Here is a 143,357-nt window from a genome sequence, read left to right as displayed (position 1 = left end):
CACACACACACACCAGGGGGACAAACAACAGAAAGTGTGGGGGAAGGGAGACAGCAGCACTTGATATAAGATATGAAAATAATAACAATTTATAATTTATCAAGGGGCCACGAGGGGTGGGGTAGAGGAGCCGACACCAAGGGCTCAATAGAAAATAAATGTCTAGAAAATAATGATGGCAACATGTGTACAAATGTGCTTGATGCAATTGATGGATGGATTGTTACAAGAGCTGTACGAGCCCTCAATAATTTTTTTAATTATTAAAAAGAAAGCAAGCTCCGGGAGAGATTTCCATGAGCTAAAATTTATCGACAACTGAATATGTGTCAGCATCTTCAGAGGTTTAGACAATGGGGAGAGAAGTGGGGATTGAATTACTGGCGTGTCCAGAGAAAACGAGGAGAATGTAAAAAATAAGACCACGATTAACCCCATGAAAAACAAGAGACTGCTCAGGAAAATGAGAACCATCATAATTTACCCTATAAATAACTTTTCTAGAGACATGATCATATAAACCGTGAAGTGTTATCTATCTCCATTACAATATAACTCTATTAGGAGGCTGGGGGAACAGGAAGGGCATATGTGTGCACTGGAGTTGGGGCTCCGAGGCAGGCTCTCGTCTTTCATAACAGGAAGTTGGAAGACGATGCCTAAAATGGAAAAACAAAAATGAAGAAGCAGCGCAAGGAAGCTATTTCGAGATATGGAAGCAGCTAAGCGAGTTGGAGGCAGAATGGAAGGAAGGGGCCTAGAGATGGCTTTGCTTCTTTCCCTACCCTTTCATATTCTCTCTCTCTCTCTCCTCTTCCTCTCTCTCTCTCTCTCTCTCTCTCTCTCTCTCTCTCTCTCTCTCTCTCTCTCTCTCTCTCTCTCTCTCTCTCTCTCTCCCTCTCTCTCTCCCTCCCTCTCTCTCTCTCTCTCTTTCTCCAAACCTCCTAGAATGATTTGACTCCTAATGTTATGTGCATTCACAAATTTGATGAGATTTATAAACACTCTTATCTTCTAGCCCAGAGATTCCAGTTCTAGAATTTTTATCTGCCCCACAGTGACTCTCACATACACGATCTGATCATTTCATTGCAGCGCTGTCTGGAAGAGGAAGAAATTGGAAAGAATTCAAACCTTACTGGCAAGGGATTGTTAAATGAAGTTATGAAACATCTATCCACTGGAATATTTTTTTAAATGAGGTCACTCTACATGGGCTGATATGAAGAAATTGCCTAAATGTACAAAGAAACATGCAGGACATGGGGGTATTGGCTGCTGCCAATGCACGTGTTGCACAGACTCGCTCTAGAAGGACACACCAGAGAATAGGAACAGTTGCTAGGCGAGAGCACTTGATCCCGGGGCAGGAAGGAAAGTTATTTTTCACTAGGATGCTCTTTTCATTTTTTTCATCTGACAATTGAAAAAATGCTGACTCACAGCAGCCCTATATGGGGTTTCTGTGGCGGGAGCTAACAGTCTCATTTTTCTCCTGTGGAGCAGCTGGTGGGTTTGAACCACCAACCTCTGGTAAGCAGTCCTGTGTCCCACCTGAAGCACCACCGGGGCTTCTAATAGGACAATACGCCCTATTTCCAAGTAGATTCTAATGTAAAAGCTTCCCTACATGATAGAAAGACCGTAAGGTCAGTAATTAAAAGAAACCAGGAGCCGGAGGACGGTGCAGGACTGCATCGTATTCGGGTCTGCTGTGCACAGGGTCGCTAGCAGTGGGGACCGAATCGAGGACACCTAACGACAACGAGAAAGGGAAGAAGACAAATGGATGTGTGCTCACTGGTGACTGCCCAGGAAGGTCCCGCTGCCCAAAATAGGAGCTCACACACACACACACACACACACACACACCACTTGTAAGCAGAAGGTATTTAATACAAAGAAGCAGGTGTTCCTAAATTAGTCGGAAATGGTAGAGGGGCATGGCTCCAGGAGGCTGACTGCAGCGGTAGTTTCACGTCCACTTGAAGATATAATGAACGTGTAGGACTGGATCAGGTCTCAACCTGATGGCGCCTCCTTGTGGGCATGGCCTTCTCATAAGGGGCGTCCCCGGGAACCTCCCCTTCTCTCTGCCTTCACCTTCCTGCTGGCTGGCCCTGAGGGTGGCTAGAGCCCCCGAGATGCATCCACCACCATTGGATCTACAAGACTCTGCCCCCACTGACCTGCGATCTTCCTGCATTCTGTATCATTGCTTGTGACTGTGTGAATCTCCAGAGAGACTTATGGATGGGGATCAGACTTATGGACTTGAGTTGACTGGGCTGGGATGTTTTCTTGATCTATAAATACTTCTTGACATAAAGCTCCTTCTTATACATATATGAGTGGCATAGATTTGTTTCTCTAGTCAACCCAGAATAACACACTAACCCTGCAACTATTGAATGTTAAGACACGCTCCCATCTCATCACTGCAATCCAAAAATCTGGACGCGGCTGCCACCCCCTCAGTAGCTCTGCTCGATATTCATAACCCACGATAACTACCTCCCAGCTGCAGCCCGGCCCCCCTGAAGATAGCTTCGTGTCACCATGATCAGGTGTGACATCAGGAGCACCTATAGGAACTGAAGGCTAGCCCCCAACACACTTCCAACTTCCAAATCTCAGTAGGGTCCACCTACTGATTTAATTTGTTCCCAGATTTAATTTGTCCCCAGAGCCCCACTTGTAAGAGGGGCTACAGGAAAAAATTGTTAGCTTGACCCACCTCGTAGGACGCGAAGGTACACCTGTAGGTGAGAACTGGCTTGCTAAGCCAATGCACTGTAAGTGTCACTTGGGATGGGTAGTCTCTGAAAGGCTGGGACCATCAAGGAATCTCTGGATGTGCAATCTGGCTAACATGCCCAGCTGGTAACTGAAAGGTGAGAGTCCATTCATGCCTCAGAAGAAAGACCTACGACTTCTAAAACAGACCTCTGTAGTTTAAAAAAAAACAAACACAAAAACACCCCAGCCATTGGAAATCCTAAGAAGCACCACTCAACACTGACACACAGATAGTAACTGGTGCTGGTATGGCAGTACCCATGCTGGTGGTCTCGATCCTGGTTCTTTTGGGGTTAGGGGTCATCATGTACTAATGCCTTTGAAGAGTCTGTCAGACACCGGGCCTCCTCTTTCATTTTGGATCACCTAACGACCCAATACAGCTCTGCTTCACAGGATGCCCTGCAATGATCCTGTCCACGGCTGGAAGCAAGATAGCTTTGATGATGTAAAATGGGTGTAGGGGCATCTGACCTCTTCACAAGAGGGAAGGGGAATCGGGGTCCACAGCCCAAGGCCGATTCCTGAGCAGTCGAGGTTAGACATGCTTCCTGCCCCCCAACCTTTCTACCGGTTCTCACAGCAGCTGTCTCTCCCATGACACTCTCGACGTCTCTTTAGGTTTGAAATGCATTGCCACGACTACACAGAGCTCACAGACCATACAGTTGTAGTTCACAATTCAGGATCAGGCATGATTTAGGATACAGTTCTTCAGTTGCTGGTCTTCAGTCTCACAGCCTGAAGTCCCCCAGGCCTCTTGGGTAAGCCAGGCCTGCTTAAGCAAGGTTTACAGAGCTCTTGGACCCCACTAGTAAGTGCCCAGAGGTACCCTACTCCATCTGTCTCAACCTGAACACGCTCCGCTCTCTAATCCCATGAGTTGCAAGCCTGGCTCCCTCAACAAGTCTCTGGAGGCACCCCACTCTGCCACCAAGTCTCCTGCAAAAGCACCAGGCTCTCAACCGCATCATCTGTCCCTTATCTCCTAGATCTGCTGCCTCTATTTCTCTGCTGCCCCTTCTCACCATCTTGTACTCTCTCCTGTGTCACAGTTCTCTCTGTCTTGTCAGTCTAGGAGGTTCTCAGCTTAAGGACCTTGGGTCTCAAGGATGAGCTCGCTTCCTAGCTGTTTCCCTTGAGAGCAGTGACACCTCCCTTTCTACTCCTTTAAAGCAGAGTGGAGTGGCAAAACCACCCAAGCCCCTCATTCACAGTCCATTCACCTCATTTACAGGACCACACCTCCACGAGGGTGCCACGCCCCTTATCTGTATTACCAGCGAGCTATCCAATCCCCTTGGTGGGCCACAAGCACTTCATTTGCATAGTCTGATCCAATCATTTGGTGTGACTGTTAACAAGAAAGGCCAACTGACAGGGATCCACGGGACTGCAGACAGACTGACTTCGGGGAGGAGAAATCCTTAAAATTCTAGGCATTCCCTCCCTAGGAGACAATTTTTATCAGGCGGCATCAGGTTTGGAAAGCATAACATTCTCTTCGAAATCTTTCTAGTTGGTTCTGCCCTGCGGACTTTTTCTTGCGCCAGCTTTAGCGTTCCTGCTCGGATTAGAGGAAACCCACTCTCCGCGCCCACACCAGAAGGGGAAATGGACAGACAAAAGTTGTAATTGGCCATCGTGACTTTCAGTCATCTTAGATGTAAAAGAGAGCGGCAGGGACCTTGTCCCCAAGAAAAGCAGAGCATGTGTCCCCAGCGCTTAGCTGTGGTCCACTGTATCCTGGTGTGACTTCCCTAAGATCGAACCATCCTTGTTTGACTTGAGACAATTCAAGAACAGACAGTTCTCATCTTCCCTCCACGACCTTTAAGAGTCCATGGATTACATAATTCGGGACTCTTCAAGGAGAAGTAGATTGGGGCAGATGGTACCTGAGCTTGGTTATTATTATTTTCAAGTTATTAACTGACCTGGTCATGGGCACATTGGAGAAGCAGATGGTACCTTGGAGCTAGCTAGCACCTGTTAAAATATCACCCCTGCCTCCTTATCCAACGCTGTGACAGGATTGATTACCCAGAAGCCAAAAAGCCAAAATCCGCTGCCACTGATTCCATCCCGATCTATAGCAACGTGATCCGACGGAGGAAAACTGCTCCCTGGGCTCTCAGGTTGTCGGTCTTTACCAGAGCAGAAGACTCATGAGTCAGGGGTGGGTTCAAACTGCTGACCTTGCAGTTTGGAACCCAATGTGTAACCCACTGTGCCACCCGGGCTCCTTCGCTTTTTAACAGTTTTACCAGCAGTCCATCCACATGTCAGACAATTCCATAATCCAATCAAGAAGAACCGTACAATTAACACCGCATTTAATTCTACAGCATTGTCTTCTTCCCTGTTGTGATGGGGTTTTTTGGGCCAGCATGGCACCCACCCATCAGAAGATATGGGTGGAGTCTAGCCTGTCAATCAGGTCACAGCCTCATGGTGCTTCTGTGTGGCCATGGCCTGCTCATGAGGAGGATCCTGGGATCAGTTATCAGGCATCAAAGAACAAAAATCATATCATTTTGTGCTCACCTCCCAGATACAATCGCTGAAGACAAATGGGTCCATATGCAAATGTGGCAAAGAAAGCTGATGGAGCCCGGCTATCAAAAGATACAGCATTTGGGGTCTTAAAGGCTTGAAGGTAAACAAGCGGCCATCTAGCTCAGAAGCAACAAAGCCCACATGGAAGAAGCACACCAGCCAGTCTGATCACAACGTGTCAAAGAGATGAGGTATCAGGCATCAAATAACAAAAAAAGTTTTTCATTGTGAATGAGGGGGAGTGCAGATTAGGGACCCAAAGCCCATCTGTAGGCAACTGGACATCCCCTTACGGAAGGGTCACAGGGAGATGAGCCAGTCAGGGTGCAGTGTAGCAATGATGAAACATACAACTTCCTCTAGTTCCTAAATGCTTCCTCCTCCCCTGCCCCCCACTATCAAGATCCCAATGCTACCTTACAAATCTGGCAAGACTAGGATGTACACTGGTACAGATAGGAACTGGAAACAGGGAACCAGGGCAGATGATCCCTTCAGGACCAGTGGTGAGAGTGGCAATACTGGGAGGATGGAGGAAGGGTGGGTTGGAAAGGGGGAACTGATTACAGGGATCTAATATAACCTCCTCCCTGGGGGACAGACAACAGAAAAGTGGGTGAAGGGAGACGTCGGACAGTGTAAGATATGACAAAATAATAATTTATAAATTATTAAGGGTTCATGAGGGAGGGGGGAGCAGGGAGGGAGGGGTAAAAATGAGGAGCTGATGCCAGGGGCTTACATGGAGAGCGAAGCTCTTGAGAATGGTGAGGGTAACAAATGTACAAAGGTGCTTTATACAATTGATATATGGATGGATTGTGATAAGAGTTGTATGAGCCCCCAATAAAACGATTTTAGAAAAAAGGAAGAAAGAAAATTCCCTAGGGGCATGGTGCAGGTGAATGGGGTAAATGTGGAACTAACAGCAACACATACAAAGAAGAAGAAAATGTTCTACAAAATTGAATGTGGTGATGACTGCCCGATTCTTAACATGACTGGACTACTAAACTGTATGGTGTGTGAATTATACGGACTAAAACTATTAAATAAATTTATGAATCATACACCCCCAAAAAAGGAGGATCCTGGGCACTTCCTCTCTCATTTTCTCTCTCTCTCTCTCTCTCTCTCTCTCTCTCTCTCTCTCTCTCTCTCTCTCTCTCGCTCTCGCTCTCGCTCTCTCTTCACCTTCCTGCTGGCAAGCCACTCTGAGACCTGGAGACCTGCCAGAGCCGTGTGATGTCACTACCACCACCACTGAATCCACAAGACTTTTCACCCACCAGCTGCTGCTCTTCCTGCATTTTGATCAATGCTGTGGCTGTGTGAGTCTGACGAGGGACTTATGGACTAGAGTCGGGCTTATGGACTCGAAGTGGACTGGGCAGGGTGTTCTCCTGATATCCAGCTACTCTTGATGTAAAGCTCCTTCTTACAAATATATGAGACTCATGGGATTTGATTCTCTAGTCAACCTGGCCTAACACACTTGTACTCATTGTTATTAGTATAATTGTTTTTAATTGTGACAAAGATAAACATAACAAAACATGATCCAATTCCACAATTTTTCATGTATAACTCAGTGTCATTGATTATATGTTTCATGTTGTACAGCCATTATTGATATCCTTTTCCAAATTATTCCACCACCATGGACATAAACTCACTGCCCCCGAGCAACAACTCTTTCTCCTTCACCATGGGAACTACTGGTCAAATTTGGTTTCTCTTCTTTTCTTTTTTAAGTACTGCATATACTTGAATATATGCCAACGCGAGTATAAGCCGAGGTACCTAATTATTACTTGGGAAACCAGAAAAACTGATTGACTCGAGTATAAGCCTAGGGTAGGAAATGCAGAAGCTACTGGTGAGTTTCAATAATCAAAACAACTGAAAATAAAATTATTAAAAATTGAGACATCAGTGGGGTAATATTTTTAAATATTTATTTGAATAAAAACATAAATAAAAGGACAATAAGCATTTAACTTTAGTAAACCAGAACAGTAAGTGGAAAATAGGTTCAATAAAAACAATAAGGTATCAACAATGATACCTTAAGAGTATTTTCCCTGAGCTCAATCAGCAACCAAGCTAAAATGTAAAGAGATAAAATCCTTCAAAACTGGATTGCTCATCATCATGCATACCCCAATGCAGAGCTTCAGCTGGTGTCAGGTCATCATAGACGCTGTCCTCACTGAGATCGCCGTCATCACCATCACTGCTGTCACTTTCATACAAAGCGCAGTCTTCACTGCCATCCACAGCATTACTAATACTACATTTCTGGAAGGCACGTCACACCATGTCTTCTGGAATGTCTTCCCATGCATCTCGAACCCACTTTGCTATTAACTCTATGTCAGGCTTCATGAGATTTCCTCCTTTTGTTAGTCGGGCGTGACCAGATGACATCCATTCATGTCACATCCTTCATGCACGGTCTTTAAAAGGCTTATTCAAAGATACACGTCATAGGACGGCTCTAATTGGTTAGATGTGAGTAAACAAACATTCAAAGCCCTGCAGTGTCAGCGGGGCTTTGAATGAACAGTGGAAAAACGGCAATCACCCGCAAGATAATGGGCGCTCGTCCCGTTACCTGAGGGGGGGTGCCCAGCGAGATGTTACACCTCGCTGGGGTACCACTGACCCATGTATAAGCCTAACCCCAGTTTTTTAGCACATTGTTTTGTGCTGAAAATCTCGGCTTATCCACGAGTATCTACGGTAGTTGTTTATTGACATACTATTCACATATCACACACGTCCCTGGTCAAATTGCTTTTCAACATGAGCTGCATAGACGTCACAATCAGTTCTGTGCTCCCTCCCGCCTCCCACAATCATCCCTCACCCTCCCCGGCCCCGCTCCACATCCCTGACAAACCGTTACATCAGTTATGTCTCTGCATCTACGCCCGTGCTTCACCAACTGGGGACGTCAACGGAAACACTCCACAGCAAAACCAAAACAAAATGGCAAGAATAACAACAATGGAAAGATTAAAATACATAGAATCAGAAAGAAAAGACCACCGTCAGGTTTTGAAAGCCAGAGACAAAATTTCTGTCATGGAACAAGCAAGAAAAACGTGAGCCTAGAGAAAATTCAAGTCGGGTCAAGGGGGCGGTCGGCTGACCACGTATATTACACCGGGGTCCAACCCACCACCATCAAGTGTCTGTCTGATAATAAAGCTGTTCAAGTCCCTGGAGTCGCGAGGGCTCCTTTGAGTAGCTGTAGCTGCATTGAGAAAAATCACCCCGAAATGAGCGGCTGACAACATCCGTTGCTGTGCGCCAGGTGCGGAGTTTCGTTTGGGTGATGGAAAGAAGTTTGGCAAACAGAGGATGATGGACGTCACACGACACGGTGAATGGGATGACTGTTACTGACCTGCCCTCAGATGGCAATTCTTCCGCCACATATGCTTTGCTCTGAAAACACCATTTAAGTGAATCCCAGACGCACTCGCGATTCTGCAGGTAAGCAATCCAGGTCGGTGCTCCTGGACCCCAGCCCATGTCTGCGGCTACCCACGGGTCAGCCAGGAGCCTGCTTCTGCCAGCTGGCTGGCGGTCCTCTGTGTCTAGAGTCTCCTTCATGCGGCCTCTCCTCCTCCAACGGGCCAGCTCAGACTTGGTCTGTGGGGAAAGGGGGCATTTTAAAGAAATGCACAAGGACCACCTCTGGGGGAACTAGGCTTGAAGCTGGGATCCTGTCACTGCCGCCCCAGTCTATCCACTCAGGTAAGTCCCAGGCCTGTCCAAAGTCAGATGGCAAGAAACTCGACGATACGCAACACGCAGCCACTCAGTAGGAGAAAGCTGAGGCTGTCGGTCCTGAAAATATTGACCTTCTCAGGAGCTCGAATAAGCAGTGTGACTCTCCCACGGGGGCCACTGAGTGGCAGTGAGTTGGGGATGGGTTTCATGATGAAACGGGTCTGGGTAGAGTCGTGTTGATGAGGGACAGGGGCAGGAAGACCACTAATGAAGATCGCTAGACTGCACAGGGTCCTGGGGAAAGTTCTAGCACAGGATCCTGGGGAAAGTTCCCTTCCCTTTCTGGGTCTCAGTTTTGTTATATCTAATCTGAAGACAATACCTCTCTGAAAGAGTGTTAGTTAAGAACAGAAAGATTAAATGATTAGGGCAAAGAATGTACAGATATGCTTTATACAATTGATGTATGTATATGTATGGACTGTGATAAGAATTGTATGAGCCCCTAATAAATTGTTAAAAAAAAAAAGAACAGAAAGATTATACCTATTATTATATAATATACTATTACCAATGTATATAGCATTTATTAGGCATATTTATGGCCATCAATCAGCATGGCATTTATTCATTGATAGGAAAATGAAATACTATAAAAATTCTTATTGTTCCTGACTTGTGCTAAGTTTGTTCCAACCTTAGAACCCTTTTGCTTCTGCTTCCCTTACTGAGAACACTAGCCTCAGACCTGCCCTGAGTTTCTCATTCAGGATTCACATCCCCCTCTCTGATCAGCCTATTTACTTGCTCTGAACATTTGTCAATGCCTAAAATCGTATCATCTATCCATGTACTTGCTTTCTTATTGTCTTGTCTCTCCCACTAAAACACAAACGCATGAAGGCAGCCACGGTGCCTGCTAGTTGATATCCTCCCAGTAACAAGACCAGGACTAGTCCTGAATAGTTTAAAAAATACCTGTTGGACTCAACTGGGAAACACTCGTAAAGGCCAACAAACAGACCTTGAACTATTAAAACAAACAAACAAACAAACAAACAAACACCTGTTGAGTGAATGAATGGATGGACTGATGGGGAAACGGGCAGAGGAGACTTGCCAAAGCTTGGCCTCTGGGGAAAAGGACACACAGGTGGTATGGTTCGTAGGGGGAGAAAGAAGGAAGGAAGTCATGATCTAGAGGTCGGGCTGTGAGAAACAGCCCACAAGGGAAAGTCCTGAGCACAGGGAAAGTCCTGGGCCTGGAGCGGACTGCCCACTCTCCACCACAGTCCTGTCCACTCGCTGCCCCAGCCGCCTCCTTTGGCCCTCACGCCAGTGTTGCATGGTTTCGTTTGACCCAGAAAACTCCCTTCTAAAAACTTACCCTTTGGCTGTACCTAAAATTGAGTTTGCCAATCTAAGCGAACGTGGACGTTCATCCAACCTTCCTCTAGCTACATGGAACCCTATAAAGAATCAATGAGTTCACCAATCGTGTACGTATCTTATGCATTATCCATGGAACACGATGGAAGTCATGCAGCCGCGAGCAACAAGCATTAGTAAGTCTAACTAAAATCAGGATGTATTGGGCATCTAACACACCAGGCACTGTTCTTTAAAAAAATACATTAAATACTTCTATTGGGGCTCTTCCAGCTCTTATCACAGTCCATACATCTGCCATCATGTCCAGCACATTTGCACGCATGCTGCCGTCCTCCTTTCAAAGCGTTTTCTTTCTACTTGAGCCCGATGTCAGCTCATTTCCCCCTCCCTCCAGCACCCTCCTCCATCGTGAACCCTTGACAAGTTATACATCATTTTCATATCTTACATCATCTTCTGTCGCCCTTCACCCACTTTTCTGTTGTTTGTCCCCCTGAGAGAGGGTTATATGTTGATCCTTGTGATCTATTCCCCCTTTCTCCCCCCATCTTACCCCTATCCTACTGGTATCTCTACTCTCCTTGTTGGCCCTGAGGGGTTTATCTATCCTGGATTCCCTGTGTTGTGGCCTCTTATCTGTAGCAGTGTGCATGCTCTGGTCTAATTTAATTAGAATTGGGTAAGGTAGAATTGGGGTCATGATAACGGGGTTGGAGATATTAAAGAACTAGAGGAAAATTGTATTTTTCATTGGTGCTATACTGCATCCTGACTGGCTCATCTCTTCCTTGTGACCCTTCTGTAAGAGGATGTCCAATTGTCTACAGATAGACTTTGGGTCTCTACTCCATGCCCTCTCCATTCATCTTGGGTATGGTTTTGTTCTGGGTCTTAGATGCCTGATACCTGATCCTATCAACACCTCATGATCACACAGGCTGGTGTGCTTCTACCTTGTGGGCTTTGTTGCTTCTCAGTTAGATGACCGCTTGTTTATCTTCAAGTCTTGTGTATCTTCAAGTCTTTAAGACTCCAGTTGCTAAATCTTTTGATAGCCAGGCACCATCGGCTTTATCACATTTGCTTATGTACCATTTGCTTATGTACCTTTGTCTTTAGCGACTGTGTAAGGAAGGTGACCATCACAGAATGGTGAATTATTAGAACAAAGTGCTCTTGTGTTGAGGGAGAGTACTTGAGTCAAGGCCCAATGTCCATCTGCTACCTTAATTCTTAACATATAGATATAAGGATCTAGATCTATTTATCTATTGTTATATAAAAATATATTTACATATCACATGCCTGTGTTTAGACTTCTATAATTGTCCTTTGCCTCCTGGTTCTTTCCTCTATTTTTTACCTTCCTCTTGTCCCACCATCATGATCGGCCTTCATTTGGGTTTAGTAATTTCTCACTATTACATTGCCCTTGATTAAGCCCCACTAGGCATCCTACGCCCTTCTCTCCATTGATTTTAGTTCACTTGTTGTTCCCTCGCCCTGGGTTGGGTGCCCGCCCCCCTTCCTTTCTCTCACCTCCCCTTCTCCCGTATTCTTGCAGAACCATCGGCCCCATTGTTTTCATCTCCAAATCGTTTATCCCGCCTATCTTATCTAGATAGACATGCAGAGACATTAATAATCACAAAAACCAGGCAAAGGCAAACAAAACAACAAAGGAAGACAAAACCAACAAACCACCACCACCAACAACAAACAAAACAACAACAAAAAGAAAGCCAATGAAAAAAAGGAAAAGCCTATAAGCAGTTCCAGGCCTGTTTTCTGACCATTAGGAATGTTCCCTTTTCAAATTTGATGGGGGGCACCCTCTGTCCCCAAAGTCTATTTTGGTATTCCCTGGGGACTTCATCGCTTTGCTCCCCTTGCTGCTCTGTTGCATGTCCTTTGTGTTTCGCCCCAGTGCGATGGGGTCAGATTGGGCACAATTCCCACACTGTGTCTCCAGTGCTGTCCCCGCGGCACTCACACCAGCCACTGTTCTCGGCACACAGTTTACACACGCACAAACAGAGAATCACTGCCTTCACGGAGCTCACAGCTTAACTAAAAACACGACCAACATCATTATGAGACACACCACCACTCCCAGCGCAAACACCTGGAGAAGTTGACGGCCAATAGCAGGAGCTTTAAGACATACTTGAAACAGGCTTCCAGGTGGATTTTCCCAGTGACGGTCTACAAAGTAAAACCAAACGGACCCCATAAAACTAGGAGTGAATGGGAACAGGAAAAATGATGAGTCGGTGCCCTGCTAGAAATGTAATCTCCCTCTTAGAAAGCAAGGGCAGAGTGCATGCGACAAAACAGTCAAACCTCTTGAACAGCTAGGCCAGTTTTGATGATGGCGACACTGCTGTCGGTTCCTGAAAGGTCTCTCGAGGCCTCTTCTTTGTCTCCCCACGCTGGGCTTCAGCCCAGCATTTTTTCACGTTGGCTATTGCTGCATTTCACCAAAGTATAAAAAAACCTCAGGTCAATTCCAGTTTCAAATCACTAAGCATCAGTGAACCAGTCTGAACCAGTCCAAAACCAGGATTTTGAAAGTTTGAGGCATTTGGTGCTTATAATATCTGGAAATGTGTGTTTTCTTTCTCTGGAAGTCCGAAGTATTCAAAATGTTCCAAGTTACAGCAACAACAATGTCCCAAGGAGGTGTTGTTTAAGATGGCGGCATGCCCCACGGTGCCCTTCCCCTCCCCCAGGTCACAAAGACCCACGGAAACAAGGGGATCAGATGCAGAGGACGACTCTGAGACCCTGAGCATCAAAGGCAAGGCTGCGAATCAGATGAGTGTCACGTAAAAGGAGAGGGTAGACACGAGGGGGTGCCCCCCAAAATCAGAAATTTGTTTTCTTACAAAACAACCTTATCACCTTCAAAGTATGCTCCATTATACTGAACACATTTGTCAATCTGTCATTCCATTCTTGGAAACATTTTTCAAACTCATCTCTTCAGATGGCTGACAGCACTTCCTCGTTTTTTTCTTCACCTCTTCTATGTCGTCAAATCTCTGTCCTTTCATGTCCCTCTTCATTCACGGAAACAAAAAGAAGTTGTATGAAGCTAGGTCAGGTGAGTCAGATGCACGGGGGAAGAGAGGCATGCTGGTTTTTTTTTGCCAAAAACTGGCGCTCTGAGATGGCTGCGTGAGCAGGTGCATTCTCTTAGTGGCAAAACCAGTGCCCCATCTGCCACAAATCACATCTTTTTTGTTGCACACTGCTACACAATCTGTTTAGAACCTCTACATAGAAAGCTGGATTGACACTCTGACCTGGTGGAACGAGCTCCAAATGCACTACGAGTGGACATTGTCGTCTGCTCGGGAAGTTGATGGACATTCAGAACAAGCTTTGTCATCAATCAACATTTCACCTGTTTTGAAACAGGAAAACCACTCGTACACTGGAACTTTCCCCATAATTCTGTTCTTGCAAGCGGTGTTCAACATCACAACAGTTTCTGCATCATTTTTCCCAAGGAAGAAACAAAAAAAGTTTTTTAAACATTTTATTGGGGGCTCGTACAATTCTTATCGCAATCCATACATCCATCCATTGTGTCAAGCACATTTGTACATTTGTTGCCATCATTCTCACAACATTTGCTTTCTACTTGAGCCCTTAATCTCAGCTCCTCATTTCCCCCCTCCCCAATCCCCTTCCCTCATGAACCCTTGATAATTTATAAATTATTATTTCCTCATATCTTACACTGTCCGACGTCTGCCTTCACCCACTTTTCTGTTGTCTGACCCCAGGGATGAGGTTATATGTAGATCCTTGTAATCAGCTCCCCCTTTTTGCCCTACCCTCCCTCTACCCTCCCGGTATCACCACTCTCACCACTGGTCCTGCAGGGATCATATGTCCTGGATTCCCTGTGTTTCCAGTTCCTATCTGTACCAGTGTATGTCCTCTGGTTTAGCCAGATTTATAAGGTAGAATTGGGATCATGATACTGGGGCAGGAAGCATTTAAGAAGTAGAGGAAAGTTGTATGTTTCATCCTTGCTACCTTGCAACCCGACTGGCTCATCTCCTCCCTGCAACTCTTCCATAATGGGGTGTCTAGTTGCCTACAGATGGGCTTTGGGTCTCCATTCTGTACTTACCCTCATTTACAATGATATGATTTTTTGTTCTTTGATGCAGATCCATTCGACACCTTGTGGTCACACAGGCTGGTGTACTTCTTCCATGTGGGCTTTGTTGCTTCTGAGCTAGATGGCTGCTTGTTTAGCTTCAAGCCTTTAAGACCCCAGATGCTATATCTTTTGATAGCCAGGCTCCATCAGCTTTCTTCACCACATTTGCTTATGCACATATTTGTCCTCAGTGATCATATCGGGAAGGTGGGTGCCCACTGATATGCTATTTTTGTTCTTTGATATCTGATACCTGGTCCCTTCTATACCTCATGGTTACACAGGCTGGTGTGCTTCTTCCATGTGAGTTTTGATGCTTCTGGGCTAGATGGCTGCTTGTTTACCTGAAATCCTTTAAGACCCCAGATGCTAAATCTTTTGATAGCTGGGCACCATCAGCTATTTTCACCACATTTGCTTATGTACACATTTGTCCTCAGCTATCGTGTTGGGAAGGTGTGTATCATGGAATGCCGAATTTAATATAAAGTGTTCCTGCATTAACTACTTGAGTGGAGGTCCAGTGTCCATCTGCTGCTTTAATGCTAAGCCTATAAATATATGCATGTAGATCTATTTCTCCACCATCCTATATAAATATATTTACATATGTACATGCCTATATTTAGATCTCTATAAATACCCTTTGTCTCCTAGTTCTTTCTTCTATTTGCTATTATCATGCTCAGCCTTCACTTGGGTTTCAGTAATTTCTCTCGGTTACATTGCCCTTACCAGGCCTCTCACACCCTCCTTGCCATTAATTTTGGATCACTTGTTGCTCCCTTGTCCCTGGGTTGGTCAACACCACCTCCTCACCCCTGCCTCCCACTCTCCCATGTCCCCCTGGAACCACTGGTCCGTTTGTTTTCTCCTCCAAACTGTACATCCATCCTATCTTATCTAGATAGATCTGCAGAGATAATAATATGCACCCAAAAAACATGGCATGGCAAGACAAAGCTACAAAAGAGAACACAATGATCACAACAAAAAAAGAAAACCAATGACCCATCCATAAAAAATAAATTAATTTTAAAAAAAGAAAATAATTTTAAAAGAAAAACCTGTAACTAGATCAAGGTCTGATTTTTGACCTCTAGTTGTGTCCTCCAGTCAGGTCCGGTGGGGCGCCACGCTCTGGCCCCAGACTCTATCCTTTACGCTCCCTCGGGAGCTCCCTGCTCTGCTTACCCGCTTTGCTCTGCCTCACACCTTTAGTGTTTTGCCTCAGTGTCTCAGGGTCAGACCGGGACAATCCGGACACTGAGTCTCCAGTGTTGTCCCCCGTAGGGCCATGGGTCAGCGAGGGACGTCGTGTCTCATAGTGGGATCAGCCATATGGTCCACTCTGTGCACTGGCTGTTCAGAGCGGGGATAGCGTCCTCCAGGCCTGATGGGCCAGGAGGTGCTCCACTCTCTCTTCCTCCCGATTCATTTGCTCCCATGTGCTCTGATCAAACATGCCCCTCTCCCCTAGCTGCAGCTTCAGTGTCGTCCTCTCAAGTAAGTTCTTCTGGGGAGAGGGGCAGTTGTCCACGTAGCCGGTATGGGGGCCGAGTCCTCAGGCCCCTCCACTGACTCCCATCTCCATCCAGCTCGCTGCATTCACATCCTGGAACACGGGATTTAAGTCTGGTCCCTCTTGCAGGAAATGAAATTTCACAGCCACACACTGTTCTCATAAATCAGCCATCACACACACACACACACACACACACACACACACACACACACTCACGTAGGTTCGAGCAAAACTGCCTGTTGGGTTTTTTTAGTCAAAATTGCTTTTAAGAAAAAAATAACTGATCAGAGAGAACCGTCCCAGGTGACTCCAAAGGGTGCGAGAACTCAGAGCGAGCGAGGTGCTTGATGCTCACTTCCAAAACTCTGCTCCACCCAGCACAATTCCAGCTTATGGGGGGCACCCCCTCATCAAGCCGGCAGACCGGGAGAATCAGAGATCCCCTGTGTCCTGTCAGCAGAACCTGTGCGGCACAGCCATATTGGGGCAGAGCAAGCAACATGCCCAGGCAAAGCTCCCACCACCCAGTGCAGGCAAGCAGGCATGGCTCTGCCTCCACGTCCAGTGCCAGGCGGGAGTGCTCCTGCCCTGTGACACGTACCCTACGTGTGCTCCCCCTCACCCTCCGTGCCCCCTGCTGCAACCCCCGGTGCTGGCCTCGGGACCTGCCCTTCACCCGCAGCCCACTCCTCATATAGTAGCCACTCCCGACCCTCCTGCCCACTGCCCTGTGAACAATGGCCCAGTCACCATGCACCACAGGCACCTACTCCTTCACGCAGCAACTCATACCAAGGCCCCATGCCTTTGGTGGCTCAGGGGCCCACAGAATGGTTATTCAGGGGGCCCACAAACCAATGCCACCTCCTGTTCCCTTCAGCCACCCACACAGGGGCCAGAGGCCCAGCACACACCCTCCCCCATGCTGTGCTCCAGTAGACACTTAGTAGATACCCTGTGGAATGGTGGAATTCCCTCTTGGCTTGTCCCCTACCAACTCCCCCCCCCTGCCCTCTGACAACTGGGGACCTTGCCAACTCCAACAACCCCGGCCAGTCCTACCCACCAGGGACTGTTGGTGAATGTTTCCATATCACCTACCTGGTGACCAATGACCCAGACGTCCTCATCCTGAACACCTGGCAACTAGCAGTATGCACACCCAATACTCAACCCAGAGACCAATGAGGAACTCCTTCCGCCCACACCCAGGGGCCCAGCCATAGAAACACATCCCCTGACCAGCAACAGCAGCTACAGCCTTAGACATCTCGCAAGACCAGTGCATGGGCCTGAGCTCACACTGCTACTTTCTGCCCCATCTTCTGGAGACAGGTGGTGGAGCTTCCGTGCAGCCAGACTAGTGACCAACAGAGCATGCAAGCCCCAGCTACCCAGGCAGACTGAACACAACAAAAACATCAGACACAGTTTGCCACAGTGAATGAAGGGGGGAGTGGAGACCCAAAGCCCATTTGTCGCCACTGGAGATCCCCTCACAGAGGGGTCTAGAGGAGGAGATGAGTCAGTCAGGGTGCGATGTAGCACTGATGAAGAATACAGCCTTCCTCCAGTTCCTGGATGTTTCCTCCCCACCCACCCCCACCCCCACCCCCAAATACCATGATCCGAATTCTACCTTGCAAGTGTGGATAGAGCAGAGGATGTACACTGGTGCAGATAGGAGCTGGAGGCACAGGGAATCCAGGGCGGATGATACCTTCAGGACCTGGGGTGTGAGGGGCGATACTGGGAGGGTAGAGGGTGAGTGGGTTGGAAAGAGGGAACCGATTACAAGGATCTACATATAACCTCCTCCCTGGGGGACGGACAACAGAGAAGTGGGTGAAGGGAGACGTCAGAAAGGGAAAGATATGACAAAATAATAATTTATAAATTATCAAGGGCTCATGGGAGAGGGGGGAGCGGGGAGCGAGGTGGGAAAAAAGAGGACCTGATACAAAGGGCTTAACTGGAGAGCAAATGCTTTGAAAATGATGAGGGCAAAGAATGTACAGGTGTGCGTTATACAATTGATGTATGTATATGTATGGATTGTGATAAGAGTTGTATGAGCCCCTAATAAAATGTTTTAAAAAAACTCAAAATTAAAAAAAAAAAAGAAAGAAAGAAAAACACCAAGGGCTCAAGTAGAAAGAAAATATTTTGAGAATGATGATGGCAACACATGTACAAATGTGCTTGACACATGGATGGATGGATGGATTGTGATAAAGTTGTATTAGCCCTCAATAAAATGATTTTTAAAAAATCAGGCACAGCAAAGAAGCATACAATAAATAAATAAATAAATATGCTAACATCTTAATGCCTCAGAGGCAACAGATAGTATGAAATTACATAAGGAAATAGACCAGATGACGCCAAAAGGTGATGCAAATGAAGGAACAGAAAACCTCTGGAGAAAGACACCATAGATAGGAATTTCAAGGCTAATACTAATCTATCCAAGAGATCGAGGAAAGCACAGGAAATGCCACGGGAAACACAAACAAACAATAGAAGAGGTCAGGAAATCAATACAAGAGAACAAGCAAAACGCACAGAGAATAAGCTATCCTATAAAAATAGTCACAAGAAACCCCAAAGATCACCAGTACATTTTCAGAAGTAGACAATGCTGTAGAGGGACATGGGAGTGGCATTGAACCCACAGACTACAGAACCAGTCACACGAGGACAAAGAGCTTGACACCAATTTGCTGGAAGGAAAAGGAAGATATCAACGATGTGGGCTATCATCAAGCAGGGAAATTTACACATGGTAGCGATTTCCGACAAAAGGAAGCTAGAAATTTTTTTTAAAATCACCACAGAGGGAAGAGTCAGTATGCTGGCAGAAAATTGCCCTCGTTATCATGAAAGATGGGAAGCGCTACAGCGAAGCGAAGCAGCTCCACAAACCCCATAAAGGCAGGCCCCTCCCCCAAAGGAAGTCACTAAGATGTAACATACATGAAGAAAGAACCCTGAGAGCCACTAAGGAAAGTTGAAGTCACTTACAAAGGGGAACCAGTTATGACTAAACCCTGGTGACTTGTCTGAAGCCCTGCGGGCACAAAGGCAATTTAATGACACACACACGAAACCATGAAAGAAAAAACTGCCAACCAAGCACGATCGTCTCTTGCACCCAATGACAAAATTAGGGCACTTACAGGCCAAGAAAAATATAGAGAATTTATTAAAACAAACAAACTTAACAGACCAACATTACAAGTAAAGGCACAACGAGCCAACCACATCTGAAAACAACCTGAATTGTATCAGATCCCAAGCCAGACGAAGAATTCTCAAAAAGGCAAGAAAACTAAGAGACCCAAGACAGGGGAGCAGGGGCAAGTGTGTCCATGAGGACAATGCCACCGCACCGGGGAAGATCCCACGGGGTCGGGGTAGGGCTGGCACGGGAAGAGGAAGTCAAAATGGTATTGAGAAATAAGAGACGGCTTTCAATTTGGGACAATAAAGGCACATGTCAATGTGACCAGAAAGAACGTGAATCAACCTGCATGTCAAAGTCAAAAGGAAGACGGACACACAGTCTCAGTAAACACCAAATCAGCGACGAAAGACATAAAAGACAAGACGCCAACAAAAACAACTCAGCACAGAACGTTAATCAGAACAAGGGAACAGTCAACATCTCACACACACACACACACACACACAGCACAACAAAGAGAGATAAAAAATAAGTCATCTGTGTGAGTCTGGAGACTTTTGAGAAACAAAACCACAGAAACTCATGTGTAAGAGAGAGTTTTATATAAAGGTTAAGTGTTCATCAAGAAAACATCCCAACCCAGTGCTGCCCAAGCCCACAAGTCCAACATCAGCCCATATGTCTGACACCAATCCACAAAGTCCACCTCCATCTCACAAAACACACAATATAACACCAACTGCAGGATGAAAGCCGAGTCAGTGAATGTGTAAGCATCTCAGTGCTGGCAGGGGTCTCCACACAGGTGCTCCAGCACCCAGGGCTGCATCGAGGTAAGTCCATGTGACTTCTCCTTGGGAACGTCTTACAGGAAGTGAGCCTTGCCAGCTGAAGCTGGGAACTGGCTAAGGCAGCTGCACCCTGGTCCGACCATCACAAAGCAAGAGACCCGACAACTAGAAAGTTGAGGCTCACTGAGCCATTTATCCCTCCACCCTTCAATTAACCCCACATGTGTTTATCGGCCAGGTTGGCACAGTAAACTAACTACCTCATCATCCCTACTAATACTCACACAGAATATGAATGGCTAAAATCTATTGGTAAAAAGATAGGTAATGACAGATGGGATTTTAAAAATGATTCACTGATCTGTCTTAGGCACAAAAGAGACCTACCTCAGACACGAAGACACAAATAAATGAAAACCCAGCGGATGGGGGAGGAAATCAAGCGAACGAGAAGCAAAGCGGAGCATTCGTGGCAACAACAACACCCTGTGCTAAAACAGATCAACCTGGAAGGCAAAAGCCACATAATAAATAAACAAGGACACTGTAACATGGCTAAAGGATCAATCAATCCATCAGGAGGACATCAACCCAATAAATATGAGGGCAATTTAAAAAATATTGCTACAAAGTTGATTCTGACGCTCAACAACCTATAGGACAGAGTAGGCCTGCCCCTTTCGGCGTCCCCGACGTTAAATCTTCATGGGAGTAAACAGCCGTATCTTTATCTCACCAAGCAGCTGGTGGGTTGGCACAGCTGATCTTGTGCTTGGCAGCTCAAAGGGTAGCCGACTATGCCCCCGGGGCCTCCTTCCAAAGTCTCAGATATCGTTATTCAATGAAAGTATCAACTTGTGAAGCTAGTTTTTCTGGACATATCGTCTAGCGATACACAGCTGCGTAGACACATATATAGATTTCTGAAGGGACCCTCTCCATGTCTAATCCTTCCCAGATCAATTTTGCCCTCTTCAATTGACACAACATCAAAACGATAGTTTGCACAACCTCATGGGACTCAAATCAAGTTCCTTTTCCATGTTTGTGGCATTGGGGAAACCGAACGCAGCCAGAAGCAGCAAGACCAGTGCTATAGGTTGAGTGGGGGATGGTTTTCCAAGGAATTTCTCTAGGGCGGCCCTTGCTGCCCTCAAAGAATGACCAGGTGCATGACCCTGATGGGGGGAAATCCCTCAGTGCCCATTCCTTGCACTTTTTCTCCCTAATGCAATTTACTTCTTCCTATTAATAATTCCCCATGATTGTCCTTCTGGAAAGTCTATCAAATTTACCACCACTTTGAAATCTCAAAAAGCAGTCACTGTAGCCTCTCTGCCTTAAATCGTACTGGCCCAGTGATCACAAGCCACTGTTTTGATGGAACCTTTTTTTTTTTTTTTGAAGGTACCTTGATGAGACTGAGATGTGCTTCACTGAGAGAACTTGTCTGCAGCCACATGATATCAGAGACATGTCCAAGAACTTTTTTTTCCAAAACATAAACCCTTGTATGCATGCAGCGGAGCCCTAAGAACATTGCTTTTTACTTTGCACTCAACAGGACTGCAAATCACATAAAACAAACTCATGAAAAGAACCTCTGACCTGTGGCAGGCCTGCAATAATAGGAGATGTCAACCGACCACGTTTAGTGAAGGGCAGAATTGGTAGGAAGACAGTCAACAAGACACACAAGTTCTAAATGCTCAGTCAACCAAGCCGACCTAGACAGATACACAGCACTCCACCCAAGAGCAACAAAATGCACATTCCTTTTCAGTGCACCTGGATCACGCTCCTTGATAGACCACATTTTCTCCTCATTGTTTCAGACCACATTTTCGACCATGATAAAATTCCAAGCATCAAAATAACACACCTCTTTTTCTTTGATCACATCATAAAAGTAGAAATCAATAACAGGAATTACAAGTGAAAACAAAACAAAACATGGAAACCAAATAACATCTTGCTTAAAAAAACAAACCAAACACACTCTAGCTAGTGGATGGATTCAAAAAAGAAAATCTAAAAATCAAATGAGAATAAAACCACAATCTACCAAAACCTTTGGCGCACACCCAAAGCCAAGGGTCCTCAAACTAAGGCCCGAGGGCCACATGCAGCCCGCTGAGGACATTTATCCGGCCCGCCAGGTTGCTTTTGCCCCGTTTTGCTTTTTACTTCAAACTAAGATATGTGCAGTGTGCATAGGAATTTGTTCATAGTTTTTGTTTTAAACTATAGTCCGGCCCTCCAAGGGGTCTGAGGGACAGTGAACTGCCCCCCTGTTTAAAAAGTTTGAGGACCCCTGCCCAAAGGCGTGATCAGAAACCAGTTGATAGCAGTAGGCACACACACACCAACCAAGGAGGGTCCAGATTAAAAGATTAAGCTTCGACTTGAACAAACAGAAAGAGAGCAGTAAAGCGCACGGCCACCAAAATGAAGGAAATAGTAAAGATGAGAATAGCAAGAAATGGAAGCAGAGAACAGAAAAATAACAGGAAGAACCCTAACAACAAGACCAGAAGTTGGTTCTTTCAAAGGATCAATCAAATCAGCACGTGTGTGCCAACCTGACAAGCAAACAACTGAAGTAAGATAATAGATAAGTGACATTACAATAGAGCTGCAATAAAAAGGACTGTACCAGGATGCTAAGAAAAACTGTACACTGACAAGTTTGAAAACCCAGAGGAAATGGTCACATTTCTGAAAATACAGAACCTAAACCAATAAAAGCGCAGGTAGAAAAACCGACGAGATCAACAATAAAAGAAGAGATCAAACAGATAATAACTAAAACACTCAACAAAATAAGCCCTGGCCCAGACATTCAGAGAAGAGCTCACACCAATACAACTTCAATTATCTCTTCTAAGTTCATTCTGTGAAGTCAGTATAACTGTGACATCCACGCCATCCAAAGATCCAACAGACACACAAATAAAATAAAATTACAAACAGCAGAAGATGAAAGAGCTAAGAACCCCACCGAATCAAATACCAGTGCTCATCAAAAGACTTCTTCCAAAAAGTCAAAAGAAAAAAAACACATCAGAAGAGAGTCCACAGACTGGGGGCAAAAACTGTTTTTACTACAACATACTCCCTCAAGTCTCTGATCTTTAAAACCTAGAGAAACTTCGAACATCTCAACAACAAAAAGACAAACAAGGCCCCTGGAGCTACCCAGAGGTAGCTTATAATGCTCAAGAGGTGTGGGGGAGTGTAAGGAAGCACACCCACCTGCGGATAGTTTAGTTTGTAGATGCTTCTAAACAGACCATTGTAAGTGATACTACATGTGTATTGATGGGGACAATAGGGCACATGGGTGCATAGTTTGGAAACTTTTTAGATAGAACAAAACACCGCCTAAGGAGCCCTGGTGGCACAGTGGATTACACATTGGGCTGCTACTGAAAGGTCAGCAGTTCGAAACCAGCAGCCACTCTGTGGGAGAAAGATGAGATATACTACTTCTGTAAAGAGTTACAGTCTCAGAAACCCACAGGGACAGTTAAACTCTGTCCTCTAGGGTTGCTATGAATCTGAATCCATTCAAAGTTCCTAGGCTCAACGTTGAAGGGACACACACCTGCGGGACGTTCGCATCACTGGACACATCGTTTGTAAAGACAGTGCACCTCCTCCTGCTTTGGTAAGTGTCACTGGAGTCTAAAAAACTTGCAGGCAGCCATTGAAGATACAATCATTGGTCAATTCTTGTCTGGATCAAAGGGTAGTGGGGGGGGGGGAGGCAAACCAAAGACTCAAGGGAGCAATCAGTTCAAAGAACTAATGGGCCACGTGAATCACAGTCTATCTGGCCCAAGATCCAGAACTCGATGGGGGAGCCTCTTGACCGTGACTCACCCACTCTGCAGGCTCCACGACAGAGGGTCCTGGAGAGGAGAATGGAGAACAAAGCCAAGTGTGCACAAAAAACACCAGCCTTACTGCTCTGCCCCAGACTGGAGGAGCCAAGGACTCGGGCCCTCGGATATCCCTCTGACCCAGAACTGAAGCCACTCCTGGCGAGGACCAGTCAGCCAGAAAATAAACAGGTAGAGGAATGTGCTCGTTCGATAAATCAATGATAGGATATCCAAAGGGTGTTTGTGCCAAAACAAAGATGAAACGGCGGACGGAAAAACAAAAACCTCACTGCCATGGAGTCCTTTCCAAACGACAGAGACCCTCCAATAGAACTGCCCTTTTGGTTTTCTGAGGCTGTAAATCTTTTTTCTTTATTAAATCATTTAATTGGGGGTCCATACAACTCTTATCACAATCCATACATCCATCCATTGTGTCAAGCACATCTGTGTATTTGTTGCCCTCATCATTCTCAAAACATTTGTTTTCTACTTGAGCCCATGGTATCAGCTCCTCATTTCCGCCTCCGCTTCCTCCCTGACGAACCCTTGATAATTTATAAATTATTATTATTTTTCCATGTCTTACACTGTCCGATACCTCCCTTCACCCATGTTTCTGTTGTCTGTCCCCCTGGGAGGGGGTTATATGGAGATCCTGTGATCAGTTCCCCATTTCTCCCCCACCTTCCCCTTACTGCCTTGGTATCTCTACTCTCATTATTGGTCCTGAGGGGTTTATCTGACCTGGATTCCATGTGTTTCCACCTCTTATCTATACCCATGCACATGCATCTGTAAGGTAGAACTGGGGTCATGATAGTGGGGACGAAGCATTAAAAAATTAGAGAAAAGTTGTGTGTTTCATCGGTGCTATACTGCACCGACTGGCTCGTCTCCTCCCCATGACCCTTCTATAAAGGGATGTCTAGTTGTCTACAGATGGGCTTTGGGTCTCCCCTCCACGCTCGCCCTCATTCACAATGATAGGATTTTTTGTTTTTGATGCCTGATAACTGATCCCATTGACACCTCGTGATCACACAGGCTAGTGTGCTTCTTCCATGTGAGCTTTTGTTGCTTCTCAGCTAGATGGCTGCTTGTGTTATCTTCAAGCTTTTAAGACCCCAGATGCTCTATCTTTTGATAGCCAGGCACCATCAGCTTTCTTCACCACATTTGCTTATGCACCCGCTTTGTCTTCAGCGATTGTGCTAGGAAGGTGAGCATCATGGGATTCCAGGTTAATAGAACAAAGTGTTCTTGCATTGAGGGGGTACTTGTGTGGAGGCCCAGTGTCCATCTGCTACCTTAATACTAATCCTATAAATATATGCACATAGGTCTCTATCCCCATCGTCATATATAAATATATTTACATATGTACATGCCTGTATTTAGACCTCTATAAATGCCCTTTGCCTCCTAGTCCCTTCCTCTATTTCCTTTTACTTTCCTGTTGTCCCACTATTATATTCAGAGGCTATAAATCTTTATGGAAGCAGAAAGCTGTGTCCTTCAGAAGAAAGGGGTAGAAAATTCCAATGAAAGGGGGAGAATGCTGACACATTGTGGAGAATGCAGTGTTTTCCAATGCTTTATGTACAAGCTGTTACGTGGGAAACTAATGTGTTCAGTAAACTTTCACCTAAGGTGTACGCACACACACACATGCACACACGCACGCATGCACTCCCCAAACCCGGGCTGGGTCAGAACTCTTCTTTTTGAGGTGCAGTAGATAGGACGGGGTATATTTCATAACTTCCTGATAAAATGCATACACAATTTCTGATAGCACTCATCCAGCTATTAGTCAAGAGTGGAATTATGGTCTATCAGTCTAGCCATGATTGTCTGTGGCCATAAAATGTCCCCACCAGGAGTAAATCTCTAAATTGGCTCAGTAGACTCCTTTTGTAATACATCGTGGAAAGTGCTCACAACTAACTTGTTTGAAAGGTTTCCTTTTGACAACGTTTCAACATACTTAAAAGCCTTTAAAACCCTGGGTAGTGTTCAACTTGGTACTAGTCAAAGGGAGAAGGGGGTTACAGAACTACAGGGACAAAATGCAATTCATAGTCTTATGTCAAGTAGGTGAGCACCTAAGGTAAGTTAAGCAGCTCTGGTGATGTAGCGGTTACGTGTGGGGCTGATTGTTACTGTGTTCCTTGGTGCAGCTCGGGCCTGGTGTGGAGGGTTAAGCTAATTGCAAGGTGAGACGTTTGAAAGCCCCAGCTGCTCCGCAGCAAACTCGGCTTTCTATTCCTACGGTCTCAGAAGCTCCCAGGGGCAGTTCTCCCCTGCCCTATGAGTCAGGGTCAACTCGATGACAGTACGATAGTATGTAGGATGATAGTCTGAGTTAGGCTTTCACACATAGTTACGTTTCCCTCGTGTGTAGGGCTGGACTAACAAAAGCAAACTCACCGAGTAGTCTCGAACTCATAGTGGCTCTATCAGACAGGATGGCGCTGCCTGTGTGGGTTTCCGAGATTGTGACTATTTATGGGAGTAGAAAGTCTCGTTTGTCTCCTGTGGATTGCCTGATGGTTTCGAACTGCTGACCTTGCAATGAGCTCAACCCTCTCCACCAGGCCGGAGCTACAATAATGAGCAAGTGTTGGGGGTCGGCGTGGGGAGGGATAAAACTACAGCTCCCACCGTACCGTGTTCGGTTGCCCCTTTGCAGGTGGGCGAGGCGCCCCACCCGTGTCTTTCGTTATTCTGGTTGGGCAGGCAAGTGTCCAGCCCTGGCCCGCGGTTGGCTGGGCTCCGAGAGGAGCTGGACTACAACTCCCACAGTGCCCCGGACGGCACATCCTAGAAAGGCTACGGGCTGGGCCCGGGTGTCCTACAGTTCCCAGAATCCCTCGCTCCCCGCTCGGGTGTTATTGCCCCTTTCAGGGTGCGGGACGCGGTGGAAGCGAGCCAGGGTGCCGGGCCTGGGCTCCTCTGCGTCCTTCCCCGGGGCCGGGACGAAGCCCGGCTTGACTGCGGGGCGCCGAGCGCAGCAGGCACCCCGGGGCCGCCGTCGCGCCAGCCGGCCCACCTCCTGCTGCAGCTGCGCCGCGTCCGCCCGCTCGGTTCCGGGAGTGGCCGGCTGCGGCGCGGTGGCAGTCTCGGCCGCCGGGGCTGGGGCTAGACCGGGGCCCTCGGGGCGGCGGTAGCCGCGTCAGCACTGGGGAGGAGGACGACGACGACGAGGAGGAGGAGGAGGAGGGAAGATGGCGTCGGAGCTGGAGCCCGAGGTTCAGGCCATCGACCGGAGTTTGCTGGAATGTTCAGCTGAGGAGACCGCCGCGGTGAGTGCCAGCGCCGGGACGGAGCCGTCCAGCCCGCCCTGCCCGCGCCCGGGGGGCAGCGACCGCCCGCTGGCCACGCTGCAGCCGCCGGCGCCCGACTTGGTGTAATGACCGAGCCGGCATCTCCGGCCTCGCTTCTTTGGAGTAACGGCCGGGAGAGGCCACCGGTCCCTCGTTGGCCCTTTCCTGTCTCGCCCCTTTCCTATGCGTCCTCAAACAGCCCCCCAGGACTGCGCCGGCACCCGCCCGCCCTCTGTCCTGGCTGACCCTAGAGCTCGCCCCACTCCCCCCCCCCCCTTTCAGTAGCGGGCGCACAGGCCCGTGCCCTTTCTCCCAGCTCTGGCCAGAGGCGAGCAAAGCGGTGCTTCCCGGGCTAGCAGCGCCCTGCCGGGTCTTCCCGAGATACGCGGAGCCGGGGCTCCTCCCGGGAAGCCCAGCCGCTCGCACTTTGTTTCTGGGACTGCCTCCGGCACCCGGGATGCGAGCGAGCGACACAGCCCCACCCCACCCCGCCCCGAGCCGCGTGTGCGCGTCTGCACCTTTTGCTGTGTGCGCCCCGGTGTGCGGCGCGCTGGCTTGCCGAGCGCCTGCAAGTGCGAGGGGTGGGAGGTAGCTGGGGGTGAGGCCGACTAGCAAGCAAGCCAGCATTTTCTCCCGCTGGAAGGTGGAGGTGGTTGGATGGAGGACAAGCGTTACATAACGTCCGCGGCGGCAGCTTTCAGCAGATCCGGGGTCAGGCTGGCTGCAGCTGCGTGGGAGCAGTGTACCCCCAAACGGAAGCCACCCAGACCAAGCAGGGCCCTGGAAGTGGGATTGGAAAATGCTGGGAGAGTTGTAAAGTGACTCATGTGGCCTCTTTCCCCGCGGAGCCCTGGGAACACCCTTTTAGAACACTTTATCCCGAAGCCACCTGGGCCCCACCTGCAAGGCCTCCCAATTTAAAATGCTGCTGCTCAGGAAGGGGGCGACCTGGGAACCTAAGGCAACGATCCGATCCCAATGGGGTGGTCGCATTCCTTTGCCCTTTTATTGTTGTTGATTTCACCCCAGTTCTGACTTCTTTGCTTAGCAGGCGTCGGTTTTCACTCAACTACTTACTCACTGCTTCCCGGCGGATTCTGACTCACCGCGACCCGCTAGGAGCAGAGCCGAGCTGCCCCGTGGGTTCCTGGGCTGTACTGTACTGTAATTGGCAGGTGTAGAAGCCCGTCTTTCTCCTACTTTCTGCTTTGTCTTTCATTTAGCCATGATGTTTGAAAAAGTAACTGAAAGCGCCCCTCCGTGCCAGCAGCAGGATTCGATAAAGGCCAAATGCGTTCTTTACCTCCAAGTAATTTCTTTTCCCACTCCAAATTTTGCCTCGTGGGCCCGTGCTGCAGGCGACAGATTCCATTAAAGCTATTCAAAACGTGCACACTTTTTCCTGTCAAGTTTCCGCACTTCTCCGACTTGAAGTCCTGCAGGAAACCAGTGGTCAGAGCATGTTGGAGAGCAGGGCTCCTTCCCCAGCAGATGCAATGGGGCGAGGAAGGGCAGTGACCGTGTGGATGGATCTGAGCTTCATTGGAGTTTGTGAAGGTTGGCAAATGGCTCTGCGTTTCCCTTTTGCTGTTTGCCTTTTCATGGCTGTCAGAGCGATTGTGGAAAGGAAAATGTTAACCGTAAAGATGAAAAAGATGCCTTCAAATATTAGGTGCAGACTACTATAGAAATGCGGGGTTCCTCCAGCTTTAGAACCCAGCCCTACTCTGTTGGTATTGTGCTTTCAGAGCATAGTACTTAAAACTATTCTTTCACAGCTGTTTTTCACTATTTGGGCTACATTGTTTTCTCCGGTGGTAGAGTGCATTCCAGAGAGAGTAAACAAGTAGAGAAATCAGTACATAGGACAGCCTTTTGGACCTCTGTTGGTTGGTTGCGATCATATCCGTTTAAAATTACCCAATGAGCAGTAGTTTCCTCTCTGGCCCTCTTTATTTACATATTGCTTGTCTTCTAGTGGCTTTCTGCTCCCTTAAAGATGTACAGCCCTGGTGCCCCAAAGGGGGCAGTTCTGCTCTCTCCTACAGGCTCGCTATGAGTTGATTTAACTTGATGGCAGTACATTTTATTATTATTTATGACAGTGATTTTTAATAAATTGTTTCAACGGGTTCTGGTGGCATTGTGGGTAACACCAAGGTCAGTGGTTCGAATCCACTAGCCACTCCTCAACAAAAAGGTGTAGCAGGTTGCTTCCATGAAGATCCTAGTGGACAGAGGCAGGTTGATGGGGCGGCTTTACCCTGTACTGTGAGTTGCAACCTGATGGCAGTGGATTCGTTGGATAGCTTCTTATCCTGTGCCGAGGTTAAAGGGGGCTTCCTTGACTGTGGTTCCCCTTGGTCCTAGCTGCTTTGTTTCACGTGTGAAACAGATCTAGGTTGACACTGCAGTTAAATTTAGGGTATTAAGATGACCCTCTCATCCCAGCCGCCTGTAACCTGATGGAAGTTTTCCCACCACAACAGTGACTGTATCAATCCCTCTCAACTTTGGTCTATGCTCCATAACACCGCCCCCAGAGTGGTGCTTTAAAAAGCACACACCAAACTTAAACAAGAAATACGTATCCCTTGTGGATGCTGTGTAGAATTTTGTCTCTCTCAGTTCGTTTTTGTTTAACTACCATTTTAACAGCTTTGCCGAGGTAGAATCCATAGACAGTCCATTCGTTGGATTTCTGAATATTGATAGTCGCCACACTCATTTTAGAACATTTTCATCACTCTCTACCCCTTAGCTCCGTTTACCTCCAAGCCATCCAAGCCTCAGGCAGCCATCCATCTACTTTCTGTCTCTAAGATTTGCCTAGTTTGAGCATTTAATAGAGATGGAATAATATGATATCTACTTTCGCTGACTGTGTCCAGTGCTTTAGCATCTCTCAGTACTTCAGCCCTTTGCCCGGCCAAGTGATATTCCATAGTGTGGCGACATGTTTCATCTATCCACTCATCGTTTGGACAGTGGATTATCCCCACATTTTGGGTAGCAGGATCCATGCCGCTGTAAACATTCACAACCTTTTAAGAATGTTTACTTTGACTTTGGAGCAACGTTACCTGTCCAATTAGAGTCCCTTTAGCAGTTCTATGCCTATCAGTGCCATTGTTACTCTTTCCACAACATGTCGGCATTCCCATTTCCAGTCTGGTGGTTCAGTTTCCATTAATTAGCTTCCTTGCCTCTCACCCCCATCCCTGGGGAGAAAGATTGGGTGGGTGGGTGGGTATGGGGCTTTCTACTCCCCTAAACAGTGACAGTCTCAGCATCTCCCAGGGGCAGTTCTGTCCTGTCCTACAGGGTCACTTTGCCTCCATGGCAGAGAGCGAGTTGTCCCCCTTACCATCTCCTCTTTTGGTCAAGTCTCAGGTAGATGATTGTTTTAAGGACCACAATCTTCAATAGGTAATCCTATGTTTGTTAGGACCCCCTCTGTCTTTCAGGCCAGAAGCGGTTAGAATGTTAAGCTTAAAGAGTATCCAGAGGCACTTTTTTGGAGGGCGGGGTGGGGGTGGAGAGTGAGAGGTCTTCTGAGTAAGTCACAGGAACTTGGACTGTAGGCCACTTTTGTCTCCCATTCTGTCTGGAACCTTCCATCGCGCCCCAGGTCAGAGTAGTTGGCAGTGGTAGATGAGAAAGTTGTTTGCCTACGAAAATTAGTCCTATCAGCTGGTTTCTTCTTTAAGTTGTTGGTTTCTTCTTTTTCTCTTGCTCCAGATGCTAGAGGCCAGTAGTTGTATCTAATGTCTGCTCACAAACTCCTAAGGCCCCAGATGCCCCTTACAAACAGCGGGGTGGGGTGGGGGTGTAGCGCTTTATGCCTAGGACTGAGTTGTCCTAAGCCCTCAGATCCAGTCATCCAGTCCTGCCAGGTGTTTGGTGAAGTTCATGTACAAGGGTTTGTTTTTTTTTTTTGTGGGGATCTATGTTTTCATTTCTCTTGGGTATCTAGAGTGGAATTACTGTGTCACAACGCTAACTCTATATTTAGCTTTTGGAAGAACTGTCAAGAGTATTTTCCAAAACCGCCACCGCACCATTTTATATCCCTGCTACCAAAGTATTAGGGATCCAGTTTGTCCACATCTTTGACAGTACTTTTAATGATCAGACTCTTTTACTATAGCCATCCTAGTGAGTCTGCGGAGCTGTGGTGGCAGAGCGGTTTCACGGTCGGCTGCTAACCACAAGGTCAGTAGTTTGAAACCACCAGCGGCTCCTCGGGTAGAAAGATAAGGCTTTCTACTCCTGTAAAGAGTTAAAAAACTCACAGGAGCGGTTCTGCCCACCTTGCAGGGTCTCAGTGGCAGTGAGTGGTGTGAAGTCCTGCCTTACTGTAGCCCTGGTGACGCCTGATGTTAAGCTTCCTTTATTCATCATTGGTTTATCTCCTTCGGAGAAATGTTGATTCAGAGCCGTTGGCCATTTAAAAATTGGAGTATTAGTCCTTTGTTATTGAGTTCATTTACTGTCTTGATTTGTAAATTCTCTCATCTAATTTTTAGAGCTCTAAATATAGTGTTTATATTTTTTCCTCTTACTATTGTTCCTAAAATGCTATTTGAGTACTAGTGATTATTGCTTTATGATTTGCTTCCTATTATTTATCCCTGTTTGAAATAAAACAAAAAATGGTGTAGATGATACCATTTTAATTGGGCAATAATTAGATACTGTGCTAAAATGCCAACTTCTGGAAATTCACTTCTGTACTGCGCTTGTTCCCTCCTCTGAAGCTTGAACCGAGTGAAATAAGAAAATCCAAGAGCCGAAAACACGGCAACTCATAGTGACCATACAGGACAGGTTAGTGCTGCCCCTGGGCGTCTCAGAGGCTGTGAATCTTCGCAGGGACAGACCACCCGCCCTGTTATCCCTGGACTCGGTTGGTAGGTTTGAACACCCATCTAGCCGTGGAGTTGGCTGCTCCCGGTGACCTCATGCACCCCGGGATTGGGATGCGATCCCCACAGGTCTCTCATTGGTTGGTGTTTCAGAAGTAGATGCTTCTTATTCTCTTTGGCACTTGGGTGTAACAGCTGGAAGTATCTGTGGGTTACATGTTGAGCTACTGACTGCAACGTCATGCACAGGTACAAATCCAAGAATGATTCCAGACAGCTAAGGCCGTGCAGATTTATAGGCCAGAGGGGCAGCCACTCTGCCCTTTGCCCGGTCAGGGTGAGTTGGGATTGTCTGAGCGGCAGTGAGTTTGTTGGTTTGGTGGTGTCGTGGGTTACATACTAGGCTCTGGTAGTAGGTTTGGTTTTTAAAATTAGAAATCTCAGTATTTTTTTAAATCATTTTATTAGGGGCTCATACAATTCTTATCAGAATTCATACATAACATCAATTGTGTAAAGCACATTTGTACATTCATTGCCCTCATCATTCTCAAAACATTTGCTTTCCACTTAAGCCCCTGGCATCAGCTCCTCATTTTCCCCCTCCCTCCCCACTCCCCTCTCCCTCATGAACCCTTGATAATTTATAAATTACTGTTTTGTTATATTTTGCACTGTCCAATGTCTCCCTTCACCCACTTTTCCATTGTCCGTCCCACAGGGAGGAGGCTATATGTAGATCCTTATAATTGGTTTCCCCTTTCCACCCCACCCTCTTTCCACTCGCCACGTATCACCACTCTCACTACTGGTCCTGAAGAAATCATCCGCCCTGGATTCCCTGTGCTTCCAGCTCCTGTCTGTACCAGTGTACAACCTCTGGTCTAGTCAGATTTGTAAGGTAGAATTGGGATCATGATAGTGGCAGGGGTGGGGGGTGGGGGAGAAGAGGAAGCATTTAGGAACTAGAGGAAAGTTGTATATTTTATCGTTGCTACATTGCACCCTGACTGGCTTGTCTCCTCCTGCAACCCTTTCATAAGGGGATGTCCAATTGCCTACAGATGGGCTTTGGGTGTCCACTCTGCTCTCCCCCTCATTCACAATGATAGGATTTTTTGTTCTTTGATGCCTGATAACTGATCCCTTCAGCACCTGTGATCACACAGACTGGTGTACTTCTTCCATGTGGGCTTTGTTGCTTTTGAGCTAGAAGGCTGCTCGTTTACCTTCAAGCCTTTAGCCGGACACCATCAGCTTTCTTCACATTTGCTTGTGCACCCACTTTGTCTTCACTGATTGTGTCAGGAAGGTGAGCATCATGGAATGCCAGTTTAATAGAAGAAAGTATTCTTGCATTGAGGGAGTACTTGAGTGGAGGCCCAATTTCCATCTGCTACCTTAATACTAAACCTATAAATATATGCACATAGATCTATTTCCCCATCCTCATATATAAATATGTTTACATATGTACATGCCTTTATTTAGACCTCTATGAATGCCCTTTGCATCCTAGCTCTTTACTCTATTTCCTTTTACTTTCCTCTTGTCGGCTATCATGCTCAGTCTTCATTTGGGTTTCAGTAATTCCTCTTGGTTACATTGCCCTTGATCACGCCCTACCAGGCCTCCTACCCACCTCCTCACCACCGTTTTGGATCACATGTTGTTCCCTTGTCCCTGGGTTTGTTAACACCACTTCCTTTCCTCCCACCTCCCCCTCTCCCATGTCCCCCCGAGACTGTTGGTCCTGTTGTTTTCTCCTCAAGATTGTTCATCCAGCTTATTTTGTTTAGACAGACCTGCAGAGGTAATAACATGCACAAAAACAAATTGGTCTGAGTATCTGTCATTGTACCAATACCATGCAGTTTTGACCACTGTGGCTGTATAATATGTGCTAAAGTCAGGTAAAGCAAGCCCTCCCATGGTGTCCTTCTTCTTGAGGAGTTCTCTGCTAATTCTGGGCTTTTTCCCTCTCCATATGAAGTTGGTAATCAGTTTTTCCATTTCTTTGAAGAAAGACGAGAGCAATTGTATCAGGACTGCATTAAACTTACATAGTGCCTTGGGCAGAACTGACATCTTTACTATATTGAGCCTTCCATTCCACGAGCATGGGATATTCCTCCATTTGTTGAGGTCGCTCTTGGTTTCTTGTAATATGTTCTATAGTTTTCCTCGTATAGATCTTTTGTTTTTTTAGTCAGGTATAACCCTAGATATTTCCATTTGTATTTGGCTATTGTGAAGGGTACCACCTTTTTGATCTCTTCTTTTATGGTCTTATCTGATGTGTATAATGGTCCGATGGACTTCTGTTTGTTGATCTTGTGTCCTGCCACTCTGCCAAACTCCTCTATTGCTTCCAGTACTCCCCTTGCGGAACTTTTGGGATTTTCCATTTATAAAATCATATCATCTGCAAATAACAATGGTTTCACCTCTTGCTTCCCCAGACGAATCCTCTTTGATGTCTTTTCTTTGCCTTATGCTGTTAGCTAAAATCTCCAGTATGATGTTAAATAAGAGTGGGGACAAGGCACATCCTTGTGTGGTCCCCTTTTTCAGTGGGATTGTGTTAGTCTTTTCTCCATTGACTACCACGTTGGCTGTTGGCTTTTCATAGATAGCTTGTATTGTCTTGAGAAATTTTCCTTCCATTCCTATCTTCTCAAGTGTCTAAAACAGGAATTGGTGTTGGATGTTACTGAATACTTTTTCTGCATCTATCAATATCATGTGGTTCTTACAGTTTTTCATGTCAATGTGACGAGTAATACTAATGGTCTTTCATATGTTGAACCATCCCTGCATCCTTGATATGAATCCCACTTGATCATGGTGAATTATTGGTTTCATATACTTTTGTATTCTTTTGGCCAGTATTTTGTTAAGGATTTTTGCATTGATGTTCATTAGAGGTATTGGTCTATAGTTCTCGATTTTTGTAGGATCCTTGCTTGGTTTTGGTATCAGAGTTATTCTAGCTTCATAGAAGGAGTTTGGGAATTTGCCATCCTTTTCTGTGTTCCGGAAGAGTTTGTGTAGGATTGGTGTGAGTTCTTGGTAGAATTCTCCAGTGAAGCCATCTGGTCCAGGGATTTTTTGTTGGTAATCCATTGATAAACTTGTCTATTTCTTCCATTCCTATGGGTCTGTTCGAGATTCTTTACGTCTATGGGGTAGTCTAGGGAGGGATTGTTTTTCCAAGAATTTGTTGGTTTTGCTAACCTATAATATTGACATTTACTGATTGAGTACCTCGGATATAGATATAGGTGCTTAACTTTACATCTTTAACGTGTAAATTTAATCAGGTTAAAGGGCTTGTGATAGATTCCAAATCTAGTAGGTAATTTTGAACTTCTCACATAATATTAAACTTTTAAAGATGGAGGACATATCCCTGCCTAATTGAACCAGATTTTAAGTCATGCTAATCATTAATATATAATACAACTTGATATTTAGGATGAGATGTTTGTTTTACTCAGTGTGTGTTACATAAATTGGATAGTGTGGTTTTGGGGTTGGGGTTTTTTTTGTTTGTTTGTTTGTTTTTTCCTTTCCAATATATATGCCTTTTATTTCTATTTCTTTTTTTTAATTTATTTATTTAATTTTTTTTTGCATTTTATTAGGGGCTCATACAACTCTTATCACAATCCATACATATACGTATACATACATCAATTGTATAAAGCACATCCGTACATTCTTTGCCCTAATCATTTTCTTTCTTTTTTTTTTTTAATCTTTTTATTGTGGCTCATAAGGCTCTTATCACAATCTGTGCATACATCAAATGAGCAAAGCACCCTTATACATTCGTTGCCCTCGTCACTCTCATAATTCACCTTCCACTTGGGTTCCTGGAAGGGGTTTTGTTTTAATCAGAGTAGATAATGGGTTTTCAATTTATTTTTTTCAGAAATATAGGAACACATTGAACCTGTTAGTGTTGCTGGTGCTACAAAAAGGACACAGTTCATTTTAGAAAACACCATCTTTTATTTTATTTGGACTGAAATTTTGTAAAAATTAAGTTTCATGAAAATCAAGGGTGTAATAGATAAGAAACATAAAAAATACTTTTAAAAATCTCTAGATGCATTGTAAATTAAAATTGCTTGAAGCACTTACCGATCTGTAAAGCAATATTTTTCATGCTTGTGTGTTTGTTAAGGAGCCCTGGTGGCGTAGTGGTTACCCACTGAGCTGCCGTCCACGAAATCGGCAGTTTGAAATGGCAGCAGCACCTGGGGAGAAATGGGGCTTCTCTTCCTGGAAATAGGTACAGCCTCGATAAGCTGTAGGGGGGAGAGTCTGCGCTGACTCCAGGGCAGTGAGTCTGAGTGTGGTGTGTATTTCTGAAGGAGGGAAGTGGGCTGAAGACTGTTGAAGCCTTTTTAGAAGGTAAAGCATCTTCTTTAACAAGGATGTCATTGGAGTTTGGTTGGTACCCATGTGTAGATTTTGTATCTGAGTTCTAAGAGTTCCACTGCATTTCAGAAGTAGGTTGTTCGTGTTTGTGTGTGTGTGTGTGTGTTCGTGTGTTCGTTCCGTGCTGTAGGCCAGGATCTACTTTATCTCTGCATGTGTGTGTGTGTGTGTGTGTGTGTGTGTTCCATGCTGTAGGCCTGGATCTGCTTTATCTCTGCTTTCTTTAAGGCTCCCCTGGCCATCTTTCTGTAGTGTTGTGTTACGTGACAGGAAGTAGCATATAAATGTATTTATAGCCTGTCTGTTGACAAGTATTACTAAGTGCCCCACTGAAACCAGGTTCTGTGTTAGTTCCCCAGGGGCCACAGGGGAGTGGACTGAGAACGATATCCTGGAGAAAGTGAGGCAGAGCTTAGATGCAGAGAATCAGGACCACGTAACTTTGCAAGGTGGCGTGCAGAGAGCATTAAAGGCCAGGCGTTGGAAACTGGAGAGTATGACACAGGCAAAAGGTCTTGTAAACCAGGTCAGGGGGCTTGGACTTGATCCTAAATATAACGAGAAGCCAAGTGACGTCACCCAGTTGCCATTTTGCAAGGATCCTGCTGGCAGCAAGATTGGAAAATGGATTGCAGAGGGCAAGACGAATGTGGGCACCAGGTGGGATATGGTGGCTGGTGAGAGGTGAGGTGAGTGGGTTTATACTTTGGACTTCAGAGGTGCAGGATTCAAGAGACGTTTAAGAAGACTAATAGACACGTAACCCAAACGCACTGCTGTGTTTCCAACACAGCGACCCTCTGTGGGGTTTCCAAGACGGTGAGTGTTCACATGGGATGGCTGGTGGGCTTAGAACTGCTGGCCTTGTCCAACCCTTAAACCTGCCAGCACAAGGAGGGATGATTAATTGGATATTGGGGTGAGGAAGAAGGAAACTTTTCAGGTTTTTCTAGTTTGCGTAGCCTGGTAAATCACCAAAATAGGGAATTGGCAAGCATTAATTTTGGGGAAGATGATGAGTTTGGTTTTAGACAAATTGAGTGACATCTCTATGTGTAATTGTCCCAGGCAGTTGGACATGAAGGTTAGGGGGACACAGAGGTCGTTTTTCTGAGGAGAGCAGAGAGCGCATAGAGAGAGGATGTTTAGGAAAAGAAGGCAAAATTGGTAGACCAATGTCTTTTGTGGACCAACATACTAAAAAAAATTGGTATATAAGCTTGCTTATTGGTCCTTGAGTAATATAACCAGTGTATTGACTGTTGATGTTCGCTGCATGCGCGCTGTGTGCCCAAACTGACATGAGAACAGAAATCACAGAGGGTCACTTGAGCAAGGATCAAAAAGGAAGTCAAAGGGCCTGGTGGCCAGTGTCGTTCTGCCATGGCGATGGTGCCTCACTTACCTGCCCTCTGTGGAAGGGTACCTTCAGCTTCATTTTGAAAACGAGGAGCTCATTTCACTTCAGTTATGCTTTCACTGTGAATAAGGAAACTGAAGTACTTGGTATCTGAAAATAGATGTGAGTTTATCATCCTTCTAAAACGAACCCATGCATCGGAACGGGTGTTGTCAACAACGTGATTTATGAGGCGTCCTTACCGCTATCACCTAAAAGAAAGTAAAATAATTGAAAAGGCTATTCCAATGACCAGTTGACTAATGTGTTTCTATTTTTCTGTTTTTGGGGGTGTAGAAATGGCTGCAAGCAACTGACCTCACTAGCGAAGTGTACCAGCATTTAGCCTACTATGTACCAAAAATCTACTGCAGGGGTCCCAACCCCGTCCCGCAGAAAGAAGACGCGCTGGTGCAGCGTATCTTGCTGGGACCCATGGAGTGGTACCTTTGTGGTGAAGACCCTGCGTTTGGATTTGCAAAACTTGAACAAGCAAACAAGCCTTCCCATCTCTGTGGTCGTGTTTTCAAAGTAGGAGAGCCTACGTACTCTTGCAGGTAAAGTATGTTTGGTTTGGTTTTTTTCCTCAATGTCTCTTTACTTAACATCACGTCTGTTTTTTGAAACTTAAAAAAAAAATGATTTGAGAACCCAAATAACAAACATGCGTAGTTTAAAGTGAGTTGTGAAATGAAGATTTACTGGACTGTGCTTCCAGTCATTTCAGGTCGAGAACTAAACCGGCCACAGCATTCCAGAATCCAGCTGTGCGCTTCTTCCTCCCATCAATGAGTTGCTCATCCTGGCTTTTGTAAATCACGTCTTTGGTTTTGTTAATGTAATTTTTTAATTACAGGGACTCGTTTTTTCAATGAGATTTCGCTATGGTAGTCCTTTCGTGGTAACGTGCCCCTTTCCCGGGCCTTCATTAGTTTTGGAGGGCTGTGCTTTTTTGACACAAGAAGGTACCCGCATCTCATTGGCGCTTACTCCACCCCCACCTAGAGCCAGTCATCTCTTGGAAGTGTCTCGCAGAAGCTGGGGGCGGTATTTAGAAACTGAGATCTGGGGGCCACAGTACATGCCGTTTCTGTAGCAACGGGGCTTTTTCTTTTTTCAATCATTTCATGGGGGGCTTGTACAACTCTTATCACCATCCATCCATCCATTGTGTCAAGCACATTTGTGCATTTGTTGCCATCATCATTCTCAAAACATTTGCTTTCTACTTGAGCCCTTGGTATCAGCTCCTCATTTTTGCCCCTCCCCGCTACCCCATGAACCCTTGATAATTTATGAATTATTATTTTGTCATATCTTATACCATCCGACGTCTCCCTTCACCCACTTTTCTGTTGCCCACCCCCCAGGGAGGAGGTTATATGTACATCCTTGTAATCAGTTCCCCCTTTCTCCCTCACCTTCCCTCCACCTTCCCAGTATCGCCACTCTCACCACTGGTCCTGAAGGGATCATCTGTCCTGCATTCCTTATGTTTCCAGTTCCTATCTGTACCAGTGTCCATCTGTGCCAGCCGGATTTGTAAGGTAGAATTGGGATCATGATAGTGGGGGTGAGAGGGAAGAGGGAGCATTGAAGAGCTAGAGGAAAAGTGTATATTTCCTCATTACTACACTGCACCTTTACTTGCTCATCTCCTCCCTGCCTCCCTTCTGCAAGGGGATGCCCAATTGGACGGTGACTTTTTTGAACTTTATTGTCTTTATGTGAATTGAGTACGCAAGGGTAAGGAGAGTTGTGCCCCTTTCCCTTTTTGACTATTACTATTTACTAGAAGTAACCATTTTAACATTTTCTTATGTATGCCTCTAGAAGCTTTCGATGCATAGCAAAGAAGTATCTGTGGCTGTCTTAAACACACATCCATCCAAAAGGAGTACGTCCTGTGTATTGGCCATTTTTCAAAAAAACACAAAAACAAAGTCCACAGCTTTTCAGAGCAGCTTATGATGTTGTGTTTAGGGCCCATCAAGGCTGTCCTAGCCCATAGCCGCCGATGTGCCCCCGGGCACAGCGCGATGCCTGGTCCCCCTCCTTCTTCCCAGTCGTTGGTGTGCTGGAGCTGAGTGTTGCTGCCACTGTGTTCCTCCTTTCTTACTGGCCCTCAGCTTTACCTCTCCTGGTACATGGTCTCTCCGGTCCAGCGTCCATTGAGCTTTCTGGCTGTACTTCTTCTACGTCAGGTTTGCTCAGTATTCTGGCAGTTCATGATAATATTCAGTGTTCGTCGTCACCCCATAATCCAGATGCATCAGTTCTTATTATCTAGCTTTCTGGTGCCTATGAGACCCTTGGAAATGCCATGACTTAATTCAGGTACACCTTAGTCCTCCACGTGTTTTCTTTGCAGCTTCCACATGAGCAAACTTAAGTTATGAATTTTGAGCAAAATTATGAATTTCCCATTCTTCCCACCGTTAGCCATAATTTTTTATGACCTGCATAATTGATCATAGTCAATATAGCACAGGTAAGTGACTTTCTGGTGTTCTCTGCTTTCATCAGCAACGAGCTCCTTCATTCCATGTCCTTTCCTGGTTCTGCTTGCATTTCTGGATGCGCTGCTATAGCTGCTCTTGCGTTAGCTTAAGCAATACTTCACTTGCATGTGATGCTCATTGTCCGATAGCTTCCTCGTGCAGTGGGACCACCGTTCTTTAGAATGGACAGGTAGATTGGCCAGGTCCTTGGCCGAGACGAGCGCGCATGTTCACCCGTTTGTGAAAGCAACGTCCCTGTTGGCTTTGTCTTTCGCCAGTGCCTTCAGTGCAGCAGTCCTTCTTCCCTGAGTGCCGTCGTTTCTTGGTCAGGCTCCCGTGAAGTAGGTGGACGATCGCCCAGTGCTTGTGGGTACAGTGACTGCGCGCTCTCCTTCGTCTTTTGACGTCCCTGCATCACTCTGTAGTTTCCTTCACTGTTGCAATTCGAAGCCTGACTCTTTCCCTTCAGCTTTCTTTAGCTTGAGAAACGGAGCGTGCTCTTCCCGTTTGCTTTTCTAACTTCAGGTCTTGGCACATTTCCTTATAGTATTTTGTCATTTTGAGCTGCCCTTTGAACTCTGTTCAACTCGTTGACTCCCACTTTAGCCGCTGTAAACTATTGCAGAATTTGAGCACGTGTTATAGGTGTTACCTTAGCACTTTGACACAGCCTGACGTACAGTGAATTTCCTTTTCCTGGATGTACCATGCTGACTTATCCACATGGACCTGCCTGAACGAAGCTCACACGATGATGTGTTTCCTTGTGAGGCATATCGCAGGCATAGGAGTAATCACAACACACCAGCACTACATTCTACATGGTGAGATTATCAACAGCAGACACAGGAATATTAAAAACTGGCACTAAAGAGATTGCAAAACGGACATGTGTGTGTAGTAGGGAGCGGAAACAAAAATGCAGGGCATCACCTCCCTCAAGCCTCCCCAGTAACTGTTGACGTTTCCCACCATCTGCGCACGACTGCAGCCTAGTGATCTGGTGGTGCAGGCCGTCAACCACGAGGTCAGCAGTTTGAAGTCATCAGTCACTCCACGGGAGAGAGATGCGGCTTTCTGCTTCCATAAAGACTTCTAGTCTCAGAAGCCCAGAGGGGCAGCTTTGCTCTGGGAGGCAGAATTGACTCGGCAGCAATGAGTTGTGGAGCACGTACGTGTCTGCAGGTGTCTACGAAGGCCCTGTGAGCATTGGTTTTGGCACCACCAGTAAATTTTGGTGTACAGTTTAGTATGCAAACTCACGAGTGTAGAATCTGCAGATATCAGAGGAAACCAGCCTCCAGCCACCGCAGGGCCAGTGGGCGCAATAGCACGGCAATAATTTATGAAGATTACAGTAAAGTCGTAGAGGGTAGGAAAAATACAGTGAAGGAGTCAGACCCACGTTATGGTAGCAAGGTCAGCTCAGCCCCTCTTGATGGTCCACGTGGAAGTGGGAGACGAGAGACTGAACCGTTACCATCTTGGGCATTTAGAGGTGGCCATGAGACATGCACATTCAGTAGCTGCATGCGTCACAAGGGGGGTGGTATGGACATTGAGGTCCCTGAGCTCACAGTGAGGGATGCCCTAATACCCGCACGGGGGGAGGCAGGAGGGGGTTGGGTGACATGGCGGGAAAGGAGAAAACCGTGTCTGCTTTCACAGGGAAATAGAGTCGCCATGTGCTCACTCTGAGGCAGCACGGCTGTTCAGGGAAGGATCTGTAGGAATGATATTTAAAGCAGGATAGCGTACTTGGACGTCACCGCTTAACTTCCCAAAGTGGAGGCTTTCTGATTCCCCCTGATCTAAGTTAGGGAACAGCGTCCTCGTCACATTGTCCTCAGTGTGAGTTTCTAATAAGACTCAGCGTTACTTACCTGTTCATGACAGTATGTATCCATGGAATCTCGTTACCTTGACCTCAAGTTGTTCTAGGTAGGGCTCACGAGAGATTTGTCGGTTCACGTCCCCTGCGTTTTTGAGTGTTACCTTCATGAGTTTTGTGTAGAACTCAACAGTCCTGACACTGCTCATCCTTTGGGATGTCTGAGACCCGCTTAATTTCATAATAGTCGCTCTCTGGGAACCTTGGGGCCAAGGCCTATCCAGTGTGTCTCCCCCACACCCTCTCCTTAGAATGCTCTCTTCCCACACCAGTGTCTCCCACATTCATCGTTCCCTGGTGCTCCGCCCCAGTGATTCTAGTCTGTCCACCCAAATTCTGATCTCTCTTCAGTCCAGAAGGACCTTCATGCTGTCTCAGCTCTTGCCGCTCTGTCACGGGGGGAAATTACCCTGTAGATGGACGCAGGGCGGTCTTGGTTACTGTAGTTGTGTGCTGTCTAGTACGATCGCTGCTCCCTGGACTTCCGTAGTTTGACGGTCGCTCAGAGTGGGAGGTGGAGGTGGCGTTCCACTCCGGGCAGTCCAGAGCCTGGATGGGAGTCTCCAAATTCCTTTCCACCGTGCAAGTTTCCTGTGTTTACTCAGTACCTTCTGTGTGCTCGATTTAATGCTAAGGACTTTACAAGGGAGTATGTTACTCCTTTCAGAAACCCCGGGCCTCTGCTTCTAAAGCCCGGGTTCTTGTTTTCCTTTCTCAAATCGCTCTCTGCTGAACGCTCCATTTGCTGTACGGCCACCAGGAGGCGGGTCGGGAGGGTGTTTTGTTCGGGTGTGCATAGGGCTGCTATCCGTTACAACCGAAGTGACCACACTTCCCGGCAACAAGGCCCGGGGTCGAGAGAAAAGCTGGAGGAACATACTAAGTTATTCTTGGAGCTGCATTTGCCCAGCTTCTAAATGCTGAGAGGTGACCTGCCGTGGTTGTGAAAGGTTAGCAGTAATATATGTACGTACACACGTATACTTATTTTATATTTTAATGTGCTTGCCTCCTCTCTCAGCCTTTGTGTGGACATGGTGCCGGAACTGGGACGTGCAGAAGTGCTGCCCGGGACCGCCCCAATTCTTGTGCCGACAAGCGCGTTGTGTTGCTGTGGGCTCTGCTCGGTGTTTTAAAAATCTGCAGAAAGAGCTGTTCATGACTCAGAATCCTAGACTGTACTGAATCCTCCATTCCTTCTTCCTCAGTGGGATTGGTCTGTGAGCTATTGTTTCCCAACTGCAGGTGTTTGGCACATATTTAGTGCCTCACTCGTATTACGTGTTCTGCAAATATTTGTTGAGCAAATGTCTTATGTTGTTCAAAGTACAGAGAGATTAACTTGCGGCTCCTACTTTACTTAAATTGCTTGAGTATTTTTGCTTGCCGCACATAAGGTGTCTTATCCAATGAAAATAACCTTGTTCACTTTATAAGCCACCTATTTTTTTTAGTTGTTGAATGTAAAACTGATTTTTTAAAAACATTTTATTAGGGGCGCATTACAACTCTTATCACAATCCAGACATATACATACATCAGTTGTATAAAGCACATCCGTACATTCTTTGCCCTAATCACTCTCAAAGCATTTGCTCTCCACTTAAGCCCTTTGCATCAGGTCCTCTTTTTTTCCACTCCCTCCCCGCTCCCCCCTCCCTCATGAGCCCTTGATAATTTATAGATTGTTATTTTGTCATATCTTGCCCTGTCCGGAGTCTCCCTTCCTCCCCTTCTCTGCCGTCCGCCTCCCAGGGAGGAGGTCACATGTGGATCCTTGTAATCAGTTCCCCCTTTCCAACCCACTCACCCTCCACTCTCCCAGCATCGCCCCTCACACCCCTGGTCCTGAAGGTATCATCCACCCTGGATTCCCTGTGCCTCCAGCCCTCATATGTACCAGTGTACAGCCTCTGCCCTATCCAGTCCTCCAGATCATGGTAGTTGGGGGGAGGAAGCATCCAGGATCTGGGGGAAAGCTGTGTTCTTCATCGGTACTACATCGCACCCTGACTGACCCGTCTCCCCTCCTAAACCCCTCTGAGGGGATCTCCAGTGGCTGACAAATGGGCTTTGGGTCTCCATTCTCCACTTCCCCCTTCATTCACTATGGTATATAATTTTTTGCATGGTGCCTTATAACTGGTCCCTTTGGCACCTCATGATCGCACAGGCTGGTGTGCTTCTTCCATGTGGGTTTTGTTGCTTCTCAGCTAGATGTCCGCTTGTTTACCTTTAAGCCTTTAAGACCCCAGACAGTATCTCTTGATAGCTGGGCACCATCAGCTTTCTTCGCCACATTTGCTTATGCACCCATTTGTCTTCAAGCCACCTATTTTTAAGGAGTTAATTTGTAATTATGTACAAGAAATCCTTCCCATCCTGAATTTTATCATTTCAAGTCCTCGTCTTGTGCCCAGCCAAAGCACACAGGGCTTGTGAACTTACTGCATGTTTTGGGAACTGCCTTAACTGACAGGTACCGTACTTCTGGTCCCCCACTTAGGACTGGCTTCCATTTGAATAAGGACACTAAGTTGGTTCTGACTTCCGTCAAAGACCTCTTTTTCCTTTTTGCTTTCACTGTTACTGGCTTCTATTACCATTACTGTTAGAGATTTGTCATTGGCTTGGAGCCAAGAAACATAGATATGTTTTAATCCATATTTAAATGCATAAAAATACACAAGTCATAACAGTCTACTCTGGTAATGAAGATTTGGTCAACTTCGACTTTTATTTTAGGTGCGTTACTCTACTTAGGGAAGGTTGTGGATTATCCTGGAATGGGATTGGATTTCTAGTAAAAATTAGTATATATTATCTGTATGGTCCTTTTCTTTCTTTCTTTATGTGTCTCATGCTAACAGCACACTGCTCCCTGACTGCTGTCACCCTCTGGGTCCATATTGTCATGCAACCGCGGCCCCTGGTTGGAGGTCAGGGTAGAAGGCACCAGACTAATCCCTTCATTGCACAGATCCTTCCCTTCCTCTTTGTTATTTCTTTCTCTGAAGCATTTGTTTATATTCAAAGTCCATTATAACCCCATCTGCCCATTCACTTTCTTACTAATCTTTGAGTTGGTTCTATGTCGGTGACATGAAGCCCTCAATTCCACATTCTCACCATGTGGACCATTTTCCACCAATCTCTTCCACCACCTTATCTTGATCAAATGCTTAGTGTGTGTTCACATAACATGGGAGGTTTCTTTTTCCATATCCCGTGAATATATTTTCCTGAAACTTCCTCCCAGGAAGAAGGAAGGGACAGCATTCTAGTCATGAGTGGGGTTTGGCACATTCTAAGAGGTCAACATGCGAGGCTCTGTGCGGTCAGCAGTGTTGTGAGTCTTCACTTGCGCTGGCTGTCCGAGAGGGGAAGGACGGCCTGTTACTAGCAGCTCGTTTCTCAGAGATCGTAGTGCAGGCTTTTGGGAGTTTGGATGCGATGGAGGTCAAAGTTTTTTGCCAGGAAAAGGAATGCATTACCATGGTGTTCTTCTGGAAAGTTACTTACCATATGTTTCTTGTGTATAAGCCGAGGGTTTCAGCACATTTTTAATGCAGTTTTTGTGGTAAAATTAGGTGCCTTGACTGATAGTCAGGTTGGCTTAACCTCAAGTACGTACGGTGCCTTTCTCTGAGGCTTGCGTGTTTTTAAAATTTGTGGATAAGACCCAGCCACTAAATTGTTTACTCTATTAAGTTGGTGATGTTTTAACTTGGATATTAATCTGGGTTTCTCTGATACGTAAATTGAATTCATAGAGCCTGGAGGTTCTCGGTGGAGCCTCCTAGATTTATAAATAAATTTCTTATTTATATGCATGCATCTGTAACTGAGGAAAGAAAGGCCTAAGGAGAGGAGGAAGGCCACATGATGTGAAGGAGAGGATTTAGAGAGTCTCAAGAATGCATTTGCTGTGGTCAGAGAGCTGCTCTTTGACACATTGGCTTCACATGCTCATAGGCAAAGCATGCTCTGCTACAACACTCTCAAGACACCCCAGTGTGTGTGCCAGGAAAGGTGTCCTTCCCTGCCTTGACCCTAGTGTGCTTTGTCACACCTGACATGACCACTGTTCCGCCTAGCTGCTTGTTTTCCTTCCCATGCATATGCATGCAGTTTAATGTTTTATCTTGGTAAATACTGGCATTCTTCCCCTTGCGCTCTATCTGTAGGGTTGTTATATAATGATACAGTGAACACTTGACTTTTTCTTGTTAATGTGCCCACACAGTACTCCATGTGTGGGTGTTCTCTCCTGGACTTAACCAGGCTCCTGCTAGTGGGCGTTTGTGTTGTTTCTAGCATTACAAAGAATTCAGAATTTTTTTATCTTTGTGCATATCTAGACATGTATTCATAGGCTAAATTCCTAGGTCAAAATATACATAGGGTTTTTTTAATTGCTATGATATTTTCAGTTAGAAAGAGTTGTTTGTTTACTTTCTTGCTTTTTAAAAGGCTTGAATCGCTGATCGCTCTTTAACCGAGTTTTAAGGCTATTTCTTTTTAGCCTGACTAATCCAGAAATTGAAATCGGAGGCTGTGTTCCTTGTTTTATCTGGCATATATTGTAATTGTCTTTCTATGCCAACATGTATGTGTTTACCTCACTTGTTTTATTTGATTACTTGATTATGTAATGCGTACCGTACTCCACAGTAACCATAGGCCATATGCATGTTGATGGACTTGTAAGGAGTGTGCCAGGCTGCAGAGGCGGAGAGAGCAGACTTTACAAACGTGCCCACGTGTCCCAGCTACCCGGAGCTGGTCAAACGGGGCTCTAACTGGCCCAGCTTGCCCCATCCGCTTCTGAGAACTCCCAACCGGGAGAGGGTTTCCTGAGCCATCCTCAGGTTCGATCACACGAAACTCAGCAAAATGTGCGCTCCGGGTTACAGTTGGGCTGTAGCAACACTGTTCACGAGAACCAGCGAGGAGAAGATGTGCAGTGCTGGAGTGTGGCCTCCTCCCAGCCACGATGTGCAGCCAGACCCAGAGAGTTCCAACTGGGGACACCTTTGGCTTCGGCGTCCACAAGTTTGTATTGAGACTTCAGTATGATTACTCACATTGATTATTTCATTGCCCTCTATTCACACTCAATCCCCAGCACCTCTGCCCAGATATCTGGCTGATAGCAAGTGACTCCAGCCCCCTCTGCCCCCACCCCACATCACTTCTTGATCTTTCTGATGGGACCAGTCCCTTGTCCTCTCTCATCTTGTTAGCATAAGCTACCTAAATATCTCTGCCTCTTCTTCCACCTTGCAAAAACATTCTCTATACTTCCTCCTATAAATGCTGTAATTTTTAGCATTTTAATTTGTAAATTAAATATTTATATATTTAGCTTTGTAAATTTAGCATTTTACATCAAAAATTAGTTTGAGATACACACTCAATCATGCCTGTTCAGGGGCTGAGCTTCATTTCTCCACATGTGGGTATCTAATTGTAACATCTTTTGTTCCTCCCCACATTGAATTGCTGTAGTCCCTTAACAAAAATCATTTGACTGCGTAAATGTAGGTTTGCTTCTCAACACCCTATGCTGTTTATTACCACACCTATTTTTATGCCAATATTGCAGGATGACTGTAGCTTTAATTGAGATAGGGCTTGCCTCTTTTTTTTTTTAAGACTAGCTTGAGCTATCTATTTCAAGCCTCTTACATTTTAGAAATTTTAGAATTACTTAAATTTTTTTGTTTTGTTTTTTAAGTCTGTTGAGCTGCATTAAATGTGTAAAATCAGCTTAAGGAGAATTGACATTTTAACAATATTGAACCTTCCAATCCATGAGCTTGTTCTACCCCTGTTATTTATTAAGCAATGTAATATCTCTATAAGATAATTTCAATATCTTAGTTTTTATGCAGACCTGCATACCTTTTGTTTATTAAGTATTATGCTACTGTTAATTGAATTATTTTCTTAATTTTGATTTGAATTTGTTTGCTGCTAGTATAAAGAATTAGAATTGATTTCTGATTTGAACTTGTTCCTTGTGGCTTTGCTAAATTTACGTATTCTAATGGGTTTGTTTGTTTCCTTTGGATTTCTGGCGCCTTAGGATTTTCATATAAGTAGCCATGTCCTCTGTAAATGGGGATAGTTGGACTTCATTCCAGTCCATTCGCCTTTTATTTCTTTTTTATGCTTTCTTGCATTGGTGAAAATGATCACCGTGTTTTTATAACAGACCCGAACTCACAGTGACTGTACAGGCCCAGGGGGACCCGCCTGGTGGCTTCCAAGGTCGTAGCTGCAGGCGTCAGAAGCATCTTTCTCTGTGGGTAGCGAGTGGTTCCAAAGTGCCCAGCTGCACTCAGAAGGCCAGCGCGCCTTCCCGTGCCCTCCATTTGTAAGTGCGGTTTTCTCACCTGCCCGTGGCAGCTCCTTGAGGAAGTTCATTTGTGCTCCTAGTTGGTTGTATTTTTAGATTTTCGTATGTGTGTTTTAATATTATCAATGGCTATTTAATGTTGTCGAGTGCTTTCTTAATACATCTTTAAGATAATCATGTAGATGTTCTTCTTAATTAATGTGGTGGCTTCCGTTGATTTTCTGGGGGAGTTTTTCATTCCTGAGATAAACCTCACTTGACTATTGAGTACGTACGACATTTGTTATGGATGGCTGGGTTACATCTGCCATTGTTGTGCAGAGGGTGTTTTTGCGTGCCCCATGAAGGGTATCATTCTGTCACTTCCCCATGAGACCCTTGGGAGTCCTAGTGCAGTAGAGGATGCACATTGGGCTTTGATCCTCATGGTCTGCAGTTGGAAACCAGCAGTACCTCCCTGAGAGACCGACTGGGCTTTCTGCTCCTGAAACCCATTGGGGACCGCAAGGCGTGAGTCATCATGGACTCCATGGAGTGTAGTTGATGCTATCCTTGCCCTTGGTGGCATAGTGGCTCCACCTTGGTCTGCGACCTGAAAGGTCAGCAGTTAGAAACCACCAGCCTCTCCGCAGAAGGAAAGTGAGGCTTTCTCACTCTGGAAAGCTGTACTGTCTCAGAAACCCACAGGGACAGTTCTCCCCTAGCCTAGAGGGTCGCTGGGAATCGGCATTGACCGGATATCCGGCAGTGAGTTTGGTTTGGTTTTTACCTTTGTCTGGTTTTGCTATTGGTTATGTTGGCTTTTAAACTTAAAAGGAAACTATCCTTTTTCTTTTGACTGAAATAATTTGTGTTATAGTCGGCATTCGTGTTTAAATGTATGATAGACTTCACCAGTGAAGCAAAGTGTCAAGGCCTAGAATTTTTCTTTATAAGGAAGTTTGTACTAACAAATTAAATTTCCTTGGTAGTTATCAGAGCTTTATTTTGTCTTGTATTCAGTTTTACAAGGAGTGTATTTGCTTGCTTAAGCTGTCAACCTTCATGACATGAGCTCTGCACATTTCCTTAGGCGTCTGAGGGCCCCAGTGATCGCCTCCCTTTCGTTCCTGATTCTGCTAGCCCGTGTTATCTTGCTTGCCATCTGTCCAAAGAATCGACTTTCCTTTCTCTTGATTCTCCTTTGTTTATCTGTTTCGTGTTTAATATGTTAGGACTTTCTTCTTTGATTTATGGGTTTAGAGTGTATTGTTCGATTTAAAAACATGCTTTACTGTAATTACCTGTTCCTTGAGAGTTCAGTCTTTTGAACCTTTTTAAGACTTGTTTTATAGGGTAGGAAGAGTCTTGAACTTCCCTTATGCCCTGTGGGGGAAAAAGTATGTTTTGCAGTTGCTGGGTGCAATAGTCTATAAATATCAATTAGGACAAGCTGATAATGTCATTCAAGTGATAGATTAATGATTTGTGTGTGTGCTTAATTCTATAAATTACTGAGAAAGGGATATTAAAATCCTCAAGTATATTATGGATTTGTCTACTCTTAGTGTAGCATTTTTTTTCATGTATTCCCTAGCTATTTTTTTAGGCACTTGGATTTGCATTTATAAATGTCATGAATTCCTGAATTGTTGATTCTTTCATCATTGTGCAGTGTTCTTATCACCTCTGGTGTCATTCTTGTCTTATGGTTGATTTGATAGATGTTAATACAGCTACTCCAGTTTTATTATGGTCAGTGTCTCGTGCTATAACCTTTCCCATCCTTTTACTTTTAATCAATTTGTACCTTTATAATTACAGCAGATTAATTATAGGCAGCAGTTGGGTAGCCCTTTTAAAATTAGCCCGATAATCTGCCTTTTAATTTGTAGGGTTTATTTCCTTTATACTTACTGTAATTATTGATGTGGCTGTAACGTAACGATTAATATGTGTATTGATTTAGGCTTGCTGTTTTTCTTTTACTTTCTCCTTGTCCCATGTGCGTTTTATTCTTTCGTGCCTTGTTTTAGGCCTTTTAGGCACAAAAACTGTCATCTGGGATGTTGGCCCGTTTACTCGTGTTTGTATCTACACATGCAATCAAGTCTTCATCTGTTCCTGTGGGTCACAGGGCGGTAAACATTGTCTGTAAACAGTCAGAAACTAAATCTATTAGCTATTTCAGGCCACACAGGGTCTCTGTCATATAGTCTATAACCATTTAAGTATCTAAAAGGCATTCTTCGTTTGCTGTACAAAAGCAGGCCGCATGCAAGCTGTAATTTGACAATTTCTGCTGTGGGTTCATGTTACAATCAGATACCATTTCCCTTTAGTGTGTTTATGAACTCTTTCAGTGTATATTTATCTGAAAATGTTTTTATATTATGCTCAGTTTTCTTGAATATATAAACATCAGAGCTGATGAGGCCAGGAGGCTGTTACTTTTCAACATTTTAAAGGTTTGTTTCTGATGATAAACCAGCTGTAGTTCACATACCTGGGAAGCATATCTCTGTGAAATGCAGTGGATTCCTGCACAGCTTCCTGTAAGGCTTCCTCTTTCTCCTTGAGCATTAGCAGTTGGTTGTGCTGTGCCACGATGCTTACTGCTTGTGTTTATTTCCATGCGCTTTGTTGAGGTTTGGGGTCAATAAATGGAGGGTTTTGGGGTTTTTTTCCCAACTAAAGTTTAAGTTCAGTATCATCCGATGTTCCTTTCAGTTCTTTGGACTTTGGTTACACTGTAGTATAATTGGGATACTCTAGTATATTAGTGTATGTTTTTCAAGTTCTCTGTTCATGTCCTCTTCCCATTTTTTATTAGATTATTTCTTGTCTAGAGACTTTAGAGATTAGTCCTTGTCTGGTACATTGTTGTTTCCCCATCTGTGAGCTGTCTTTTTACTCTGTTCCTGAAGTCTTCCCATGTACACAGTGCGTGCTTTTAGGGGGTTCCACACATGTATTTCGTATGGGCTTTATTATATTTGATCATGTATGTGTGCCCTGTGTCAGGGTGCATAAGCTAGTCCCTGCCTTTTCACTGATGAGCTGTGTAGTTCTAGGTTTTACGTTTAGGTCTTTCATCCATCTTAAGCTAGTGTTTGTATGTGGAATGATATGTGGGCCCGCTTTCATTTTTCTGCAAATGGAAATCAAGTTTTGCCTGTACCGTATATTGAAGAGATTCTCTCTTCTCCATCTCGTGTATTTCCGCCCTTTGTCAAAAATCGGTCGTCAGTTTTGTTTCTAAGTTCTCTTCCATTGGTCTGTGTGTCTCCTCCTGCCCTGCTGTTTGACGCCTGTGGCTGTGTGGGGGCTTTGAGACTGGAGAGACAGACAGACAGACGGACGGACACAGACTGGCTTCTTCCTTCTTCTCTGGCAGTCCTTTCTTTGTCCCTGCCTCTGTCCTTTCCAGATAAAGTTGATTTTCCCATCAGTCCTTGTTAGTTTAGGTAGGCAGCGGATTTCTAAAAACTTCCCATTCGCCCCAGGTTTTAAAATTTGTGGGGATACAAATTGTATTTGTTTATTTCCATCGGTTCTCTTGTGTCGCTTATTTCATTTATTTGTGACATTTGCGTCTTTTAGATTTGCCAGGGGTCTGCCTTCCCGTGTTGATTCTGTTGTTGTCCTGTTGGTGAGGCATTCATTTCTGTCCTCTTCTTCACGGTCTCCGCTCTTCTGGAGGCTGGGGCTTAGTTCTAACTGTTTGAGGCGTTGGTTTTGGTGTTTCTTTATGGATAGGTGTGTTTATTGCTATAAGTTGTCCCCAGGACAGCTTTTTCTTTGACCCAAAGGCTTTGGGTATGTTGTATTTCCATTCTCAGTTGTTTGAAGGAATTTTTCCCCCCTGTCATTACTTTTTATTTTTCAATACAAAAGTGACCTGGTTCACATGAATTGCCAGCTATAATTTATGCTTACAAAACTAAATACTCAAAAAAAAAAACCAAAAACAACCCCAAACTAAATGCTCTGTGTTAAAGAGATAATTCTAGGAAATGTTCTTCATACTCAAAACATATGAAACAGGGTTATGATGCATATAATGAGTTGAATTAAAAATTTACAAACGGTGGCTGCAATTCTGTCAACCCTCAGCTGAGTACAACATACACGCACAGTTCTTATAAGCATAAACAATTCAGAATCAGCGTCTAGAATGGAAATGTCAACGAGTCATAGCGACATTGGTGCTGGTGGGAGGCACGGGCCCAGCAGCTGTGCCCCTCTGACTGACTCTTCTCGCCTAGCTGTAAGTAAGGAATTCATAAATAGGAAGTGCCTCGTGGTGCCAGAAGATGGGAAGTAAACACCTCAGGTTTCTCTGTAAGCCACTTTCCACTGATTCCACAGCGACGGTCTTGGAATTCTCTTGGAAAGGAAAATGCCCTCCGCTGCTGCGGGGAGTCGTTCCTCCTGCGTGCTGGCGGCAGTCAGCCTTCACAGCTTCTTGCCGCACTTGGCCGTCCCAGCACGGTCTCTCCAGGAAGCCGGCTCAGCTGCCCAAGGGCTCTGGCCACGTTCGCACTGGCCGCTGTGGCCGAAGGGGGCGGGCAGAAGGCAGTTTTTAAAGAAAATTGTTCTTGTGAACTAGGTGGGGATTTATGTTTCAGATCATAGGTTTTCAACTCTACAGTTCCGAGTGCGTGCCAGTTTTGCGGTGCTGTTGGCTTCGTGGGCGAGAGACGGACGGGGGCTTCCTCCTCCCAAAGTCACAGGAGCTCTCGGCTCCCTGGCAGCGAGTGCGGTTTGTGTTTGTTCTTCATAATGTTGTGTGCCGAGTTCATGTTGCTCCTAGAGTTACTTGTCATTGTGGTTTTTGTTTCAGTAATGACTACATTTTTTAGTTTCATCTTTTTTATGTTGTTGAAACATTCCCATTTTCTTTGAGGTTACCTTGTTAATTATTCATTTCTTCCCGGACTTAAAACCGGCTGTTCTATTTGAAATCTACCTGATTTCTTCTCCATTTGAAAGTTCTTTATCCACATTGTAATTGTAGATCCATGTCTGTGTGATTGGCTGCATTGGGCATGGATTGTAACGGCTGTTACGCGCACACCTTTTGGAAGTCCGTGGGGAGTAGGCAATGAGGGTGGTCGAAGCCAATCCCAGTCCAAGGTCTGAGAAGATAGGCGGTGCCCAACAGATACTAAGTTGCTTTTTGTCGTTGTTTTAGCCTATTTGATAAACAGACTTTATCATATTTGACCTTGAAAACTAACTAGGTCCTAAAGGTACCGGGAATGAAGGAAAATGAGGAAACCGAGGTGAAACAGGTAGTTCCTTTAGAAAACAAAAGACTAGAGTGTGAAAAATTTTGAATCGTTTTCAAAGGTCTTCCTCATGCCTAGATGGCAGTGCTAGTGAATTCTACCACGTCTTGAAGGAGCAGTTAAACTGCCCAGCTTTTATGACACTAGTGCCACCTTGATTCTAAAACTTGGTAAAGGCAGTACAAGAAGAGGAGAAATTATAAAGCCATTCCTCTTGTTGCTGTAGACGGAGGGTCCTAAATAAGACATTAGCTGTCTGGATCCACGAGTGGAACGTCACAATCAAATAGAGTTTGGCTCAGGAATCCAAAGATAGTCCTTTAAATATGCTTTTATGTAATTAATTATTTTAGCTATGCAAAGAAGGAAAATGTACTCCTATAATTTAATTCAGCAAAGTATGTTAGAAACTTTAAAAGCTTTGTATGATATACTTGAGTATAAGCCGACCCGAATATCCGCTGAGGCACCTATTTTTACCACAAAAACTGCATTTAAAATGTGCTGAAACACTCGAGTATTTCAAATATTGGTATGTATGGTACTTAGCAAACTAGGTCTATAATGGAACCTTACTGTGTATGTACCTGGGGTTGGATCTTGAAGCCCTGTTTTTTAATGGACAATGTAAACATCATAAATGAGGATGAATGATATCATAGGTCTGACACATGGACTCATCACTTAGCTTCGGAAGTTTCCAACATCTGGCAGCCCCCTTTTAGTCTGTTCTCTACCTATGTCTCTGTCTGTCTGTCTTGCTTTCTTTCTTGACTTTCCAGGTTACTTAAAAGCAATAGCTCTCTGCCACCATCAGCACCATAGAAGTTAACAGTAGCTCCTCGATCTTTATGTCTAGCCAGGGTTAAGATTGCCCTGGTTTATAAGTGTGATCCCAAAGTTTGCATATTGCATTAATTACTCTGCGTCTGAGTGGTTTTGAAAACTGTAGTACCTTTCTCTCCATCTTTTCCCGTAAACAATAAACCAGTTGTCTTAGTTATCGAAGGCCGCAGTAACAAAATACCACACACGGGTCCCTTTCACAGACATTTATTTTCTCACAACTTAAAGAGGCTGGAAGGAGGCACTCAGGGTGTTGCTCTAGGGGAGCCGCTCTCTTTCGACTGTAGAGGAAGGTTGTGGTCTCGTCTGGCATCTTTGTGTGGCTTGGCATGCCTCTCTCCTTGCCTCTACTTCTCGATGGCTTTTTTTATAGCTCTAAAAAGGATTGATTTAAGGTACACTTCCTACTAATCCTTTCCATTACATAACAAACAAAAAGGTCCTTTCCCAAATGGGGTTAGAACCCTAAGCATAGAGGTTCAAGATAGCACACATTTTGGGGAGCACAGTTAAGTACCGTGTGAAAGTTCATGTGCTTGTCACTTGGGAATTGCATTCACCCCATCATATCACCCCCAAAGTCTTTAATCCAAAACCTCATCTTCTGAGGAAACCAAATCTTGATGATGAATGTGAGAAAGTGGATGAAAAGAAGGGATAACAATTCTCACACTCAACAGAAAAAATTATCTTAGCTCTTAGGGCTGGACAGTAACCGTCTGCTCTACATGGCCTTCGAGGCAAGGGCTCTCTATGCTGAGCAATGTGTGTGCTGACATGTGGTCAGGCGAGCCCAGTCTCTGGAGAAGGACATCATGTTAAGCAGTGTGGAGACGATAGTGAAGGACAGAAGGCCTTCAAGGAGATGGACGGACACCGTGGCAGCTGCAGTGGGCTCAGGCACGGGAGCAATTGTCAGGATGTGGCAGGACCGGCCAGGATTTCGTGTTGTTGTGCATGAGGTCGCAGTGGGTGAAATCTGACTTGAAGGCATCTACCAACAAGGCAGTGGCGATGCCCTTACAGATGGAGAATTGGCCATGCCCTCTGGATTCTGGGTGGAGGAGGCTCCTTGGCCCTAAGCTGCAGCTCCACCTTGCCTGTCCTCTGGATGGCAACTCGGCTCCCCCATCCCCTAACCCATCTGTGTGGCAGCTCCATTCACCCCTTTGGCCCCAGCAGCCCCTCAGGTCTGGCAGCCCCATCTTCAGCTCTAGGCCATGGCTCTCTACCCCTTGCATGCATGAATGGTCATACCATAAATAGAGTATTTACTAATAAATCGTCCATGAGATTCAAAAGGTCAATGTTACTTCCAAAGCAAGGATGTGAAACGGGCAGGGAGGCTAGAGTCCTGGAAACAAAGGACCAGAGCACACGAGATGGTTGACAGTGTGGAAAACGTAGCCGACGATGGCTCTCCGCCTCATTTCATGGACTTAGGAAGAATTCCTGTGTAGGGCATGTTAGTAGGTGTGTCTGGCTGGCAGTATTGACGAGAGCAAATGGCAGCACCACTGTCAACTCATCCATCCGAGGAACTTTCCCCTCCGATGCTTCATGGGCGGCGGCCATATGTCTTCTGTGACTGTTAGTCATATGGAGCAAGGGAGGACAGTCATCTCAGTCTGGATATTGAACACTTAGAAAAGTTCATTAGAATTTAACATTTCTTCACATGGAAACTCTCCATTACTTTGAAGACCCTTGATTGTAAAATATCTACTCCCAGGAAGGTGTTTGTAGTCTGAAGCAGTGGCTTGAGAATGTGTGCAGATTTTTAATCTGCTCCACAGACATCTGCGTGTTTTCATATAGAATATAGTTTCAACAAATACTTGAGGAAAAATGACTGTTTTATAGTATTTTTCTTCCAAGGCTATGTGGGACACATCCAGACTGAGAAGCAGAGTCTTCAGCTGATTTCCCTGATCAAAGGTCTGAATGGTCTTTGGAGATGGTAGAGCCTCTCATAAAACCAAGAAAAGTCGCTATTCTGCCCTCCAGGGTGGATTCCAATGTGAAGCTCTTCTGTTGTGAAATATACTTTATGAAACGCTGATATTTTTCTTTAACTTTACAGAGACTGTGCAGTGGATCCAACTTGTGTTCTATGCATGGAGTGCTTCTTGGCAAGTGTTCACAGAGACCATCGATACAGGGTTAGTGATATCAAGATGACGACCTTGTTCATATTGAATTCCATGTGCCATAACCTTTCCTTCCTGCTTTAAAATCCAGAGTCAACATTTAAAAGGAGGGGGAAGAGTGGGCTGCGCACTATACTATTACATAATTTTACACGTAGACGTGAATTATCAGTGGTCAGGACCAATATCAAGCTTTGGGACAAGCTTCTGAGAACGCTACAGTAATTGTAAAACAACCATTTCCAGATGGATCAAGCGTCTCTAAAAGGTTAAGAAGATCAAAGATGAATTTGGGACAGAGAGGTCAGCTCAGAATGTGGGGCAGCTGATTTGGGGACTGCACAGGGACCGGGAGTCCCTTAAGGACACAGGATGATGAGGGCTTATGAGGAAGAGCTCTGAAGAAAGCAAGCACTGAGGGATCTCCCCGTACGTCAGCAGACCTGCTCCTGCCTGGAGGGTCGCAGGGCTGTTCTGTGGAGAGTTCCTTACCCATCCATCCTACCCGCCCCCCAACTCTCATCTTGCCCCTTTAGATGTCGTTTTACTCCCCAAACTCCACAGACATTAAAAGGAAGAAGATTATAGTCCCTTAACGATGCTGTGACTGCCATGTTGATGGTGGGCGTCAAGGAGCGCCGCCTCTTCAGGGCAGGGCTACCGGAACGGAACGGTGGACCCGGGTTGTGGGGGGGGTTGGGGGGCCACGGCTGTGTCAAGAAACAAGAGCTGCACTTTCTCTGTTTTTGTTTTTTTTTTTTAATAAAGGCTTCTGAGATTTTGTAGTGATGCTTTGGTCTTTTACAGAAGCTTTGAATTTCTTAATATTATTCAGGGGGTGTCTGCCACCATGTCCCATCAGCCCATTCCAGGGCACAAGACCGGCCAGTTCTGTGCTTTCCCTGCTGTAATGCAGTCATGGGCTTGGCAGACCAAATGTGGCTGCTTGATACAGGCAGATGCCTCCCAAGCCTGTCCTAGTCCTCTAGTGGAAAGAAAGGCAGGGCCATGAAGATTGAGAGGCTGGAGAGCCGTTGCTAGATGGGGTTTCCCTCTGCTCTCAAATGAAAAGGAACGGACCGTGTACAAGCCCTCCAACCCCCCAGCCTTTTGAGTTTTGCTTACCTTTCCTCTGTGTTGATAATAATGAACTAAAACAACCACAAATTTAGGCTCCTTATGTTCTTGTATGTCCTCTTGGTTCTATAAATCAGTAAGGAAATCCCAGGTCCCTTTAGCTCCTACCTGGGTTTGGTAACACAATCAGGCGCATAAGCTGTAGGGTGGGTGGTCTTTCGTTTTGGAAAGGGCGCCCTACCCGTGTTTCTTGGCCGATAGCCAGACAGCTCTTGGGAATAACTGAAAATACGCTGTTTCTTTGGTTTTGAACGTTGGCGAAGAGAAACGGTTTCTGTTGGTCCCTTTCTGTAAGCTAGCTAGGACTTGTCCGGGGAGTGGCTACAGGGATCTTTACACTCCTGAACCTGTGCTGCAGCAGCGTAGCACAGCACCCGATTAGCTTTCCTCGCTTGAGCCCACTTTATACCATGCGGGGAAAGCCACCATGGTCCCTGTGATTGTTCGGATCAAGGAAAATGGTAGACATGGCTAGATTCTACCTCGTTACAGTATCTGCAGTTTATCAGATAGTATAAAGCCGCATATTGTATTTTAAAGTCACTTAGATGAGCCTGCAGGCGTATTTAAAAGCTTTGAAATGTTGAAGAGTTTGATATTTAATGAAGGTGAGTGTCCCCCACCAGAGAAATGCAACCCCTAGGCAGTGTTACTTTCTTAGCCCTGGATGTTCACAGTCACACTCTGATAGCCCCTAGGAAATGCATGCTGACATGATGCTGTGCCTGTTTGTTTGTTTGTCCAAGATGACAACCTCCGGAGGCGGAGGCTTCTGCGACTGCGGTGACACTGAAGCTTGGAAAGTGGGTCCTCACTGTCAGAAGCACGGACCCAACCCCTCTGAAATGGAGGAGGAGGAGGTAGGACATGCTGTTTTCACCGTGAAAGTGGGGTTATACGTGAGAAACGACCGAGTAAAGCAGCTCTATGAAGCTGGCTCAGCGGTACTCGGGAAGTTCTTTGCTTTGGGGCGGGGGCAAGAGGTACTTTACTGTGGTTAGAATCTACCTGAAATACATTCTACATAATTAATTTAAATTCTGACTTTGACTATTAATTTGGTCTTTTGGCATTTTCCCATTATCATGTATAGATTGCTTTCTAAGCCGTAATTTATCATTCAAATTATTTTTCCATATGTGGTGACTAGTTGACTCAGTTGGGTTTTGTGAATTGGTGTGGTGAGTAAAGTTTTGTTGACCAGATAGTTGTTGGTTTTGCCAGTGGCTGTACGTGGCAGCCAATCCTACCTAGTCTCTCCCGGTAAATCACTGCCATTGAATATGTGATGAGACCAAGTTTAGAGAGTGATAGCTCAGTACAAATTATCTTGCTCCACTTGTAGAAATGTGTTTTCTCTTGGTGTTGATCTTGCATTGTTCTGTTTTTCTGATTGACATTTGTATGCTGTAGTGGGACTCCCTTCTTACTAAGTAAATGCTTGAATCTCTGCTGCTGTTTGCAGCAATTTGATGCTTGTTGTCAGACCCTTCCTGGAGGCAGGTCAGTAGTCGGCACATCCAAAGCCCTGCTGCACTGTAGTTGTCCTGATAGTGATTAGGGACAAACAGACATTAATAGTCCTTCCTGATGCACATTCTTTACAGGTCTCAAATATTTTAATGAAGTGGTCATGACTCCGAGGCATAGAGCAGTGTCTTTCAGATGATGTCTCTCAAAAGCCTGAAGCTTTGTCCATGGTCCAGTGTTCTAGAATTTGCTGTAAGAAGATGCCAAGTGGTTAGGGCTCAGAACTTTTCCCACTTCAATCAGATCAGCTCCATTTTTCTCTCTTTAACGTACTGGATTGCAGATCCATTTGTAAAAACACCAACAAAGCTGGCAAAAATATATCTTAAAAAAAATTCTACTCTAACAAAAGGTTAAAAGCACTGGTGTAAAACTTCAGGATTCCGATTACCCTTTTAGCCAGTGTTAAAGGAGCTCTCTAAGAAAAGATCATGTGTCCCCGCAGTTTCTCAGTTGGCTTATTCTTCTCTGGTAGTGGCTCTCACCGCCCTCGAGTCAAAGCTAACGCACAGTGACACCCTGTAGTCTTCTGAGACTATAACTGGAGAGTAGAAAGCCCACTTTCCCCTGTGGACCTGCTAGTGGTTTTGAACTGCTGACCTGCAGATCCCGATCCCAATGATTAAAAACTCAAATAGTGTATGTGCTCATTAGCTTCTTGAATTCTAAGAAAATACCAGTGAGATCACCTGCCTGGCTGAGCTCATGTGGTGCCACCCTAGAAATGATCTGCTCCAGGAATTGACAGAGAGCTGCCGACTCCTCTTCCTTAATTCCTATTTACGTTATGAGAAATGAAGAACATGCCTGGTTTCCATGCACTAAAGTAGTAAATATATCTAGGTAGTCTATGGTTTATGCTTGAAGTAAACAAGACCTGAATATTCTTAGAATATAGTTTTTACCAGGAGGGCAATGTAACAGGTGGAGGAATGCAGGAAAAGACTGGACTAGAGGGCTCACCCCAGCCAGAACCAGCCTGGAAGCTGTGCCGCAGAGAACGACACTGGACCTTCTGGTGGGGGAAAGGACTGGCGTACCCTGCCCAGACGGAAGCAAACCAAGGAGGAAAGAGAGAGGGGCAGTCGGCCTAGACTCCATGCGGGCACACCACCCCAGAGGAGGAGGTCCCTGCGTGGAGCTGCTGGGACACAGAGAGGACTGTGGGACTACCAACAGTTCAAGACATAGTGTCCCCTAACTGGAGCATACGGAGACAGGGGACCCCCGGGAGGGAGACAGTGTAGGAATGGAGCATAACAGATCAGCAATTGCAGTAAAGTCGAGCCACAGAGCCCCTGAGGAGCCCCAAGAATGGACTTCGGAGGAGGCGGGCAGCCCCCGATCTCCCTCAGGACCAGGGGGAGGATCTCATGGAGGCCAGCAAACAGACCTGGACCTATATAGGGTTTTTTTCCCCTTTTTTTCTTTTCTTTCTTCAACCGTATGTTTTCTTGTTGTTCTGACTAGGACATGGATGGCTTGCCTAATTATATGGGTTGTACCATGGGAGGGAAGCCCGGGGAGAAGGCAGTGGGACCAATGGCCCCAGAAGGTAGAGGGGGAAGGAGGTGGGGAGAAGGGTGTGGCGAGCGGTCGGCAGCATGGACAGGGGAACAAGTAGGGAAGCGGAACCAGCATCTAGGAGAGGGTGGAGATCCTGTGAGTGTTAGAGCAACACCAAGCTAGTGGACAGGAAGCACTAAGAGGGAGAAGGAGGGGGAAAGTGAGGCGGGCCAGGAGGAGGCAAAATGAAACAGAGGCAAGCTCTAGGAAGCAAAGGCATGGATAGGGAGATTAACAGAGGTGTGCACTTATGCAAACACATTAATCCAACAGTAGTGGTATGGGCAATACACTGAGGCTACAGATGGGCCTTGGGCCTCGGCTCTTACCCTCCCTCAATACAAGAACACTTTGTTCTCACAAACTGGCATTCTGTGATGCTCCCCACCACCACCACCCCCTACACACAATGATCGCTGAAGACAAAACGGGTGCATAAGCAGATGTGGTGAAGACAGAGGATGGTGCCTGGCTATTAAAATATATAGTGTCTAGGGTCTTAAGGCTTGACGTTAAACAAGCAGCCATCCAACAGTGATGCAACAAGCCCACATGGAAGAAGCACACTAGCCGATGCGATCATTTTAGGTACCATCAAGGCAGGGCAATTGGCATCTGAAGATTCACAACAAACAGTAAACAAACAAACAAAAATGCTTTGGTGAGAATCAAGGGGGCTTGGAGTGGAGACCCAAAGCCCATCTGTGGACAATGGAACATCCCCCACAGAGGAGTCATAGGGAGGGGTTGAGTCAGTCAGGGTGCAGTAGAGCACTAATGGGTCATACAATATACCTGTGGTCCCTTGAAGCCTCCTCGCTACCAACCCCCCCCACCCACCATCATGACCCCAGTGCCGCCTCCCAATCTAGACTTGACAGGAGCATGTACATAGATAGAGGCAAGAGATAAAACTCACAGCACATGGAACCCAGGAATGGGAATAGAGATAACAAATGGGTAGGGGGAAGTGGGGAAAGGTGGGGAGGGAGGGGGCACTGATTGCAATGAATGGCACATAACCAGATACCCCCATCCAGGGGGAAGAACAACAGAAACCAGAGGGGAAGGGACACGCAGTCGGTGTGAGATTTGAAAATAATTAACAATCTATCAAGGGGCCACGGGGAGGAGGGACAGAAGGGAAAAATAAAAACTGATCCCAAGGGCTCATTGGAAAGTAAATGTCTAGAAAAGAACGATGGAATATATGTATGAATATGTTGGATATAATTGATATATGGATTGTAACAACAATTGTAAGAGTCCCCAATAAAATGATTTTAAAAATCATTCAAAATAACTTTTGATAATAGATTACTATATGATTTTTAACAGATTATTCAGAGCGTTAAAGAATGAAAAAAGATACTTATATGACTATTATATTACTGATTCATACCAAAAGGTTTTCTTGGTTTGTATGTAAATAAAAAGGCAGATAATTAATGCTGAAACATATATATATATTTTAGCCTGTCTGTAAAATTGTTTTTACTGACCATAATTTGTTAATTACACTGACAGCTTGCATTTTATAATAAGTCTAGGAAAAAACTTAATAATGCATCCCATAGAAATCATGCTAAGGAGTTTCATGGATCTTCCTAGCTCTTGACCTTTGGAACGGGGCGGTGGGGGTGTTTCTTCATTGGATAGGCCAGATGGGGGCTAACTAGTCCACAGAGCAGACCTTGTCTGCCGCTACCTATCTTTGGTGGGCTATTGAGCCAAGAATGGTTTTTCACATGTGTAAATAGCAGGGAAAAATTAAAACCATTGTAGTTTGAGTGTGAAAGTTATGTAAAATTAATACCTGAGTGGTCATAAGTAAAGTTGACTGGAACACAGCCTCGCTTGTCATTTGGCCACTGTCCACAGCTGTGTCCCTCAGCGGGAGCAGGGTTGAATCATCACAGCCCCTGCAGACCCAAGTACGTACTATGGGACCCTTTACAGAAAGCCTCTGAACAGGCTGTCACGAGCATTTCCACACACTAAATACCATATCATCTCCCAGCACCACTCACAACAAATACCAACCAACTTTCCCAGCTTTGCCCCTGGATAGGAGAGTGACCAGAGTACCGCCACATGCAATGTAACAGTGACTCCTTCAGAAAAGCTCCTGAGAAACACGGTTTTCCTGGTAATGAGACTGCTGATTGATTGTGACCCCTTTTGTTGAGGCTCCTCGGAAGACCAGAGGCAGTGTTTGGTCATTCCAGACCAGCTACGTGGACATGATCTGCTGTGTAAATTGATATCTTAACTTTAGCTTTTATTTTTCCACCTTTGTTTTCTCTCCACCTTTTTCGTGCACCTGTTTTTATGGTTTGATCATTTTATTGGGGGCTCTTACAGCTCTTAATAGTAATCCATGCATCAATTGTATAAAGCATATTTGTACATATGTTGCCATTTTTATTTTCTAAACATTTGCTTTCTAGTTGAGCCCTTGGTATCAGCACCTCTTTTTTCCCTCCCCCTCCCCCTCGTGACCCCTTGATCAATGACAAATTATTTTCATATCTTACACTGACCAGTCTCCTTCCCCACAGTTTCTGTTATACTTGCCCTGGGTGGTGGAATTATGTGTCCATTTCCTCACCTCCTCTCCCGACATTTCCCCTACCCTCCTGGTATCACTACTCCCATTTCTGTTCCTAAGGAGTTATCTGACCTGGATTCTGCGTATCATGAGCTCTTATCTGTACCTGTGTCCATGCTCCAGTCTATCCCTAAGTGAAAGGCAGGACTAGGGTCTTGATAGTGGGGGGTGAGGAAGCCTCAAGGAAACAGGAATATTGTGTCTCATCAGAGCTATACTGTGCCCTGGTTGACTCTTCCCTTCCTATGACCCTTCTGTGAGGGGATGTCCTATTGTCCACAGATGGGTTTTGGGTCTCTGCCCTAACCCAGTTCTCAACAATGCTTGTTTGTTTGTTTAGGATCTTATTATGCCTGTTACCTGATCCCATCCCCATAGATACCTCATGATTATACAGACTGGTGTGCTTCTACTCTGTGGTTTTGTTGTTTTTCTGCTAGATGGCCACTTGTTTAACTTTAAGCCTTTAAGCCCCCAGACTGTATCTTTTGATAGCCAGCACCATCAGCTTTCTTCACTACATTTGCTTGTGTACCCATTTTGTCTTCAGCGATGGTGCTGTGGGTGTTGAGCATCACAGAATGCCAGATTGTTAGAACAAAGTGTTCTTGCAATTTGAGAATGAGATTTAATGAAGTAATAAGCATTGACTTTTAATGAACAGTCCCAGTAAAGATTTTGATGATAAAACATTAACTTATCAAGGCTCACACATCTCATTTGAATGTAGATCCCACCAAACTCAGTGCCATTGAGTCAATTTTGACTCAGCACACCTATAGGAAAGGGGAAAACTGCCCCTGTGGGTTTACAAGACTGTCTTTCATAGTTTTGAACAGCTGACCTTGTGGTTAGCAGCCCAATGCATAATCCACTGTGCCACCAGTGCTCCCGCGAAAGAAGATAAAAAAACAAACTCACTGCCGCCAGTTTACTGCCAAACCCACAGTGACCCTAGAGGACAGCGTAGAACTGCCCCTGTGAGTTTCTAGACTGGAATTCTGTAAGCCATGTCTTTGTCCTGTTGACTATAAATCAGTGACAATTACATAGCTAAACCTTATGCTAAGTATTTTACTTAATTTATCTCATTCAAGTCTCAAAACAACCCTGTAAGACAGATACTCTTGTTACTAATATTTTATAGATGCAGAAGTTTCAGAGAGATCTAGAAACTTGGCCAAGACGTCCCACAGAGTAGATGCTGGAGCTGGGGCTCGACCTAGTTAGAACCACCAACAAAGCCGAAACCTCAGAAATGGAACCCTCGTTCGTATATCACACTGGTTTTTTAAGGCATTTTTTTTTGCAGTAGAATTGTTCATTTTTGTTTCTTCGTGGTCAGAATTCTAATATGGTGCCTATGGCTGTCCTGTACAGACGCATCATCTGTTCACTGCAGACATTCCTTCTTAATTTCTGACAGACTCTCCTCGGAGTTTAAGAGTACAGACACAGAATAGCATCTGCCCCAAAGCAGGCCAGTCTTGCTATAGAATTACTAGTTGTTGATGCCAGGCATGTAACAAGACACATTTTAGAATATGTTTTTCTATTACAGTTTTTAAATACAGATAGGTGGATTTGGTTGTTTTTCCCCAGCAGACATGTAAATCAAATAGGAAGCAATTCACACTTTGGGATTTGGGCAATAAAGTCAGACAAATACTATATATACTTGTGTATAAGCCGAGTTTTTCAGCACATTTTTAATACAGTTTTTGTGGTAAAATTAGGTGCCTCAGCTGATATTCGGGTTGGCTTATACTCAAGTATATACGGTACTGGTTTGGATTTTCAATAATTAGATGGTGTTTCTGTCTGAAGATCATTTGATTCTTAGAAAATCTGTTTATCACAATCCTTTCGTTTCTAAACACAGGATGTAACTACAAGAAATGGACTGTGTAAGTGACGGAATTCAGGAAAGCTGAGTTTGGGTTCCACTTTCTATGTGGTGCAGTGTGAGCTTTACTATTATCAATCATTATTGCTGTTGTTCCCAGTCTGTTGTGAATGCTCTGCAGGTACCCGTTTCAGTTCCTTCTGTGCGCCAGTGGTGGTTTTATGTTAAAATCTACTGACTCTAGAAAAAGGTGGTAGTAAACCTTACTTGTAGGGGAAACAACAACTTGATGGGCCATATAGAGATCTGTTAGGGGCACGTCAGAAGTCAAAGGGCTGTATGAACTTGAGAAATCTTTTTCTTTCTGAGATAGGTACACGCACCTTCTCCAACCCCCAGACCCCTCTCCTTTAGGAAGCTTTGTCCTTCTTCATCCAGCCTTGTTTTGAATTCCACCTTCTCTGTTTATTTTGCACCAGTCTGCTAGACTTCTCCTTGGCAGGTGTACAAAAAGATTGCAGCCTTTTGCGTGTAGAGTGACAAGAACTTGCTGATTGCACCACAGTACTTTCATGAATACAGCTGCTTGGGGCCATGAAACTGAAGTGCAGAGACTTCAGGTGAAACATGAAGATTAAAGATTGTGTACAACGTTGTGCCAAAGTTAAAGATACCATGATAAGCCTCGTTTTTAAAAGCTAGATATTTTTACTAACAGGCATTCACATCTCACCTGCTGAGAAACTAGTCACCTGAATGTATCCAGGGAATCTGTTCTCACCCGATTGGGTGCTTACCTTCAAAATCCCCCAAATTAGATTCCCCAGTATAATATTTCTATCACATTTATTTAGCTGGTATGAGAAATTGGGTGTTAATAACCTATCGAGCTATAAAAATCATTTAATATTAGGTCTTAGAGATCCTGAAATGCCGTTTTAGCTTTATTCAGTAGGCATTGGGATATAACTTGCTATTTTGACCCCATAGTTGTGATTACTCTGAACAGCGTGTTTCGGGAAGCTTGAATTCATAGGAAGTAATAATGTACAGGATCAAATCGAATGTCAAGAAGATGCAGCTGGAAGACCAGCCAGCTTTTCACAGTGGTCTTCTGAGGAGTGGAGGTATAATGATAAAGAGGAGAATTAATATGAATTTAATGTGCTTGCTTTTTTTCTTCTCTGCCCTACTCTTTCAGGATCCTCTTGTGCATTTATCAGAAGATATGATAGCAAGAACATATAATATTTTTGCTATTATGTTTCGATATGCAGTAGAGATATTAACCTGGGAGAAAGAAAGTGAATTACCAGCAGATTTAGAGATGGCGTAAGTATAACCTGTTTATTCTCTGTATTTGAAAAACTATTAAATTTTAATATAGCCATCATGAGGCATAATTCTTTTTTAAAAATTAATGTCTGTGTTAGACCAGGTTGACTAAAGAAACCAATCCAGAGCTACTCATATATGTATAAGAAAGAGATGTATATCAAAGAGTCATTGTATATTGAGAAAACATCCCAGCCGAGTCCAGATCAAGTCCGTAAGTCTGATATTAGCGCATAAGTCCCATATTAGTCCATAAATTCCCCTTCAGACCAACCCAGCACATGCAATGATGCCGAATGCAGGAAGATCACAGGCCAGTATGTACAAAGTCTTGTGGCTCCAGTCTCGAGAGGTGGAAGCATCTTAGTACTGGTACGGCTCTCCACGTGGCTCCTCCAGCGCTCAGCAGCTGGAGTGTCTCAACAGCAGCAAAGTGAAGCAGAGAGAGTGTGTCTAGCTCATGTCCTGGGAGGAAGAGGAAGTTCCCAGAATCCTCATGAGAAAGCCACTCCCACAAGGAGGCATCATCAGGCTGTGACCTTACTGACAGGCTAGACTCCACCCCTTCACTTATTTATCAAGTTGACATGACATGTAACTACCACAGTGTCTAACAGAATCACTTTGATTTTATAGTTTTCAAAAACGTGTGATCCTTTTCCCAAAGGTTAACCCTCTGGTTAGGTCCTTGATTGGTTTGTAGCCTTATTTAGTGTTTGGGCTCACTGGCTTTTCTATTTCATTGTGTCATAAGACTGGGGAGTAGATATTGTTGCTGTTTATTACTGTGACTTAGATGCTCTGGACCCAACAAACGCTCGGTTTTAACCATCTAACTCTTTGTAGAATGTTTTCAATCCTTTGTGCGTTGTTAGAGTCAGCTAACATTGCTACTTGGATTGTGGTAGGGTTGCAGGATTCTCCCATTGCCACATTTTGCTTCGTTCTAATGTAAAATGTTGTTGCCAGGTTTAAAATGTAAAGAGCGGATCTAAAAATGTTATTTTCAGCACAGCAGATCAGGTGACCCAGGCCACCGTTAGACTGGCTGCTGTCCCCTGAGAAGGGCACGTGAGCCCCCGTGACCAGCAGCATTCATGACGCCATGCCCGTGTCTAGCACACGAGTCATGTGCATGCCGGCCCCTGAAGAGAGCGTGCCTTACCTGAAGGCACTCCACCCAGCTAGTGTTTTCAGTTCTTGTGTGTGTCTGCTTTGTCACAGAACTTTGCTTTTCCTGTTCTTTATGACATGTCAGAAGGGGGCTTCCTTCTTTTTCAGTCCACTTGCTCCCACCTTCCTGTTGGCTTTTCCGTCGTGCAGTTGTTCTCCTCGGCACCGCGGATGCAAGCGGCAGAGCAGGGAGTTCTTGTGGCCTTTTTGATAGTCTCTCAGGTGGGGAGCGTTGTCCGTCAAGTGCTCTTTAAGCACATTGAGGTTTTAACTATATTTTGTCTCGGAACATTTTTTTAATTATTTAGTACTTCATGACTGTGCCTCTGCCTGCTTCGGCCTGGGAACTGCTGAGCTGAGATCTCAACTTAGACCCTAAAAACTGGGATCGTTTTGCCTTTGTTGTCCATTCCATCGAGGATGCAGGGCCACCAGCACAGAAAGGACCAGAATCTCGCTTGCTGCTTGGGTCATGTCAACAGTGTTCCGTCCACCCAGAAACAGGGCTCCCTCCTGTCCATTCAGAGGCCACCTGTGCAGGCTTTCCTACTGAAAACCTATCCATCTCTTTGCGTGTGTGTGTCTCCTTTACTCCCACCCTGCTCCTCCCGCCCGTCCCCTGCCTCTGAGCTGGTCTCACCGCTTCGTGATGCGGCAGAGCAGAGCTGCTCCCGGGGTTTGCTCAGGCTCTCGATCTTGAAGGAAGCCGCCTGCTTCATCTCTCTCCTTCAGGCCACTGACTCTTGGTTAATGGTCCAGCATGTAACCCACGGTGCCACCAGGGCTCCTTCGATGCCTTAGCTTCACGAGTGCCCAGCCGAGCTCCCATTCTTAACCCTATAACCAAGGTGACCTTTAAACCAGATCTGCGCCTGGCTCCTGCTTCAAAGTTTTGATTGGCTTTGTTCTTGCTGTGTGCCTTCGAGTCAGTTCCAACTCATAGCAACCCTTTAAGCCAGCGGTTCTCAACCTGTGGCTCACAACCTCTTTGGGGGGGGGGGGGCCAACGACCCTTTCACAGGGGTCGCCTAAAACCATCGGAAAACACAAATTTCCGATGGTCTTAGGAACCGAGACACCGCTCCTCTAGCCGTCTCCAGGCAGGTCCACCCACATGCAGATATGCCCACCTAAAAGTACCTGGCATGAAGACTGTTACTCATGCTACACCATGCTTCAAGACAACATTTCATTTATTTGTCATTACAAATAAATACTTCACAATGTATAATTACATGTTGTTTTTGTGATTAATCACTATGCTTTAATGATGTTCAATTTATAACAATGAAAATACATCCTGCCTATCAGATATTTACATGATGATTCATAACAGTAGCAAAATGACAGTGATGAAGCAGCAATGAAAATAATGTTATGGTTGGAGGGTCGCCACATCATGAGGACCTGTGTGAAAGGGCCGCGGCGTGAATAAGGTTGTGAAGCACCACTCCAAGCCGAGTAGAGCTGCCCAGAGGGTTTCCTAGCCTGTCGGCTGAACAGGAATGCATGCATTGCCAGACCCGTTCTCCCACCCAGCACCGTGGGGCTGCAAACAACTGACCTTCAGTTGCGGTCAATTTTTTTTAGCCATTGTACCGCCAGGGCTCCTCCGATTGCCCCCAGGATGACAGGAGCCAACATCCTTCTTGAGGCATCAAGATCTCTGCCGCTCTCTCCAAAGTAGCCTGATACCAGTCTGTCTGTGCGTGCGTGTGTGTGTGTGCGTGCGTGTGTGTGCGCAGGCCAGCTCTCTCTCTGTTTCCCAGTCCACCTGTAGCCTTTGCTTTCACTGCTCGCTCAGGATTCCTCAACCCCAACACTCGTGGGGCTTGGGCCAGTTGGCTTTGTTGTGAAGGCTGCATCGTGGACTGTGTAGCACTGAGCCGGCTCGATTCCTGTCCAGACATTGCTGTGTGGCTCCTGGGAGAAGCAATCTTCTATCCAGTGGAAATAGCCCAGAATATTTCCAGACATTGCAGGAGTCATTCTTCTCTCAGAGCCACTCCTGATTTTGGATCTTTTCTGAATTCTTGCACTTGTTAGACTCTTCTCTAGAACCCTGTCCTTCTTGATACAGGCCAGTGCACGTTGAAATGGGCGCTCAATGCCTGTCATCCCACAAGGCTTGGGATCATAGAGCATCAGTATCACAGATGGCTGTGTACATACTTAGATGTATGAAAAATGCGTAATCCGCACATTCCCTAGAACAAGATATGCTCTGAATAACCAGCCTGCAGCCAGCCAATAGACTAATAGACTCTGTAAAATGTGATGGTTTTGTTCCACAGAGAGAAACGGGACACCTATTACTGCATGCTGTTTAATGACGAGGTTCACACCTATGAACAAGTGATTTTCACTCTGCAGAAAGCTGTGAACTGCACACAGAAAGAAGCCATTAGTTTTGCAACTACAGTCGACCGAGACGTAAGTGACTTAATCAAACTGACATGATAAACTGAAGTGTGACTGATAGAGCATTAGCTCAGAAAATCAGAAGGGATACACAGCGAGGCTCTATAATACCCATTTGAACATCGGTGCCCAGGTATTCAAAGATAAGTCAAAAGTATTGGTACGTACTTGCAGTCCGTAATGCAGCCATTATTCCTTACATGGCTCTGCCACCGGTGCATGTCTGCCACAAGAGCTCTCAGTAATCTACCACATATACTCGTATATAAGCCAAGTTTTCCAGCACATTTCTGAAAATCATTTTATTGGGGGTTCATACAACATGCATGCACACATACATACATTGTGTCAAGCACATTTGTTGCCATCATTATTCTCAAAACATTTGCTTTCTACTTAGTATCGGCTCCTCATTTTTCCCCTCCTTGCCCCACTCCCTCACAAACCCTTGATAATTTATAAATTATTATTTTGTCATGCCATACACTGTCCGACATCTCCCTTCACCCACTTTTTTATTGTCAGTCCCCCAGGGAGGGGTCTTACAGAAATCCTTGTGATCGGTTCCTCCTTTCTACTCTACCCTTCCTGAACCCTCCCGGTATCACCACTCTCACGACTGGTCCTGAAGGGATCATCTGTCCTGATTTGCCTGTTTCCAGTTCCTATCTGTACCAGTATACATCCTCTGGTCTAGCCAGATTTGTAAGGTAGAATTGGGATCATGATAGTGGTGGTGAGGAAGCATTTAGGAACTAGAGGAATGTTTTATGTTTCATTGATGCTACACTGCACCCTAACTGGCTTGTCTCCTCCCCGTTTCTCTTCTGTAAGGGATGTCCAGATGCCTACAAATGGGCTTTGGATCTCCACTCCGCACTCCCCCCTCATTCACTATGATAGGATTTTCTTGTTCTTTGATACCTGATACCTGATCCCATCGACATCTCATGATCACACAGGCTAGTGTGCTTCTTCTGTGCGGGCTTTGTTGCTTCTGAGCTAGATGGCTGCTTGTTTACCTTCAAGCCTTTAAGACCCCAGATGCTATATCTTTTGATAGCTGGGCCCCATCAGCTTTCTTCACCACATTTGCTCATGCACCTGCTTTGTCTTCAGCGATCGTGTCGGGAACGTGAGCATCGTGGAATGCCAGTTTAATAGAACAAAGTATTCTTGCATTGAGGGAGGGTGCAATGTCCATCTGCTACCTTAATACTAAACCTATAAATATATGCACATAGATCTATTTCCCCATTATCATTAATAAATATATGTACTTGCCTCTATTTAGACCTCTATAAATGCCCTTAGCCTCCTAGTTCTTTCCTCTATTTCCTTTTACTTTCCTCTTGTCCCACTATCATGCTCAGGCTTCATTTGGGTTTCAGTCATTCCGCTTGGTTATATTGCCCTGGATCAAACCCTACCAGGCCTCTTATACTGTCCTTGCCACCTCTTTTGGATCACTTGCTGTTCCCTTGCCCCTGGGTTTGTTAACACCACTTCCTTTCCCCCGCCTCCCCCTCTCCCATATACCCACCCCCCAACCATCAGTCCTGTTGTTTTCTCCTCCAGACTCTAGATAGACCTGCAGAGATAATAATGCAAAAGCACCAGACAGCAAAACAAAGCAACAAAGGAAAATAACAAAAATCCAGTGACAAACAAAGAGAAAAACTTGTAAATAGTTCTAGTTCTATTTGTTGACCTTTAGGAGTGTTTTCCGGTCAAGTCTAATAGGGCACCACGCCTTGGCCCAAAGTCTACTCTAGGTATTCCCTGGGGACTTCCTTGCTCTGCTCCCTTTGCTGTTCTGTTGCACACCCTTAATGTTTTGTCTCGGTGTGGTGGGGTCAGATCGTGTCTCCAGTCTTGTCCCCTGTAGGGCTATGGGTCAGTGAGGGACGTCGTGTCTTATAGTGGAGCTGGCCCTATGGTCCTCTGGGCATATTGACTGTTCTGAGCGGGGATATCGTCCTCCAGGCCTGGTGGGCCGGGATGTGCTCCACTCTCTCTCCCTCTCCCTCATTTGCTCCCATGTGCTCTGGTTAGTCCCTCTTCCTGCGCTGTAGCTTCAGAGCTGTCCTCTGAAGTAAATTCCTTGGTGGGGGGGGTGGCTGTCCACGTAGTTGGGAAAATTGGAAATGACATTGGTAGGGAAAGGGCCAGGAAAGTGACACCGAGCATTTTCCCCACCACAGTGCTCCTGCTCATCCTTTAAGGGGAAGCACAGGAGGGAAATCTTAGATCATTCACCTTGATCGTGCCCCTCAGACTCCCGTTTGTTCCCCAACACCAAGAGCGTTCTATAAGAACAGCTTTCCTTGAGGGTACCAACCCTGTTGTTTGGACGTGATCTAGCTCAGAGCACAGGCGTCTTCAGGGGAAGGTGACTTCAGAGGCGTGTAGACCGAGAGGGACCATGAGTTGGAAACATTCGCTTTACATTTTGAAATGCCTCTCTAATAAGGGTGTCTTTATTTTCGTGGCAGTAGTTTTCCTTGCCCTCTGTAATGTACCAGGTACAGCTGTTAAGTTCTTGCCAGGTAGAATGTTGAAGGGAGGCATAGATACAGTTCCCTTCTCCTAATCAGTGATTAAAAATAATTCTTAGCTATGAAAACAAATTAAAGCAGCCTAGAAGTGGCCGGCTATTCCAGGACATACACGTGTGAATTGTGTGAAAGCGGATAGCGGTGACGGAAAGCGTTTCCTCCTCAGTGATGAGCCGGATGAACATTGTAACTGCTAGATGTTGACCAAAGTTGTTTTGTGTTCAGGTTTTTGGTTTACTGCTTTAAAGCTTCTTACTATTGATTTTTATTTATTTATTTTTGCAAATTGGTTTTAAATACTTTTATTTGTAGGGTCGTAGGTCTGTTCGATATGGAGACTTCCAGTACTGTGAACAAGCAAAATCTGTCATTGTGGTAAGTAATTCAAAAGTGTCACTCCATTCGTATTTTTTATTAGTTTACAGCTAGTTCCATATTGTTTCATTTATGAACCCATTTTTCTGGACATGTATACTTGTCCAGAAATAGTGATATAATCTGGAATATTCAGGGGGCTGCCAAATACATCGTAAGGGAGGGCAAGAGCTTGTTCATCAAGACTAGAATCCTAGAAATTAGAAAAAGTATACACATTTTTAACTATAAAAAATTTAATAAAGTGAGTAGACAGGTTTAGAAAAACTATTTCTATCACAGAGAACAGACAATGCTTTTAATAAAGATAGTGTGTGTTACACGGCCTGGTTGACTAGAGAAACAAGTATCAAGAAGTAATTTTATATCATGTAAACATCCCAGCCCAGTCCAACTCAAGTCCACATGTCCAGTACTAGCCCATAAGTCCCTCTTCAGACTCACGCGGCCACGTGCAGTGATGCAGCATGCAAGAGGATCACAGGCTGGCCGGTGCAAAGTCTTGTGGATCCAGTGGTGGTGGGAGCATCACAGGGCTCTACAGGTCCCAGAGTGGCCCACCAGCAGGAAGGTGAAGCAGAGAGAGAAGGGGAGGTTCCCAGAACCCCGCTTATGAGCAGGCCATGCTCACAAGGAGGCACCGCCAGGCTGTGACCTGATTGACAGGCTAGACTCCACTCCTACACTTGTATATTTCTTCACGTTGACATGACATTGTATAACTACCACACAGTGTCCCATAGATTATCCTGCAGGAAACAAAGAAAATAGAAAATGGACAAAGAATTTGAAAAGGCAAATCACAACGAAGACAATCCAGGCAGCTAGTGTGCATGAAAAGAGGCCCCAGCTCAGTCATGAGTAAAGAAGCAAGGTGATGCACGCCCGGCAGAATGGCAAAGTGAGAGCAAGCGTGTGCCCTGCAGACAGGAAGGCAGAGAATAGGAAACTATCATGCTTGTGGGACACAATGGAGGAACATCTTTGAAAACTTTTAGCTCTCCCAAGAATTTATCCTATGAAAGGTAAACACCAGAAAATAATATGTACAAAGATGTTCAGTACTGATTTTTTATAGTTCCAGAATATTGGAAGTACTGTGGTAGTTACATCATCTGGTGTCAATTTGAGAGGATTGAGTGAAGGGGTGGAGTTTAGCCTGTCAATCAGCTTGTAGCTTGATGACCTGATTTGAAGGTACTAAGAGATAAATACTGTATATACTTGTGTATAAGCCGAGTTTTTCAGCACATTTTTAATGCAGTTTTTGTGGTAAAATTAGGTGCCTCGGCTGATACTCGGGTGGGCTTATACTCAAATACATGTAGTAACTCGCTTCAGGAGGGACACAGACTCACTCCCTGGGAGATGTTGTAGTTGACAAGACACATGGAGCTGCGCTAGTGTCCTGAGCTGGAGCCACATGGAGACCCCTGCCAGTGCTGAGATGCTTCCACTGCCACTGGATCCACAAGACTTTTTTCACTTACTGGCCTGTGATCTTCCTGCATTCGGCATCATTGCACGAAGTTATAGATTGGTATTGGAACCTATGGGCTAATATCGGGCTTATGGACTTGATCTGGACTGGGCTGGGATGTTTTCTCAATATTCAATTGCTCTCTTATATAAAACTCTTTTTATACACATGAGTGTCTATGCATTTGTTTCTCTAGTCAACCCAGACGGACACATTTATGAATGACTTTCGCTAGAGGACGTTTACACAAATCCACACTAAGAATTAAAAGCTGTACAGGCTGGTTGGGGCATGTCTATGTTGAGAAAAGCATGATGCACCCAAGTATGTAGAGGATTCCCTCCTTCCCCATCAAGCCAATAAAATCTTTATGCATGTGTACATGTGAACTGTATGTATGTGGAGAAGGTGCACCCTGAGTTAGCATGGGTTATGGAGGTGGAGTGGAGCAGGGGACTGGAGGGAGGCCGGGCCGAAAGGGAAAGGTCATGTTAAAGGTCACGTAGAGTTGGTAGCATGCATCTATACCATGAGGTTCATTACTTAAATACACTTAGAGCAGCACTAAGGGGCTAAAAGAAATTCCGTTTTTAAAACTCTGAAATTGGTAGAGCAGACTTTCAAGGAGAGGACCAAAATGTAGATTGCTCGTAAGCTATTTAGGTTATTTTCAGAAGTCTAAGGAATCATTACAGTCTTCTAGAAAATTAAGGTCCGAAACAAGTGAAGCAGGCTACGTGGTGTTTTTCTTTCCAGGCATATGTGAGAAACTGCCCGGTGTTGGTGATTGTGCGGATTCGTTAAGTAGCAGTGTGAGCCTTTTCTGCCAAAAAAGGAGACATTTTAAGTAATCTTTTCATCCTGTCCTTTCTTTTTAAGAGAAATACCAGTCGACAGACAAAGCCTCTCAAAGTTCAAGTTATGCATTCATCTATTGTTGCACATCAGAATTTTGGTTTGAAACTTTTGTCCTGGCTGGGGAGTATTATTGGCTATTCAGGTAGGTTTATAAAAGGTGATGTCGTTAACAGTTGAAATTGAACTCATGCACTCTTGTAAGAGTTTTAGAAAAGACAATCAAGTGAAATATTTTTTTACCGTAACTTTACATTTTAAGATCCAGCATGGAGTATCCTCAGGCACAGAAAACGCTGTGGTCAGATAGCTGCAGGAAGCTTGGAGTTAGGACCAGTAATAGACTGTAATGAACTGATGCAGCATAAAGCTCAGTTAGTGTTTGAAAAACCCATCACTGCCCTCTCCCCCTCCCCTACCCCCCAAAAAAGCTTTTTGCTTGTTTGCTTTTTAATGGAATATCTTATGGAACTAGTCCGCCATCAACTAAACTGTAAAGTGCTACTGGAAATAAAATCTAAGTGGTTCCTGGTTAGCAATTTAAAGAATAAAGAGCGAATGGTGGTAAGATTATTTTGGCTCCTACAGCTTACCTGATCTTCTGTGGTTTTTATTTTTTTCCCCCCACAATACCCTAATTAGTTTTCCTTCGTGTAATGGCAACAAAATTTTGAACTTATGTCCAAGGCCAAAAGTACAAATTGGGTTTATAACTTTGAGAGGGGAAAATGGGAGTGGCTCTCGGCTCTCTCTCCCGTTGCTCTGTGGCAAGAGCAGTGACACGGATAAATCGGCATTTTGACACTGGCTGTGCATGTCTCTGACAGAGCACGGCCACAGTGAGCTCACAAGTGCAAAGATGGATGACGGCAGTGTGAAAATGCGGAAGAACAGATTTGCTGGACTTTGAAGTGTCTTTTCCAGATAGTTTTCTCAACTCAGTTATGCAAAGTTTTATGTTTAGCATGAGCCCACCGGCATGCCAACTTCAGCTGTGCCCCACCGCACTAACGAATGACATCAGGGAAGCGGGTTCTGGTGGACCTTCTCTCTGGGCTGTTGATCACCAGTGGTTGAAAGAATTAGTGTTTCTTTTGTATTTGTGTAAGATGTCCTCTTTATCTTCTTTGAGGACCTTACTAATTAAATTGCTGCTTTTTGCTTTTCCCCTGATTATTTTTGTATGCTTGAAGACGACTTTTTAAAAACCACTTAGATTATAAAACATAAGCCAAAGAGTTTTTAAGTTTTCAGTTATTTCAATGCTTATCTTCACATCTGCAGAGCCAGCAAGAGCTCGTGTTCCTGGCCTATGGGAAGTAGTAGGTGTCCAGTGAATTTCTGCTTATGAGTGTCATGCAGAATGCTCTTATTCTTCATTAGTTAAGTTGCAGTGGTCAATAATGTAATGTTGGGGTTGTGGGTTAGCACGGTTTCTATGACATCTCCCTGTGTCATGCAGGGGGTGCAGCAGTGTCAGCCGTATTCATTCAGCGTAAGTGTTTGAGGGATGGGATTGCACGTTTCAGCGGTTCCTCTTTCTTTAAATTCTTTCACTGAGAAGAGGTATTGACACTCTGGAGTAACTGATAATTAATAGTGACAATTAATAGTAACGTATTTACTTTTCTAGAGTACATTTAACCCGTCGTAATGGGATTCTGCAGATCCACTTGAACAGGCTTAGTAAAATGCCACTTTATTTTAAATATTTGAAGTTGCTGTTTTCATGACTGCTTTTCTTTCTGTTTGAAGATGGCCTTCGCCGGATTTTATGCCAGGTTGGTTTGCAAGAAGGGCCCGATGGTGAAAACTGTTCTCTTGTAGACAGACTGATGCTCAATGACTCCCAGTTGTGGAAAGGTAAATGATCTCATGCTGGCTCTCAAGGTCTAGACGGGGCTGTTCAGGCCATTGTGATGCGAAAGACCCCGTTCCCTCTCCTCATTTGGAAGGAGATCTAGTTGTATGTTTAGATATTGGTGTATGCATGTCAATCTTTGAGTGGGGAACAGCTTTGGAGGGATCTCTGAAATTAAATAAACTTTCAAACCAAGAAATGTGACTAAATGAGAATGTATTTGGTGATTTTTATACCTAGAATATTTTGTTAGACACTTATTTTAGGGACTGGGAGCTGAACTGGGACGTGAGTACTTAACGGGGACGGCGTCTCTGTGTTTGAAAGTGGGGAGCCGCAAAAGTGCAACAGCATGGCTAATGCACCGAGTGGAGCACTGTAAGAGGGCTAATTGACCGTTAGGTGATTTCTGCCACAATGTTCTTTTAAGGTGACGGTCGAGGACCCGTCCCTTCAACTTGTCTGAGAAGAAGGAAGTGGTGGCGCCCCTTACAAAGAACCTGGGCCCCTATGTCGTGGGGAACAGTGACGTGGCCACTTAGAGGACTCTGACCTTGATATATGAATGAGAAACAAGCCTTGTTCCTCCAAAAGGATAGGGACAAAGACAGACGTGAAGTGTTCCATTTGAAACTTGAAAATGCAGAATCCATTAAAAACTTGGAACATGTCATTCTTGGTTTATTTGGTATGTCCTCATCTTTACATGTTAATTTTTTTTTTTTTCACTTTTTACTGTGAATTGGATGAGGGTATACAGAGCAGATCACCGGCCTTCTGTTCCACAATACGTCAACCTATTGCTTCTCATCTCCTTCCTGGCAAATCATCTCATCGCTTACCTGCTTACACTCAAAAATCATAAGAGAGCCACATCTTTTTCTCAACAGGTGCGAGGAGCGTGTACCATCAGTTGTTCATGAGCAGTCTCCTTATGGATCTGAAATACAAGAAGCTGTTTGCCATTCGATTTGCAAAAGTAAGCATTTTATCAGTTTGGAAGATAAAACAAATGGGTAACACGGAGAGTAGCTATATCCATACAGCTGGTGAGACCAGCAAGCCCAGAGCTGCTGAGCAGCATAAAAGACAGTGAGGGGTGGGGAAGCCAGAGTGCTGGCAGGGGATGAGGGATCGAGGCAGAGCCCAATGAAATAAAGTGTTGACACTCTGCTGGAGCCACCGAGGAGCTTGCGCAGAAGTTATCCCATGGGGACTTTAACCAAAATCTTAGCTGTACATATTTAGAAGATTGATTTATAGCCAGGCTTCCTAAAATTAGCAAGTAATAGTAATGTATCTTGATCTTAAATTCTACAAAACTTTAGAAACAACCTTTTTTCTAAAATTCATTTATCTGTTTTCAACAGTTTCACTGACATTCAATTCATTGTCCTACATAGAAATGGCCTATTATCTTTAATTAATAGAATAAAATGTTAGCTAAGTAAGACTACTTTTGCTCATTACCTCTCGTGATAAGACTGTTCATCTATGTAGGTCAAATGGTTCTCAACCTTCCTCGTGTCGTGACCCTTTAATACAGTTCCCCATGTGGTGGTGACCCCCAACCACAACACGATTTTCATTGCTACTTCCTAGCTGTAATTTTGCTGCTGTTATGAACCAGGTGACCCCTGTGAAAGGGTGGCTCAGCCCCCAAAGGGGTCACAACCCACAGGTTGAGAACCACTGATACAGTCTGTCTTTGTTTAGTTCAGAATACAACCATTATGAGATCCTGGCACTGATCCTATTTACGTAAGGAAAAGATGACATGCAGATTGTGATCTAAGAATCTTGAACTCTGTTCCTACTATGATTGAAGTATGTTCAACTAATAGCATATTTTGTATTTGTCTGAATTAAACAGGGAAACATGTTAAAAGCCATTTGTTTTCCCTTTGCAAATTTACCTAAGCCGATTGAGCCACTGGTGCCTAACCGCCCGTGGAACAGAGCCTTCCAGGTGATTCCGATATGCAGCCGAAGTAATGCGAGTGAGAGGCTGGTCCATCAAAGACCTCGAAACACCGCTGTGGGCTAGCCTTCCAGCGTGCGTTGACATGTCAGGTGTTTGAGAGCTGCTAGCCCTACCCGTTTGGGCTGGGTAACTGCCACCGTGCGCCATCAGTGTGCACCACAGCCAATATGTACACAGGCCTTAGCTCGCAGGCATCCTTTCCGCCGGCTGCTCCTCATAGCACTGTCACCTTACCGACTTAACCTTTCGCACCTGATCGCTGTGGGTTAGAGGTGAATCTCCCCTTGTTGTTTAGAAGTACCAGCAGTTGCAGAGAGGGTTTATGGAAGATGACCACGAGCGAGCGGTGTCGGTGACCGCGCTGTCTGTCCAGCTCTTCACCGCGCCCACGCTGGTGAGTAGTGCTGCCCCCTCTCTCTGACTCAGCTGGCACGCCTTGCCTTTTTTTGCCTTCTTAATAGAACTATGAGCGTTTGCAGAGTGATTATGTGACAGATGACCACGACAGAGAGTTTTCAGTCGCAGACCTCTCGGTACAGATATTCACGGTTCCTTCTCTCGTAAGTACTGAATGCCGAAGAAAAAACGTTTTGTGTTTAGGGAAGTAAAGCCTTAGAAAAACTAGAGCTCTCGGATCTGTGCGTTTCTGCATAGAATATTGTGCCTAATGAGCAAGCAGAAGTCAGACACCCTGAGCCATACCGCAACATACCTGTGAATATCTAAATAATGGGGGCCGGGGGGGGGGTCACTGTGAACAACCTGGTCATTAAAGTTATTATTAAAAACACGTTAGAATCAACACCACGGCTGTCAGCTACGGCCGAGATGTGGAGAAGCTACATATCTATCTTCCGTCTAACTAGTTTTCTTTATTATTTTCTGGTTTTAACATTTTATAGTGATTAACTGAGAATTTTAAGTTGTCTGCAAATAGCCATCTTTGTGTCTTTTTTCCCTAATATTTTGTTTCTAGTTGTTTCTAATGGTACTGCACAAAATGTTGCATTGATTTTCAGGCAGTACCATGTCCTTCATGTATTCCAAATATTTTATTGAATGGTTTACCAGCCACCCCCTGTTTGGAAGCACTGGGAATAAGATACAATGGTAAACAAAACGTAGACTAGCCCCTGGAACTTAATACTTAAACAAATGCATAACATTTACTGCAAGTCGAGTGTTGAGCGGTGGTCCAGAGTATAAAGAGTAGGGAGTGGTCGGGAAGGCCACTCCAAAGCAGGTGGTGGAGCCGCGAGCCCTGCAGGAAGTGGGAGGGTGGGTGCTGTGCCTGGCTGACGGGTGCAGGACAGGAGCGTGCACGTGGCCCCTTGGAAGGAGGGAGCCAGTGTTGCTAGAGTTGGGAAGAACATCGGGAGGTCCCTAAAGATGGGGCGAAGGTGGGAGTGGGCAGTGCCAGGTCACCCGCTGTCAGTGGGGATATCGATTAATAAGCCTGTTTGCAGAGACAGTGCAGTTGTAGCCATCAAAATTTTTACCCTGTGACTCTACTTGTAGGAAACTGGTCTGTGAATGTAGGGCCAGTGTAGGCAATGGGTATTGCGTACTTGCTGTGGCATCTTTGTCTCAGCAGTAGTGGCAATTAAAAGAATGAGAGAGATTTATATGAACTAATAACTCTCAGAAATATCTAGTGAAAAAGCACAAAGTGTAAAGCAGTAGGATACGCTGTCCTTTCGCAGGGAACGGGTAGATAATATGTAGACCCTACATATATCTCTATTAAACTTGCTCTGCATGTGTATATGCAGTAGCTAACTCTCCTCTCTGATCGCCATAGTTAGGTCCAAAGGCCAAGTGTTCGGGGGAAATCGGCATGCAGAGAGAGTAGAGGTTTTTCTGCACTCACGATGTGACGTGCCAGAGAAAGGGCGAGATCATAAGGAGAGAAAGTCTGTGTGCACACACACTGTGCGGAAGAAGTGCAAGGAGCTGTGAACGGGCTTCCAGAGTTGGAAGGCTTTGTATTTTTGCACCAATTAAATATATTTGAAAATAGATAAATGTGTATGTCTATACATAGAAATGAAGATTTAAAATGAAACCTCAACTAAGAAGATGAAGGGACAGTGTGAGTTTTGCGCTGCATTCCCGAGAATCTGTGAGATCCTCGTCCTTGGAGATGTCTGAATGGCCCAGTTAGGGAAAACCTGCCCCTGTCTCAGAACCCCACCTGAGTTGTCTCTGAATCACGGTGCATCGTCTAACATTCTGGCATTTTGTTCTCCGTGATGTAATTGTTGCTTCATACCTGTGCCTTTGGACTCAGTACCTGGCATGTAGACACAGGGTGACAACACACTTAAGAGAGTAGGCCGTTGGTCGGAACACAGCACTAAGCAATGCTGGTGGCGTCGTTTTGGCGTTCCCGTCGGCTGTCTGTGTTGTTGTAGACTCTCGCGTCCTTCATTGTAGGCTCGGATGCTCATCACAGAAGAAAATCTCATGACTGTCATCATGACCACCTTCATGGGTCATTTGAGACCCCGCGACGCCCAAGGCAGGCTTCAGTTTGAGCGTTACACGGCTCTGCAGGCCTTCAAGTTTAGGAGAGTCCAGAGCCTTATTTTGGATCTCAAGTAAGCTCATTTTGCTCCCTGATAAAAACCACTGCACTTCACAAAGGGCCCGTGCTGATGTAACTCCTCCTCCTCCTTCTCTTGCTCAGGTACGTGTTAATTAGCAAGCCAACCGAATGGTCGGAGGAGCTCAGGCAGAAGTTCCTGGAAGGGTTTGATGCCTTTTTGGAATTACTGAGGTGTATGCAGGTGTGTACACGTGGGGAAAATTCACGGAGCCGAACGCCTTTCTGTCTATGTCTTCCTCTGGGGCACCTTTCCAACAGAGCAATTCGGATGGCTCCGGTTTGGACCAAGAAGCTCCTCTTACTTAGAGACGCTTCCAGAGCTGTAGAGCGATCCCAGCCAAGGCTCTGGCACCGCCTGTCCTTTGGTCACTGTGCGCACGCTCCCCTGGGCAAAGGCAGAGGTCGGGTCGGTTCTCCCTGTCTCCGTGTGGAAGTGCGGTCAAGTTCCTTGACTTGAGAACGTTGTGCTCATGCTTTTGTGTTCTGGGTTTTAGTGTTTCCATGTTTCCTTCTCTCGGGTGTGATATTTTTCGAATACAGCACAGAACTTTCCCCTTCTGCTTAGTTCTCTCTTTTTAAAAGATGCCCCCACGGAAAACAATCTGCCAGCCAGATGGACTGAGACATAGCTGACCCGTTGTAACTGTTCAAAGTAGAGGTGATATCACTGAAAACGCTTAACAAAGTTCATACTGTGAGGATTCCTTTGGCAGTATGTTGCCTTCCTTAAGAAAAAGAATAAAGTTGATCTGTATTTATTTTTAATCTGGTTTCTTGATTAGGTAATGATTCATGAGTTTAAATTTGTGTCTGTTCTTTTGTATTAAAACTTCTCCATTGTTATTTTGCTTTACTTGTAGAACATTGTTTGAAAAATTTTAGTTCAAAATTAGGGAGTAAATATAAAAGTATCTTTCTAATATTATAATAATGTATTAAAGGAGCCCTGGTGGTGTACTGGGTATGCACTGGGCTACGATCCACATGGTCGGCAGTTGGAAACCACCAGCAGTTCTGTGGGAGAAAGACTGGGCTCTCCACTCCCGTAGACAGCTAGTCTAGAAATCTAGAAACCCAGAGAGCAGGGTCAGGTCACTGTGAGTCAGCACTGACTCTCTGACAGTGAGTTTGGTTGGTTTGGTTTGGTAGCAGAGTAGACTGTACCTTGGGCTGCGATCCGAATTGTATACAGTTCAAAGCCACCAACCACACTGAGAGCGAAAGATGAGGCAGCCCACTGGTGTGTAGCACCGCAGTCTCGGAATCCCACGGAGGCAGTTCTGCTCTGCCCTGTAGGCTCACTGTGAGCTGGGATCTATTTGATGGCAGTGAGTTTTAATTTTTTTCTATAAAATCATTAAATTTTAGTTTTAAAAGCTTATCACATTTCTTTTACAACATATAAAACAAAAAATTGAGGGATTATTAACATGAAGTTTATTGTATGAGATCTAGAAGATTACCTCAAATAATTTGTTCCATACCTCATTTGATTTTTTCATTTGCATTTTGGGAAATGTTCTGTACGCGTCTAATTGAAGACGTTATGCGTTTTTAGACTACCGGAAGCTCCCTGTTTAAACTCGTACTTTGTTTTGATGACACGTGTATTTCTTCAACAGTCCTGGGTTTCAGTGTAGTCCACATGGAATCTTTGTCACTTCCTTTCAGGGAATGGATCCAATTACACGTCAAGTAGGACAGCATATTGAAATGGAGCCTGAGTGGGAAGCAGCCTTCACACTGCAGATGAAACTGACACATGTCATCTCGATGATGCAGGACTGGTGCGCCTTGGACGTGAGTTTTTGTAGTGAGGGGCTCTCTCCGCGGCTGTTCTCACTGCGAGGCAGAATGGACTCAGTGGTAGCTGTCTTGTTTTCTGAGAGGGGCGGGCAACAGGGGCAGATTCCTAAATACATGCAGTTGAAGTTTCGGAGGCAATAGCAGTGATCACTTAGCTAACAAACCACCTATAAATTCAGTGAAGTTTCAATGTCAGAATTCTAAAGCCTTAGAAAACTGATGAAGGAAGTAATCCGCCATCACTTTTTCTGAAGGTTAATGCATACAAAAACAATTTCACTGTCTATGCCTGGCTTCCTTTGGCCAAAAAGGCTGAGAGAGGAGGTACGGGTTCTGAGAGATCTGAAGCATGAATTAAGAATTAAGTGGTCCTAGTAAGGAATATCCCTCACTCGGGCGCAGTTGCATCATGGCCTGTGCTTTTAGAAGCTGTGAGAAGGCTCTGGTGGGAGCCAAGGCCCCAGGCTCAGACCCTCCTGATGCCCACCTGCGCTTCTCCCACTTATTTTCAATTACATCTAAAGCAGCTTCCCCCCCTGAATGAAGACCTGAACGCATTGTGAGTTCATGGGACCAGAGGTGGGGAGCCAGGGAGGCGGGGTGTGGAGGGAGAGGCAGCTCATGACATAGGAGCTGTGGGCGAAAGGACCTAGTTTGATCCTAAATAAGGTGACCTTTGCCCTTGACTCCAAAGAAGTAGCCCTAGGAACAATTGTGACGCCCTGGTCCAGGATTCCCAAGCCAGCCCTGAGGGAACGCGGGAGCTGGCCAGACCAGAAAACATTCAGCCGGGAGTTTCACGCCAGCTTGCTTGCAAAGGCAGGATTTAACTTACACGCAGGAATGGCAGACAAAAAGCCCAGACACTGGGACTTGGGTCACTACCTGGTTGGAAAGGCTCAAGACAAAATTCACATGACTTTCTCAGTCATGAAATTGCAAGTTCTTTGTGGCCAGCAGTACTGCCGATTAAATGGTGCCCAAACTGAAAAGGGAAGAGACTCCGGTGGGAGTTTGAGGCGATGAAAGCGGAGAAGTCGGGGAAGGTGCGAGGAGAAAGGGGAACTGATCACAATGATCGACATACAACCCCCTCCCAGGAAGGCGAACAACAGGAAAGTGGGTGAAGGGAGACAGTGGTTGGTGTAAGACATGAACAAGATAATAATTTATAAATTATCAAGGGTTTATGAGGAAGGGAGGGATTTGGGGGAATGAGCTGATACCAAGGGCTCAAGTAGAAAGCAAATGTTTTGAGAATAATGAGGGCAACAAATGTACAAATATGCTTGACACAGTGGATGTATGGATTGTGATAAGAGTTGTACGAGCCCCCAATAAAATGATTTTGTTTAAAAGAAGAAAGTGGAGAAGTTGGCAGGGGCATTTCTTTACAGGACTCAAAGGCCAAAGAAAGGAATTCGATCTTAAGCTAATTAAAATGGGAAATCATTAAAACTGATTCCACCCTCTACCAGCCCCATGCAAATCCCTCTGTGCCACCACCACAGAAGGACCCAGGGGTGCTGCAAAAGCAGATCCCTTGTTCTTTATCCTGGATTCTGGCCTATCATACAAAAGCCGTTTATTACCAGAGAGGCTCGGAGTGACTTGCTCCTTCTGAAAAGGGCCCAGTAGGCCAAATACCTTTGGAACCTATGCATCAAAGGCTGCGGAGCAGGGAAGCACCCTGAGCCGTATCCCTGTGGTTGATTGAAGTAACTTGGTGCAGCAAGTGGCTGAGAAGACCAGAAGCAGTAGGCGTTGAGCACTGTCACAGAGACGGCTGCCTGAGTGTCTTAGCGGCAGGAGAGCTAAGGGGAAAGTGGTCGGATTTGAGAGAATGAAATGGCCCGGGTGCTAAGAGCGTGTGGGCTGCTGGGGGGAGGGGAAGACGGAGCCCGGGTAGGGGTGGCCGTCCCTGGGGTGTGGGGGCTGCCGGAAGAAAGGGCACGTTGTGGAGGAAGGTGGCGTTTGACTTGCCCATACTGAGATGTGACAGCAGAGAGCTCAAGGAAGCTTGTGTTTGTTCACATTTGAAGTGCTGATTCAGTGTTGCAAAAACCCAAGCATGTGAGGAGCTAACGGAGCCCTGTCGTGTTGTGTAGGAAAAGGTCCTCATTGAAGCGTATAAGAGATGCCTGGCGGTGCTGGCGCAGTGCCACAGCGGTTTCACCGACAGCGAGCAGCCCGTCACGCTGAGCATTTGTGGGCATTCCGTGGAAACCATCAGATACTGTGTTTCCCAGGAAAAAGTCAGCATTCACCTCCCAGTATCCCGCTTACTTGCAGGTAAAGCATCTCCCAGGTTGTTGGTGGTGACTGTGTACTGGATACCTACTATGTGGTGGGCTTTTTTTTCCTTGAGAGAAAGAGTTGCACATGCATTCGCTTTACAGTTGGGAAGCCTCAAGTTTGTCCGTGGCTCAAACCCACCAGGCAGAGAGCTACAGCCCCCGCCGCAGCACCCTGGGGCTGGGCCCGCGGGCGTCCGCGTCACCCCGTGGCAGTGAGAAGCAGCACACCAGCGCAGGCCCCACACGAGGCTGATAGCTTTGTAATCAAGGAGCCGATTTCCACGCCACGCAGCATTGGTTTGCGGATCATGTGAAGCTACTAAAATAATTGGTCTCCCTTGCGGCGGCTAACGGTTTTCCGTGAGGCTCCTGGTCACAGCAGGCCCATGCTCGCCACGCATCCCATTGCTCACGTACCACTGGCCCCTCTGTCGTTCCAGCTTTCATTTGGGGACAGAGAGAGCTTCCAGAGATGGATGTTTCCACTATCTCAGTACGCACAGTATATCTGACGTTGGGTTGTGATGACATTGTGTGGATGGTGAGAGAATAATGGAGAATCAGCATCATTTCTTCCTCAAATATTTGGTAGAATTTACCGTCATCTGGGTCTGATGTGCTCACATTGGCGGGAAGGTTGTTGATTCGATTTCTTTCGCAGACTCGGGCCTGTTCCGGGGGGCTCTTGTCCTTGTGTGAGTTTTGGCAGTTGATATAGCTCGAGGAATTAAGTCCATTTCGCGTCCGTGGTCAGATTTGGTTCATCATGTTCCTTTATTGCTCTTTTAAAATATACAAGATCCGCAATGACCCTGCTTTCATTCCTGAAGACTTCTAAGAGTTCTGACCGTTGTCATTTTGTCCTGCTTATCCGGCCTCACGTTGCAGCAGTCTTGGGGGGGTTGTTGAAAGCCTCCAGATTGCTGAGACCTCTTTGGGACCTAAGCTGTTGTTCCTAGACATGGGAGTAGTTCAACAAATAATTTCTTCGACTGAAATAGTAAATCTTTAAAAATAGACCTAATCTATCCTATAACTTCCTTGTATCTTCTCTCTTAGTTCTCGTCGCTTGTTTAGACGCGGTTGGGGTGGTGGGGGTGTCTCAGCGCTCTGAGTTCCCTGCCAGACGTGACTGTCCTCGTGAGTCTGTGGAGAAGTTCTGGGTTAGAGGCAGAAGGAGGGGAGCACATCGCCAACTTGGCCACTAACCCCTCTTGCTTTTGAAAATCTCTGTGTGGATGGAATCTTGTGCTGATAGTTGTCCATCAGGAAAACTCAGTTCTCTGAAAATGTACTGATTTCTAACTAGTTCCTTCCCTGCCTCAGTCCAGAAAATCAGTGGTTTAAACCTACCACCCAGCCCACCAGACAAAGATGTGACAATGTGCGTCTGTAAAGATTTACGGCCTTAAACTGATTGTGGTAGCAATTGTACAACTGCTTGAGGGAATTAAACTATGGAATGATATGTCTGGATTAGCTCCTAATAAAATGGAGTGGGAAAACAACAAACCAGAATGGATTACAAACAAATCAAGACAAAAATACAAAACAAGAAGCATTTTAAAATACTAATACAGTTAAATATTGTTAAATAATTAAAAAGTAAATTAGTCATCAAAGCACCCGAGTAAATAAAGCTCAAGTGTATAATACAGAGCAAAAGAAACCAGTCTAAAAATATGTATTGTAAGATCACAATTATATGGCATTCTGGGAAGGGCAAAATTGAAGAGGTAATTTATGAGTTAGTGTTGCTAAGGACATCAGTGGAAATAGAAATGCTGAATAGATGAAATGCTGGAAGCCCTATAAGGTAATTCTACTCTGTCCCTGTAAAGTTACTGTGAGTCCATGAACCTTAAACCAAGAAGCCCTGGTGGTGTGGTGGTTATGCACTAGGCTGCACTCCCTGTGGTCAGCAGTTCAAAACCACCAGCAGCTCCTCGTGAAAGAGACTGGGGGCTTCTACTCCCATAAACAGTCATGGCCTTGGAAACTCACAGTGGGCAGTGCGCTGAGTCAGCATTGACTCAATGGCAGTGAGGCTTCTTGGTTTGTTTGTTTGCTTGCTTGTTTTTAATAAACCTTGGTCCAAGTGCTTACCTTCTAGATGGAACAGAAAGTGACTAAGCAGGTTAGGAGCAGCGAGCCGGGTCTGTGGGTGAGTGGCGTTTGAGTAGCAGGTAGTGGGAACTGGGGTGGGGCCAGGCATACGAGTCTTCTTAGACCAACGCAGACTGACAAGATTGTAAAGTGCCCTCTCTGTCTGGGAGCAACACAAGGAGGATAGAACCCGAGTGGATTGAGGTTGAGCTGTGGGAACCACAAAGCCTCTTGTTCTGAACTGGAAGTTCTGAGAGACTTCACTGTAAGGTCAGGGTCACTGCTGCCCAGGCGCTTCCGGGCCAGGGTCTTGGTTCCGGTGCAGAAAGATAGCTCCCCACTGTCCTTTAAGGGGTGACAAGCTCCACGACCCAGTGAAGAATGACCACCACAGCCTAACACAGAAAGTGCCCTGTCAGGTTTTGCAGCTGCCGTCGCTGTGTTTCATACCTGGCCTTAAGGTCTAAATACAGACATGTACATATATGTAAATCTATTTTTCTTTTTTTTCCCTGCCTTTTCAAGTTTTTATACATTTTTGTATTAAAAAGAAAGCATAATTACCACAGATTGCCAAGGACTAAGGCAGACTGGAGTACTGAGTGAATCACTTCAGCCTGGAAAGCAGACGCTCTCAGTAATGTTAATGTTATAATACCAGCTCGTTCACGTATTTTACACATTTCTCTTTCTGTGTTTTGTTGTCCTTTTCAATGTGATCTCCCAGCACATGGTAAAGAGAGCGTACTCTGAGCGGGAGGTGGGCCCTGCTCTGCGAAGCAAGATGAGCAGTGTGCCTGCCTCTGCAGCGTGAACGGGCTGTCCGCTCTTCCCCCTCCTCTCCCCTCCCCTCCCCTCCCCTCCCCTCCTCTCCTCTCCTCTCCCCTCCCCTCCTCTCCCCTCCTCTCCCCTCCTCTCCTCTCCCCTCCCCTCCCCTCCCCTCCCCTCCCCTCCTCTCCCCTCCCCTCCTCTCCTCTGCCATCCACATGACTCAAGGAGCACGGGGCTGGGGCCGAGCCAGACCTTGCACACAGGAGACTCTGGGGTCCCCTTCAGGATAGAGACACACTGCTAACCAGGATTTTGTCAGGCCTTGCCCTGCGACCCTCCCCCAATTCATCTTCCTTGCCCCTTTCTTTCCTGCCAGGGTCTTCTGAGCCGCTTGCTTCCTTTCCGTCCTAACATTTAGAGGTGGGGATGAGTGGGTAGCTGCGATGGAACACAACAAAATCTGACTTGGACCTTGGGGCTCAGCACTTCTGCCCCGGGCTGGAACCGTTCTGCGCTGGGGAGGAGCAGACACCTGTCCCTGGCCAGGGTCGAGGCACCCAGGCCTGGTGGTGTCTGGTGGTCACAGGGTGTGTTGGCGTGGACCAACTTGGGAAGGGCTTGGGTCCCACCAATGTGAGCACGTCAGACCCAGATGGCCTCCCTGGTAAATTCTACCAAATATTCGAGGAAGAAATGATGCTGATTCTCCCGTGGTGTCCCAGAAGGGCAGGATCTGGTGTGAGACAACAGCAAGCAGAGTGAGGACAGGACAGGGCAGCAGTGTACAGACGGGACGTCAGCTTCACACAGTGGAACAGCAGGGATATTGCGGCGCAGCTCGGATGGGAGCCGCCCTCAACTCTCTCAGCTCCAGCAGGAGCCGTAGCACATGCAGCTCAGTCCAGGGAAGGGTCCAGCCAATCTAAGCCCAGGCACATCCAGAGAAGGTGGGAGTCCAGGAGCGACCCCAGCGAGGAAAACAGGCATTTGGATATTTCAGATCCCCACTCCACAATAAGCCAACTTTTTAAAAAATATTATTTCCAAGAACAACAGAAAACAACCGAGGGTAGAAGAAAGACGTAACTTCCGGAGGATTGGGGCAGGGGCAGGGGCGGGGGGAGGGGTTGGTTCTGATTTTATTCTGGGTTTTTTCTTTTTATCTTTTATGGTTGGATTTTGTTGTCCCCCACACTCCTCACGTAAATATATTTCTATATGAGGATGGGGAAATAGATCTATGTGCATATATTTATAGGTTTAGTATTAAGGTAGCACATAGACATTGGGCCTCTACTCAAGTACTCCCTCAATGCAAGAACACTTTGTTCTATTAATTCGCCATTCTGTGATCATCACCTTCCCAACACAGCTGCTAAAGACAAAGCAGGTGAATAAGTAAGTGTGGTGAGGAAAGCTGATGGTGCCCGGCTATCAAAAGATACAGCATCTGGGGTCTTAAAGGCTTGAAGGTAAACAAGGGGCCATCTAGCTCAGAAGCAGCAAAGCCCACATGAAAGAAGCACATCAGCCTGGTGATCATGAGCTGTCGATGGGATCAGGAATCAGGCTTCAAAGAACAAAAAATCATCATTGTGAATGAGGGGGGAGTGTGGAGTGGAGACCCAAAGTCCATGTGTAGGCAATTGGACATCCCCTTACAGAAGGGTTGTAGGGAAGAGATGATCCAGTCAGGGTGCAGTGTAACTGATGAAACATACAACTTCCTTCTAGTTCTTTAATGCTTCCCCCACCCCCACTATCATGATCTCAGTTCTACCTTACAAATCTGGCTAGATCAGAGCATGTACACAGGTACGGATAAGAGCTGGAAAACACAGGGAATCCAGGACCCCTCAGGACCAAGAATGAAAGTAGCCATACTAGGAGGGTGTGGGGGATGGAGAGAAAGGGGCAACAGATCACAATGATCTACATATAACCTCCTCCCTGGGGAGGGACGACAGAAAAGTGGGTGAAAGGAGACATTGGCAGGGTACGACTTGAAAAAGTAATTTATAAACTGTCAAGGGTTCATGAGGGAGGGACAGGGATGGAGGGAGGGAAAAATAAGGAGCTGATACCAAGGGCTCAAGCAGAAAGAAAATGTTTCGAAAATGATGATGGCAACAAATGTACAAATGTGCTTGACATGGTGGGTGGATGTATGGATTGTGATAAGAGCTGTAGGAGCCCCCAATAAAATGATTTCACGCAAGAAAACCACCTGCCTGATGAAGGCTATGAACTGTACCATCGAGGGAGACAGTTGAACTCTCTGCCCTAACTGAGAATCTGACCGGTTCCCGCAGAAATGCAAATGATGTCGGTGTCAAGGTGAGCGGCTGTTTAGATTATTTTCTCTACCTGATTGTCACTTACGGAATACCCTCTCCCTTGTTCTTCCGTGCAGGCTTGCATGTGTTACTGAGTAAAAGTGAAGCGGCACATAAGTGTCCAGAGCTCCTACCTCTAGTAAGTGAGACAGAATGCAAGCGTATTGTGTTGTGTGTCTATGTGCCTAGTATGTGCATTTTAAATCACTTTACAACAGTAGCAAAAATGTATTACATGAAGCCCGCACTGCAGTTGAGATACTTGTATTTTTGTTTTGTCTTTTAATATATGTACAGAGCGAACTTAGCCCACCTATGCTGATAGAACATCCTCTTCGGTGTTTCGTTTTATGTGCCCAAGTGCACGCTGGAATGTGGAGGAGAAATGGGTTCTCTCTGGTAAACCAGGTAAGTGGTTTTTATCTCTGGAGGTTTTTCATGGCTTTTTTTTGGCCATATTTTTTTTTCAGCTGTTATTTTCAGTGTACTTAGTCATTGAAAGTTTACTATATTCCAGTTGTTTTAAAAGATAAATCTAATGAAAAACCAAAGTCTTAGAACTTTACAGTTTGCCAGGAAGGAACATTAAATGTAAAAATGAATGACAGAGGTTTTAGTTTTCGCTTAAAAAACCGTAATGTTAAAACTTAAGGTTTTATCCATTTAAACCAACGGTTCTCAACCTATGGGCTGTCATTAGAAATAAATATTTCACAATATAGAATGACATTGTTGATGATTGATCACTATGCTTTAATTATGTTCAATTTGTAACAAAATACATCCTGCGTATCAGCTATATTCATGACGATTCATAGCAGTAGCAAAATGGCAGTGATGAAGTAGCAACAAAAATGTTATGGTTGGGGTCACCATCACATGAAGAACTCTGAAAGGGTCACAGCATTGGGAAGGTTGAGAACTGCTGATTTAAACTAAAGCATGTTAAAAGTTTAAAATTCTGTTGGTCTAGCTCTGAAATTGAGGTTTAATTCTTATATCTCCACTAGGCTTGGTTTTATCATTTTTGTTGGTGGTGGTGGTTATACAAACTTTACTTCAAGGGACTTCTTGCTTTGTGGGAGACTCAGAGAGTTGACTTGAGTGTGGTGGGTAGAGTGCTCACTGCAGTCTGGAAGTTTCCAGTTGCTCTATCTCTTCTAAGACTGGTCAAGGAGCCCTGGTGGCGGCGTGGGGTACATGTTGGGCTGTCTACTTCAAAGTTAGCAGCTGCTCCCTGGGAGGTAGATGAGGCTGTCCCCTCCCACAGAGCCTCAGAGCACCGAGGGAGCAGTGCCGTGTCCTGGAGAGCTTCTTGGTGGCGATGTTCTGTTGCTTGTCTTTGCTTTCTCAGTATGCACTGTGAGGGAGCCTCGTGTCTTGTGCGTGTGTCCATGCATGAGCTCTAGCACTTGACAAGCCCATGTGCTTCGACGAGTGTGGGGAGAATCGGGCAATTAAAACCTATTTACCCAAATACGTTTTGGTTTTGTTTTTAGATTTATTACTACCATAATGTGAAGTGCCGGCGAGAGATGTTTGACAAGGATGTGGTCATGCTTCAGGTAATTAAGTAATGGCTTTCACTTCCTGCTATTTCCACAGAACCTCCCTTTCCTCGACCTCACATGGGTCACTTCTTTTCTTACAAGTCTTCCTCCACATCTTCCTGACCTCACCAAAGCATCCCTCCTTGCCTGAAGACCCCTGGTGTTGTATCTTTACCATAGTATTTATTACTACAGTATGTCCCACTAAACCCTGGCAACGGCATCTTGTGTTTGGGGGGAGGGTTCTTTTTGCCTAGCACAGCAATTCATAACCTGTGGGTTGCGGCCCCTTTGACGGGGTCGCCCAATTCATAACAGCAGCAAAATGACAGTGATGAAGTAGCAACAAAAATAATTTTGTGGTTGGGGAGTCGCCACAACATGAGGAACTGTATGAAAGGGTCATGGCATTAGGCTGACCCAAGGCTTATTATGTAGTAGTTTTTTATTATTGATGAATGAATTTCATAATTATAGAAACAAAAGCTCACAAAGTACAAATTTCAAAGAAAATGATAGGTTCAAGATAAAAGGCTAAGTTAATTTAGAATTCATACAAATGGAATTAAAGGAACGTTAAGGGACATTTAAAACTAATCATTAAAATGGCCAGGACAGGAAACTAGAGTGACACAAACCACAGGCTTACCCACCTGAGGCCAGAAGGACCAGGTGGTGCCCAGCAGGAAACCCCAGAACAGAACTCAGGTTCTTTCAAGTCCAGACTTAGTAGATGAGTTCAGATTGGGGCACTCCTGAGACAGCCATCCTGAGGACCAAAACATATTCCCCAAGGTGAGCTCTGAGCAAAATTACAGATTGGCAGAAAAAGGACCTCTTTATTTGTGAGTACATATTCCATGAACAACCCATGTGTGTGAGATCGAAATGTCAACAATTAACTCTTAGGTAAAGATGAGCTTCTAGCAGGCAGGGAGGCTAGTGTATCAGAATCAGAATTGCCAAACACAGAATATTGACACAGTGTGGGAAAGTGACTAAGGCCACTGAACTATTATGTAGAAATTGCCAAATGGGAAACTAATTTGCCTTGTCACCTGTCACCCCAAGCCTCAAAATAGTTTCTTAAAAATCATTTGATGCTTCTTGCTAAGAGTTCAATATGATAAATATAAAAGAATGCTAGAAGGTTAACTGACAATGCTATATTTCTCTCAGGGTCTGTATACCAGATAGCAATCAGAATCCCAAAGTCCCACTTGAGATCTGAATTCATGCTGGTGAAATTCTTTCAAACCACTAGAAGAAACGATGTTTCATAGTCCGTGTTACCCTGCTGTGTGGACCCGGTTTGGGTTGGATGGCCTGACGGAGGTTCTTGCCCACATGTGTCGGCTAGAACAAGGGGGACTGGCACTAATGGGGCTCAGCCCCTGTGTGGGACTGGTGAATAAAGAGACTGCTCTCTGCTGTGCAGAGGCAGAATGTCAGTGACCCTTTGACCTTCCTCTTTTCCTTTTTTTCAAATATTAAAACCAAAACAACAAAAAAAAGACAGGTGTCTCCATGATGGATCCAAATCATTTCCTGATGATCATGCTTAGCCGCTTTGAACTTTACCAGATTTTCAGCACTCCAGAGTACGGGAAAAGATTTAGCTCTGAGACGGCACATAAGGTAAGCATTTGACCAGACCCTGAAGACACGCCTCTTATTTACTGGTTAACTCTGAAGTGTGTGTGCATAGTCTTGCCTCTGAACGTGTCTTCCCCTACTGGTTACAGGATGTGGTCCATCAGAACAACACTCTAATTGAAGAGATGCTGTACCTCATTATAATGCTTGTTGGTAAGTCGGGGCTGTTTGAGATCTTTGTAAATGGTGGATTTGATAGCAGCAAATTCTCCAGAATGTCTAAGCTGTTTCTTTTGTGTAGGGCTGATACTCAGGGGTAGGTTTTAGAGTATGCTTCTTTCTCTAGTTACTGTAATGTTGGGAATAATTGCGCCTTGGCACTATAGAGAAAGGAAAGTCTAAGCCTGGAGCAACCTGACCTGGACGATTGTAAGTTGGGGGAAACCCTAGTGATAACAATGTATCGAGCAAGTATGGGGTACTTAGAGCTTTTCATTGTTAGTTGTGTCCTAGTTCTCTATGGTGCACTCCCTGGTTTTGTGATAGAAAAATTACTTTGTTAATATTCAACAAAACAAAAACTCAAACCCATTGTCCTCAATTCCAGCTCACCTCAACCCTGAGGACTCTGGCCCCAGAGGGTTTCCAAGGCTTCTCCTTAGGGACGAGGCTGCAGGTCTTGCTCCTGTGGGGTGGCTGGTGGATTTAAACTGCCAGCTTCCCCCCCCACTGCACGACCAGGGCTCATTAGTGATGGCATTAGGGATAGCACTTCCTGTTGGATGGACACCAGTGGCCTCCTAGAAAGGAGTCTTGTTGGCGTGATTGAGTAGGTGACTGCTAGCTGAAAGGCCGGCAGCTGGGACCTGCCCATCAGGGCTGCGAGCCAAGAACACAGGGTTGTCGTGAGTCCGAAGAATCCACTTGGTGGCACCCAACATGGCTCATAATTACAGCCTGCCCTTTTGGTTTGGTTTGGTTTGGTTTGGGGGAGATACGTTTCCATCCTTTCTTCCCCTGGTTTCCCCCAATCTTTCATCTCTTACTTTGTCCCCCCTCCCTTCCTGTGTCAGCCCCTCTATAGTCAAAAGAGCAGAGACTCCTGACTATGCTCAGGAGTTGATTCCAATGCCTGAGGTCTCAGAAAGTCGTATCTTGTTTGGCATGAGGTAGAAGGGAAAGGAAGGCTCGCTCTCCCTCTACCATGTGGCAGGGGGAGTGAAACCAATTCCCCAGCACCTGCTGTACCAGTTCTCTGCACGACTGAAAGCCTGAGATTCAGAACCATGGTCAGAGCTGCTCTCCATTGCTGGCTGCCAAGCCCGCCTTTCCCATTGCAGAGAGACCTAGAGAAACACACCATGTTGCAGGAAGTATGAGTGCCACGCCATGCAAGTGTTATGACTGTGTTCAGTGTAAGTGTGTGTGCTTTCTCATTGTGGACAGGAGAGAGATTTAACCGTGGAGTTGGACAGGTCAGTGCTACAGATGAAATCAGACGGGAGATAATCCATCAGTTGAGCATCAGGCCTATGGCTCATAGTGAACTGGTCAAGTCTTTACCTGAAGATGTAAGTACAGACCTTTTTAAAACGTTAAGGGCATCTTTTCATTACCCATCTGTCTACTGCGTACAAAGCAAGCAGATAGACCTGTGTGCCGTGAAGCCTTGGGAGAAGAGATGAGACGCAAGCCCAGCTCCGAGAGCGGACTTTCTGTATCTGTATCTGGTTAGGGCCGTCGGGGTGCAGTTGGCACAGGTGGAGAGCACACTCTGTGTAACTTCCTGTGGTGGGGGGAGCGAGGCGGGCTGGAGATACCCTGCTCCTCGTTTCTAGTGCCTCCTCCTTCAGCCTGCTGTGTCCTCAGCCATCCGCTCCATCTTCATGGAAGTGGAAGAATGTGTTTGTACGTGGAATTGCTACTCTTCTCCCGCCCGGGAGTTTCACATCTGCCATCTTGTTGCCAGCCCAGGGGGCTCTGCAGACACCCAATGCATGTAGTTAAGAAAGGACATTTTCTTTACCAGGTTTTTCAAAGCAATTCCCAAATTTGATAGACAAATCAAAGCTTTCAACCTCAGTATTTCTTCCTCTGGGATCCTAATCTATCTTATATGCATTGTATAATACTGCTTAAAAAATAACCTTTGTATTATACAAAATGTTTAAACACCTATAAAAACAAAAAATAAAGTGTTACAAACTGTGTGACTCATCACCAGCCTCAGCAGATGGCCAGTCTTGGTGCAGTTATATCACCGAGTCTAGTTTCCTTTCCCCCACTGAATTGTTTCATAGGAAATGCCAAATTTGTCATTTTATCTATCAATACAATTAAACCAAACTCACTGCCATCGAGTTGATTCTGACTCATGATGATCCTATTGGACAAAGTAGAACTGCCTTTGTGGGTTTCCAGGGCCAACTCTTGACAGGAGTAGAAGGCCTCACCTTGCTCCCCTGGAGCAGCTGGTGGTTTCGAACTGATCCTCTTCCAGATCACAGCCCAAAACATAACTGACTTGATAGAGCACAGCTGTCGTTAGGATAAAGCCTTTTCCAGCTCAGCCAGCACCCTTCATGGTGTCCCCAGGACTCTGCACAGGAGCGGACAATCCCAGCTTTCTCTGCAGAGCTGGTGTGTTTAAACTACCAACCTTGCAGTTAGCAGCCCAAAGAATAAAATTGAAACACAATTTTCAATGTGTCATATGTTTTGTGTGTGTGTGATATGTTTTGTACAAGGCAGCAGTATAGTCACCTGGTCTGTGCCCTGCAGAAGCCACAAGACATAATAAGTATCCTGAGGGCACATTCGGTGGTGGCCTATGTAGTCCAGTATTTGCTTCTGTACTGTGTTTGGAGAACCATAACTTATGCACCTATTCCTCATTTATTGACATGGCTAGACTCCAAAACCAGGTTGTTAGGTTATTGCAAAAATAGAGGATGAGTTCATCAACACATCCCTGCCAACCCCCTGGGAATCACGGCAGCCAAAGTTGTCCCCACCTCTCCCATCCTCGGCCCTCAGCCTCGGTTACTGCCTAGAGGACGGCTCCGTGTGCAGAGGAGATGGTAGGTTTTTCACTTGAGCCCTAAGTGCAAAATGTTAAGATAACAAAATAAGTGAAGATGGCTGCATTAGCAAAATAAGGGCTATAGGAAGGTATATAGTAACTTAATTTTTCTTAAACCCTATTTTTTAAACATCTTTTGACATGAAAGACTTTATTCAGACAAGAATTTCAGACAAGAGAACAAATGCTTTGAAAATGATGAGGGCAAAGAATGTACAGATGTGCTTTACACAATTGATGTATATATGGATTGTGATAAGAGTTGTATGAGTCCCTAATAAAATATTTTTTAAAAAAAGAATTTCGGACAATTTCTGGAACATTTTGTCATGAACATAACATGGCTTAGGAAATGCTACTTCTCATTCTTTTGAAAGGTGTTGTCCTGGTTCTACCTACTTGCGTATTAATCACTGTGTTTGCTAGGGACTCTTCATCTGTAAAAGTCCAGCGACTGAGTGTTCTCCGCCACAGGTGCTATGAGGATTGATGAGGTAGAAGTGTGATTCTCATAAAAACGCTTCCCTGTGTCTTCCACCTTTAGGAAAACAAAGAAACTGGCATGGAGAGTGTGATTGAAACCGTGGCCCATTTCAGGTAAGTTGGCTCCCTGTGATTTCACATTTCATACTTTTTTCACGTAGTCACTTTCCTGAGATTGTTTACTCTGCTCAACTGAGCATCAAGGTGTTGAATTCAAAAGTGATGAAGACTTTTAAGATATCTATCTACTGGGGTTCTCAGGGACATTTCACTCTTGTGATCTAGACAATAATTGACAGTCTCCTGAGGGGCTTTCCACTCGGTGAGGAAGAGGGGCTCCTCGCGTCTCAGATGCATTTCCAGTTCTTCAGATGCCTGTATTTCCATTTGAATGAACCCCTCACCCCGGGTGTCCATGGGATCAAACAGCCTTGTCTCACCCACCATGCCACCAGGGCTCCCGTTGAACATGCCACCTAAACTGTGGCGTGAACCCTAAATGCTGCCTTCCTAGGGTCCCCTGCTGCCCAGTCAGCAAGCTCGTGTGGCCCATGAAGATTGTTGACGCAATCTGTTGAGCTTACTTTTTTTTCTTCTTGCTCCCCACTCTACCCCAATGTCAATGTATTTATTCTTGTTGATTTTAGAGATAATGCATGCTTTCGTATCAAACTGCTTCTGGTTGGCTTTAATTACATGTAGCTATATGTCTTTCAGCACGTAACCTTTTATCTGTATGCATGTAAGAACCTAGGAAGATAATACATACATATATATATGGTGTGTGTGTGTGTGTGTGTGTGTGTATATACATGCATACATACATACGCACCTTAACAAAAATTTGGTCATTTTATATTCACTGTTCCTTCTTTTAACAGTGCTCATTTGTATGGAAATGTCATTGAAGGAACCTATTCCTATTATTAGGCTTATAAACTGTTACTACCGTGACCATTCAAAGTGGATTTGCTAGTGAAGTAAAGTAGGCGGTGCGCATAAAGCTTGGGTATAGATTGCCACGTGAGTCCACAGACAAGGCACCGGTTTGCACTCCCAGCAGTGTGGGGAGCTCTGCTTTTGAGGAGGCCCGTGTTCGACACCTTGCAGGCACTGCCTCGTGAATTTGAGTATGACTTCAATAAGAACATTTCTCCTAGGAAACCTGGATTAACAGGGCGAGGCATGTACGAGCTGAAGCCAGAGTGTGCCAAAGAGTTCAACTTGTATTTCTACCACTTCTCAAGAGCAGAGCAGTCCAAGGTAATTGGGAAATTGGAAGGGAGGGGCCGTTATTTCCCTTCTCTAAACAGCTTTGACTATTTTACACGGATCAGTCTTGTAGAAAATCCGACAAGGATATACAGACGGTCCAGCTGGCCTGTAATAGCGCCACCTAACAGTGGTTTGTGGCCATAGGCAGGATCCAAGGAGACCTGGTGCATGGTGGGTAGGTTCTGGACTGCGAGCCCCCAGGTGGGTGCTTCAAACCCACCAGCCGCTCTGCCGAAGACAGAAGACTCTGTCTTCTCTTGTCTCCAACACCAGACACAGGGTCACTGGGAGGCGGCGTCAACCCCGTGACAGTGGGTGTGGAGTGGGTTTGTCTAAGAGCTATGTCATTATATATGTTGTGTGCTGTTCGGTGACACCCTACCTGGGTGGAACGGCCTGATAGACTTGCCAAGGGTATAATTTTTTTTTCTAATTAAAGATCATTTTATTGGGGGCTCTTTACAACTCTAAGGATATAATCTTTTTTTCTTCTTCTTTTTTTAATCATTTTATTGGGACTCGTACAACTCTTATCACAATCCATCCATCCATCCATTGTGTCAAGCACATTTGTACATTTGTTGCCATCATCATTCTCAAAACATTTGCTTTCTACTTGAGCCCTTGGGATCAGCTCCTCATTTTTCCCCTCCACCCCCCCAGGAACCCTTGATAATTTATAAATTTCTCTTCTTTTGTCATATCTTACACTGTCTGACGTTTCCCTTGACCCACTTATATGAAGTTATATGTAGATCCTTGTCATCGGTTCCCCCTCTCCACCCCACCGCCCCTCCACCCTCCCCGTAGGGTGCACTCTTTACGGGAGCAGATTGCCAGGTCTTCTCACCTGAGCCCCACGTGCATAATTGTATTCTTTGATTGGTTTTTGAAAATAGTTAACCCTGGGGCGAGCAGGGAGGGAAGGGGAAAATGAGGAGTTGGTGCCAGGGGCTTAAGGGGAGAGCAAATGTTTTGAGAATGATGAGAATGACTTTTCATAGATATTTATGAAACTAATCATTTTTAAGTAGTTAAATGTTGTCTTTTAGCAGTCCTCATACATTTTTAATAAGTGCCATTACATAAAATTTAGACATGAAACATCTGTTTTGGTTTTTAATGGTTTTATCAGAGGTTGCTCTTACAGCTCTTATCACAATATATACACATCCGTTGTGTCAGGCACATTTGTTCATATATTGCCATCATCATTTGAAAACATTTTCTTTCTACTTGAGCTTGAGCCTTTAGTGTTGGCTCATTTCCCCCCTCCCTCCCTCACCCTCCTTCCCTCATAAACCCTTGATAATATTTTTTTCCACGTACACCGACTACTGTCTCCCTTTACCCACTTCTCTGTTGTTCATCCCCCTGGGGGGTGGGGGGGTATGTGTAGATCACTGTGATCGGTTCCCCTTTTCTACCCCTACCTTTCCCTTACCCTCCTGGTATCACCGCCCTCATTATTGGCCCTGTATTATTTAAATTTTCAGTCCTCGTACATTTCAGACTTCGGTAAGATTGTCTGTTTGCGTGTGGACGTGTCTCCCTGTGCTTTAATACAACACACAGCTCCTTTGTGGGTGTTTTAAGTGGGGAAATAATTAAGCTTGGTGTGTAAGGTTTTAGGAGACCACGCATTAAGGATAAACATTTTCTAAAATCAGAATGTAACGTGGCAAAGATTGGCTTATGTCACTAGTTTAGAATGTTTTAAGTTTTGTAATAATTCTTAATCCAAATTACTTTATATTTTTATTAGGCAGAGGAAGCTCAACGGAAATTGAAACGACAAAATAGGGAAGATACAGGTATTTGTAATTTCTTCTTTGCAAAATCTCCAGCTTGCTTATTCTGCAGTGACATAGAATGGCAAAGCCTCAGTGCCAGTTAGTACGTAGACGACTTCAGTCACAGAACATTGTTTTCTGTTGACTGGTCAGTGGTGCATGTCCTTAGTGAAATGAAAGGTCTAAATAAAGCTCTCTGCGTGACTGTCACCCTGTTCAAAGGATGAATGTGTCAGTACAGAATGGGTCTGATTCCCCTCTGAGTTCATGGTTTCATTTTAGGTCATCAGGTATGGCTAGGGGAAGGGGACTTTCCTTTGTACTTCTGCTGTTCATGTAGCCGTGTCTGCGTGTTTGACCTTCAGAAGGTGATCGATAGCATTGGGGAGTGTGATCTACAAAGAAACCAATAACAGCTCTATTTGCAGCTCTTCCACCTCCAGTCTTGCCTCCATTCTGCCCTTTGTTTGCAAGCCTGGTGAACATTTTGCAGTGCGATGTCATGCTATGCATCATGGGAACGATCCTGCAGTGGGCGGTCGAGCACAATGGCTACGCCTGGTCAGAGTCCATGCTGCAAAGGGTGAGTGTGAAGACACGTCTTCTTTCTGCTTCCGGGGTCTGTCATAAAGGTCAAGAGCCTTTTGTGGCTGGGTGAAGAAAACCCAGGACCAACCTAGAGTATTGCCTTCATTAGAAATACATAGTATAGCTGATACCAAGGGCTCAAGTAGAAAGAAAGTGTTTTGAAAATGATGATGGCAACAGATGTGCAAAAGCGCTTGACACGACGGATGTATGTATGGATTGTGATAAAAGCTGTAAGAGCCCCCCAATAAAATGATTTTTAAAAGAAAGAAGTCCATCGTATATTGTTTCTGTTTTTGTGTCTGGTGGTGAAAATGAATGTCTGGCAGGCACATTGTTGCGATGCCTTCAGTCTGTGTCTGCCCACTGGCCTGTGGGTGGTGGTCCTCTGCTGTGTCGAGGGAGGAGAGGTTTTGTTCTAGCGTTAGGACGATGACCGCTCAGGAAGGACTCCCTGAGCAGCATGCGTCTCCCTTAGGAAAATGGTGACGAAAATTGAAATCCGCCAACATGCCAAGTACACTTGCTCCTTCTGCGGCAAAACCAACACGGAGAGACGCACGGTGGGCATCTAGCACTGCGGTTCCTGCACGAGGACAGCAGTGGGGTCTGGACCCACAGTACCCCTCTGCTGTGCCAGGAGAGTCCGCCATCTGCAGGAGAGGCTCCACCACCTGAAACCGCTCTGGCCTGTCATAAGTGGGTTAATTTACGGGGAGGGGGAAGATCAGAGTGGTTGTCAGGTGGGACTCTTGCTCTTAATTGTGGAGTAGCTAAGGCAAATGGAAGAGGTGAAGTCAGAGTGGAACACGCCATTTCAGAGGAGCTCGGGAAGACAAATGTAACGCATAATGAAACCTCGAGTTTGCGTTAGAAAGCCAAAACGGAAAAACACACTCGGCGTATCTTGAGCTAAAGGAAAAAGTCAAGCCTCCAGTAGCAATACTGAAAGAGTCTATGGGCCAACTGTTGGATGCTGCGGGATGCTTCAAAAGAGGAGGAAAGCATACACAGAATCACTGTGCCCAAAAGAGCCGCCGTAGTTGCTATTCAGGCGTTTCAGGAGGCAGCCTATGGTGCAAGAACCAGTGGTGCTAAAGAAGGTCACGCTGCACCGAAAGCATGAGCTGAAACAAGGCTCCAGGATGGATGGAATCCCGATTTCAACCTTCCAAGGTTTCAACAAGCTGATGAAGCCCTGGAAGCGCTCACTCATCTATAAGAAATTTGGGACACTGCTGACCAAGGACTTGAAAGAAATGGCCCGTAAACTGGTTCCAGACAGCATTGGAAAAGCCAAAAAAAGGCTGCCGAGGTGTTCATCCTCTCCGTGATGTGCTCATCAGAGGAGTGAACATGAATTGGGAAAGCTTTGTGGTGAGGGCGTCGTTCTGGAAGAAGGACTGGCGATGAGACAGGTGCTACAGTGGGATGAGCAGGCGGCTGCGAGCCACCCCCTCAGAAATCTCTCAAAGTCAGACACGTAAAGGTGCTTATTTGTGAGGACAAAGTAATTTGGAGGACAGCCACCTGGCCAACTGACTGCAAGCGACCCATCCTTGTACCCGCTACAGAAAGAGGCGACCCAACAATGTGCAGCCACACGTGACGTTTCCCAGACCTCCTCTGACGGCTGTTGCAGCGGGATGTTGACAGGGACTTTGAACAAGGGACGTCATTGCTGCCGTACGATAGAACCTGCATGAAAGCAGATGCCAGAAATGTGCTTGTTCGTGTGTTAACTGGCTCTGCAAAGGTGTTCGCCCATATGCATCTAGCAGACTATGGGTACCCTTGAGAAAGGAATTCTAGAATGTTTGTGTTCGTGCCGAACCTGCCCGTGGACCCCAGAGGTAGCTGTGCAAACAGAACAAGGCACTACGATGCGTTTTAAGATCACCGCGTGTGCTTGTTAATTAGGGTGTCCTCGCCATTCTCCTGCTGCTCCTGACGGGCCAAGTAAGATAGATAATCACCGAAGCTGGGTGGTAGGAAGAAAACCTAGGCCACAACCTTTGATGTGCAGACGGCCCAAACGCACGGGCTGAAGTGAGGACAACTTGAAACACTTGCTGATGGACAAACAAATCTGTCTTGGAAGAAGTACAGCCAAGAATGCTCCTGAGAAGCGAGGATGGCCAGACTTTGTCTCACATATGTGTGGTGGTCAGGAGACACCAGACCCTAGAGAAAGGACATCCTGCTCAGGAGCAGGGCAGTGAGAAAGAGGAAGGCCCTGGACAACATGGATGGACACAGTGTCTGTTGCAATGGGCTCGAACATAAAGAACCATTGTGGGACGGCGCAGGACCAGGCTGTGTTGTTTTGTTGCACACAGGGTTGCAGTGTGTCGGAGCTGACTTGAAGGCACCCAACAACAACATAGGAGGGGTACTCCAAGAAAGACAACAACGGAATTGCACTGGGCAGAGCTTTCATAGCACAGTACTCATTTCCACCGCCAACCCTCCACCCCAGGCGAGCCTTGAGCACCTCGCTGAGGTAGTGCACCCAGTGGCTTCACCTGGGAAGGTTCTCTCGTCACAGTGAATTTTTTCCTAAAAGAAGTTTTGTTCAAACCTTGTTTTGTTTTTGGGTTGTTTTTTTTATGGCCAATGTAAGAACAATGTGCAGCTGTGAGATTTTGTTTCCTACTCGGGAAAAATGCCCCAGAAACTGCTGTGATGTTGAACACAGCGTACCAGGACATGCTATGGGAAAAACTCAAGTGTATGAGTGGCTTTCTCGTTTCAAAAAAGGTGACATGTCGATTGATGACAAACCTCATTCTGTACATCGTTCAATTTCCCAAATGGATGAAAATGATGCCCTTGTGCTCAAAGACCGACGACGGGCCATCGACGAGTTGGGGACATTATCTGGGCAGTGTTAGCAGTGTGCAACAAAAGTCTGATCTGTGGCAGACGGGGACTGGTTCTGGCACCACAACAATGCACCTGCTCACGCAGCCATCTCAGTGTGCCACCTTTGGCCAAAAAAACCCAGCATGCCTCTTGCTGACCTTGCTCTGTGTGACTTTTTAGTTACTGCGAATGAAGAGGGGCATGAAAGGACGACGTAGAAGAGATGAAGAAAACATGAGGGAGGTGCTGTCAGCCCTCCCAACAGATGAGATCGAAAATGTTCCCAAGAATGGACTCAGATTTGACAAATGTATTAAGTGTGATGGAGAGTACTTTGAAGGCGATAGAGTTGTTTTGTAAAAAAAAAATAGCTTTGGAGGAACAGTGTTTTTCGGGGGGTACCTCGTATATATTTAAAATTCTTATAGAGAAAAAATTTTTCGAGAGTCTAAAACTAATATATTTTACAAATATATATTTATATATATGTATAAATGGTGTTGCTGTTGAGATAAAAATGTATCTTAATTTAAACCAAAAACAAGCTCAGTGCCACGGAGTCAATTCCAGCTCACTGAGACTCCGAGTAGAACTACCTGGGGTTCCTGGGACTCCATCCTCATCCTTAGCAGAGCAGCCGGGGCTGTGACTGCTGGCACTGCGGGTAGCAGAGCATGTGGACGGGCTCCTCGGGCCTATATGCCATCCGACTGCATGGAGACTTAATGCTTAGCAAGCAGTAGCATAGACTAGATTATTACGTGATAGGTGCTTTCAGCTGTGTAATTATTTGACCACTGACACGGAATAAAACTGCAATTTATGTGTATCATAGGAGTGAGCCACTGGCCACTTCTGGGGGTAATTTTAGCTTTAGGTTTTGCAATTTAAATTTTCATCCTCCCTGAAATAGAATGTTTGTTTTTTTCAAATTGGGGTTTTTGTTTGTACATTTGTTTTGCCATTGGCTTTTGGTTTCTCTTTTTTTCAATAGTGAATTAATTTCCTTTTAAAGTATTATGGGTTTCTTTGTTTTTTTACTAAAAGTTACCAAATGTATTTTATTCAAGGTCTTGCATTTAATTGGAATGGCGCTGCAAGAAGAAAAACAGCATTTAGAGAATGTTGCAGAAGAGCATGTAGTAACGTTTACCTTCTCTCAGAAGATCTCAAGTATGTATACACTTTCTCCTAAGTGGATCAAGATGTGGGAGTTTTGACATGTAATAGTCCTCTTTCACTTGATCGTTATAGATTCTAAACTGTTGAAGCCAAATATTGGAGGCTGTACCCTCGAATCTCTGGATTGAATATGTATTATAGCAGATACTGATGATGTATTTTGAGAGACACTACTTAAAATGCATATATTTGATTCATAAATAGCAAAGTAACAAACCCTTAGTTTGAAATGGACACAGCACATACATTTAAGTTATAGGATCCATATTTTAAGACATCAAGTATGCTATTAGAAGCTTGCTTCAAAATGTGTGCTGTTGGGTAAAAATGTAAAATTATACCATATTGCAAATAAGAAAAAAATTTTAATTAGCTATGGGAAAATAGCTTATCATTGTATGTATTCTACTTTATATTCTATGTGACCTTTCTTTTAGAAGGCCAGAGAGTTTTTCTAACATTTTAGTTTGAAAAACAAACATTTGGACAAGTTGAAAGAGTCCTACAGTAAATCTAGGTTCAGTAGTTGATTTTTGACTCGACTTTGGTTACACTTGTATACTTTCTGAAGCGTTTGTTGTAGACAGCCACTTTCACCCCGATACTTAGCGTTTCTCTCCTAAGGAGCATTCCTTACATCCTGACGACCAGCTGTCCCTGCCTTACAGTGGATTCCAGTCACGACAAACCACCCACAGCGGCGGGTTTTCTTGTCTTGTTTTATTTCCGTAAAGGCGTCGTTAGTAATGTGCAGTGTGTGCATAAGGGGCTTCAGTGGGTCCATGGGACAGACGGGGGTTTTTCATGAACTGTTGGAAGCCTCTATGTAATACTGCAGCATGTCATTTGCCGATGCCTTTATTCTCAGACATTCGTTCACAGATGTCCCATTTTATGATTCAATGTTCGCAACACTGGTCTTCATGAAGTGGGTGTCAGTGTCATCTGGATAGAACACTGGACAATGTTCAGCATGAATGACATATAACAATTTCACTGCTTGTGCCCAATACCTGTTAAACTCCAATGCCAGCTTCATCGTGCACAAGGCCAATCGTGTGTGATGGCCGGATCTTAAAATGTCACACCCCAAGGAGCATCAGTTGTGTATTGGACAGGCGCCCTGTCATCAGTCGAGGGCTACCTGTACTCTGACCACACCTGAGACAATTAGCAGTCGTTCCCAAACAGCATCCCTTTGTTGCCCTCTTTGGAAGGGAGGTGTGTTTGTTTCACCAGAACCTAACCAGGGCAGTTAGACCCTGGTACGAAAAGGGCACAGCGTTTCCATTTCCAGTGTCTTCACTTAATTTAAAGCATTGTCTTCTGGGGTAAACCCAGCCCTGTTTCCCTAGAGAAAAGCCTACACGGTGGATTTTGCCTCTTGCTTCCGTGTGATGGTGTTTTAACTGACTCGCTTATTCCTTGTATCGCCTATGAACTGGAAAGTTAGTCTAGGACCTAATTAAATTCCGTTAGAACACTTTTGAGAAGACTACTCCATAGGTGATGGTGAGTTCTCCGTATTGAATCCCATCAAGAGACGCGTAATGTCAGAATGGTCCACTGCTAGTGTTTCAGGGGTGGTCCCTTGGCTTATTGGCTCTGTCGTAAGGTTAGCAGTTGGTCTGTGGGGTGACCTTCATCCCTGCAGACTATCTGAAACGCCAGCGCTTCACCGTCATGGCTTTAGAATCCACTCACGACCCTCTCTGAATTCCTTCTCTCACTGAGGCTGCACATCCTGGTTTTTAAATGATGCAGATGAGCAGCCACTGTCTGTTACTGCACGTTTGCCTGCTGCTTCTAGAAGAAAGGCCTGACAGTGTCCTTCCAGAACTCAGCCAGGGAAAGCCCCGTGGCTCACACCAGTCCCACCTGCAACCAAGCACGAGATGGCACAGGACCAAAGAGAGCAAAACACCCCAAACCAAGCTCCCTGCTTTGAGGCCGTGCCTACTTAAAGCAACCCAGCGGAAGCTTCCTGAATCTGTGAATCTTTGCAGGACTCTCTCTCACCGCTGGTAGGTTTCAGCTGCCTCCCCTGTGGTCAGCGGTCCACAGCCCCACCGAGAGCAGGCAGCCCTCTGTCCTGTTGTCCACAGGCACGCCACCAGTTGGGGGCCAGCCAGCCAGTGGCTCACATCAACAGTCTGTTTTTGTAGCCTGCTTCTCTAAAGAAAGCTTTTACTAGTTTTCAGAGCAAAGAGATACTCTTGTTACCCGTGATGGTTAAAAACAATGGGTCTCTTTGGTTTCCTGAAGGTTCTGGTTGGTTATTGCTGGACGATGCCTCGAGTTTCATTCATTCAGTGTTTTCCCTCCGGTGTGATCATTCTTTTTGCTTCTCAGACTGTGCCAGGTTGGGCCGTGGGGACAGCGATGTCCTTTTGAAAACTCGCTTATCCCCATTGGTGTGGGAGTAACCCTTCCTCTGGTTTTTACTTGATTTTGCTCGAGGTTCTGTTAAAATAACCATCATTTCAGTTGCTATAAAAGTATAGGTTAATGTCACATTCTTGGGAAGTATGAGAAATCTCAGATAATTACCAGTGTGATCGAGGGATGGCCAAATAAACTTGGAAATGATGGCAGTGCTCTTGTGCGCCATAGTTGAACAGCCGGCGGTGTGCGCGATTGTTGTTGAGCCCTTCGTTCATGTGTCTGTCCCAGGACCCGGGGACGCACCGAACAACTCTCCCAGCATCCTCGCCATGCTGGAGACGCTGCAGAATGCCCCCTACCTGGAGCTCCACAAGGACATGATCAGGTGGATACTGAAGGTACCGTGTCCCGCCTTGCTCTGCTTTTGGTGGGAAATAATATGTATGTTTTGATAATGTTTTATAGATCCAGAATAACTGGTTTTCCCACCACCCCCCCTTCCTCATCCCAGACTTTTAACACTATTAAGAAGATAAGAGAGCGTTCATCTACCAGTCCTGTGGCAGAAACAGAAGGAAGCATACTGGAAGAGGTACAGGAAGCAACGTGTGGTACTGTGGAAAACTTAACAGCGAGTGTATCATCGATAGATGTAGCTGCCTTTACGGTTGATGTTACTCACATGCTTGCTCGTGCTGAGAGTCAGTGTTTTTGTCAGCCAGCCTTCTCTAACAGGTTAGGTAGATGAAGAAGTCTGTGGCTTTCAAAAAGCAAAACTGTTGAATAATTTGTTCAGTTAAAGCGTAACATAAATACATCTGTCGAGTGGGGGAGATGTGGTGTGGTCAGCATCAAGCGGTCTGATTGAGGGAAGCTGTGATTTCAGTATTTGCGCGACAAAGACAAGGCCGAGAGGAAGCGGAAAGCCGAGATTGCCAGGCTGCGGCGGGAAAAGATCATGGCCCAGATGTCCGAGATGCAGCGGCACTTCATCGACGAGAACAGGGAGCTCTTCCAGCAGACGCTCGAGCTGGATGCATCCACCTCCACGGCCTCTGAGAGCAGGTAAACACGGTCGTCGGTTCTCGTCACCCGACTGGGGGGGGGGGGGTACTGCTTTTTTTGTTCTAAATCTGCCTTTCATCCTTATGTAATTTAGTAGGTAAATGTAATTGCTAGGTAAATGTGACCGCTGCTTGGAAGAAATAATCTTAGAAATGTAAGCTTTTTAAGTACATGTGTGTGAGTATCGCTCCCACCACAGGTAGGTCCTTCCTGTGTCTGCTCAGGCGCACCGTGTCCGTGGTGGGTTGCTGTGGGGATTAAAAGAGATGGTTTTGACACATAGAGACTTTGGACAGCTCAAATCAAGACTACATGTGTCTGTGTACGCATACCTGGGCTCTACTGCGGTGTGGCTGACACGTCGTGGACAAATGTGTTGTGGACACGCTCGTTCTGTCTCTTCATTGCAGCCCAATGGTGTCTGACTTGGTACTTACAGCGCTGGGCCCGGCGCAGACCCGAGTCCCTGAGCAGAGACAATTTGTCACCTGTATATTGTGTCAAGAAGAGCAAGAGGTGAAGGTGGAAAGTAGAGCGATGGTTTTGGCAGCATTTGTTCAGAGATCAACTGTCCTGTCCAAAGACAGAAGGAAATGCGTTCAGGATCCAGGTAAGGCAGAGCTAGATCCCGCCTCCCGAATGCACAGTGACTGCCGCTTGGTGCACTTGATGTTGTACAGTCTACTAATAGCTCCGAAGACTAGGGTGTCTGTCCTTCAGACTCCTACTTTGTCGATGTGGAAGCCCTCGGAGGATAAAGTATTGGGCTTCAATCGCACCGCAGGTTCACGGCAGGGGCTCAAAGATAAACTGTTTTTTGGTGACAGTACCTAAACAGTCATTCTCATCCTAACACACTGCCAACATCCTAAGACTTTGTCGACACCCTGAGCGGGAAGATCGATGGCTGTGACTTAGGGAGATGATGGATGGGGGACCGTGGTGGCCCCGTAGGTAGACATTGGGCTGCTAACTGCAGGGTCAGCAGTTTCTCCAGCCACTCCCAGGGAGGAGGACCAGGCTCTGTCCCCATGAGCATTTCGAGTCTTCTGTAGGGTCACTGTGAGTCAGAATGAACTTGGTGGCAGTGGTGGGCTGGTAAGAGTCGAGGTGTGGTAGCTCAGGTCCAAAGCCATCCTGGAGCCAGGGGATGATCTAGTCTAGCCATGCCAGCAGAGCACATTGGCAAGGTGGCCGTTGCCAGCAGGCAGTGTATTGGAGAGCGTCTTGGCACTGAGATCTGTGGCCCCGAGGGAGCGCTGGCGTCAGAAGGCCTTTCCAGGGCCAGGACTGGGCCTTTCTGTCAGCACCCATCAGTGACTGGTTCTGGGCTGCTGAGGAGAGAGCTGTGACTTGATGTGAGCCAGTTTGCTCTCACACAAGGACCGGGACCACACATTGCGGTGTCCCCACAGACATCTACATGTCCCTATTCTTTGGCTTGTTTGTATTGATTTGCCCCTCAGCTATACCTGTAGACTTCTTTCTTAAGAGCAAGAACTGTGTCTGGGGAATGTCTTAGGCACTTAGTAACCAAGGCCTTTCGCACTGTGGAATGAAAGGGAGCTTGCGAGCCCCGTGGTAGGATTGCGTTCTCTAGAAAGAGGCTTCACAGAATGGCTCTCAAGTACCCGAGTTAAGAGATAGGTCTGCTTCATCGCATGATTTATAAGTTTTATTCAAATGCAGGCCAGGAATAAAGTTGCTAGTTTTATTGAATTTGTTCCTTCCTGAGAGAAAGCCTGGACTCCTCAGAGTGGGCTTGTCGGTGCTTTCATCCTCTGCACCTAGAAGACTGTATACCGGGACATCTGTACTAGAGTCTGTACATATAGAAGGCTCTGTGTACCAGGACATCTGTACTAGAGTCTGTACATATAGAAGACTCTCTGTATACCGGGACATCTGTACTAGAGTCTGTACATATAGAAGACTCTCTGTATACCGGGACATCTGTACTAGAGTCTGTACATATAGAAGGCTCTGTGTATACCGGGACATCTGTACTAGAGTTTGTACATATAGAAAACTCTCTGTATACCAGGACATCTGTACTAGAGTCTGTACATATAGAAAACTCTCTGTATACCAGGACATCTGTACTAGAGTCTGTACATATAGAAGGCTCTGTGTACCAGGACATCTGTATTAGGAGTATCTGTACATATACAAGACTCACTCTAATGGGACATCTGTACTAGTGTCTGTACGCAGAGAAGACTCCCTCTGTACCGGGACATCTGTACTACTAGTCTCTGTACGCAGAGAAGACTCCCTCTGTACCGGGACATCTGTACTAGTAGTCTCTGTACACAGAGAAGACTCCCTCTGTACCGGGACATCTGTACTAGTAGTCTCTGTACGCAGAGAAGACTCCCTCTGTACCGGGACATCTGTACTAGTAGTCTCTGTACGCAGAGAAGACTCCCTCTGTACCGGGACATCTGTACTAGTAGTCTCTGTACGCAGAGAAGATTCCCTCTGTACTAGTAGTCTCTGTACGCAGAGAAGACTCCCTCTGTACCGGGACATCTGTACTAGTGTCCAGAGCAAGGGTCCTTTAGTAGTTCTCTTCAGAGGGTTGGAGACTGTCTACCACTATGTCAGCTTGCATAAAGGACTTTAAAACTCCAGAAGAACCCTGATGCCTAGCTAATGGCCCCTTCATTCTTCTTATCTTAGAATATGCAGAGTTGGCAGCAGCACATAAGACAATCTAAGTGGGGAAGAAAGGGGCTGGGAGGGGGAAGACTCTCTAAACTACCTTTCCCCTCTGGTCTGCTGTCTTAGCCACCCTGTGTTGTGTGGGGCATTGGTGACCATGGAGATCCTCTGCCTGAGCATCTGTAGGCAAGATCTCCTCTCGGGAGAGCCCCAGGCCTGCAGACCCCTCTTGTTAGAGGTCATCGTGACCCAGGTGTCCTGCAAATGATCTCTTCTTCACTGAGACTCAGGCCATGATGGGGAGGAATGTTGAGTCTCCCCATATTCTGAGAGTGTGAGATATGCTAAAGATCGGATGTACTAGGATGCAGATTTCAGTATCAGTTAATGATTCAGAGATAATTAGTTCATTTGTTCAGGGTGATAAAGAACCCAGGATCTTCAGAAATTATTGGTATTTCAAGTAAGCAAATATTCCATGTCAAGTTTAGAAGCCCTTACCCAGGAGATCACAGTTTAAACTCGTAGGAAAATTACATGCTTGGTTTGTTTTGTTTTGTAATGCAGAAAAATATGATCCGTTATTCATGCACCCCGATCTGTCTTGCGGAACACACACTGGCAGCTGTGGACACGTTATGCATGCCCATTGTTGGCAAAGGTAACTTATGTTCTTACTCTTAGCTAAGAGAAGTTTATGCAAACTCAAAACTTACTTTCTAAATTAAGTTCTGTCCTAGACAAAGGGAGAAAAGGACTAAAGATGTTATGGGGGGGAAACTACACATCTTTTTATTATTATTATTATTATTATTATTAAAATTTTAGCTTGCATTATCAGAGTTGTAAAGTAGTGACTTAGAAAGTTCAAAGTATCCCCAGTGTATTTCTTCATGTAGCTTTCTGTCATAACTCCCCTGGATTCCTACAAAGAAGGAAGGAGATCTGTGCTAGTTAAAAAGTGGATGAAGGAAAGAATCCCGCCCCTGCCCCACCCCACCGCACCACACCCCTGAGAGGAAGCCCTACAGTAGCAGGACTGTCTGTCTTCAGGTCTAAAGCGACCAAACGCTTTGATTCTGAAGGGGTTCGTACTTGCCCCGCTGTCGCGACTCCCATGTTAAAAGGAGATCACCGTCCCTTGGTGCTTTCCAGGCTGGTGCAAAGCCGGCACATGGGCACCAGTGCGCTGGAGCTGCCCTCAAGTTCGTGAGCTTCCCAGAGCTCCGAGGGGCCTGGGTCGCAGCACTGTTGTCCATGCTTACTTGCTAGGAAGTCTCTCTTTTTTTCTTCTTCTTGTTTTAGAGATATTTTAACCCATTTTGATGTTTTTAAAATAAATCCTAAGTCAAATGGCAATGAAAAAGAATACAATTTGTTGTAGGATTTTCCATGCTTGACTGTTTGTGGAAACGGCCAATTTGAAATGTTGAAGACTCTGGCTCCCGCTGAAAACCTTAGCGGTGTTTTTGATACCAGGTGTTCTCTCGTTGTGCAGGTACTTTGATTCCGTCCAAGCCAAAGAGCAGCGGAGACAACAGAGGCTGCGCTTACATACCAGCTACGATGTCGAGAACGGAGAATTCCTCTGCCCCCTTTGCGAGCGCTTGAGTAACACGGTCATTCCCCTGCTGCTGCCTCCCAGAAAGATCTTTAACAGGTAAGCTCGAGTTCCTGCGACTCGCATCACCGGTGCGAGGAGACTGAGGACACTTGTGGTGATGTTTTCCGGCGTCTTTCTCAGCCCCCGGGGCGGTTCTTTCTTCTCGCCCGCACACCGTGTGTGGTTCCTGGGAAGGAGCCGACCGAGATGCTAGTTTCTTGCTGTTGAGTCCCGTCAAATGGCCAGGTGGTTTGCACTCAGCAGTTTCTCCGTCACCAGAAATATATGCTAGAAGATTGGGAAACAACTCCCTTCTTTATGTGCAGGACTCGCGGGGTTCAATAGCCAGGTTCGGTGGTCTTTTTCAGGACTCTCCCTCCCACCTCAAAAGAAATCCACAATCCTCATAAGTCAAGGGGGAGAGAAGGGCAGCTCAGGCCCGGTGGACTGCACAGTCTGGCAATGGCACCCTGTGCTTTACTGCGTGCTAGCCTGCAGTGGCCTCCCGAGCTAGGCCAACGATGCTCAAAATGCAAACATCGTGTCGTTGCGTTGTTTATGAGGCGTTCTTAAAGAAGATTGGCCCTAGCGTAGGTTTTTGAGATGGGAATGTGCGAATGCCTGCTTCGGTCTGATCTCAGTTTAAACGTGAGAAGGCATGGCGGTCTGCTTCCATGAAAAGGCGGCAGCTGCTCACCGGGCCGCGATGCGCCGGGCCCGGCTGGGCACTACGCCCACAAGCACAGCAAACTGTTGACTTCCTGCCTGCTCCTGTTGCTAAAGCTGACTCTTAGAAACCCACGGGCAGCTCTGCTCCGTCCTTCAGGGTCGCTCTGCCCAGGGACTGACAGGGTTGGGCTCTATCTTTTTGTTTCCTTTAGGTCTATAAATATGAACTTGTTTTATGTATTACTGTTTATTCCTGTGGTAATATCTCAGTTCTTTTCATTTGGGGAGTTGAAACTACTGGGTCTTAATATTCTGTAAAAAGTTGCTGAAAGACCATTAGATTTGAGTGTAAACTCATGCTTTCTAATTAAAGAGTGTGCTGATGTGTCACCGGATTTGAACAGGTGCAGAAACCAAGGGTGGTGAGATTAAGGATGAGCCCCCCAGAGAAGCCACCTTTGTTGGTTGTGCTCCCCTCCACTTCCTGGGTCCAGGCTCTCGTGTTTTCTCCCGAGAGCCAGCTGTGGCGTAGAATGAAGAACACAAGCTGTGTTGTGTGCTCTCTGCGTCTGGATGCCGGCTCTATCCATTACATACCCCAAGTCGACTCCCCATCCGTACCATGAGCATTGCAACAAGCTCTTTCACAGAGTCTTCTGAGATTCACGTTAAATATGTTGATACCTACTTACTAATGTGACATGCTTACATAGTTTACTCATTGCCTGGCACATAATAGGCACTCAGTAAATACTATTGGTGGTGATTGTGATATTTAAGAAATAGATATTACAAAACCTGGATACAGAAAAAAGTTGATTTTTTTGACACATTATCATCATATTGACAAATACTATTATTTCCATTGGCAAACATGCATTTTGATTTTTCAGTGCAATTTCTTTGTTATAACAATATTGTTTTGAATATTCTCATGATAATTTTTTCCATCTTTGAAACTAAGCAACAACAATAAAATACTAAATGCTCTCTAATCTTTTCCAGCAGGTTAAATTTTTCAGACCAGCCGGATCTGACCGAGTGGGTTAGAACAATCTCTCAGCAAACGACAGCGCTGCAGGGCCTTAGAAAAGAAGAAAGCTCCCCTCGTAAGTCCTGACGACTGGCCTTCACTCTTCTTAGAAACTGTTTTTAATTGTGAGACCCGGGTTTTAAAATTCAACCCAAATTCTTTGTCTTAATGGCCTAAATTTCACTTTCCTGCATTCTTATATCTTAAGAACACGTAAGCTCTTGTGAGATGTATAATCGATACTCATTTCTTCCCCATTTTACAAAAGAGCTTCTGGGGGTGGGGGGATGCAGCTGAGTGCTCAGTGGGCTAACTCACTTCACTGTTGGCATTTCCCAAGGCCTCCCACAGGTGCACTGACCGTGCGCTGTGCTTTGGCCTTGTGAGAAAGCAATGTGAGCAGCCAGTTCTGACACTGGTTTTCACTGGAGCAAGTCAGCATGCCTTCCTTCTCCGGCCCCTCCCCAGCTACGCTCCAGCTGCTCTGCTCCGACGGGAAACATGCAGGGGATTCAGGAAGGTGCGGGCTGAGGTCGGGCAGAGCCGGCCTGCTCTTCATGCTTTGGGGGACCCTGGTGTTAGTTTTCATGACTAGGAATGGGTTTTCTTACTGGTTGTTGTTTGTTTGTTTTAATTTCTTTGACCCGTACGAATAAGATCGATAGGACTACTGTAGTCTGTTGAATACTGATATAGAATGCCTGCTCCGACAGATCCTGCCTCTTCAGAGAATCCCGAAAATAAAGAGAAAGTGCGGCTCCCTGAAGGGTTTAGGCCTGACTTTCATCCTAAGTGAGTATGTTGTATTAATCCTTTTCTATTTGGCCCACTTGAAGTGAAAAATTTAAGTCAGTGGATAATAAAAACAGGATTTGTCAAACCAAAGACCAAGATGTTACAGGACATGGGTCTCGAATGCTGAGGATTTGGCGTGACGTGGCGCGGTACTCATGTTGATAAGCCCTCGGAGCCGTGTGGCGCGTGTCTGGCCCCCCCCCACGCTCTCCCAGGCTGCGCCCCTTCTTGGTTCTCTTCCATATCAGCTTGTCAGAGTGCTCGTCTCCCCTCAAATCCTGTGCTTCCTCCGGGCGCTGCATCAGGGCCTTCAAAAGTTCGTGGGAAAATGTCATCAAAAGGTCCTAGAATTTTTCCACGAACTTTGTGAAGCCCCCTCGCATTTCTATTGATGGCCTCGCTGCCAGCTTCCTGGGAGCCTCAGCTGGAAGCCGGAGCATTTGCAGCAAACCCCACCCTGCCCTGGTGGGGAGTTCGGTGTGGATTCAGGAGCTGGACGGCTCAGTCCATTTCCCAACACCACGGGTACGAGGCTGCTTTGTCCTCACCCGAAAGCTGCTTCCCAGGTGTAACTTCTCCTTGGAAACGGCCCGGCAGGTGCTCAGCAGAAATCGTACTTGTAGCCTTCACTCCCCTACCATTCTCCCCAACACTTTGTTTCTTGTGTTTCTAGTTAGCCGAGTTCAGTCGGTTGTTGGTTTTCCCCGTTACGATACCTGTTGTGCAGTCTATGTCCTTCCCTGTAGGCTTTCTCTTCCGGGTGGCTCTGTGTGCGTGGTTTTCTGCAGACTTTCCTTAGTGCTACAGTTTTTCCAGACGCTCCGACCTCTCCCAGGCCCTCCCTCCCATCTCACAGCCCTCTGTCCCCCTGCCTTCTGGATCGCCTGTGCCTTAGATACAATGTGCAAGACTCTCTGTGTCTGGAACGTTTACTCTACCCATGCGCTTGACTGAGGGTTTGAGTGCAGAACTGGGATTCCTGGGAGTTTCTATCCCAATGCAAAGGCCTTGTTAGAATCGATGCCGTTCTAACCCTGCCCCTCTGTAACTTCACTACGAGGCAAACAACGGCTGGGCTCCGTCTCCCAGGCCTGAAGCGCTCTTCAGTCTCGGTCTCTGTCCGTCCTTTGGCTGGGTCCTCAGTAAGCCCTTTGTCGCTGAAGTTCCAGGCCCTGTAGATCAGAGGAAGTTCTGGAGAATGCTCTACTCGGCCTGTCTCTGGCCTCGGAGGTGGTCCTGCTGCCGGCTCGCTGTTGGCCTCTTGAAGGGACCCTCACATGTTCTAGGTGCTCTGCCGTCTACCGTGTCTCGGTTTCCCCGAGTCAGCTGTTTCTGTGTGTTTGGGGCCTGCCTTGTTTATGTGCGGTGCTCCGCGTACACGGTTCTTGATCCTTCGATGGCTATTCAAGGAGGCACTGAAGGCTCCCTGAAGAGCTCGTGCTGTCCGTAAAATCCGAAAGAGACAGGGATCAGCACGATCCCTGCGCAAGGATAGGCCGCAGATTGTGAAGCGCTTTTGTTGTGCGTATTTAGGCCACTATTTTAAAAATAGTTATACTGATAGAGTTCAAGGAAGAAAAGGTGGTCAAATTAACTGTGACAATAGATTGTACAACTTCTTGATACGATTGAACTATCAATTGTGCAGACATCTTTTAAAACGCTTACTGCAAACTTGGTGGGGCGGCGTGGCACTCGCTGACCTGTGAGCTGCACAGGGCGGCAGGAAGGCCGCCAGTCCTCCTTGGGAATCCCTCGATGTCAGTGTGGGAGCAGCTTCCCCCGAGGATTCTTCCTGAAAGAAACTGACCTCTCCGGCAGTGGAGATGCATCACCGCCGCTGTCCAGGCAGGACAGGGGACGAGGCCCCCATTGGGGTGTGTGACTCTCCATCCAGCGCCCCTCTGTGACCACCCCGGAGCACCCAGCCATCTGCCAGTGCGTGCAGTGTTTAAACCAAGCCCTAGCACAGCACAGAGCTTTTAAGAGCCTCAGCGTATGGTTGCCTTGAACTGACCTGGTTCCTGTCTGCTGCAGAAACCCTTACTCCAAGAGCATAAAAGAAATGCTGAGGACGTTTGGGACAGCCACCTACAAGGTGGGCCTGAAGGTCCATCCCAACGAAGAGGACCCCCGCGTGCCCATCGTGTGTTGGGGAAGCTGTGCCTATACCATCCAGAGCCTCGGTACGAGACGTGAGAGCCGTGTGTTTGCGTCACGGGCAGGCTTTGGCGCAGTCGTGTGCTGAGCCCGGTCTTGAAACAAGGTGTAGAGAGCGTGCTAGAAAGACCTGGAACATGGCCTCCCCTGGGCGGTGGTCTCGGCTCGGTGTCCATGGGGGGCATTGGCTTCTGTTTCTGTTCCTCATGGAAAGTAGGTCCTAGTGCGGGGAGAAGAGAGAAAGAGACCTCTAGTGAATGACTGAAAGCCTCCTAACCCTGACCACTTTGTGCTTTCTGCAGAAAGAGTTTTAAGCGATGAGGACAAGCCCTTGTTTGGCCCTTTGCCGTGCAGACTGGTAAGTCCCCTCCACTCACTCAGCTCAGGGCAGGGAGTCAGTGGGTCGTCCTTGCTTCCCTCGCGAACCCTGAGAACGTATGTGTAGGTTCCACCTTTCGTAGAAAACCCATTTCCTTGAAGGATATTGAAGTCATGTGTACGGTGTAGTTTTTCGCCATTTTTCTTGTAAGTACATTTCAGTGAGCAATTGACTCCTCGTCCGGAGCATTTGGTTAAATGTTGGAAAAGTGGAGGGGGAGGGACCACTTAAACTTTTTACTGTGTCACTAGAACAAAGCACACCTGGGGCACCAGTTCCCACAGTCAAATGGGTCCAGAGGCTGGCTGTGTAATCAAGGGGTAAAAGTAAAGAGTTATCAGGCAAGGTAAGGCATGCAAGGGCTGGCCTCAGGGACGATCTTAGGATCCAGGTCCACGCAGAGAGAGAGAATATATTTCCAACAGAGGCATAATTCCTCGCGGAGGGGGGCATGCAAGCCCCCTAATTACAGGTAACCACATAGTAAGTAAGTGGGCTGTACCCTAATCCTAACGGTCTGAGTTCCTTGGAGGAGTGACCTGACACCAGTGCTGGGGCAGGTCAGGGGAGTGGCTGTCGCCAGAGCCTACAGAGCAAAAGCCCTGTGTCTGCCTCTGTAGTTGCAGCAATCGGCCACGGGCTCAAGAGGGAACCTTAAGGAGGGACAATGTTGATTATGAAAATGTGATTGGAATCGCCAACTCCCGAGGTTGGAAGGCCTCCCTCTGCCGGGCTGCTTACTACACGAGAATAAAGGATTCTTCACATACGCTCTCTTCCTGTTCTGTTACACACGCACCACCACCACCGCCACCACCCACTACATGTTACCAGTGTTTATATGTAACATTCAACATTTAAACTAATATTGAAATCGAATGGGTATTTAGTATGCGGAGGAAGAAAGGTACCAGGTACGGCTAGGGTTTAACACCTGTCCTAAACTACCTGTTGGTCAAACTAGTCACCGTCGAAGTGCCCTGGAGAGCAAAATCCTTCCGTTGTGTTCATGTAGAGTCACCTGGGAGGCTTCTCAGTCACGGCAGAATCTCTGCAGATGAGACTGGGGCATTCATAGATAGTGTTTCCAGTTTCCCAGGGGCCAGGGTTACACTGAAAAAGGAAAACCAGCCTTAAGAAATAGAGGTCAGAGCGAGTCCATCGCAGCCAGTTAGCTGGCTTCTGTTCTCCTTCGGTTCATGGTGTGGCTCCGGGCGTATCAGGTTCTCACCTGGAAGCTACATCAAGACCTCTGTGGCCCCGTTGAAAACCCTGCCTCCCGGGCCTCTGCCTTCTGAAGGCCTGGCGAGAAGCAGCGCCTGGCGTCAAAGCCGACCGAGCAGCAAGTATGTTAGCTCGCTCTGCACTGCCGCAGTGCTGAGCATGGTGACTACGCCTTAAATCATCGTCTGTAGGGGCTCACGCCTGCTCCTGACGGCAGTTGTGGATACTCTGGGTGTTGTATATTTCTGACTCCCTCTTTGGGCACATTATCCTTTCATCTATTTCTTTGTTGTGATTTTCTGTTCATGTAAAATCCGTGTATATTGATTTATACTGTTAGCTTTTGCAGCCTTGCATTACCAGGGAAGACCTCGTTTGGTCACAATATAGATTATCCTTTTATATGAAGGGGCTTCAAAAAGTTGTGGAAAACTAGAGCTAAAATATGATGGGCTTTCTCCATGAGCTTTCTGTATGTCATATGCCCGCTGTGTTTGATGTGCTGCTGTTTTACACTGTCTCCAGTTTCTTGCTAACTCCGTTTTCAAGTCCCTGCCAGTTGGCTTTCACCTGTGACCCTTTTTCGCATCGTGGAGTCTGCTCTTGTCACATTCACCCAATGACCCCGCTATTTCTCCGGCCTTTTCTCTGTGTGACAGCTTTATTTTCTTAATTCTGTAGCTGTGCTTTCTGCTCATACTCCTCTTTCTCTTGACACCATTTCCGTCTGGCTGCTCCTTGGCTGTCTCCTGTCTCCCGCCCATGTCGCCCCCCACAGAGGGCTGCCCTCTCTCTGGAGCTGCAGCCCACCCCTGACCCCTGTGTCCTCCCGCCCCCAGCCTCCTTGATCTTCCGCGGGTGTCTCCCCATACACAGCCACAGTTCTCAACCTGTGGGTCACAACCCCTTGGGGGTCAAACAACCCTTTCACAGGGGTCGCCTGATTCATCACAGTAGCACCATGACAGCGATGCAGTAGCAACGACAACCATGTTATGGTTGGGGGGGGTCAGTACCCCATGAGGACCGGTATTGAAGGGTCGTGGCGTGAGGAAGGCGCAGAACCACTGCTCTACAGCCTGTGTCCCTTACCTTCCTGTAGTCTGCGTTGTAGGCAATGCCCCCAACCCGGAGCTCGGAAGTCCTGCCAGACGTGAGGTTGGACCTGGGCATTCCTGCGCAGTGTGGGCTTCAGGTTGTGGTAAAACTAAGCCTGGCACATGGTAGGCCCTCTCAATATTGAGCTGAGGCTGTGTGCTTGTCCCAGCCCCACTTGCGCTGCATGGATTCCGCTCCTGCCGTTTCCTGCCTCGCGTGCTGCAGCCGTTGTACCCTTCTCTACTCCGTCTTCACCAGGGCTCCCCGCAACAGCACCCCGTCAGACTCGCACAATCACTGCGCACCCCCAGGTGCTGCTCCCCAAGCCCCTACACAGTTAGCAATCCTCCCCGGACGCTCCCCGAGCTTTCTCGGCGCGTCCCTGCTGCCAGGAGCCATCGAGTGCGTGTTCAGGGAAGGTGGGGGAGTGAGCTGTCCTTCAAGATCAAAACTAAACCTGGTGTTGGAGCCGTCCCTGGAAAGATGTTGACTGCTCTGTTCTACACCACGTGGGAGCAGCGGCATCGATGTGCCGGGGTCCCCAGTCTGTGGAGCGCTGCCCGCCTCCCAGAGGCTTTCTTTAGGATCCGTGTAAAGAAACCGTTGCCCCACCTGGCATGCTGTTCTGTGAATTAAATGTCCCGCGTCTGCGAGACACCCACCCCCCACCCCCGGCCAATTTTTCATTGTCCTTCCCTTTCTCTAGGAGCCAGCGCGGTGGCAGGGAGGTGGCTTCTGCTTACCCAGCATGAAGCTGCTTTCCGCGCGGGTAGCCTTGTTCCCTGGTAGAGACCTGAGTTATCACCTGCAGCGATCTCTGTCGGACAGACGGCTTGGCTTTGAGCAAAGCTCCTTCCTGTGCACCATGGCGTCTGTCCATTGTGTCGACTTCTTTCTTTCAGGACGACTGTCTGAGGTCACTAACGAGGTTTGCAGCCGCGCACTGGACAGTTTCGTCCCTTTCGGTGGTTCAAGGACACTTTTGTAAACTTTTCACATGTGAGTGTTAATACGTTTGCCATCTCTGACAGCAGATTCTCTTTTTAAGTCTTTTATGTCCATTACAAAAGAGCTTATCCAGAGATGCTACTGCTCTTTACTTGGACTCTCTCCGTGGGTTATAAGTTCATGTCCACAGTGGAACCTGGGAAAGCTGGAGCTCAGTGGTCTCCCTGGGTCTTTGGGAATGTGCTGCCTTTGACGGCACTAAGTACCTCGTACTTCAGTGGGAAATAGACGGACTGTCCTTCTCTGACAGGTGTCCTCGTTACTGTGTTTCACTAAAAGACGCCTGTAAATTAGACTGTGTGCATCCTTACAGTGGTTCGTCCTTATGCACTGATGCATTTCTCCGTCAACATTTAGCACTGGTGCCTGGTGACAGCCCTGGAGAGCTCCCGTGCATCTTAGACGTCGACATGTTTCATTTGCTGGTGAGTGTGTGGCACGTGGGTGCTGCCTCGCTCGCTCGCTCTCCCTTGGGCTTGGCGAGCAGTGGAAGGCAGACAGGAAGTGCGTGTGACGTTGCTATGACCACTGCTAAGGAGCCCTGGTGACTGAGTGAGTTACCCGTTGGGCTGCCAAATGCCAGGTCAGCAGTTTGAATCCCCCAGCCCCTCTTTGGGAGAAAGATGAGGCTCTCTGCCCCTGCAAAGATTCACAGCTGCAGTTCTCTGCTACCTAAAGTCAGAGTCCACTCAAGGACCGTGAGCTTGGTTGGTTGTTTTGTTTTGTTTAATGCCCCTTCTATTTTTTTTTTCTTAAGTACTCGATGCCCTAGCTGGGGCTCCTGACCTGAGCCTCAAAGCATGGACGTTTTAATATCCTCTCCTGTTTTGCTTTGTGTGACCGACAGGGTCAGTAACGCAGCCTCCGGGTGTTTGTACCCCCAGAGAGGTAGCGATATACCAGCAGCGTCCCTCCATACTGCTGTCCCCCAGGGTCTCCGCGCAGTGCAGCACATCCGCAGTCACACTTCTTGGTGACAGACAGCCCCTTGAACGCTTCAGGGATACGTATGTCCTCCGCGTGGGCGCACCGAGGGCCAGGGCACCGAGCTGGGTGACTGGATTCCAGCCCCACCTGAGCCACATAGAGAGACCCGAGTGATGTCCCCATTGTCCCTGTGGACTCAGTGTGCGCCTGTAGTGGAGTGAGGGTGAGAACCCTTGGGGCAGTCCCCACCACCCAGTGTGCATCCAGCAGTGCTTCCTGAGAAGCGTTCGCTGTGCTCTGCTGTCACTGCATTTAGCCCCTGCGTTCTTGCTATTGCAGTACAGGTGCGCATAGGTACAGAGCAGGTCATTTGTCTTCCCATCAAGAAACCGGCTCAGAGGCTCACTTGTCGGGAAGCCCCTAAGAGGAGGAGGCGGAAGTCGTACCTAGGGCTTTGTGCTCTCTCTCCTGTCGATGCCGGGAACATTGCCAGGGAACCACTGCCTAAGACCCTTTTTAACTCTTATTGTTCTCTAAACGCATCCTGGTGAGATTTCTATGGCTGTGAAAACAAGAAATCCACGCCCTAAGTCCACTTCAACTCAGAGCGAGCACACAGGCAGAGTAGAAGTGCCCGAGAGTTTCCGAGACCCAATCTCTGTGGGAGCAGGCCGCCACGCCCTGCTTCCTCCTGTGGAGTCGCTGCTGACCCTGACCCGCCCATCTTTCTGTTGGCAACCAAGCACCCAGGGCGCCTGAGCGTGGACGCTTTGTCACGTCAGAGATTTCCTCGGGGAGAGGACTGGGCTCACGTCGGGAAGGTGAAGTCGTGTTTCGCTGTGAGGAGGAGGCGGAGCCTGTCTCACTGGCTGTGTTTGCTGTCCAGGTGGGCCTGGTTCTCTCGTTCCCTGCACTGCAGTGTCAGGATTTCTCAGGGATCAGCCTGGGCACTGGAGACCTTCACATCTTCCACCTGGTTACCATGGCGCACATCATCCAGATCCTGCTTACCTCGTGCACAGGTATGCTCGCCGCGAGAAGCCCAGTAACCCTGGAGTAGCATACTGGCTAAGCCCCTTAGAATGTTCACTTTTAGAATGTCAGTTTTGTGTGTAACTTACATGTTCATCATTAAATTGTCTCTAGCATTCACACTTACTGATTTTCCAAATCGCTGTAAGACAATACGTTTAATGATTTTGACCTCCAGCCGGCAGGTGGATGCACTGAAGCACATTGGTCTCCTCTCCCTAAGCCCTCCCGCTCACTGGTCTGATAACTGCGCTCAGACTTAAAAGATGTGTGATTTGTGGGAGTATGTCCGTGTTACGTGTTAACATCTGGGTGTATTTGAGTGATTAAACGATAGGAACAGCAGCCACGGTGACACGCTGATAAGCTGATGTTGGCTCCTGCTTTTCAGAAGAGAATGGCATGGATCAGGAAGAGCCCCCTGGCGAGGAGGAGTCAGCCGCGCTCAGCCTGTACAACACACTCCGCGAGCACACAGGAAGGTGAGCTGACTGCCGCATGGCCGCCGTGTCCCTGAGTACGCGGGAGTGGAGCCGTTAAGTCAAGGGCACAGCTTGCTGTCTGTCGGCTGTCCCTAGAACGAAGGTGGCTGATGGTGTGCCCTGAATGGTAGAGATCATTGACATCATCTCATTGCACACGTAAAACTCACAGGAACGACAGTGTTTTGTTACGCACCTGTTGCTACCGTTGCTTTAAAATACAAAGGGGAAGGCGGTGGGAGAGATGGGTAGTGAGACTTTTAATATACTAACCTGGAATTGTATTTCTAAGATCGTGTCAGTGACTGGCCAAAATGCCCTCAAGTTGTTAGAACTCCATATATTGCCCTTGTGTGGATTGGGCTTTCTGATCCCAAACGTAAATAACCTATAGAAAGAGTTGTTCCTGGTTTAGCCCATTTCTGAAATTCCACACGATCACAATCATCCAACATGTAGTAAAACTGGCAGGCATGAAGATGCACACGTGACTATTATTTGTGCGACCAAAGAGCTTGAAGGCTCTGTCAGCGGTTGAACGGAGGGAATGGCAGGGCGTGGGATGGGTGCTGTGCTCCACAACTTGAGCCATTCGTGGTCACGGTGCACAGAGCTCTGAGGCCTCTGTTGGCTTTGCATCTCATGGATTGCACTTAACTTTCTCCTGCTGGTAGAGTTTCCTCACAGCACCGTTTACTGTGCCATTCTCTCGGCATTGGGACCCCTGCCGGCCAACTGACGTCTGAAGCACAGGTGCATCGGCTGTGCTGTGTGTCCAGTGACCTGGTACCCTTGCCCACCACCACTCTCCTCTCTCGTAGTGCCTTGAAAGAAACGCCCTCCGGCTGGCACCTATGCAGAAGTATCAGAGCTGGGATCATGCCTTTCCTGAAATGCTCCGCTCTGTTTTTCCATTACTTAAATGGAGTTCCTTCCCCACCCGAAGTTCAAGGTAATCTCTGATTTATTTCAGACTGGAGGAAATGTTGGTAGTCTTTCACTCCAAAAGTTTAGAATGAAAAATGACTTGTGAAAGTGAAGACCAATTAAACATTTTAGAGCGCAGCTTATTGATTGTCGAGATGTTTGCATTGTCACAGGAAAAGCTGCTGGTGGGTATAGATGAGATTTTATTTGGATCTCAGTAAATGTGCAGATACACACATTAAACAATAATTGCATGCAGATGTGATTTTAATGTGTGGGCATTGACTTGTTGCCGCCTGTTTCTTTCTATATTCTGTTGTGGTTAGTTTCACCAGAGGAGTCTAGAGGTAGACTGGCAGCTCCTCCCTCTGTATTCTCAGAGCGCCTGGCACCAGTCACAGAGACCCGTCGTGTAAGGCTTCCCGTCGGCCTGTGGGCTGGCATCCCCTAGAAGGGGACACAATCAGACCATCTTATATTTCTGTGTTGCTTCCTACTCTTCCAGAGCATCTGTACATGATATTTGTCACTTAATATTTGAAATAGCCCATGAAGTAGATCACGCGATTATGTATACTGTTTTATAAATCATAAAGCTGAGACACCAGGAAATTATGACCTGTCTGGTGTCAGAGGTGCCTGGCTCTCCTCACGTGTCATTTTCCGTGGAGCCTACCTTTCCTCGGGCTCCCCTGGTCGTTTCCTTTCAAGTTTTATACCCAGCAAATGCGAACTCTTTATGTTTTGATTGCTTAGTTGGTTGGTTGATTTTTCCAAGCTAAGCTCTGCTTTTGCTTATTCCGATGGATGATGGGTGGAAGGATGGATGGATGGTGTTTCAAGCTCTGCTGTTGCCTATATGCATCCAGAATCCACCCTTGATATAAGCACCCAACTTTTCTTCTGTATCTGCAGTTACGGGAACAAGCCATTTCGAGCATTTGTGTAACTATCTTTGCCTACCAAGCAACCTCATTCGCCTCTTTGAGGAAAACAGTGAGATAATGAATTCACTGATTAAAAGGTAACAATTATGTACTTCCTCATTTTGAATATTTATATGGAACCAGACTTCAGTTTATTACATACTTGGCAAAGTTCTCAGAGAGTTAGCGCGACAGAATTCGTTCAGCCTTTGTGATCCGATCAGTAATGACCAGGCCTTCCTAGCTGTGGAGGTCTATACTTTTGTTCAGATGTTTGCCAAGAAAACCCTCCTTCATGCAGACTGTGTCCCATACGTGTCGCGGCTGACAGGGCTATCCGGGGCTGCTAGGCAGTGTTCCCAGTGTGAGGTTGAGAGTCCTGTCCAGCTAGTGCGTGAGGACGACTTGTCCAGAGTGTCCTCATTAATGGGGTTATCGTATGCAGAGTTGCCACTTAATAGACTGAGTCGCAGGCCATGTTCTTCCAACTGTCAACGGTGTATGGAAATGGGGGTTTCTCCCGCCACTCTGTGGTTGGGCAGCGTCTGGCACACTGAGTCAAAGAGACTCTTCTCCTTACTGGATTGTGTGGGGCGGGGCGTGGGTGGGGAGGTAGAGATTCGTGAAGCTCTTTAAGAACATTTTGTTGTGTTTTTTCCTCCCTGTTTGCATTCAAGCTGGTGCCATCACAAAGAAGTTAAACGATTCCTAGCGGGGGAAAGAGACGCTATTAGGTAAGGGATAGTTGGAGGCGTGGGTGGGAGGCGGCAGCATGTAAGTGCGGCCGGCGTCCCTCACCACATGCCTCCTGTGCTGCCAGGGAGTCGGGAAGGCCTTGCCCTCATTTCTGCCCCCTCCTTCGCCTGGTGTTGAGAATGTGCAGAAGTGTCACAGGTGTGAACATGGGGAGCTGCGCCTTGTTGACGGGAAACGAATAAAATTACTCTATTTGGGAAGATTTATTTATTTATAAAATGTAGGCTCCTTCCTAGGTGTTCCGTGGCTGTCTGTTTTTGTTTGTTGTTTATTTTGTTTTTAATATATTATTACAGAGAATTTCAGACAATCCAAAATAAAGTTAGGTATGTCAGCTTCAGTAATGATCAAATCATGGCCAGTTATCATACTCACAGCATGCTTCAACCCAGATTCAAATAAGATTTACAGGAGTCTTGCAACTGGTTGGTCCGTCTCTGGAGTCTCCCGTAAGCGCTGAGCTCCTGTTTCTTTGCTGGAGAAATGGAATCAATTTCCTGTGTGGCCGGTGGTTCTGATTGCGCCCCGTGGTGCTGTCATTCTCTCATCACCGCTTCCCGTAGCTCTGAGGGGCTTGACAGCGGGAGCTTCCCAGCCAGGCTTCACAGGTGGTGCGTATATGTCATGAGATCTCCCTCTTAGGCTGTCACCTGTTGTTAGGTACCACCTCTCCGCCACTGATAGTTTGATTGGGCTGAACCATATGAAACATCCCCGTCTTTATCATTCGGGCGATTGCAAATTACATACAGGCAATTTCTTCCGGCTCAACCTTGGTCAGAAAACTCAGTGGAGAGGTTCCTGCTGTGCGCTGTGGGGTCAGCTCTGACTCGGCAGTCCTGTGGGACAGCGTAGGACAGGGTGTGCCAGTTGTGATCCTGACATGACCCACCACCAGACCTTGGGAGCCTGGTGAGGCCGACCACTGGCCGCTGAGCGAGCAGCTGAGGGCGAGGCACCCTGCCACCAGGCGCCCCTAGTGCCCTGCCCACCAAAGCCCCTTTCTCTAAAATTGACCTTTGTCCTTGGTTTGGGTGACTACCTTGGGAGAGCCTGAGGTTCCTTGACCTGAAACCTCAGGCTGCACCTGGGGATTTATGTAGCAAATGCGGGGCTGGCCAGACCAGAAAAGGCCCGTGTCCGCTCACCTCAGGAGGCACGATGCTGCCTCTCGTGCGTACAGCGAGGGCTCAGCCGTGGCTGGCTGATAAAGCCCTAAACACAGGCTCAGAAAGCTTCCCGGTTGACAAAGTAATGCCCCTTTGGGGAGCTGAAGCCCCCAGACCTCGTGTGTGCATCTGTTCCTTGGAGAGAACCTGACCTGTCGTCTTTGGCTGTACCCAGTCCATATCCACAAGTCTGGTACTTTGGTGAGCAATATGAGACATCCCAGTGAATGAGCAAACCAGCTTGCAGCTGACACCTTAAAGGAGTAGTAAGGAGACCCCCAAGTCTGTGGCTAGCAGGTCAGAAATTTTGGGGGTGTTGTGTAAACTCTCCAAACTTTCCTTAACTCCTGAGTTTTTCTCAGAGAAAGTCCTATGTGGGCATCTGGTACCAGAAATGATGCCAGGAAAGTGGGGGTGTGATCACTGCCTTCATTTGGGGGTTGGATTTATGCTGCCAGTTACCCAAGGCTCCCAGCATGAATATTCCCCCAAGCGATTCAGGTTTGCCTAGAGCCCCCATCACTCAGTGCCCCCACCACTGAGCTCTGCAGCAGGGACCGCCCCGCCTCCCGCTCACACTGGCACATGAAGTACCTGGCACGGAGAGCAGGCCTTCAAATACCAGTGGAAGTTGGCTCTAAGTTTGGTCTGAATCACCTTGGGTGCCCTGGTCTCGTAGAGCAGCGGCTCTCAACCTGTGGGTCTCGACCCCTTTGAGGGTCGAACGACCCTTTCACAGGGTCGCCCAATGCATCACAGTATCAAAATGACAGTGATGAAGTAGCAACGAAAATCATGTTGGGGGTGGGAGACTGTGAAAGGTCGCGGCCTGAGGACGGTGGAGATCCCTGCCTTAGAGCAGCCGTGTGCTTCTCGCCAAGGGCTGCATGTCCTTCCTGCCCGTTAAACCCTAAGCTCCGTCCCTGTGCTGGCGAGCTCGGTCGGGCTCGTCGAGACTGTACATGGGGGTCAGGAGCTGTCGTTCTTGAGAGAAGCAAGCAGCCTCTTCTTTCTCCCACGGAGTGCCTGGTGGGTTTGAACCACTGCCCTTGCCGTCAGTGACCCCGTACCTAACCTACCGCACCTCCAGGGCTCTCGGAGTTGCACGTTGGTGGGGTCGATTTAGGGACCCTAATAGTGGGTTGGTTGAGCTCCTGACGACTAACTGAAAGCTTCCCACGTTCACGGGGGCAAGAGGAGCCTGCCTGCTCCAGCCGTGCAGGGTCACGTCCTTGGGAACCCCGTGGGGCTGCTCTGCCTGTCTACCTGCCGGCTGATCTCGTGGGCTTGATCCGAAGCCCCATCATAACGTGACCGTTCATCCTGAGCTCGTCCATGAACGCGTCCTAGGGTCTTTTCAGGGTGTGCAGCTCTTGGTCTGTTGTCCTTTGACTTCTCAACTGCCGGGGCGGTGTGCAATCCCTTAGCTGAGAATCGCCCTCTAGTCGCCCTGTTGTCGTTCCACTGTCTGTGACCTCACTCTCATGGACTTTTGTTTGTGCCCGTTTGCAGCTACCCAAGAGAACCTAACAGACTTCTGGACCTGCCACAGGATTACAGCAACCTCATTAACCAAGCCTCCAACTTCTCGTGAGTTATGAGCTCTTCCCAGGACGCGTCTGTGGTGGCCTCGCCGCCTGTGGGCCGGGCGGTCCTGCAGTAGTCGTTCCCCAGAGCGCCTTGCATCGTAAAAGGTCACGTAAAAGCGTGCCCACCCACCCCGGGCTATTTCTAGTATTACGTAGCGATTCCTGGTGGCACAGAGGAAGTACAATAGGTGAGAGGTGGCGCCTAGCCTGGGCCTGGGGACAACCCCTCCCTGTGTGGCCGCCTCCTTCTGGCAGACGTCCTTGGTCCTAGCATGACCAGGAGTGAGCTTCCCCGCATGCCTGACTTCGTTTGTGGCTGCAGCGTGTGTGTGTGTGTGTGTGTGTGTGTGTGTGTGTGTGTGTGTGTGTGTGTGTGTGTGTGTACAGAGCTGAGGTCCCCGGGCCCATTGGACATAGTGCCAAATCCCGCTCCATTATAAAGAGTGCTGTGTTCCCTTCGTCCCTCCGAGGTGCCCCAAGTCCGGTGGGGACAAGAGCAGAGCCCCCACGCTGTGCCTGGTGTGCGGAGCCCTGCTGTGCTCCCAGAGCTACTGCTGCCAGACGGAGCTGGACGGCGAGGACGTGGGTGCCTGCACCGCACACACAGACTCCTGTGGCTGCGGCGTGGGCGTCTTCCTGAGGTGAGGCCCGGCCACGTCATCCCGCGCCCCTGCTGGGACGTGTGCTCTGTGGGACGTGGGCGCCTGCACTCCATTCCTCCTCCCAGACCCCGACCCCGCCCCCGCCGCAGCTCACTGCATGGGAAGCGCAGGTCCTTCTCTTGTGCCCCATGACTCCGGGTGCTGCCTCTGCCATGCATGTCCCAGGTGCATTCAGCACACGTGCTCTCGCCTGCCGTGTACTAGACACGGAGACTGCAGACACACACAGTCCTGCGCAGGCTGGCCTGAGTAAAATGGATAAGAAAGGGGTTTATCCTGTCTTAACGAAGGTCAGGAGACTCAGGGGCTCTGGGGCTAGGTTTTTTGGAATAGTGCCCAAAGAAAAATGAGAGAGTAACCTGTTTCCAGATTCTTAGGGAATGTACAAGTCTGCCTCATTCACGACGGTCCTGCAAATCACTTCCATTCGTAGTGGGCAGAAACGTTGGGACCCTTTTTGGTTGTGAAGTTGCCTCTCTCACTGCTGGCCCGGCGTCGCCGTCACTGACCCTGCAGGCCCGTCCCTCCCGTCACCGCTGACCTCCGTGCCGTCATTGGACAGATGCGGTGCTCTCCAGCGCTGACCCCCTCCCCAGCACGGCTTGTGTCGTGTTCATAGGCAGCAGCCATGTGCGGCCCACCAAGGACAGTTATCCGGCCCACCAGGTGTTTTTGCCCCATTTGGTTTTTACTTCAAAATAAGATCTGTGCAGTGTGCATAGGAATTTATTCATAGTTTTTTTTAAACTATAGTCTGGCCCTCCAACGGGTCTGAGGGACAGTGAACTGGCCCCCTGTTTAAAAAGCTTGAGGACCCCTGTGTCTAGTCCATTTGGAGAGGAGTCCAAGCCTTGTTTTAAACCCGCTGCCATCTAATCCACTCGGACTCCCCATGGCCCCAGAAGACAGAGTAGAGCTTCCCCGTGGGGTCCGAGGCCACTGATCAGCCCAGCGCTCCCGTGAGCCATGCCTAAGAGCTGTGTGCCGCCGTCTCTCCGCAGGGTGCGCGAGTGCCAGGTGCTGTTCTTAGCCGGCAAAACCAAAGGCTGCTTCTACGCTCCTCCTTACCTTGACGACTACGGAGAGACGGACCAGGGGCTCAGGTAAGGCCCCGTCCTGGGTGGGTTGACAGACTCCAGAGCCCATCCGCCCGTGGTGGACAGGATGCATTGCATGTCCCACTGGCAGTGAGGGGACTCGGGTGGTCCTGGCAGAGTGGGCTGTGGATGTCTGCAGCCCCTTGCCCAAAGAAGACACCAGGACTTCCTGCCAGCATCCTCTTCCCGGCATGGCATGAGGGCCGTGCAGTAAGTCAGGACATGAGCAGAGTGCGGGGACTTATTCCTCACTACTGAGAAGCTGCCCCAGCGTCAGGGCTCTGACAGCGCCCTGGCTCGTGTGGCTGTGGGCATCGTGGGTATGCTGCCAAAGGGCATATCTCTCTGAGGAGAGAGAAGCTGTGTCATCAGTCGACATTCGCTGGGGATAAGATGCAGAGCACAGCGGAGGCCTTCCTCAGAGGCCCCGTCACTTCTCCTGTGTCGGCTTCTGCCCACCACTGGCAAATGCTAGCAGAACGTTTCTGAAGACCGGCCCAGCGTCCTCAAAGCAGGCATAAGGGTGCCCCTAGAGGTGCCTGCACCCTGGGAAGGGAGGCGCGGGCCTGGCAGCCACCCTGAAAGGAGGAGATGGCGCTCCTGCACTGGGCTGCAAGCTTAGGGCACAGGCCAAGAAGCGAGGGCTCCGCTGAGGTGCCAGCAGCCTGCTTAGGGGGCTGAGGTGTACCACCAGGTCAGGTGGCCCGGCACGGGGTGACCAACGCCTGTGCCTGATGGCTGTCTGACCAGCAAGGGGCAGAGCAGGGCAGCTCGCTCACTCAAGCCCTCCTACCCCGTCCTACCCTGTAAGCACAGCTGGAGTGTGTCAGTCTGGCCAGTGGGTACGTCTCCGTCGTCACTGCTGGGGCACCTGTCCCCCCCTCGGGAAGGGCTGGGGGACATGCAGGCACTTGGGGCTTCAGAAAGCCCTGGGAGACTCCCATGGCCTGTCCACCTCGCTGAGCACGTGTGAAGGCCCCCCGTGCGGGCGTGTTGCTGACGTGGGTCTTCTCTGCAGGCGGGGCAACCCCTTGCACCTGTGTGCAGAGCGCTTTCAGAAGATCCAGAAGCTCTGGCAGCAGCACAGCGTCACGGAGGAGATCGGCCACGCACAGGAGGCCAATCAGACCCTGGTGGGCATCGACTGGCAGCACTTATGAGAGCACCGCTACCGAGAGCACGGACTTGGATTTCGGAGGCCCACTTGGCTTTTCAAGAAAGGAAATAGGAAATAAGGTCTTCTGAATTTGGAAATAAATTCTCTATTTAAACTTTCCTTCCAGTTTTATTTTTGTAGCTCTGGCTCCAGAGACTGGATGAAACACCGTGGCCGGCGGCAGCAGAGTCCCCGTAGCCTGGGCTGTTCTGTTAGCCTCGAGTCGGCCTTGTTGCCTTGCAGGAAGACTGGCCTGGGAGAGTGCCTCAGCCGGAAACCACGTCTCTGGGTCGCTGTGCCTCTTGGTGGCTCGGCCCTGGGCCTGGGCGGGCCTTTCCCAGCCCTGCACGGAAGAGCAGCCAGGAGTCCTCAGAGCAAAGCAGCGGCCTGTGAGGCCCTTGTGTGGGAGCAGCCCACGAGGAGGGGCGGGTTCACGGTGTGCCAAGTGCTGTCCTGTGCTATGGCTGGTGGAATTCGTCATTATTATTTTAATGAGACTTTCGACGCTGAGAGGGAAAACTCACTTTTAAGGGCTTTTAATGAAAACTCAAATATATCCAAGTTTTTCAGACAGAATGGTTCTCTGGTATCATTTCTACAACGAACCTGAGCGAGCGGGAGCTTCTAGAATCAAACAAGGCGGGGGACGGACGAGCACCTGGTGGTGTAAGGCCCCTGGCCCCCAGCATTCCCTGCAGAAAGGGCCACCTGCACACCCAGGCCTGTTCCCAGGAAGCCTTCGTCCTTGCTGCCTAGTGACGGAGCAGAAATGGCGGCGGCGGCCACACAGCCCTCTCGGGGACACAGGCTCGGCTCGCCGGACTCCTGGCAGAGAGTGCAGGCCCACCACCTGGAGGAATCCGCCCCAGCCTCCCAGAGGGTCGCGGCTGGGGCAAGGGGATCATTTTGGCTCTTGACGTGACGGGTTTTTGTTTTAAGACCAGTGTGTGCAAGCCTGTCACCCCACTGCGCTCCCTCCCCTGGGCTGTGTGCCACGCACGCACGAAGCACAAGTACAGAGGGGTGCCGAGCAGCACCCAGGCTGCGAGGTGCTGTCCCCTCTGGGCAGGGTGGCCCTGTCCCTTCTCAGGGACCTGCAGGGAGGGAACCCAAACCAGCCCCTGCACCTTTTTCCTTTCTCTGTCCAGCCTCCGTCCTGAAGACCCAGCCGCTGGTGGTGGTGGAAGGAGTTTCATATTTATTCGGTCTCTGTCACGTCTCATTTCCTTTAGCTTTTAAAGTCCAGCTTCCTTGGCGTTTTCCCATCTGTTCTCCCTGCTGACGTTTAAAATCTTGAGAGCAGGTTTCCCCTGTCGTGGTGTGTGGGCCTGTCCACGGGGTCACAGAAGAGCTCCAGCTTCGTAGACCCTGAGGCTGCGGACACAGCCTGTCCCCGGCCCGCGGCCCCTTCTCTGAGGGAGCCCGGGGCTCCGGGACACGGTGCATTGACAGGAAACAGCAGCACACACACTTGTAGCTTTCCCGTGTGTAGTGTTGAACTAGTTGTCTCCCTATCGAATCATCCCAGTTTTCTGATTTGCTCTGCATGTATCATGTTTATTGTAGAAATGTTCATATAACAGGCTGTCCACGTCAGGGAAAATCCTATCTGTTTAATAAATTGACTATAACTTTACTATCTGTGGAAACTTGTAAAATTTGGAATGTATCATATGTAAAAAGTTTAACGGGATCCAAATAAATGTTTTTGGTGTCGGCGTCGCTCCCGGTCGGCCGCATCTGTTTTGCTTCACACGCATACAGGTCACAGAAGTGCCCCAGTGTCACCTTGCCCCAAATACACCACCTGCACGAGCTGAGATGTAAGGCGCTTATGTCATTAGTGTCCGAACTGGCCAGTAGTCAGGCCACCGTGACCTTCCCAGAGGAAAACCTCGGTCAGCATTTCAGCCAATTGACTGTGGCTACCTGTGACCTTTCTGGACCCCTGGGGTCCTCAGGTGCACAGAAAGCCAGGCCCCGAAGGTTCTCCCACACCTCTGAGAGCTGCCTAGAGAGGTTTCAATCCCTCTTTCCATCCTGAGCTGGTGACCGCCAGGTCCTAGCCCCTGCATGGCCCGTAGGAGATGCACAGTAAGGAGGCAGTGTCTTCGGGGGCCGGTCACGCCCTGCTTGGGAGGAGCGGACTGCACTGAAGAGGCCAGTCTGCACTGCGTAGCCCTCCCTCCCTCCCTCCCTCCCTGCCTGTGGCTGCAGCTCCGGAGCCCCTGGGACGCGCTGCCCGCCGTGTTCAGCTCTTCTCTCGGAGTGGGGTGGAGAGTAAACCCGGCCTTTCTAGGCAGCTGTTTAGCCACTGGCCTAATTAAGAAATGGAATGGCTCCCCAGCTGCCCCAGGAGGTCTCACGGGACCTCCTCTGCTTTGGGTTTGGTTCTCGCTGGACCCCCTCGGGATGCATGGGATCCCTGTGCTGCGGGGACTCGTGGGCAGAGTGCCCGGGAGCAGTTTGTATGCTCACCAGGTAAAGGGTGTTTGGGTGGTTTAGGGCAAGTACCCAGAAGCCTCTCTAAAATACACGTAGACTTCATGTGAGCCCGAGGCCTCATCCTGTGAGCTCTCTCCCATCTTAAACCCCAGCCCACATCCTCCTCGGAGCACCGAGTTGTCCATGTGTGAGTCCCTGTGTGTACGCCGCGCCCTCTGATCTTTCTCCCTTCAGGCCAATCTTGTGTCCCGTGAGAGCGCGAAGGCCCTGGAGTGGGCGCCACAGTCTCGGCACTGCTGACTGGCCATGCTCACCGAGGGCCCTTGGGTACCTTGGGCCCATGCACCTGGGCTAAGCAGCAAACCTGCTGACCCGGCTCCACAGGTGCCCAGCCGACAATGGGTGGGATGTGTAGCGCAAGCTTCTAATCCGATCACCCGGATTGAGGTCATTCAGTGTTTACTTGCTGGTGGCTCTGGCCGGGCTCCAAGGCTGTCCCTGAACCACACATCCTAGACCTCTCTCTTTCCAGAAGTTCAGAACAACTAGTACCTCCTCCTCCTCCACCTTAGAGTGACCGTTTTCAAAACAGAAGGCCCGCCTCTTGCCCCACCCCAAACCAGGCTGGCAGAATTTAGACTGAATGAACATTAGTCCAAGGAAAGATGAGTCGGGTGAGGCACAAGGGGACACGGTGTTGCTAGAGCCCTGCTGGGCCTTGTAAGGGGGTGGGGAGGCAGTAGTCCCCAGCAGCTGCCTGACTGCCTGGGAAAAGCTCTCCCTGGCCCGCCCTGGACTGCCAGCTTGGTGGGTCACGGGGCTAGTCTGCCCTTGGGCCTCCCACCAGTGCTCAGCATCTCCAGTTGCTTCGGATCCTGTTTCCCTGATGAAGGAAATTCTCGCATGTTTTGGTGAGACCAGGGCAGAGGGAAGAGTTTGGAGTTTTCGCTTAAAATTGCCAAGTTGCATGTCACACTTTAAACAAATTCAGCTCTGGCCCAAACTAGCAGATGTGGAGATGATCGGCATCACCTAACAGTCACTGCTGTTGTCGATGAAAGAGAGCATGGGAGCTGGGGGACCGCCCACTGGCAAACAGCCCCCTATCATGCGCAGTGGTTCTCGTAGCCAGTTTCTCCCGTGGTATTCAACGTTACAGATTTGAGGGCCCCGAGGTGCGTGTGCTGCCGAACAGGCTAGACGTGTGACCCAGGGCTCATGATACAATACCGTGTTTATTGCAGTGCCTATTGTACAGCCGTGCCCAGCCCGGCCCGCGTGGTCTCCAGCAGCACCTACACGATGGCTGTCGGTGCTGCTGAGAGGGCTCGGGGACCGTCCTCAGGGGAGCCCCCTCTCCACTGCACGCAGCGCCCTGGACTGAAGGAGTCTCAGACATGTAGCTGAAGCTGGGACCAAAGTCAATGGGTTCTGACCACCTGTGACCGGGTTTGAGAGCACCAGCACCCCTGGACTGTCCAGACACAACCAGGAGGGCTAGTCCCTCCCAACAGGAGATGGGTGCAAACACCTGCTGGGGCAGCCCCAGGACGGAGTTGCTCGTGGGCTGCCCTGCACTTCCTTACACTGCCAGCTGTGCTCCAGCCAGGGGTCAGGAATGGGCACCTCGAGCCTTCATACCCCATCCAGAGCACGCGGAGCCCTGCCTTCGCCCGGTCCCCTCTCCATCCTGTCTCAGGCCCAAGGGATGTGAAAATGCTCGCTTTTGCTGGCCTAGAAAGGGGGCTCTCAAGGACCGCTCTTCTGAATCACGACTTTGCAGAATGGGGAGCTGTGGAGGGAGTGGAGGTGGGGCCTTCACTCTCCACTGTGGACTCCTGGCTTCCTCAGGGACTGTTGTGGCCGCCTATGGCGGGAGGGGGCCCCCCAAAGAGGCGAGATCTGTTCTCCAAAGAGGGCCTGCTTGTCTGAGGTTCACAGAGTCCAACGCCTTCCCAGACAAGCCAGCAGATGTGAGCCTGCCCTTGGGGGCTTGGCTGTTGCTGGGACTTGCTGTGGTGCCTACTAGCCGCCCAGTGCAGAGGGCATGAGAGTGTGGCCCCCGAGCCCGCCTTCACTGTGGCCAGGGCAGGGGAGAGAACCCCTCTGCTTCCCAGGCATTCCTCCTCTTGAGCCCGCAGCGCGTGGAAGCATGCCTCCCCTTGGAGAGCCGTGGCTGTCGCCCACCTTCCACTGCTACACTGAATGGCATTACAAAACTATGGTTGCTTTGCTTTTTTAAGTGACATGTGGTGTGTTTCTCAGACTCCCAGTGACATTTTGGACGTAGTAGGACCCAGCTCCAAGATCCCAGGCCAGCGGAGAAGAGGAGGGGCTCTCTGGTGCAGCCAGTGGCCTGAAGATGCTGCTGAATGGCCTGTGCTTTGGAGACCAAAGGGAAGTGGCGGCACCTGGAGGCTAGCCGGGGGCCGGGAGGGGGAAACGAGGAGGGGGGTGCTTCATTGTTCGTACCTTGAGTCAATCGTTCAGCAAACGTCCGAGTGTTTTCAGAAGCCCCGGCCCTTAAATCCCACCACCAAGAAGCGTCTCTGGGTGACGGCGCCCTCCTCGGAGATCCAGACTCAGCGGGACGTTTGGTGTCCACGACTGCCCCGTGTGCAGGGAGGGAGACAGAGGCTGGGTGCTCAGCCTGCCCCCGGGGCCTGGTCCACCTCCTCGCCATGGGCCTCCACCTGGTTGCCCTGGGCCAGCTGCCGCACGCGCTGCAGGAAGGCCTTCCACGTCTCGGGCACGCTCTTCTCTAGCAGCCAGCCCTCGCTCTCCGCCTCGCACGCCGGGTCCTCGGGGCCGGGCACGCCTTCCAGCGCCGTGTGCAGATAGCGCAACCCAACGGTGGCAGCCACCTGGTGGGAGGGAGAGAGGGGAGCTCAAGATTGGGGCAGTGGGCACTGTAGGAGCCACCTGTGTGTTCTGCCCCTGCCCAGTTGCCCCCTCGGCAGCAAGTCCTGGCGGCACCCCAGCTCTAGTTAAGTTAGCAGTGAGATGCCTCCACGGGGTTCCCAGCCACTGATCACAGACCTTTCTTCCGAGGCACCTCTGGCCAGATTTGAACCTTCAACCTTCGTGTTTAGCTGCTGAGCATGCTGTCCTTGGGATCTCCAAGGGCTCGCTGTCCCTCCCTTAAGCAAACCAAACCCGATGCCATCACATTGATGCCAACTCATAGTGACCCTGTAGGACCGAGAGGACCTGCCCGGGGTCCCCAGGGCTCATCTCTGGAGACAGACGGCCGGCGCCTCTCTCCATGGAGCAGTGGTTAACGAGCTCCATGGCCGACCGAGGTGAGTGGTTTGGTTTGACAAGAGTGGCGGCCTGAGAAACCCGAGGGGGTCATTCTGCCCCAGGACAGGGTAGCCGTGAACACAACAGCCCTGAGTTCCATTCCGACTCGACCCTCAGTGTGTACTCCCTCCCGGAGCCCTGGTGTCCTGGTGACACGTTCAGCTGTAATTGGCAAGGAAGACCAGCAGTTCCAAACCAGCAGCTGCTGCATGGGAGAAAACAGAAGTCTCTGCTCCCAACAGTGACAAGTCTCAGAAACCCACGGGACAGTTCTGCCCCGGCCCAGAGGGCCTCCGTGTGTCCCTGTGGACTGGGCGGCAGTGAGTGGAGTGAGTCCCCCTCCCCCTCGCCCTGGGCCCTCACCGTCCCTGCAACGTCAGCCCCCCTCCCAGCACAGTGCTGGGGCCAACTCTGTGTTAACTCGCACTACGAGCCATTCCTTTGCTCCAGACGGTCGACTCGGTGGTCTCTTTACTCCTGCGAATGGGATGAGGCTGATGGTGGATGTACGGATGGGAGGATGCTAGTCATGTGTCCTTTGGGTTTGTCCATGGGTGGCCCTTGAGACACAGGTGCCAGTGCCAGAATTCCTGGGCTGGGACCCCAGCTCTGCCACTCAACCAGCCATGAGAGCCAGAAGCCGCGGACGTCCCTGTGGAAGGGAGCCCGCCTGGTAGGGCGCTGTGCTGCTGTTTGCAGAGGCCTATCTAGTGAGGACGGATGTAGTGGCCGTTGCCAGCTGCACCCTCAACGCCACCTGCCCTCAAGTGCACTCTGCCTCCCAGCAGCCCACAGGACAGACGGAACTGCCCCTGGGATCTGAGGCTGTCACTCCATGGAAATGCACAGCCTCATCTTTCTCCCTTGGAGCAGCCAGTGGTTTCAAACTAGCGCCTTTGTGGTTCGTATCCAACCAGTAACCCACTACGCCAGTGGTTCTCGACCTTCCTCATGCCGAGATCCTTTCATACAGCCTCATGTGATGCTGACCCCCAACCATCACATTATTTTCGTTGCTACTTCATCACTGTCATTTTGCCACTGTATCTGATAGGCAGGCTGTATTTTCATTGTTACAAATTGAGTATCATCAAACATAATTAAAGCATAGTGATTAACCACAAAACAATATGTAATTATATATTGTGAAGTATGTGTTTTCCGGTGGTCTCAGACGAGCCCGTGGAAGGGTCGTTGGACCCCCAAAGGGGTCGTGACCCAAGGTTGCGAACCGCTGCTCTCGTCATCAGGAATTAGAAAGCAAACCACCAGGTCAGCAGTTTGAAACCCCAAGCCGCTCTGCAGGAGACAGCTGAGGCTTTCTGCTCCCAAGAAGCAATAGTCCAAGGAACCCAGAGGAGCGGTCTCATCTGCCCTGTGGGGCCACTGGGAGTCAGAATGGGCGCAAAGGCAGTGATGCGCGTGGTGGACCGAGGGCTGTATGTATCGGCTGGGCAGGTAGTGCTCCCCCCCTTTACTAGGGACCGGGTCAGTTAGGCACTCGTGTCCACACGACACGCACTTCCTGTGTGCTGTCTGGGTCTTTGTGATGCAGCCAGTGCTGTGTTGAGTGCAGGCTGCCTGCAGGGGAGCATCTGCTCCTGAGAGCCTGAATGGGGGCCCTACCAGTCTGTCACCCTTCTCCCCAGCTCCTAGAACAGCAGCAGCACATGGACACTGTAGACACTGCTGCAGGGATGCTGTGGGACAGGGTGTCATGGCTGTGGTCTTGGTCATCATAACCGCCAACGTGTTTCCGGTTGTCAGTGACCACTGGATGTTTTACAAGGTGCTTTTCAGTGGGAAAGGCTACCTCTTCCAGGAAGTCCTCCTGGTACAAGCGCGCCCTCTCGGATCTCCCTCTCGCTTTCCTGGAAGAGGCCTCTGTGATTGGAAGCATGCACTTGGTTCATGAGTTAGAATGAGTCTTATAGCTGGACTGACACCCCATCCCCAGGAGGACACCGCTCGGGCCTGGGGTTTCTGCTGGCTGCTCAGTCACTCTTGTGCCCATCACAAAAGTGCCAGTCAGAGACCTTGACTAAAAGCCGGCGATGTTCAAATCCCTCTTCCCTGTGAGCTCCTCCTTACTCCGCTGCTGCTGTTGGCCAATGAGCCACATCCAACCCACAGACCCCTGCAGGACGGAGGAGAGCTGCCCCATAGGGTTTCCTACGCTGGCCTCCTCACAGGTCACTGCCCCTCCAGAGCAGCTGGTCAGCCTGAACTGCCAGCCTCCAGGTCAGCAGCCGAATGCATAAGCAGTGCACCAGCGAAGCCCCTGCCTTGCCCCACGAGCCCCTGTAGCCGTGAGTGTGAGCTGAGAGGGTAAATGCAGCCCCGCTCGCCCACTGACCCCCATGAGCTGTTTGGCTTTCTTTTTATGAACTTTCAGGGGGCCCCGGCCCGTAGCTCTGAGCCTCACGCCTTCTTCCACCCACTCATCCCCAGGCTCGGCCTTGGGAACTCAAAGCCCACAAGTCGTCACTGAATGGACTCTGTTTCCCTCTCTGGAGTGCAGGCACGGGCTGTGTGAGGAGCTAGATTGGTGTCGCCCAGCCCAGGGCACAGTGTTGTGATGTGGACAGAGGACGGGAGTCCGTGGCTGGTGTGGACAATTCATCCAAACTTAAGGTGTCTGAGTTCACACAATAGGGCCAGGGAAGAAAGGTCTGGTGGTCCACGTGGAAGCCGGGAGCACGTGTCTACACGAACACACCTGAATCAGGGTTGTAGGGAAGTCACCTGGTTGTTAAGAACAGCAACACTAGTGAGGTGTGAGCAGTTGAGAGTGCTCCACCATTTGAGGCAAAAAATCAAACTCACAGCCACCCTGAAGGACAGGACAGAGCTGCCCCAGGAGTCCCAGGCCTGCAACTGCTCACAGGAGTGGAAAGCCCCGCGTTTCTCCCATGGAGCAGCTGGTGGTTTCGAACTGCCGACCTTGCAGTTGGCAGTCCAGTCACTTTGCCACCAGGGCACCTAGAGATCGAGGCAGCATTTAGCGGAGGATGGCATTCCAGAGGAGGAGGAGGAGGGGACTGGAAACAGGAAGTACAGGGAGGCAGTGGGGTGAGTGATGTCACAGGAGTTGTCCCCAACAAAATGTCCCAACATCAAAAGTGAAAGCAAACTCCCCAAGGATCTTCCTTGAAGGGAGAAGACTCCCAGTCTGACGTCCCTGTTGTATGTAGCTTTTCATTTTGGAGCCTAGGTTGGCTGCTGTCAGATTTGCTTAACTAGATGCCCGGAGCCCCCTTCTGTACCTTCCTGGTCTACCCATTAGGACTAACACGCCCGTTCAGCACCGCGGACAGTGCCCGGCACACAGCTGCTGCTTAGAAACAGCTCTTCAACCAATGAGAAACGCAGCAGATTCACTGGGGTGGCTTACACAGCGAATGGGGCGGGAGGGGCGTGGGGGACACAGGATCTTACCGAAGGGAGGAGATGAACCCACAAAGAATTAGGGTGACAGGCCTTTGGTGACTGGTATCTCCAACCAGACCAAACCAAACCCACTGCGGGCAAGCTGATCTCCAGTGGAACTGCCCCTGCCCCTGCCCCTTCACAGAAGGAGCCGGCCTCATCTTTTTGCCGGGAAGCAGCGGGTGAGTTTGAACTGCTGACCTTGCACGGGGCGGCCCCGTGCCCAGCCCGCAGCACCACCAGGGGTCCTCTGACTTGGAGGTCAGATGACTTGCCGCCGCCACCGCGCCCTCAGAAGTGGAGGCACGGAGCGAGCCTCAGCACACACTGCTCAAGCCCAGCCGGCACACAGAGGCCACAGGCTGCCCAGCTCTACTGCATGCAACATGCAGGACCGGTCAGCCCTTAGGGACAGGACGCAGACTGGGAGCTGCCGAGGGCTCCACCTTCAGCTGCTGGCTCTGAATGACCCAGCCCGGGTTGCCTCGGAAGAAAGGCCTGTCCACCTGCTTCTGCAAAGTCACCGCCTTGCGGGCATCTCACTCTTCACTCGAGGGGCCTCTCCAAGGCAGCAGTGGATGGTGCTGTCAGTTTCACCTCCACAGACTCTACCCCCAATGAAGGAGAAGCCCAAGAGTTGGCACTGGGTCCCAAGTCTGGTCAAGGACCAGGGAGAGGTGCAGGGTCCACCTCATTAACCCCTAAGTGGGCAGGTGGCACCCTCTGTCCCCGTGCCCCAGTGGGCCCCCACCTACCTCCAAGAGCCAGACGAGGAGCGTGGCGGCCCCCATGGAGTTCATGAGGCTGCTGTAGTAGCTCAGCAGGGCCGCCCTGCAGCCGCGCACCCACAGGTTGAGCTCCTCGGTCTGGTGGTCGTAGCTGTAGTGCGCAGAGTTGTTGGTCAGCTGGTGCTGGATGCAGGGCCGCGGCGAGCTGGGGTTGCAGCAGCTGAAGGGGACGCCGTCCAGCAGGTACCGCCCGTCCACGTTGCTCTTGATGCGGCTGGAGGAGAAGCGGAGAGAGCCTGAGGGGGCACACGCCTCTGGTGCATTCCCTGGCAGACACGGGGCTGCTTTCCTGCTGTGTACCCGCCACCCTCGGCCTGGAGACAGAGCAGTGGGCACGCCCGCAGTGGGACCTCTGCCTCCCCGGAATTAAGCACTAGAGCAG

The 143,357-nt window shown here is 47.3% G+C and overlaps 2 protein-coding genes across 6 annotated transcripts in view; one reads left to right on the top strand and one right to left on the bottom strand.

The window, feature by feature from the left end:
* The first annotated feature begins 26,956 nt into the window (after positions 1-26,956).
* UBR2 (ubiquitin protein ligase E3 component n-recognin 2) lies at positions 26,957-134,728 on the top strand. 5 transcript variants are annotated; one of them, XM_075555099.1, is made up of 47 exons: positions 26,957-27,372; positions 38,407-38,666; positions 57,068-57,146; positions 59,018-59,131; positions 67,026-67,156; positions 70,627-70,765; positions 73,624-73,686; positions 76,046-76,166; positions 77,777-77,884; positions 78,773-78,861; positions 80,328-80,426; positions 82,303-82,466; positions 82,556-82,655; positions 84,146-84,274; positions 86,389-86,572; positions 91,868-91,929; positions 92,088-92,198; positions 93,290-93,355; positions 94,856-94,978; positions 95,086-95,149; positions 96,383-96,507; positions 98,563-98,615; positions 99,662-99,764; positions 101,542-101,590; positions 101,986-102,152; positions 106,093-106,195; positions 108,878-108,987; positions 109,101-109,181; positions 109,476-109,654; positions 110,065-110,264; positions 112,886-112,979; positions 113,817-113,978; positions 115,599-115,699; positions 116,337-116,415; positions 118,456-118,604; positions 118,881-118,936; positions 122,182-122,278; positions 122,645-122,712; positions 124,101-124,236; positions 124,638-124,728; positions 125,550-125,680; positions 126,571-126,679; positions 127,259-127,315; positions 130,019-130,096; positions 130,566-130,736; positions 131,759-131,860; positions 132,873-134,728. In XM_075555099.1, the coding sequence occupies exons 1-47, from the start codon at positions 27,295-27,297 to the stop codon at positions 133,012-133,014; spliced, it is 5,277 nt and encodes a 1,758-aa protein (XP_075411214.1). In that variant the 5' UTR covers positions 26,957-27,294; the 3' UTR covers positions 133,015-134,728. The 5 variants fall into 5 exon arrangements, with proteins under 5 accessions (XP_075411214.1, XP_075411212.1, XP_075411217.1 ...); XM_075555097.1 differs by having other exon boundaries at positions 115,596-115,699; XM_075555102.1 differs by lacking the exon at positions 80,328-80,426 and adding an exon at positions 80,162-80,260 and having other exon boundaries at positions 101,998-102,152; positions 115,596-115,699.
* Positions 134,729-138,100: 3,372 nt separating this feature from the next.
* The window catches only part of PRPH2 (peripherin 2), a 16,450-nt gene continuing 11,193 nt past the window's right edge, over positions 138,101-143,357 (bottom strand). The window contains exons 2-3 of the mRNA XM_075554100.1: positions 142,943-143,189; positions 138,101-138,319 (exon numbers count right to left, since the gene is read on the bottom strand). Of these exons, the coding sequence (XP_075410215.1) occupies positions 138,101-138,319; positions 142,943-143,189 (466 nt within the window). The remainder of the gene's footprint in view (positions 138,320-142,942; positions 143,190-143,357) is intronic.

Source organism: Tenrec ecaudatus, chromosome 7 (assembly GCF_050624435.1).
Source record: "Tenrec ecaudatus isolate mTenEca1 chromosome 7, mTenEca1.hap1, whole genome shotgun sequence".
NCBI classification, from domain to species: domain Eukaryota; kingdom Metazoa; phylum Chordata; class Mammalia; order Afrosoricida; family Tenrecidae; genus Tenrec; species Tenrec ecaudatus.
The sequence above is the reverse complement of the archived record's forward strand: the minus strand, read 5'-3'. Positions and strand labels throughout refer to the sequence as shown.

Bases quoted from the DNA above. Each gene is read 5' to 3' on its own strand.
- UBR2 (XM_075555097.1), top strand. From the start codon at position 27,295: ATGGCGTCGGAGCTGGAGCCCGAGGTTCAGGCCATCGACCGGAGTTTG. The intron at 77,885-78,772 runs GTAAATGATCTC...TTTTCTCAACAG, and splicing joins TGACTCCCAGTTGTGGAAAG to GTGCGAGGAGCGTGTACCAT. The intron at 93,356-94,855 runs GTAATTAAGTAA...AACAAAAAAAAG, and splicing joins AGGATGTGGTCATGCTTCAG to ACAGGTGTCTCCATGATGGA.